The sequence below is a fragment of the Martes martes genome (assembly GCF_963455335.1).
Source record: "Martes martes genome assembly, chromosome: 2".
Classification (NCBI taxonomy): Eukaryota; Metazoa; Chordata; class Mammalia; order Carnivora; family Mustelidae; genus Martes; species Martes martes.
Genome location: NC_137889.1, coordinates 89,719,396 through 89,863,574, shown reverse-complemented (window position 1 = coordinate 89,863,574; position 144,179 = coordinate 89,719,396). Strand labels below are relative to the sequence as shown.

The 144,179-nt window shown below is 40.5% G+C and overlaps 2 protein-coding genes across 6 annotated transcripts in view; one reads left to right on the top strand and one right to left on the bottom strand.

The window, feature by feature from the left end:
- Nucleotides 1-50,657, top strand: part of ABCG2 (ATP binding cassette subfamily G member 2 (JR blood group)) — a 166,263-nt gene extending 115,606 nt beyond the window's left edge. For all 5 annotated transcript variants that reach the window (XM_080797463.1, XM_080797461.1, XM_080797464.1 and 2 more), the window contains exons 2-16: nt 3,726-3,947; nt 10,431-10,490; nt 11,241-11,355; nt 11,942-12,094; nt 15,065-15,222; nt 20,423-20,574; nt 22,017-22,121; nt 23,070-23,317; nt 28,101-28,183; nt 40,073-40,162; nt 41,314-41,438; nt 43,009-43,163; nt 47,570-47,659; nt 48,511-48,593; nt 50,449-50,657. In XM_080797463.1, the coding sequence (XP_080653589.1) occupies nt 3,745-3,947; nt 10,431-10,490; nt 11,241-11,355; nt 11,942-12,094; nt 15,065-15,222; nt 20,423-20,574; nt 22,017-22,121; nt 23,070-23,317; nt 28,101-28,183; nt 40,073-40,162; nt 41,314-41,438; nt 43,009-43,163; nt 47,570-47,659; nt 48,511-48,593; nt 50,449-50,596 (1,968 nt within the window). In that variant the 5' untranslated portion in view covers nt 3,726-3,744 and the 3' untranslated portion in view covers nt 50,597-50,657. The remainder of the gene's footprint in view (nt 1-3,725; nt 3,948-10,430; nt 10,491-11,240; nt 11,356-11,941; nt 12,095-15,064; nt 15,223-20,422; nt 20,575-22,016; nt 22,122-23,069; nt 23,318-28,100; nt 28,184-40,072; nt 40,163-41,313; nt 41,439-43,008; nt 43,164-47,569; nt 47,660-48,510; nt 48,594-50,448) is intronic.
- Nucleotides 50,658-60,358: 9,701 nt separating this feature from the next.
- Nucleotides 60,359-124,241, bottom strand: PKD2 (polycystin 2, transient receptor potential cation channel). Its single transcript, XM_080797459.1, has 15 exons — nt 123,581-124,241; nt 115,724-115,837; nt 97,749-97,882; nt 95,041-95,291; nt 89,423-89,647; nt 86,836-87,064; nt 81,491-81,658; nt 78,861-79,042; nt 77,627-77,747; nt 72,663-72,761; nt 70,137-70,258; nt 69,770-69,887; nt 68,301-68,464; nt 63,074-63,221; nt 60,359-62,715 (listed from the first exon to the last, which is right to left on the bottom strand). The coding sequence occupies exons 1-15, from the start codon at nt 124,179-124,181 to the stop codon at nt 62,479-62,481; spliced, it is 2,913 nt and encodes a 970-aa protein (XP_080653585.1). The 5' UTR covers nt 124,182-124,241; the 3' UTR covers nt 60,359-62,478.
- Between the last annotated feature and the right edge of the window lie 19,938 nt (nt 124,242-144,179).

Sequence of the window (144,179 nt, the reverse complement as noted above, 5' to 3'; positions counted from 1 at the left end):
TTCTTTTGATGTCCATTCGCATGGTAAGTGGTTTTCCACCCCCTCACTTTAAATCTGGAGGTGTCTTTGGGTCTAAAATGAATTTCTTGCAGACAGCATATTGATGGGTCTTGTTTTTTTATCCATTCTGATAACGATGTGTCTTTTGATTGGGGCATTTAGCCCATTTACATTCAGGGTAACTATTGAAAGTTATGAATTTAGTGCCATTGTATTGCTTGTAAGGTGACTGTTAGAGTAAATTGTCTCTGTTCCTTTCTGGTGTATGTTACTTTTAAGCTCTCTCTTTGCTTACAGGACCCCTTTCAGTATTTCTTGCAGTGCTGGTTTGGTGATTGCAAATTCTTCCAGTTTCTGTTTGTCCTAGAAGCTTTTTATCTCTCCGTCTATTTTCAGTGACAGCCTAGCTGGATAAAATATTCTTGGCTGCATATCTTTCTCATTTAGTACCCTTAATATATCATGCCAGTCCTTTCTGGCTTACCAGGTCTCTGTGGATAGGTCTGCCGCCAATCTAATGTTTGTACTGTTGTAGGTTACAGACCTCTTGTCCTGAGCTGCTCTAAGGATTTTCTTTTTGTCTCTGAGATTTGTAAGTTTTATTATTAGATGTCGGGATATTGACCTATTTTTATTGATTTTGAGGGGGGTTTTCTGTGCCTCCTTGACTTTGATGCCTGTTTCCTTCCCCAAATTAGGAAAGTTCTATGCTATAATTTGCTCCCATATGCCTTCTGCCCCTCTCTTTCTTCTTCTTCTGGGATTCCAATTACTCTAATATTGTTTAGCTCTGTGGTATTACTTATCTCTCGAATTCTCTTCTTGTGATTCAGTAGTTATTTGTCTCTCTTTTTCTCAGCTTCTTTAGTCTCCATCATTTGGTCTTCTATATGACTAATTCTCTCTTCTGTCTCATTTAGCCTAGCAGTTAGAACTTCCATTTTTTTTTTTTTTTTAAAGATTTTATTTATTTATTTGTCAGAGAGAGAGAGAGAGAGGAAGAGAGAGAGAGCGAGCACAGGCAGAGGCAGAGGGAGAACCAGGCTCCCCGCCAAGCAAGGAGCCCGATGTGGGACTCGATCCCAGGATGCTGGGATCATGACCTGAGCCGAAGGCAGCCGCTTAACCAACTGAGCCACCCAGGCGTCCCTAGAACTTCCATTTTTAATTATACCTCTTTAATAGCCTTTTTGATTTTGACTTGGTTAGATTTTATTTCTCCAGAAAGGGATTCTCTAGTGTCTTATATGCTTTCTTTCAGACCCAGCTAGTATCTTGATAATCATTATTCTGTACCCTCGTTCTGACTTACCAATGTCCATATTGATTAGGTCCCTGGGTAGCTGTTACTACCTTTTGTTCTTTTTTTTGAGGTGAGTTTTTCTGTCTTGCCATTTTGTCCCGAGAAGAACAGATGACTGAGAGAACAAAATACTAGAAGGGTAACAGTGACCCCTGAGAAATATTCACTAAAAAGATCAGAAGAGACATGAAACTGGGGGGAAAAGAAAAAAGAATATGATCAGGTTCATGAATAGAACAGAGCCGTACACTAGATTTTGGGTGTACTTTGGTCTGTTAGAAGAAACTGCCTCCCAAAATTTTAAGAAAAGAAAAAAAAAAATATATATATATATACACACACACACACAAAAATAAGGTGAAATACTATGAAGGGATGGAATATGAATGTAGAATGAAAATTTAAAAAGATTTTGAAAAAGGAATTGATAAGTTGGTTGAAAACAGAAAGAAAAATTTTTAAAAAGGAGAATGTGATCAGGTGGGTGAATAGAACAGAGCTATACACTACACTTAGGATATTTTGGTCTGTTAAAAGAAACGTGAGTAGAGCCGTACACTAGACTTTGTGTGTATTTTGGTCTGTTAGAAGAAACTGCCTCCCCAAATTTTAAAGCAAGAAGAAAAGATACATATATATGTGTCTTTTTTTCTTTATATAGATAGATAGATAGATATCTGTATATCTCTATATATCTATATCTATATTTTGAGTGTATAGATGTATAGATATACAGATATAGATATACACTCAAAATATACAGATATTTTGAGTGTATATATATAGATATATATCTATATATACACATGTAGATATCTGTATATCTGTATATATATACTCAAAATATAGATATAGATATATATACACTCAAAAAATAAGGTTAAATACAATGAAGAGAAAATATGACATAAAAATGGAAATTAAAAATGATTTTCTAAAAGGAATTGAAAAGATAAGTTAGTTGAAAAAGGAAGGAAGAAAATTTCAGAAAAAATAAATAAAAAAAGGTAAAGTTGAAAAGCTAAAGAATCATGGGGAAAAAGCCATGAATTCTATGTGCTATATTCCCCTAGTGCTGGCATTTTGCAGTTCTCATTGATTGGCAAACTTGGTCTTGGCTGGATGTTCTTGCTGATCTTCTGGGGAGGCACCTGTTGCATTGATTCTCAAATGTCTTTGCCAAAGGCAGAATTGCACCACCCTTGCCAGGGGCTAGGCTTGGGGCGCCACTCCTCAGTGTGCCCTCTGAGCAAAGCAGTCAATCCCTCCTGTCTCCTGGGTCTCCAGCCACACTCTGTGCTCACCTGGCCTGTGACCCAGCAATTCTGTCTTTGGTACATATCCCTGTTTGGAGTCTCCAAACCCAGCAGATTGCTGCAGTGCACTCCCAGGGGGTAGTTGGGGAGTCTCCCCAGATATGCTGCTTGTTGAGCCCCTGTTTGAAGAGAACTGGCCCACCTGTGCCGTGATCACGCTTTATAGCCACCCCGAGCTGAGAGCCCACTCCTCAGCTCCGTCTTTGCAGTCGGCTTCTCTGCTCTGATTCCTGGGAGTTCTGTCGCACTCAGGCAACCCCAGTCTTTCTGTGACCCCAAGTGTCCTGAGACCACACTGTCCCACTGTCCCACCAAGAGTTCCAGCCTCCCACTCCTGCTTAGCTACCAAAGCAATGTCCTTCACCGGAGCAAACTTCTAAAAGTTCTGATTTTGTTCTCTACTATCACTTGCCGGGAGCCAGCTGATGGAGGCTCCCTTCCCCCACGGTCTATCTTCCCATTTATCACCTTGAATTCACTTCTCCGCACATCCTACCTTGAGGAAAGTGGTCGCTTTTCTGTTCATAGAGTTGCTGCTATTCTTTTCTTTGATCTCCTGTTGAGTTCATAGGTGTTCAGAATTGTTTGATAACTATCTAGCTGAATTCCTGGGACCAACCAAATTAGGTCTCCTACTCTTCTGCCATCTTGGACCACCTCTGCCCCCAAAATATTTTTCTTTAAGCATGTAATCAGTGTAAAAGTGACTAATGAGGTATTTTACATTCTTTTAAAGTTTAGATCTTCATTTTTATTTTTTTAAATTGTGACATAGTTGACATATACCATTATATTGTTTCAGGTGTGCAAGATAATGATTTAATATTTGTATATATTGTGAAATGATCTCCATAATAAGTCTAGTTAACATCTATCACACATAAAGTCACATTCTTTTTTCTTGTGATAAGAACTTTCAAGATCTGCTGTTTTAACAGCTTTCAAATATACAATGCAGTGTTATTATCAATAGCCACCATCCCAGGACTTATTTATTTTATAGTTGGAAATGTGTACCAAAATGGACTTGTTTTAAGTGTCCTGTACTGGTGTTTACAGTCTCATTTATCTAGACTATCAACTTACTATTGCTTTTCCCTTTGCAGAAAGGCGGAAACTCTCCAGATGTCTTCCGAAAATGACCAAGTTTTTATCCCAATGCCACGAAGAAACACCAGTGACCTCTCCAAGATGACCTCCAACAACCAGAAGACCTTTACTGAAGTAGCTGTGTTAAGTTTTCATAACATTTACTATCGAGTGAAAGTGAAGAGTGGCTTTCTTTTTGGTCGAAAAACAGTTGAGAAGGAAATACTAACTAATATCAAGTATGTGCATGAACTTGTATTTAAATAGCTTTATTGACATACAATGAGCTTTATAGGTTTTGCTTATTGCAAATAAAGGTCTTACGAACATTTGTATACAAGTCCATACAGACATACAGACAAACGCTTTTATTTTGTGTGGCTAACCTCAGAGTGAAATGGCTGGGTCACATCTTAGGTATATGGTTAACTTTAAAGGAACTGCCAAACTGTTTTTAAAGTGGTTGTTCCATACGCATCGACTTTTGTTTGAGAAACCAAACAATGTATTGTTTGTTTTTTTCTGGGTATGAGCTGGGGTTCTCTAGAAAGTGACTGGCTGTATGATTTACTGGTTCTTGGTCGTGGGGATATAACTGTCCTCTCCAAGCTTCTGTTTTCTGATCTGTGAGATGAAGAGGAGAAGTATGGCTATACCTTACAAGCCAAATCCTTTTAGGTCCTTCTGCACTTTATGTCCTTTATGTTCCAGATGCTAGCGGGAGGTAGTTGAAATGACAGTTGAGGTAGTTGAAATGACAGTATGTTGTAAAAGTACTTTGGTTTTCAAATACACTTGTTTCAGATGAGTGGTCTGTTTATATAGTAGTTTGTACCATGTACTTAATGCTTCTCTCCATTACCCAGGCAGAGACTATTTAAATATAAGACAACTATAACTTTGCTTAAGCTGTGTAGCTGAAGTCCAAAGTGATAAGAGAAATTAGGAATTGAATCAGGTCTTGATTAGAACGAACTGACCTTTCTGAAAAGCTGACAAGTTCTTTGTGGAACATATTAATCAAGAAAATATTGGTCACTTTGGATTTTGTGCTAATGACTGGAAGATAAAGGATTTGAATACACACAGGTGGAATAGATTTAAAACTCATACTATGTGAGTGTACATTTATCTTGCTTATGTTTAAAAGCTACTAGATTAGTAACTTGGTATAACACAAGTGTTATCTGATTAGTGCTTCATAAAGTTTTATGGCCCAATGGTATACATTTTAGCAATAGATGAGTTCATCCTAGGTTGAATGTGCATAGCTAGGTTCATAAAAACTCAGTCAAATCTTGTCGTTCTTTCCGATTTTATAGTTAAAAGGACAGGAGGGATTGGTTTCCTTGCTAACTCACATTTCTGGTTTAGGCATCTCTAAGAGAGGTCATCACTGTTTTTGCTGCAGTATTTCTAATCTTTCCCCTATCTGCTGACTTCACCTAAGTAGAATTTCTGGGATGGGGAAAGATTGCTCTCATATGTGTTATTTTTTATTTGTGTTTAATAGTGCCACTATCATTCACAATAGTTATTGTATTTCAAAAAAAGCTGGTGAGAAGCTTGGTTTTTGTTTTTCTGTGGACATTTTGTAATCTCATTTATAGAACTGAGTAACTAGAACCTGATTTCCTCTTGTGGGGGGAGGCGTGAAGAAGATAAAACAAAATCTGACTATGAGAATTCAAAAAGGTGAGACCTTAATTCCTCATGAAAATCTTTGTGTTACACTTAGTTTGTCTCCATGCCCAGCATTTGAGCTTTCCCTCATCAATACTGAAGATATATGGAAAAAAATGGTCCATTCCAGTAGATGTGTGGATCCCCACTGGTCATCATGGAAATTCAATATACCATTTGGGAATTTGTTAAATTGATCATTTATTTTGACATAATTTTAAACTTAGACCTTGTACTTTTCACCCCTATGCCTCACCTGTTAACGTTTCACTGCATTTGCTCATCACATTTAGTTTTTATATACCCATTATCATTGGTATTTTTCTAAAAGCAAGCTCCCATATGATGTTTTATTATCCCTAACTCCTTTGGTGTATGTTTTCCAGAATTAAGGGTCCTCTTTTCTGTAATCACTCAGTCATCGTTTTGGAGCAGCCGAGGGGGAGTGCAGCCTCATAGTGAATACAGTGGTGGGTGCTAAGAGACCATCGGTCACCTGTGCTCTTAACATAGTTGATTGACCACCACATCATGTCTCCTTTGTCTCATCCAACCTAGTATTTCTCGCATGCCTTAACCTTGATTACTTGGTCATGTTGGTGTCTACCAACCTTCTCCACCATAATGTTACCATTTTCCACATTGTAATTGATAAATGCTATGAAGGGAGGTAAGACATTATTCCAAAACAGTATTCCTCGTTAATCTTCACCCCACCAGCTTCAGCTCCCATTGACTCTTCCCACCTGAAGTGGCAGTAATGATCACTATGATAGTTATCAAAGGGTGATTTTCTCTTTTCATTCATCTCTTCTGCATGGATCAATTTGAAGTCTACTGAAAGAAAAAAGCTTTATTCATCATCTCATTCAGTATAGACTCATGGATTTCATATTCAGTGGTAATGCACTATTATCAATACTTTTCTTGGTACTCCCATTGTTCCTGATTCGTTTACTGGGAGACTTTCCTTTTTTTTTTTTTTAAGCTCATTCTTTTGAGATGTCCTCTCATTTGAGTAGTTTTTGGCACAGCAAAAAGTTTCAGACTCCCTGAATACTTATCTTGCTTCAGACCTGGAATCAGCTGTGGTTCCTTTTTGTGGAGGATGGTATTTACAAACCAAGATCTGGGTGCTTGGAATATTGGTTGCTGTTGGGATGCCATATGTTCTTAGCCTTCTCAGTGGGTAGACCTAGCGAGCATATGTCTATATATGTGTACACACATATGCCTATACTTGTGTCTCTATATCTGTGTATATAGATTAGAACCTAGGACTTCTCATTAATACTGACAATTGTAATCTAATACCCCACGGTTCTTTCCACATTTCTGTGTTTGTAAAACATCTCAAAAAGTGAAAACCCTGGCTCTCGTTATCCTTGATACACTTACTGATTTGCTCATTTTTCTTTTTTTTTTTTTTTTTTTTTTAAAAGATTTTATTTATTTATTTGACAGAGACAGAGATCACAAGTAGGCAGAGAGGCAGGCAGAGAGAGAGGAGGAAGCAGGCTCCCCACCGAGCAGAGAGCCCGATACGGGGCTCGATCCCAGGACCCCGGAATCATGACCCGAGCCGAAGGCAGAGGCCTTAACCCACTGAGCCACCCAGGCGCCCCTAATTTGCTCATTTTTCTTATTCTTTAATACAAGGAATTAGCCCACCCTTCAGCTGTCACCTCTCTTCCTCCCATCTCCCTTCACAGCCTGTGTTCCATTATAGCTGTTGAGTTTTTCCCACTTCTTGACATTTTTTTTTGCAAGCTTGCCTTTTTTCCTGTAATTCTCATTTATAAAAATGCAGACTCATTTATTCAACAAATTTTAGACATCTGCTAGGTGCTTGACATTGTGCAAGAAGCTGGTGGCATAGATATGTCCTCTGCTCTCAGAAACCTTCTAGTCCAGTGGTGGATTCAGACAAGTAGAGCGTGGCACTGTGTTATTCTACCATGATGGAAGAATGGGAGGACCCTGTGGAAGCCCTTAAACTTAAATTGGAGAGCCAGGGGCATGAGAGAGTGTGTCTGTGTGTGCCTGTGTGTGTGTATGTGTGTGTGTGTGTGTGTGTAGGGTAGGGAGGGAAGGTGCACCAAGCAGTGGGAATGACATGGACTTCTCCATAAAATGAGACCAGAGGATTAACCATTATGCACTAAAATGTAATAGTTGGGACCTCAGTCCTTTAGCTGGGTTTCACCTGATGTGTTCAGCATTTAATAATCTATTTAATGATCTACCTATTGTAGACCGCTGTGCTGCATGCTATAGTGGGGTGGGGGGAACACGAGATGGCACCATTCTTGTTGACAAGACTTTATAGTATGAGAGTGAAACTTCCCTGCACGCAAATGCTGTAAAGCCATAAATAAGGGTGGAAAATTAGTTTTGAGGGATGATAGTAGAGTGGAGGGCGGGGTGAGGGAGCAAGGAGATTGTAGACCATAAACCAGAACAGAAGTCAACAGCCTTTCTGTAAAGGGACGGCTAATAAATACTTTCCACTTTATGGGCCACACATCTGTGCGGCAACTCCTTGGTCCTGTCACTGCAGTGTGAAGGCAGTCATGGATGTAGACGAATGAATGCGGCTCTGTTCCAGTAACACTTTATGAACAGAACAGGTGACTAGCCATTGGCTGATCCCTGGCCTAGAGTGCAAGCTCCACAAGTCCTAGGCTTTGTTTTATCCTCAGCTCCATCCCATGTCCTAGAAGAGTGTCTTATCACCTGTAGTAGTTACTGGATAATTGTGCTGAATGAATGGAGGGAGAATTAGCCCCTTCACCCAACTGGAACTCTTTCTTGCATTTGTGATTGGACATTACTGTTGTTTTCTGTAATGCTAGGGTCTAGTGCCAAAGTAAGCCCCTCAGGGAACTGAAAGATTGTCCTAGCCTGTTCACATTCAATTTTGGGTTAATCATTTAGGATTGTTGGTCTTTATTTGAGTAGATATTTTAAAAACCTGGAAAAGTTTCCTGACAGTGACGTCTTGGTGAATATCAAGCTGATTTTTGGTCATTTTAGTAGAAGTTACTGGATAGCTATTAATACATTTCCTGGGTAGCTTTTTTTTTTTTTTTTTTTTTTTTTTAAGATTTAATTTATTTATTTGAGAGAGAGAGGAAGAGCATGACTGGAGAGAAGGTCAGATGGAGAAGCAGACTCCCTGTGGAGCTGGGACTCCAGGACTCTGGGATCATGACCTGAGCTGAAGGCAGTTGCTTCACCAAACAAGCCACCCAGGCACCTACTGGGTAGCTATTAATAAAGAAGATGCATCAAAAGCTACAGATAAATGCATCTTGAAAGTTCCCTTAACCAGTGTGTCTTTTTATACTGTGAGGGGTGGGTGGGGAAGACAGCACTGAAAGCATAAGAGATCTTTCTGTTCTACAGCTTGCTCCCAGTTTATCAAACTCATTTTTTTGTCGGGTGTTTCAGTGAGAGGCACCTCAGTTCATGAGCAGAGTGAGAGCTACCTTCCCTCTTAGCCTCCACCAGCCATTTTATACTTGTAACAGTTTAAGCACAAGAGTCAGTAATTGCTGAGATCTTCCGTGGTTGAGGCACTGGGGTACAACTGCTTTGTGAAGTTCAGCACTCATGGTTGTATAACCTTAGGATTGGCCTCTGAGAATAATTGCCTGGGAATGAAATAGATTTCAGCTTTGGAATAGATACTATTTTTATTTTGGGATAAATTTTGATTTATCTGTTCCAACAGAGATTGGGCATAGACACCAAGGTTTTGAAAAGGCTTTTCCAGCTTTTCCAGGTCTCTATTTTATCATGCCTGTTGAGCTGGAGAGACCCTACTTTTTTTTTTTTTTTTTTTTTAACTTAATATATTTTAAAAAGATTTTATTTATCTATTTTAGAGGGGAGACGGGGCAGAGCCAGGGGGGAAAGAGTATTAAGCAGATTCCACACTGAGCATGAAGCTCAACGTGGAGCTCAATCCCACAACCCTGAGATCAGGCCCTGAGCCAAAACCAAGAGTCAAATACTTAACTGACTCTACCCCCCTGGGTGCCCCTGGAGAGGGCATCGTCTCTATTCTCCTTTCTCCAGTCCATTTCTCCTTGACAGTCTACTGGTTACCTTCAGGATAAAATTCAAACTACTTACCTTCTTCTTGAGTCTCAGCACAGTAAACCCAGCCTTAATTTTTTCTACCTTCTTGCTCTCTATCTGGGTATTCACTGCCCTTAAACATCTTAGTTTGTCTGGGACATGCTGTGTGTACTCCCATGCCTCTATATCCTTAAAGGTTGTTGCCTACAGAAAGTGGCATCTACCAGTTCTATGCTGAGAACTTTCCAGTCCACTTACCTGATACTTTATAAGGGAGAGAATAGTATATCCTGAGGGTACATGTTTTACTTTTCTAATTCAGTAACAATTTTGTGACAGCTAAGAAATGGTATTTTGTTTTTTACCCATGAGGTGCTTTATTCTTAGCAATTGAAATTCTACTTCACATACATTGTTTCTTAATCTGATGAGTTTTAAGTGGTGAGAACGCTACTGGTGATTCTAGAAATCCGTTGACTTATTAATTGTGTAGAACTTAGAGTAGGTAGCCACAGAGGTGACTTGAAGTAAATCAGTTAATATCATCAAACATTAGTTAAGACTTGTTACATTCTTTACACTGTGCTAAGAGGGGTAAGTGTAACAGATATGTTTAATCAGAATCTGTGACTTTAAGGAAACTTGAAATTTCTTGTGTTCTTTTTCAAAGACTATAAATGGTTTAGAGAAGAAATGAAAGGAGTTTAGAGGGACCCAAGCCATTTTTCTTATAGGTCTTGACTGGTGATTAAGATCCTTAGTGTGCTGGACTTAGGTTAATTGACATACGTTAATGGACATTACATTAATTGTCTTTTTCCTTTCAGCATTGGTTTGTGCTTGCTTTCCATCTATAGTTTAATCACTTTCATTGAGCGTATTAGATGCAGACTCTAAATTTATAGAACCGGTTTTGAAGTGGGCTGATAAACTGATATGTTCTGTGCTTACAGTGGCATCATGAGACCTGGCCTCAATGCCATTCTGGGACCTACAGGTGGAGGCAAATCTTCGTGAGTATAATAGTAGAAGTCAGCTTTTCCTTTGGGGGTTTAATGTGCTTTTCAAGATGTCTTTCATGTGAGCAGGTATGTGTCCAGCGTTCGCTGCCTGTCTAGTGTGGTTCTAGGTGCTGTGGATAACGTGCATGATGCTAGCTTGGGGCTGGTTGTCCCAAGGACTGGGAAATCTTGGCCAGCTTACTAACAGCTCATGATAACAAGACATGACTGACATACAGCTGTCAGCTATGGTTTGAGCTAATGGGGAGGGAAAGGAGAGAGAAAAAAATTGAAAGTGGGTAGATGGAGCCAAAGGCCCAAGTGAAGACTTACTTCTTAGACAAAGGAGCACATTACATTGTCTGACTTGAGAGACCCCCAAGGTCCCATGACCTGGAAGGCTGTTGGGGAAGTCTGTGCTGGAGCAGCCAACGGTGACTTGGTTCCATGTTTTTGAGTTATACTGTAATATAAACTAAAAAAGGGAAGGTGAGAATTGAAAAATATATGTAATTTTATGATGAATCATGAAATTCTACACCTGAAACCAATTTCATCATATATGTTGACTAACTAGAATTTAAATAAAAATTGAATTCAAGGAAGTACCTGAAAAAACAGAAAACCATATACATAATTTTAGGTAATCATGGAATTTCTTGATTGGTCAATATTCTAACTTGAGTGGAATTTGGATTTAGAGTAGCTGAGAGATACAGCCTGAGTTGGAGAAAAACAACAACGTAATATGTCCTCTCATAGGTTGTTAGATATCTTAGCTGCAAGGAAAGATCCGAATGGATTATCTGGAGATGTTCTGATAAATGGAGCACCTCGACCTGCCAATTTCAAATGTAATTCAGGTTACGTGGTACAAGTAAGTATTTGTGGATTTGTGTTTTAGCCTTCTTCTATTTCTGTATGGGCAAATGCCTTGGTTGATAGATCACCGTACTTCCAGCTGACCAAATGACATGTTCATGGAACCAGTTGCCTTCACACCAGCTTTTCATAATCTCTTGTTAAGATTCGGAGTGGTGTTAAATGAAGAGGCAGGAAGAATCTGGAATCTAACCGCTGTAAGGGCAATGATATTCATTCTAGATGTGATTTCCACAAGACTCTACTAGTCTCCTTTTTTGCCCTACCTTCACCTCTCTCCTTCCCCTAGCTTAGAAAGATGTTTTGCTAAATTTGTGTAAAGCAGTCTGGACATGTCTGCTAGTAGTAATCATAATTACCTGTGTCGACCTTGATGTACAGATAGGGAATGGAAATTATGCCATCTGCTTTTCTAGCTGTCTGTATTTGGAGTTGCTGTCATTTGTCTACCTGCAAGTTCATCATTAGGTAGAACATTATGTTGGATATGGTATTCTTGGGGATGAAGTTACATGTGCGTAAGCATGATGGTATTAGAAAAAAACCTAATATGTCTTGTTAAAATGCCATTTTGCTTCAAGGATGATGTCGTGATGGGAACTCTGACAGTGAGAGAAAATTTACAGTTCTCAGCAGCTCTCCGGCTTCCGACAACCATGATGAGTCATGAAAAAAATGAGCGAATTAACAAGGTCATTCAGCAGTTAGGTCTGGATAAAGTGGCAGATTCCAAGGTAATGTGGAAAAACCAGATAGGGTCATAGCCAGCATTAAGATCTCACCTGTGTGGATAGTGTAACTCTTACTCAGAAGTTTTCTACAATGTGCGTGCTCAGAAGTGGCTGCTTTCTGTAATATAGAGAAATGCGACTTGTCACATAATGTGAAGATGGAAATTAACCAGGTTAAAGAACAACCTAAAAATGTTTGGATCCTGGAAATGAAGTGTGGCAGGGTGGTCCAGTGCATAGAAATGCCTTTGCGAGGAACACAAGGCCCTTTCTCCATGATTATAGCTCTTGACGCTTTCACACTGTTTGTCAGGTCTCAGCTGTAGCTTTCTACTAACTTTCCTTCTTCCTGCTTTCTTTCCCCTTTTAGCTCTCCTTCCTCTTCCTCCAGGAGACTTCGTGCCGTTGCTTTTGAGGTATATTTCTGGAATTCTTAAATGACAGAAATCCAAGGGCTCTGGCTCTATGTTTCACTTTGCTGTAATTTGGCTTTCAAAATTATATTTTGTCAAAGTGGAGTTTCTTTTTTCTTTCTTTCTTTCTTCTTCTTCTTTTTTTTTTTTAAAGATTCTTTATTTGAGAGCTAGAGCAAGAGAGCACGAATGAGAGAGGGGCAGAGGGAGAGGGAGAAGCAGATTCCCTGCTGAGAGAGGAGCCTGATGTGGGGCTCGATGTGGGGCTCGATGTGGAGCTTGATCCCAGGACCCCGGGATCATGACCTGAGTCGAAGGCAGACGCTTAAGCGACTGAACTACCCAGATACCCCAGTAGGGTTTATTTCTAACTTGTGTAGCAGCATCTAAGTTGTTTCTCTATAGCCTTTTCTTTGGCACTTTTGTCTCTCATTCCTCTCTCCCTCTCTTCCTATCTTCCTTTCTTCTGCCAGTACTTACTTACAGGCTGTGTGTTATGTGCTGGGCCCTTAGGTTTTAGAGATAACAGTTGTGGGCAAGAGAGACAAAAATAACTCCCTTTTGTGGTTATGCAGGATCAGGAGGAAGAAACGAGATGAACAAGGGAGTTTTATAGTTGATGACTAAGGAGGAAAGATTTGCCTGGAAGACTTTTGAAGCTTTGGGTGAAGATGAGCTTTTTAAGATTATGGTGACTATTGTTTAGCATTCTTTTTTAAAGATTTTTTTAAAAGTAATCTCTATACCCGAGTTGGGGTTCGAATTTGCGACCCTGAGATCAAGAGTTGCATGCTCTACCGACTGAGCGTGTGGTGGTGATAGTTTAATTCCCCTGGATATATATCCCCTACTTAGAGATAATGAAGAATGGGGGTTTTCTGCTCCTTATTGCTTCATGTCATACTGTCTGACATTTTAGAAAAACGTAAAATGTATTTTGCTTGTATTTCGTTTGAAAGCATAGTGCTGAGATGCCACCATTTACCATTTATTTTTGTTTTAGAAGTTTATGAGTTTAGGTTTCCATTATCTTGGTTCTGTTATTTGATTTTGTCTTTTTCTTAAGGTGCATTCCAATCTTTGCCTTTAGGTTAAAGTTCTTTACCAATAGGCAGTCAATTGCCCTAACTTTCTTGCATGTAATTCCAGGAAAAATGAGCTGAAGGTAGTTGTTGACTTCTTGGAATTTATTTAATTGACTGAAAATAAGTTTAAAATTTTTTACTTTTTATGAAAATTTAAATATAGCAGAAATATAGTGAGTAGTCTAATTACTATCATAATCACATGTTTATAGTATAATTAGTATAATGGTATGATTACAAATAATATTCACCTAGATTTCCCAGTTGTTAACATCTTATCCCATACTAACTTTGGCTTTTTTTCTGAAATATTTTAAAGAAAGTTGTAAATATCATATTTTACTCCTGACTACTTATTTTGCATCTTTTTTTTTTTAAAGATTTTATTTATTTGAGAGAGAGAGAGAGAGATCATAAGTAAGCAGAGAGGCAGGCAGAGGCGGGGGGGGTGGGGAAACAGGCTCCCTGCTGAGCAGAGAGCCCGATGCAGGGCTCGATCCCAGGACCCTGAGACCACGACCCAAGCCGAAGGCAGAGGCTCAACCCACTGAGCCACCCAGGTGCCCCAACTCATTTTGCATCTTAAGAAAAAAGACATTTGCCTAGGTTACCATAGTACTGTTACTAACCAACAAAATTAACAGTATCCTAATACCAGCTATGTTAAGCCATATTCATCACATTTTCCCAGTTGTCTCCAAAATGTCTGCTATAGCTCAGTTGTTATAGGATCCAATCAAGGGCATGAGTAGCACTTCCTTGTTATCTCTTTGAAGACTCTTAATATAGGAATTCTTTTTACTTCCTGCCTCTCCCCAAACCTTCTTGCTTCCCCTGCCCTCTACACACAATGACATTGAGTAGTTGAGAGGACTGGGCCAGTTGCCCTGTAGAATATTCCGGCTTCTGGATTTGTCTGAAAGAATGAGTCAGGAATTCTGTAGTGAGTTGGGATATAGGCAGGGTCAATTTGGGAAGCCTTATGATCATTTAAGAGGTGCTAATGTGGTGTGATAGAAAGTGAACTTTCCCATTTGTGCCACCCGCCCCCCCCCCAGGACTTTTAGAGGGTTAGGGAGGGAGGGTGTAAGAAGACTAATAAATTCTAGATGCTTTCTCCTTTTCCTCTCCTACCTTTGTCTCCCTTCTGCTTTGTGATTTCATTATGCCAGGGCCATATGTTTTAGTGTTCCAATGTAACTATCTTAAAACTAAATATTTGACTTGATAGGGAACAAGAAGTACCGTTAAGCATGGCATTCATATCAGGCTTGGCCACTTCCCGACCTGAGCCTCAGTTTGTTCATGTTATTAAAGAGAAACCTGCCTCTTCTCCCATAATTTCATTGATTTGTTATTTGGAATAAGTGAGGATAATGAGATAAAGTGCCTCTTACAGGGTTGGCATGTTGTAGGACCTCAACAAATGGTAGTAGCTGTGGTTGTAATTGTTAATGATGGTATTTGTGCTTTAGGTTGGAACTCAATTTATACGTGGTGTGTCTGGAGGAGAAAGAAAAAGGACTAGTATTGGAATGGAGCTTATTACCGATCCAGCCATCTTGTTCCTGGATGAGCCCACCACTGGCTTAGATTCAAGCACAGCAAATGCTGTCCTTTTGCTCCTGAAGAGGTAAATGCCATGGGAACATTTTTCTTCCACTCATCCGATATCAGATCTCCTGCGATGTACCAGATAGTATTCTCAGCGCAGGAAGTTCAAGAGTAAACACAACAGACAAAATTGTCTTCCTTCTTTGTTGGAGGGAAGTAGGCAACTGACAAATAGAAGTGTTTCAAGAAAAATGAAGCAGGGTGGGGCACCTGGATGGCTCAGTGGGTTAGGCCTCTGCCTTCGGCTCGGGTCATGATCTCGGGGTCCTGGGATCAAGCCCCACATAGCGCTCTCTGCTCGGCAGGGAGCCTGCTTCCCCTTCTCTCTCTGCCTGCCTCTCTGCTGACTTGTGATCTCTGTCAAATAAATAAAGGAAATATTTTTTTAAAAAAATTAAAAAAAAGAAAAATGAAGCAGGGTAAGAGTGTAGCAGAAGATGGCTGTGGTGGGAGTGGGGGTGCTCTATTATATAGCAGGGTGGTCAGGGAAAACCTCACTGATGTGACATGTGAGCTGGGAGCAAGGGAATGGGGCCTGGATGTCTGGGGAAGAGAGTCCTCGCTGGAGGGAAAAGCCGTGGGTCCTGAGCATGCGTGATGTGTTTGGAAACATCAAAAGAGCCAGAAGGAACTGAACCCCAGTGAACTAAGGGGAATGGAGATTGCTTACTGATTCGTTTGCTGGGGCTGCCATAATGTAGGACCACAGACCGGGTGACTTAAACAACAGTTTAGTTTTTCACATGCTTGGGAGGCTAGGAGTCTAAGATAAGAGCGTCAGCAGGATATTTCATCTGAGGTCTCTCTCCTTGGCGCAGGTAGCTTTCTTTTATGTGTGTCTTCATTTCATTTTCCCTCAGTGTATCTGGGGCCTCCTCTCCTGTTCTTATAAAGACAATGATCCTTATTATATTAAGGGCCACTCATATGACCTTGTTTAACCATAATTACCTCTTTAAAGACCCTATCTCCAACTACAGGTATATTCTGAGGTACTAGGGGTTAGGACTTCAACATGAATTGGGGGGGAGGACAAAAGTTAGTCCATAACAATTAGAATATTTGACATGAGATGGAATTGAGTGGGTGGCAGATTATGCAGGCTTTGTAGGCCACAGTAAGAACTATGGCTTTTATTATCTCTAGGTAACATGGGAACTTTTAGAGAGTTCTAGAACAGAGGAGTGGCAGCTGTGTAGAGAAAAGAACTGTGTAACTGGGCAAGGTGAGTACAAGGAAACCAGTCAGAAGGCTGTTTGTATTAGCTCGGTTGAGATATGATACTGGCTTTGAGTAGGGTGGTAGTGGTGAGGTGGTGAGAAGTCATGGATTCTGCATCTATTTTGAAGATAGAACCAACTGGATTAGTTCATGAATTGGAGATGGGGTGTGGTTATCGAGAGAACAAATTTCTAAAATTTAGGGCCTGAAAAATGGAAGAATGGAGAAAATAGTTGCATTTACTTTTATTCTTCCAGTGGGAGGAATATGTTGATAGGAGAAATTTCAGAAGGTAAATTTTGGACATCTAAAAAAATTAAAAAATTGTTTAACCTTACAGAAGAGTTACAAGACTAGTACAAAGAAATCTCATGTCTTCTTACTGCGATTTCCCAACTGTTACCCTTTATCTGCATTTGCTCTCTCTCTAACCCTCCACCCCACATAGTCTTTTCCTGACATCATATACCTTCACCCCTAAATACTCTGGAGTGTAACTCCAGGAAACAAGGACGCTCCTCCTACGTTACCACCCTCCGCACCTCTCAGCCGGGACGTCTCCATTGCTGCCATCACCACCATCCAACCCATAGACTTCAGTTGGACTTCACCAGTTGTCCCAGAAGTATCTCTTTCTCCTTTCTGACTCAGGATGTTCTCCAGAACCTCTTGTTTAACTATTTTCTAATCCTGAATAGTTTTTCAGTCTTTCCTGGCTCTCGAGTCCTTGTCTGTCTTCAAGAGTCCATTTCGTAGAGTGGCCCTCAACTTGGATGCTCCCCAGGGTTCTCTCATGACGAGACTCAAGCCATGAGTTCTTGGCAGGGGTACCACAGAAATGATGCTATGTTCTGCATAAATCAGGGGCTGCCTGATTTTGACTTCTCCCACCATCAGTGATATTCATGACCATCACCTGTTCGTGTTGGTGTCTGCTGGGTTTACCTGCTATGAAGTAACTATCTTTCCCTTCATAACTGGTTGGTATTTGAGATGATCAGATAATATGTCCATACCCTATTCCTCAACAAATCTCCACCCACCAGTTTTAACATATACTAGCAATTTCTGCCTCTATCAATTACTGGTGCAATGGTCGCCAAGTGATTTTCTATTTACATCATTCTTTCTACATATATTAGTTGGCATTCTACTGTAAAGAACTTTTCCTCCTTCCCCATTTATGTTTTCTCGTATTCTTATTTTCGTTAATGGATCAGTGGATTATGTAACCTACTTATTTTATGGTTAGATTAACCCTGATTTGGCCATTAGAAGCCCTTTCAGTCTGACTTTTGTGTCCTTTTGACATGTTCCCTAATCATTCTTCAAGCAATTCTTTACTTTATGGTCAACAAGATGTTCCAGGCTCATCTTGTACTTTTCCTGTGTCAGATGTTTCTCTGGGGAGTCCTGGTACCTTCTGTTGTAGTCAGAATTTAGAAACCAAGATCTAATTACTTAGTGTGCTCACTGCTACTACCTTTTCGTTGCTTCCAGACCAACTTAGCAGACATACCTAAGGAAATACTTGTATACCTGTGTGTGCTTTATGTCTGTGCATATATAACACAGAAATATGTTTCTGTATTTTTTTATTAAAGATTTTAAGCAATCTCTACAGCCAGCGTAGGGCTCAAACTCACAACCCCAAGATCAAGAGTCGCATGCTCCATGGACCGAGCCAGCCAGGCACTGCTAGCTCTATATTTTATCTGGGAAATATTTAGAATATTATTTTATTATGTATTCATATGTATATAGTTTAAATAGAATGATACATGCAAACGTACATCTGTAATTATCGCTCTGTTAGCATGTGTGTATCAAAAAACTCACGAGTGCATATTTCCAATCCAGTCTAACACTTGAATGTTCTTTTTAGTCTTTGCCGTTTCCATATTTGTAAATGATTTTTTTTAAAGATTTTATTTATTTATTCGACAGAGAGAGAGACACAGAGAGAGGGAACACAAGCAGGGGGAGCGGGAGAGGGAGAAGCAGGCTTCCCTCCGAGCAGGGAGCCTGATGTGGGCCTCGATCCCAGGACCCTGGGATCATGACCTGAGCCAAAGGTGGACGCTTAATGACCGAACCACCCAAGCGCCCTGTAAGTGATTTTTTAAACAGGCATAAACTTAGCTGTCATTATCTCAATACATTTATTTACTTGCTAAGCCAAGTAATTTAATTGTTAAATATAACTAATCTCCTAGTCACTCTGGCCATTCCCTCTGCCCACCACCTCTGGGACTGCTCCCTACCACCCCAATTTTTTAAAAGCTACCACACACATTATCTTCCTATGACATCCCCTCCTTTCGTTACCATGCTTCCTCAGATGCTCATGCCCTCGTAAGCAAGTCTCTGTGCCAGGATAAGAAGAAATGGGAAGATTTTAGACATCTTAAATTTGAGATGGCAGTTGCACAATAAAGTGAAGATGCCAAGTAATGGGTCAGGTTCTGTTAGGGAATGCACGTTATCTGTCAGTGTGTTAACAGTGTTCATTAGAAGATGGTGGAATGCTATGGGCTCTGTTGTGTTTTAGCCTGTTTTGCACTAGTTAGCACATAGGCATCTTTCCTTGGGCCGGAGGGCTCTAACTTAGACTTTCTGACACACCACTGTGCACACTGATCACTTGGGTCTTGTTAACATCAGATTGCTTCCATTGCTCTGAGATGGAGTTCGAGTCTTCCTGTCTCCCAGGAGATACTGATATTGATGCCACTGGTCCTCAGACCACAAAGCTGTCTCATGGAAGCACTTCTCTGCTTCCGGTCCTTCATTGGCTCTTTCTTGCCCTCTGACGAAAGCTGCAGCTTCTGAGTGAAGGGACTCATCATGGGCTGTTTTTTTGGGGCAGTCTCTTTTCATAGCTTCTTTCCCTGCCCCTGGCCTCGATCCCCACGCACACATCCGGGCTTTGCAATGACACGGAAGTACTTGTAGTCTCCTTAGTAGACCTTGTTATTGCATAGTCTGTTTGCCATCTTCCTTCGCTTGACTACATTTTCTCTTCTTGGCTTACTCTGGTTGGCCCCACTGATGATGATGCTACTTACGTTATCTTCAGACTGGGTTATAGTCTTCCATTTAGCTTATAAGGAACCCTCAGCTTCTTTTATTCCACACTGTACGGAAATGGTTGAATCTACTGGCCTGATCCTCTTTGAGGCAGAACAACCTTGTACCCACTGCTAACATGCAGTAGGTGCTTAGAAAATGCTTAAGTTGATACAATACCGCTTATAAAATATTTTCAATAATGACAGGTCTTCAACAGTGATTTTGGCCTTTGTTTCTTCTATCCATGAGTAGTACCTCCCATGTAAATGTAGTTTAGCAATGTTTTGGCCTTGGAATCAGACCAGGGATCAAATCCCAGCCCCACCCCTTACTGTGTGTGACACTTAGGGCCAGTCGTTCAACCCTCTACATCTCATCCCTAACATAAAGGTAATAGTATTATTGGTACTGCCTGGTAACAGTATTGTGAGAATTAAGGTAAGTATGAAAGTATATAATAGCAAAGACATAGTAAGTACTTAGTAATGTTAATTGTATCATTAGGGCAAAAGAATGAAAACCAGTTCCTACAGAGCGAGGAAATTTAAATGATCAGTGAAAATGGGGCATACAACCATCATTTTAGCATTCAGTCCGTGATCTGTTTCCAAACTTGAGTGTTCTTACAGATTACCTGGGTGCCTGTTAGAAATACGGATTCATTAGGCCCAGTATGTCTGAGAAGAATGTCCAGGGATCTGCATTTTTCATGAATATTCTGGTTAATGTCAACTGCCCATGGAACTCACTTTAGAAACCCTAGTGTTTCATAAAAGCACTGCCTTTAGGTCCCCTAACAATCAGATAATATGGAATGAGGAGTTAGTAAGAGAAAATCAAGTCGAACTAAGAATAGATGATTAAAGTTGCCATGATGTTCAAGTTTTAGATGTTTAATGACTTTTATTTTTTCGCTTTTAACTTAGGATGTCTGAACAGGGACGAACGATCATCTTCTCCATTCATCAGCCTCGTTATTCTATCTTCAAGCTGTTTGATAGCCTCACCTTGTTGGCCTCAGGAAAACTAATGTTCCACGGTCCTGCCCAGGAGGCCTTGGGGTACTTTGCGTCAGTAGGTATGCTTGACTTTTTCATACAATAAGATCCTTTACTAAAGGAAACCTAAAAGAGAGCAATGGAAGTCTCCAGGAGTGCTGTTTGGTCTTTGAGTAGACATACTATGGCTTCGACCACTCCAAAACATCTTTGGTGAGTTTGGTGCTAGAATTTTTTCTTCACTTTATAGTGCTACCTTGTTCTTTAGGTCTCTTTCCTGTCCTATTCGACTATGCCTGCATACATATGTATGAATATTTCTACTGGGCCTATATCTGACCCTCTTCCCAGTTCTGGTGACCTTTCACTAACAGTTCAGTGAATATGTTGGCCTCATAACCAGTTATCTGTCAGTCGAACATTTTTGAAAAGTTCTCATAAAATCCCCAAATATTTTGTCTTCTTGTCCAGATTATGGATCAGGCTTTCTCATGTCATTCCTTTTTATGGGATGTTGATCTGCTGTGGTGGGGATTCATGAAGATGCTACTTAAAATTTTCTAGTAACATTAAATTACAGATTTAGGCTTTGAGGGGGTATGAGAGATTTACCAGTCAATAGAATGACTCATTGTAAGTCTTACTTTGAGGGGCCAACACTTCTGACAGTTTTGGATTGCTTGGTTCTATTTAGAATGGAAATATATAATTTTTTTTATGACTCATGCAGTCTGTTTCATTTTAGAGGTATTTGGATACCAGATGGTGCTCCATGACTCCAAATGCAATTTTAAATATTCAGTAGCCATCTTTTTTGTTTAAGCTCTCTCATTTAAAGTAAATAAGCACACAAGGTCTAGGGAGTTTAGGGTAGTTGAACCTAATAGATTACAGGTCAATTTGAGTCAGAGGATCACGCCACAGGGAGTTGAGATAAGCATTCACCTGTGCCAGTCACATTCTCTTGGGAGTGCTGCTCTGGGGATTTGTTCTCTATATTGGAATTATGACAGCACAACGCATGATCATTTGGCAGGTGAACTGGGAGAACCAAACACACCCCTGGACTCTCCCAGGTGCTGTCTTGCTGTACCCTGGCATTCTTGCTTTGAGGAGCATTTGTCCTAGCTACAGCTTTTTTTTTTTTTTAACTTAATTTTTTCCCCTTGGACCAAATTAGATTTTTGAAGCAGTTCTGATAAGCATCAGAGCATACTGATAGCTGTTTCAGGTCTCATGAATTATGATGGATAAGGACCAGCTATTAACTTCAGACTTTGGGGGAGTCTAAGGTTGGCTTTGAGTATGTTGTTTTTCTGGAAGACGGAGCATTGTTGAAATTTCGTGTGATTGAATATATAAAAAAGGGTAAATCAGTGAAAGGAGAAGAGGGGAAAAAAGAAAGAAAGAGATGAGGGAGAAGTTGTTCTCTTCCCCTGCCTTACCTCTCTCACCCCTGAAAGTGAGTTTTTACTTTCCAAGACCATCAAGTTTATATACCTGAGTTGCCTTCTTTTTGTAGGTTACCAGTGTGAGCCTTATAATAACCCTGCAGACTTCTTCCTGGATGTCATTAATGGAGATTCCTCTGCTGTGAAACTGAACAGAGAGGACCAAGAGGGTGAAGGTATGTGAATCTGTTGAGAGTCACAGATTATTGTGAATGGAATTGGCCAACGTTTAACCATGTGGCAGCTCAGGAAAACATGGCTTTGTGAATTTACATTAATGCTGTCCTCTGATAATAGTTGTCTTAGTCCGTTTGGGCTGCCTACCAAAGATACCATACACTAGGTGGCTTAGACAATAATCATTTATTTCTTACAGTTCTGGAGCCAGAAGTCCAAGGTGAAGGTACTAAAGACTCAGTATCTGTTGAGAACCTGCTTCCTGGTTCAATATGGGTGACCATCTTCTCGATGCCTCCTCACATGATGGAAGCGAGGAGGGGCCTCTTTTATAAGGGTTCTAATCTCATTCGTGAGGGCTACACTCTCATATGACTTAATCACCCTTCAGATACGATCACATTGGGGATTGGGTTTCAGCATATAAACCTTGAGGGAACATAAACATTCACTCTATAGCACTGGTCAACATAGATTTTGTTTTCCGTGATTGGTGTATTTTTGATTGAATGTATACATGAGTATTAATGTGATAGTGTCACTTTTAAGGGGAAATTTCATTAAAAATACCCATTTATATAATGTTTTGAAATAAGAAACTTGGCAATTTATATATTTGCCTATAGAAGAAAACAAGGACCAGGTTTGTATATCAGGAATTATAACTCCTTCTGGTAAGAAGTCTATTTTAAAAGAATTAGGGTTCAAGTGTTATAGTTAGGTAAATGCAGTAGGTTTGCTGTATTCATAGGTTTATGGAAGCAGTCGGGCAATTAACTATTTTTCTAATATTGTAAAGCAATGACAGATCTAATAATTTTTTATACTCAAGCATTAGAATTTTGATGTTAGGGAAGAACCAAAGAAAGGGGTTATAGGAAAATGGACTAAGTCAGTTGTTATTTTATGAATAATGTTTCCCTTCTTTATCCACCTTTATTCCAAAGTCAAGGAGACTGAAGAGCCTTCCAAGAGAGGTACTCCACTCATAGAAAAAATAGCTGAGTTTTATGCCAACTCTGACTTCCACAGAAAAACGAAAGATGAGTTAGAAGAACTCCTAAAGGGTCAGAAAAGGAAGAGCTCAGCCTTAAAGGAGATCACCTATGCCACCTCCTTCTGTCATCAACTCAGATGGATTTCCAAGCGTTCATTCAAAAACTTACTGGGTAATCCCCAGGCCTCTGTAGCTCAGGTAACCTGGCAGATTCTTTGGATTATGCTGGGACATAATCATGTGGGAGCATTAGGTTCTGATATAATCTATTAGGATTATGCTTATCTTCTACTCAAGCTTCCATTTATTTATCCCCACTCCATTTGGGATATAAAAATAGCCAACAGCATAAGTGAAACACCATGAAATTTTTACTTATGGAAAACTTTTTTGGTGTTTTTTTTTTTTTTTGACTACCTAATTAAGACTTTTTGTTGATTTAGACTAGCTGTAATGGGTAATCTTTGTTGAAAAATCTTTCCTTCAAAGATGGTGAAATAAAGAAAGTGTATAGCCACAGTTAGGGTTTTCTGGTGGCTGCGCACATTCGTTTCCTGACTCATTCAGCAAGTCCTCATTGACCATGTGTGTCATTTTGGGAGCTTGTATACAGGGGTGAACAAAATGGGAGAAAATAAAACTCCTGTTCTCATAGAGCTTGTTTTCCTATGAGGAGTGACAGGTGACGAATTCATACAGTAATGAACTAGATAGCAAGTCATATGGTAAAAGGAGCTATGGAGAAGGTTGAAGCACAGTGGGAGAGAAAGGAAGAGAAGAGGGACAGAAAGGAGAGAGGGAGAGTGGAAAGGGGTTGATTGCATTTGAAGTCAGGAGGTCAGGGAAGCTGGCATCTAGATACACTGAATGCAGCCGAAGGTCACAGGGGTCAGCTGCTCTCTCAGGGAAGAGCCCGTGTGCAAGTGGTCTTCCTCATCATTGACCTTCTTCATTTAGGAGTTCTAATCTTGGGAAAACACTAGGTACCTAAACAGTCAGCAATTAACACAATATAGTAAGCAGGCTTGAATTCTGCTAAATAAGGCTATTCGCTCTCTGATTAACTTTCTTTTGATGAAGAGGAAATCATGTTCTTTTCCCCTTTGGCTGGCTCTGTTGGTAGTTGTTGATTACTACCCCTTTATTGTTATTCTCAGGTGCTCTGTTCTACAAACCCCTAGAATGCCCAGTTCATTGGTCCATCTTTTTTTTTTTTTTACTTTTATGAATATATAATGCATTATTTGCCCCAGGGGTACGGTACAGGGCACATACCCTCCCCAGTGTCCATCACCCATCCACCCTATCCCTGCCCCCTCTCCCCCTAGCAACCCTCAGTTTGTTACCTGAGATTAAGAGTCTCTTAAGGTTTGTCTCCCTCCCGATCCCATCTTGTTTCATTTTTTCCTTCCCTACCTCCCACAACCCCCACCCTGCCTCTCAAATTCCTTGTATGAGAGAGATCATATGATAATTTTCTCTCTCTGATTCACTCATTTTGCTTAGCATAATACCCTCTAGTTCCATCCACATCATTTCAAATGGCAAGATTTCATTTCTTTTGATGGCTGCATAGTATTCCAGTGTGTATATATATACCACATCTGTTGATTCTTTTTAGGGAAATCAGTTTAGCCAGTTATTTTGGGGGTCATTGATTTTATTTATTATCAGTCATTGGGTTTCTGTTGAGTACCAAAAGATGTCATGTTGTTGGCACTAATAGAATATTACTGACTTCTTGGGGCACTTGGGTGGCATAGTCAGTTGAATGGCCAACTCTTCGTTTTAGCTCAGGTTGTGATCTCAGAGTTGTGGAACTGAGCCCTGAGTTGGGCTCCTTGTTCAGTGTAGAGTCTGCTTAAGTCTTAAGACTCTCTCTCCCTCTGCCCCTCCCACCCCGCCGCATGGGTGCGTGAGATCTTTCTCTCTCTTTAATAAATAAATGAATCTTAAAAAAGAAATGACTAACTTCTTAACTACATGAACCATAATTTTCGTACTTCAGTGCTGTTGCCTTTTAAGTATTAGTACTCAGAATCTCTGTCCCTCTTTAAGATATACTGCTAATTGCTCTGAACATTTTTGCTACTATTATATTTCTCTCAGAATATGAACAGTTCTGTGTACTATCAATTTTTTTAGAGTAGATTTGATATCATTTGGAAACAAGTCTGATAAATAAGGTTAGCCTTGTTTACCCATTTTTTTCCAACAATGAGATAATGTAATGGAGTTGATTCTTTAGTGTGATTTATACATTAAATTTTTTTACTTGGAAAATAATGTAAAGTTCTCTTTTTTCTAAAAGTGGTTTTTAAGTATCTTGTCCAAGTCACACATACAGTAGTGCTAGGCAGGATATGATTAGAATGTGGAGTTCTTTCTTTCTTTTTCTTTTTAAGTTTTTATTTAAGTTCTAGTTAGTTAATATACAGTGTATTGTTAGTTTCAGATATACAATACAGTGATTCAGCACTTCGATACAAACCCTGGTGCTCATCACAAGTGCCCTCCTTCAGCCCCATCACCTCTTTCACCCATCCCCCCACCCATCTTCGGGAACTATCTCTTTGTTCTCTATAGTTAAGAGTCTATTTCTTGGTTTGCCTCTCTCTTTTTTCCCCTATGATTGTTTTTGTTTCTTAAATTCCACATAGGAGTGAAATCATATGGTATTTGTCTTTCTCTGACTTATTTTGCCTAGTATAATGCTCTCTGACTCCATCTGTGTTGTGCAAATGATGAGATTTCCTTCTTTTTTAGGATGAGTAATGTTTCGTTGTATATACACCACATCTTCTTTATCCATTCATCAGTCGATGGACACTTGGGCTCTGTCTATAATTTGGCTATAGTAGATGATGCCGCAACATAGGGATGCATACATCCCTTTGAATTAGGTAAATGATTTGTAAATAATTACCTTTGGGTAAATAATGATAGTGCAGTTTCTGGGTCATAAGGTAGCTCTATTTTCAGCTTTTTGAGGAACCACCGTACTGTTTTCCAGAGTGGCTGCACCAGTTTGCATTCCCAGCAACAGTGTAGGAGGGTTCCCCTTTCTAGAATGTGGAGCTCTTTCTAATACAGCAGAATTCTGCATCGTCTGTTGCTGGGCTTCCTTCAGCTGCAGACCCAGGCCTAGTGCTGCCAGGCTGCGTGTTCACCCTCCTTGCCTCCTCAGTGAACTCCGTTCCACAGAAGGAGTCCTAACAGTGCTCAGATTCACGGAGCTCTTGTAGAACAAAGATAGAACACTGCATCTCTCTGAGCATCTGCTGTTCCAATTTGTACATACTGGCATGTTAGGATAGGAGCAAGCAAACCTTTTTTGTAAAGGGGTAGATAGTATATACTTCTGGCTTTGCAGGCCGTGTGGTCTTTGTCTCAGGTAGTCAATTCTGCCATTTTTGCAAGAAAGGAGCAATAGATAATAATAAGCAAATGATGATAGCTATGTTCCAATAAACTTTACTGATGGACACAAATTAGAATTTCATCTAAATTTCATGTGACAAGAAATAGTCTCCTTCTCTCACTCTTCAAGAAGAGTGGTAAAACCTGTTGTTAGCTAGAGGGCTGAACAGAAGTAGACCCTAGCCTCCTGACCTTTGGTTTAGTGTTTTTAATCTGGTATGTATGTTCACTTCTTTAAGTGTTTGAATGTGAGGCTATTAAACTGCTTTACAGCTTCCTGCTGATAAATCTCATGTTTGTAATATTACAGCCATGCTTAGGTTTCAACTAGTCATTTATGTGGTTCAGACTTTGCTTCTGATAATGCCATTTAACTAAAGGTTGTATTTGGACGACCTTGGAGTAAATGGATCATCTGTATAAAAGGATTTAATGTCTGTTTAATGTGCCATGGGTTTTTCTTATCAAACCAATTTGGAAAACACTATCATAATTCTTAGAGATTCATCTTTACATTGGGATATTTAACATGTGACTATAGATTAGTTTTCTTTTTTTAAGATTTTATTTATTTATTTGACAGAGAGAGACGCAGCAAGAGAGGGAACATAAGCAGGGGGAGTAGGAGAGGGAGAAGCAGACAACCTGCTGAGCAGGAAACTTGCTGTGGGGCTTGATCCCAGGACCCTGAGATCATGACCTGAGCTGAAGGCAGACGTGATTGAGCCACCTAGGTGCCCCCATTTTGTCAGTCTTAAAAACAAAACTGGTGTTTATGCAGTGTTCTTAGGAGTCCCCAAAGTGAGTAAGTAAATGAAGGTAAGAATGGCTAAGAAGCTTAGTTCTACACTGTTGGCTGTAGGTCCTTGGATTGAGGTTGCTAGAGGAGCTGTGACAAGAGAAAGGGCAGTGGCAGCATTTGAGTGCCCTCAGAGAGAGCTGGCCGAATGCTTTGGTGGCTATGACTTTGCACTTTTCCAGTGCAGGCAAGCCCTGTCCTCTAGGTCGGGTGGGTGGTCAGCTAACCCCTGTTTCCTTATCATGTGGAATAACATTGTTAGAATTTTTCTTATGTGTGCTCCAAAAATTGTATTTATTTATAATGGTAAGAGTAAAGATATCCTGTTTTTACTTGTACTTCTTGAAATATAAAACTGCATGTTCACTGGCACAAAAGGTTGAGAGTTCAGGTCAGAACTCTTATCCATTTGGACTTTACTCCTCCAGTGACTTAGCCAGGCGTTTCCATTGTTCTGCTGGCCTTCCCAGGCCTCGTAGCCTGAACTGGACCTTGAATTGGCTTGGTGAATCACTGGGAGGATCCTTAGCATTCAGGGGGGTCTATTGTGTTCTGTCAGCCTCTCCAACACATGGATCAATTATTTTTTAATTTAGAAATCAGTTTCATAACATACACTGTTTTTATATTCACCCAAGGACTTTGAACCACTGGAAGCATGTATCTCAATGGAGAAATTTGATTACATATCTTGTAATAATAAATGGTGTATTAAGTTTTTATCTTGCATTAAAACTTCTTTTTCTTTTTCTTTTTGAAAAGATAATTGTAACAATCATCCTGGGATTGGTTATAGGTGCCATTTTCTATGATCTAAAAAAGGATCCTACAGGAATCCAGAATAGGTAAGTAAATTTGGATCTTGATTGTGAGAAAGTGCTGTTACATCTTTCAAGCTAATGAAAATTCATTAAGAATTTGAATTTGAGACAAGTACAGGGTCAACTGAGGATCAGGATAAGTCAGTGAATTGCAAGCTGAATACGTGTGTGTACGTGTGTGTGTCTATATATGTATATGTAATTTGTACAGATTATACAGGTGGTTAATTTTTACCATCTTGACCAGTTTTAAGCATATAGTTCAGTGGCATTAAATACATTCACATTATTTTGTGAAGGAATTTATTTATTTATTTAGAGAGAGCGTGTGAGCATGGGGAGGGGTAGAGGGGGAGAGAGAATTTCAAGCAGAGTCTGCACTGAGTGCAGACCCTGATGTGGAGCTTGATCTCATGACCCTGAGATCATGACCTGAGCCAAGATCGAGAGTCAGATATTTAACCGACTGAGCCACCCAGGCTCCCCAGTACATTCACATTATTGTACAACTATTAAAACCATCCAACTCGAGAACTCTTCATCTTCCCAAACTGCATCTCTGTACATATTGAACAACAATTCCTCATTCTCCCTTTCTTTAGTGCCTGGAAACCGCCATTATACTTACTGTCTCTGAATTTGACTACTCAAGGTACTCATATAAGTGGAATCATACAGTATTTGTCCTTTGGTGACTGGCTCATTTTCCTTAGCATAGTTATCTTCAAGGTTCGCCCATATTGTAACATATGTCAGGATTTCTTTTCTTTTAAAGGCTGAATAATATTCCATTGTATGGAATACCATATTTGTTTATGCATTTCTCTGTCCTTGGACACTTGGGTTATTTCAGCCTTTTGGCTGTTGTGAATGTTGGGGAGGAAGAATTTCCTCTGCCATTCAGAGTCCTTCTAGTAGGACTAAGCATCACATTAACATTAACAGGAGAAAATAAAATTTAATAGCATGTGTACAGGTAATCCACACAGACATGCAAATTCCCAAAGCAGATAACATGATGCTTATATGAGTTAAGAAGAAGGGTGGTTAGGGTAAGGAAAGAAAGACCTTAGCAGAAAGTTGGGAGATGATGTTTAGAAAACAAAGGTTGTCCTCTTTATGTAAATAAGTTTCTTAAGCAAAGAGGCAGCTTTCTTAATAGCTCTCTTCCTGGTACAGGTTCTCCTTTCCAACGTAAATTTAGGCAGTTGAGGGGAAGATAAGAAGTTTTTTTTTTTGTTTTTTTTTGTTTTTGTTTTTGTTTTAGAAGATTTTATTTATATATTTGAGAGAGAGAGAGAGAAGATGAGAGATAGTATGAGAGGGGAGGGGTCTGAGGGAGAAGCAGACTCCCTGCTGAACGGGTTGCTCAATGAAGAACTCGATCCCGGGACTCCAGGATCATGACCTGAGGCAGTTGCTTAACCAACTGAGCCACTCAGGCACCCCATAAGAAGCTTTTTTTTAAAAATGTATTTGACAGAGAAAGCATACAAGTGCATGCACAAGCAAGGGGGAGAGGCAGACAGAAATAAAGGGAGAAACAGGCTCCCTGCTAGGAGCCATACTCAGGACTTGATTTCAGGGCCCCAGAATCATGACCTTAGCTGAAAGCAGATGCTTAAATGACTGAGCCACCCAGGTGCCCTGAGATGAAAAGTTTTCCTGAGTCTGCGGGTCTTGAATGCCTTTTTTTTTTTTTTTTTTTTTTGCTTTTAACTCAAAATAATCTTCATGTTGCTGTGAGCCCCATCTTGGAGTGGCCTGCCCTTTGCCCCTACTTGAGCAATGCTGCTATGCACGTGGTTGTACAAATAAGTATGTTTAAATCTCTGCTTTAAATTCTTTTGGATTTACACTCAGAAGTAGAGCTATTGGATTATTTGAAATATTTTATCTTCCACAGCAGCTGTATCATTTGACATTCCTACCAGCAGTGCACAAGGGTTTTAATTCCTCTACAACCTTACCAAACAGTATTTTCTGTTTTTTTTTCTTTTCTTTTCTTTTTTAAATAATAATAGCCATCCCAATTGGTGTCAGGTGATATGATTTTTGATTTGCATTCCCCTCATGATTAGTGATATTGAGAACCTTTTCTTTCTTTCTTTTTTTTTTTTTTAAGATTTTACTTATTTATTTGAGAGAGAATGAGTGAGAGAGAGCATGAAAGAGGAGAAGGTCAGAGGGAGAAGCAGACTCCCCAAGGAGCTGGGAGCCCAATGCGGGACTCGATCCTGGAATTCCGGGATCATGACCTGAGCCAAAGACAGTCGCTCAACCAACTGAGCCACCCAGGCGCCCTCTTGAGAACCTTTTCATGTGCTTATTGGCCATTTGTGTATCTTCTTTGGGGAAATCTTCTTTGGAGAAATCCTTTGCCCATTTTTTAATTGGAGATTTAAATTATTGAACTGTAAGTGCTCTTTCTTTATATATTCTGGATATTAATCCCTTATCAGGTCTAAATTTGCAAATATTTTCTGACATTCTGTGGGTCATCTTTTCACTGTTGAGAGTGTCCTTTGACATACAGAAGTTTTAAATTTTGATGTAGTCCAGTTTATCTGTTTTTTTCTTTTGTTTGATAAATAATTTTTTTCTATTTTTTTTATTTGTTTGCCGGGGGGAGGTGGATGACACTCAGGTTTTTCTGTTATATGGTTAGCACTCATGTTCATTTACCTTACCAAGTTTTAGTCATCATGTGCCTTTAAAAATATTTTTTCATGATGAGAGTTTGTAATGGGCTCTAGCATGCTCTGAATATCTATGCTCAGCAGTGTCAAAGACTGCAGACTTCTCCTTATACTTCATGTAGAAAGCTGTTCTGTGCCAGGCACTACACTCTGTGGTTTTATTTTTGTTTTTTTGTTTTTTTAATTTTTTTATTTTAATAAACATATAATGTATTTTTATCCCCAGGGGTACAGGTCTGCGAATCGCCAGGTTTACACATTTCACAGCACTCATCATAGCACATACCCTCCCCAATGTCCATTTCCCCACCACCCTCTCCCGTTCCCCCCTCCCCCCAGCAACCCTCAGTCTGTTTCTTGAGATTGAGTCTTTTATGGTTTGTCTCCCTCCCAATCCCATCTTTTCATGTTTTCTTTTCCTACCTTTCCCCAACCCCCCCCGCCTTGCATCTCCACTTCCTCATATCAAAGAGATCATATGATAGTTGTCTTTCTCCGATTGACTTATTTTGCTAAGCATGATACCCTCTAGTTCCATCCACGTCGTCGCAAATGGCAAGATTTCATGTCTTTTGATGGCTGCATAGTATTCCATTGTGTATATATACCACATCTTCTTTATCCATTCATCTGTTGATGGACATCTAGGCTCTTTCCACAGTTTGGCTATTGTGGACATTGCTGCTATAAACATTCGGGTGCACGTGCCCCTTCCGAGCACCACGTTTGTATCTTTAGGATATATACCCAGGAGTGCAATTGCTGGGTCATAGGGTAGCTCTATTTTCAGTTTTTTGAGGAACCTCCACACTGTTTTCCAGAGTGGTTACACCAGCTTGCATTCCCACCAGCACTGTAGGAGGGTTCCCCTCTCTCCGCATCCTCGCCAGCATCTGTCATTTCTTGACTTGTTAATTTTAGCCATTCTGACTGGTGTGAGGTGGTATCTCATTGTGGTTTTGATTTGTATTTCCCTGATGCTGAGTGATGTGGAGCATTTTTTCATGTGTCTGTTGGCCATCTGGATGTCTTCTTTGCAGAAATGTCTGTTCATGTCCTCTGCCCATTTCTTGACTGGATTATTTGTTCTTTGGGTATTCAGTTTGATAAGCTCTTTATAGATTTTGGATACTAGCCCTTTATCTGATATGTCGTTTGCAAATATCTTCTCCCATTCTGTCAGTTGTCTTTTGGTTTTGTTAACTGTTTCCTTTGCTGTGCAAAAGCTTTTGATTTTGATGAAATCCCAATAGTTCATTTTTGCCCTTGCTTCTGTTGCCTTTGGCGATGTTCCTAGGAAGAAGTTGCTGCGGTTGAGGTCAAAGAGGTTGCTGCCTGCATTCTCCTCAAGGATTTTGATAGATTCCTTTCTCACATTGAGGTCCTTCATCCATTTTGAGTCTATTTTCGTGTGTGGTGTAAGGAAATAGTCCAATTTCATTTTTCTGCATGTGGCTGTCCAATTTTCCTAGCACCATTTGTTGAAGAGGCTGTCTTTTTTCCATTGGACATTCCTTCCTCCTTTGTTGAAAATTAGTTGACCATAGAGTTGAGGGTCTATTTCTGGGCCCTCTATTCTGTTCCATTGATTATACGTCTGTTTTTGTGCCAGTACCATACTGTCTTGATGATGACAGCTTTGTAATAGAGCTTGAAGTCTGGAATTGTGATGCCACCGACTTTGGCTTTCTTTTTCAATATTCCTTTGGCCATTCGAGGTCTTTTCTGGTTCCATATAAATTTTAGGATTATTTGTTCTATTTCTTTGGAAGAAATGGATAGGATTTTGATAGGGATTGCATTAAATGCATAGATTGCTTTAGGTAGAATAGACATTTTCACAATATTTGTTCTTCCAATCCATGAGCATGGAACATTTTTCCATTTCTTTGTGTCTTCCTCAATTTCTTTCATGAGGACTTTATAGTTTTCTGAGTATAGATTCTTTGCCTCTTTGGTTAGATTTATTCCTAGGTATCTTATGGTTTTGGGTGCAATTGTAAATGGGACTGACTCCTCAATTTCTCTTTCTTCTGTCTTGTTGTTAGTGTAAAGAAATGCGACTGATTTCTGTGCATTGACTTTGTATCCTGACACTTTACTGAATTCCTGTATAAGTTCTAGCAGTTTTGGAGTGGAGCCTTTTGGGTTTTCCACATATAGTATCATATCATCTGCAAAGAGTGATAGTTTGACTTCTTCTTTGCCAATTTGGATGCCTTTAATTTCTTTTTGTTGTCTGATTGCTGAGGCTAGGACTTCTAGTACTATGTTGAACAGCAGTGGTGATAACGGACATCCCTGCCGTGTTCCTGACCTTAGCGGAAAAGCTTTCAGTTTTTCTCCATTCAGAATGATATTTGCAGTGGGTTTTTCATAGATGGCCTTGATGATATTGAGGTATGTGCCTTCTGTCCCTACACTTTGAAGAGTTTTAATCAGGAAGGGATGCTGCACTTTGTCAAACGCTTTCTCAGCATCTATTGAGAGTATCATATGGTTCTTACTCTTTCTTTTATTAATGTATTGTATCACATTGATGGATTTGCGGATGTTGAACCAACCTTGCAGCCCTGGAATAAATCCTACTTGGTTGTGGTGAATAATCCTTTTGATGTACTGTTGGATCCTATTGGCCAGTATTTTGGTGAGAATTTTCGCATCTGTGTTCATCAGGGATATTGGTCTGTAATTCTCTTTTTTGGTGGGATCCTTGTCTGGTTTGGGGATCAAGGTGATGCTGGCCTCATAGAATGAGTTTGGAAGTTTTCCTTCCATTTCTATTTTTTGGAACAATTTCAGGAGAATAGGAATTAATTCTTCTTGAAATGTTTGGTAGAATTCCCCTGGGAGACCATCTGGTCCTGTACTTTCGTTTGTTTGGAGATTTTTGATGACTGTTTCAATCTCCTTACTGGTTATGGGTCTGTTCAGGTTATCTATTTCTTCCTGGTTCAGTTGTGGTAGTTCATACGTCTCTAGAAATGTATCCATTTCTTCCAGATTGTCAAATTTGTTGGCGTAGAGTTGCTCGTAGTATGTTCTTATAATTGTTTGTATTTCTTTGGTGTTGGTTGTGATCTCTCCTCTTTCATTCATGATTTTATTTATTTGCATCCTTTCTCTTTTCTTTTTGATAAGTCTGGCCAGGGGCTTATCAATCTTATTAATTCTTTCAAAGAACCAGCTCCTAGTTTTGTTGATTTGTTCTATTGTTTTTTTAGTTTCTATTTCATTGATTTCTGCTCTGATCTTTATGATTTCTCTTCTCCTGCTGGGTTTAGGCTTTCTTTGCTGTTCTCTCTCCAGCTCCTTCAGGTGTAGGGTTAGGTTGTGTATTTGAGACCTTTCTTGATTCTTGAGAAAGGCTTGCACCGCTATATATTTTCCTCTCAGGACTGCCTTTGTTGTGTCCCACAGATTTTGAACCGTTGTGTTTTCATTATCATTTGTTTCCATGAATTTTTTCAATTCTTCTTTAATTTCCTGGTTGACCCATTCATTTTTTAGAAGGATGCTGTTTAGTCTCCATGTATTTGCGTTCTTTCCAAATTTCCTCTTGTGATTGAGTTCTAGCTTCAGAGCATTGTGGTCTGAAAATATGCAGGGAATGATCTCAATCTTTTGGTACTGGTTGAGACCTGATTTATGACGAAGGATGTGGTCTATTCTGGAGAATGTTCCATGTGCACTAGAGAAGAATGTATATTCAGTTGCTTTGGGATAGAATGTTCTGAAGATATCTGTGATGTCCATCTGGTCCAGTGTGTCATTTAAGGCCTTTATTTTCTTATTGATCTTTTGCTTAGATGATCTGTCCATTTCAGTGAGGGGGGTGTTAAAGTCCCCTGCTATTATTGTATTATTGTCAATGTATTTCTTTGATTTTGTTATTAATTGGTTTATATAGTTGGCTGCTCCCACGTTAGGGGCATAGATATTTACGATTGTTAGGTCTTCTTGTTGGACAGACCCTTTGATTATGATATAGTGTCCTTCCTCATCTCTTATTATAGTGTTTGGCTTAAAATCTAATTGATCTGATATAAGGATTGCCACCCCAGCTTTCTTCTGATGTCCATTCGCATGGTACATTGTTTTCCACCCCCTCACTTTAAATCTGGAGGTGTCTTCGGGTCTAAAATGAGTTTCTTGTAGGCAGCATATTGATGGGTTTTGTTTTTTTATCCATTCTGATACCCTGTGTCTTTTGATTGGGGCATTGAGCCCATTAACATTCAGGGTAACTATTGAGAGATATGAATTTAGTGCCATTGTATTGCCTGTAAGGTGACTGTTACTGTATATTGTCTCTGTTTCTTTCTGATCTACTACTTTGAGGGTCTCTCTTTGCTTAGAGGACCCCTTTCAATATTTCCTGTAGAGCTGGTTTGGTGTTTGCAAATTCTTTCCGCTTTTGTTTGTCCTGGAAGCTCTTTATCTCTCCTTCTATTTTCAATGATAGCCTAGCCGGATATAGTATTCTTGGCTGCATGTTTTTCTCGTTTAGTGCTCTGAATATATCATGCCAGTTCTTTCTGGCCTGCCAGGTCTCTGTGGATAGGTCCTCTGCCAATCTAATGTTTTTACCCTTGTATGTTACAGACTTCTTTTCCCGGGCTGCTTTCAGGATTTTCTCTTTGTCGCTAAGACTTGTAAATTTTACTATCAGGTGACGAGGTGTGGACCTATTTTTATTGATTTTGAGGGGCATTCTTAGCATCTCCTGGATTTTGATGTTTGTTCCCTTTGCCATATTAGGGAAATTCTCTCCAATAATTGTCTCCAATATCCCTTCTGCTCCCCTTTCTCTTTCTTCTTCTTCTGGAATCCCAGTTATTCTAATGTGTCGTCTTATGGTGTTGCTTATCTCTCGAAATCTCTCCTCGTGGTCCAGTATTTGTTTGTCTCTCTTTTGCTCAGCTTCTTTATTCTCTGTCATTTGGTCTTCTGTGTCACTAATTCTTTCTTCTGCCTCATTTATCCTAGCATTGAGAGCTTCCAATTTGGTTTGCACCTCATTAATAGCTTTTTTGATTTCAACTTGGTTAGATTTTAGTTCTTTTATTTCTCCAGAAAGGGCTTTTATCTCTCCGGAGAGGGTTTCTCTAATATCTTCTATGCCTTTTTCGAGCCCGGCTAGAACCTTGAGAATTGTCATTCTGAACTCTAGATTTGTCATGTTACCAATGTCCGTATTGATTAGGTCTCCAGCCTTCGGTACGGTCTCTTGTTCTTTTTTTTGAGGTGAGTTTTTCTGCCTTGTCATTTTGTCCAGGTAGGGTTTGCTTTCTCCTGCTGTGGAATTCCACTGTTCTTGGTGACTGAAGTTGGTTTTGGATGGGTTTCTTGTTGATCTTCTGGGGGAGGGGCCTGTTGTAGTGATTCTCAAGTGTCTTTGCCGCAGGCAGAATTGCACCGCCCTTGCCAGGGGCTGGGCTAAGTAATCCGCTCGGATTTGCTTTCGGGAGCTTTTGCTCCCTGAGCGTTTTCCGTAGAGTTCTGGAGGACGGGAATGAGGATGGCGGCCTCCCAATCTCTCCGCCCGGAGGAGCTGAGAGCTTGGGGTTCCGCTCCTCAGTGCGCTCTCAGAGCAAAGCGCCCAACCGCCCCGCCTCCCTGGCCTGCGGTCGCACCTTGAGGAAAACAGTCAATTGCTGGAGCTGGAGAAAAGCGCCGGGTCGCTTCCCTCTCCGCAGCCTCCAGCCGCGCTCCAAGCCCACCCAGCCTGCGACCGGCACAAGGTAACCCCGGGCTTAGAGCTCACTCCTCGGCTTTGTCGCTGTAGCCGGCTTCCCCGCTCTAATACCTGCGAGCTCTGCAGCACTCAGACACCCCCAGTCCTTCTGTGACCCCACGGGACCTGGGGTTATGCTGACCCCGCCTGGGTTTCCCCCGGTGTAGCCTCTGGAGCGCGGTCTCCCAGTGGAGCTGACTTTTAAAAGTCCCGATTTTGTGCTCCGTTGCTCTGCCGCTTGCCGGGAGCCGGCCCCTCCCCCCGGGGTCTATCTTCCTGTCGCTTTGGATTCACTTCTCCGCAGGTCCTACCTTTCAGAAAGTGATCGATTTTCTGTTTCTAGAATTGTTGCTCTTCTTCTCTTCGATTTCCCGTTGGATTTGTAGGTGTTCACAATGGTTAGATAAGCTATCTAGCTGATCTCCTGCTACCTGATGTCGTCTCAGCCTGCTACTTCTCCGCCATCTTGACTCCTCCCCTACACTCTGTGTTTTAAACCATGGATACAGATTTCTGCCCCAAGAGATGGGGGGTGTTATTCCTATTTTGCCAGAAGGATATGAGGAAAGTTGCAGTAGCTTACGTTGAATCTGTTTTGATGTCGGATTGTTTATGAAAGAAAGAATAAGCATAAAATTCAATTCCTCACTCAAGTAAAATAAATTATCTCCTGTATGGTATCAGATAGTGTTACTCCATGTTGAAATTATTATGGAAGCTTATTTCCAGAGTTATATCACTGCTATTCCCTTTACTTTCCCTGAAGGGGGTGGGGGTGTCTCGCTTGCTTCCAAGCTTGCTAGTCATTGATGGTCTGTACCCATTGTAGATGCCGTATTTTTACCAAGCACAGAATATAGGTCACAGGATCTATTGCCCATGGACCTTTTGTGTTGTGCAGTGGGAAGTATTTGGAAAAAGTATTGAAAAACCTGTCCTTAACTGCAATTTTAAAGAGGAATTGGGTATCTAACCATTAGGATTCTTGGTAGAAGAATCCAGAGAAATAAAGAAGCGGTTTAGCAGTTTCTTCAAATGTTTTCTGGAGAAATAGTTCTTTGGATTTATTTTAATTTGTATTTTTGACATAAACTTGCTGCCACTTTTTTGTCATTTGAAATTGCTCAGGAGGCCAGTGGTTTGGTTCTCTTTGGGAATGAATTATCCCAAAGAGGTGCTCTCGGATATTTTTCTTTTTCTTTCTTTCTTCCTTTCTTTCTTTCTTTCTTTCTTTCTTTTTTTTTAATATTTTATTTATTTATTTGACAGAGATCACAAGTAGGCAGAGAGGGAGGAAGGGAAGCAGGCTCCCTGCTGAGCAGGGACCCCGATGTGGGGCTTGATCCCAGAACCCTGGAACCATGACCTGAGCCAAAGGCAGAGGCTTTAACCCACTGAGCCACCCAGGCGCTCCTCTTGGCTCTTTTTCTAACCTGCATAACTAACAAGCTGGGTTTAATTTGTATGTAGTGTCTGAGCTTCTGTGGCCTAGTATTTACCTTACAGGCTTGTGGTGGTAGTTAAGTAAATTAATATAAACAGAAAAGATATTTTAAAAAATATTTGGATCAATAAGTAGATATTACAGTCATGGATTACCAGTGTGAAAAGAATTTGAATACCTTGCATTATTTAGCAATAAAAACTATTTACTCTAAAACAAACCATATGATTTAGAAGTAATAGTAGTATCTCCTAGTTCAGAATCATGATGAACATAACAGTGTTATGGATATAAGGCTTAACAAATTGAGCTAAATTGTTGCGTGTCCCATCTTTCTTTCTTTCTTCTTGTTCTTTCTTTCTTCCTTTCTTTCTTTCTGCATGTCCCTTATTTCTGAAATTAGCTTTTACTTTGCTAGTAGACTTATTTGTGTGGAAAAAGTTACATAGCCTCCTGTGTACCAGGTCTGGCTATTTTCTGTTCATTAATTATTGTATAAACATTTACTTATAAAACAGTCTGTTCTCAAAAAATAAATAAATAAAAATAAAACATTCTGTTCTCTCAGTTCTTTCTTCTTTTTCGGTGTTAAAAACAATTACTAAGTGTCTATGGACCTTTTTTTTTGAGAGGCTGTACACTTGGGTTTGTATTTTTAAAAATGTTCTCTCGTATTCTTGTGTCATTTAAATGATGGGTCACTTTAGCTCTTTCAGTGTCAACTCATGTCCTCAATGTCAATGAAATGGTTTGGTTATAAAGGGAAGCCCAACACCAGTTTTGGAACGTTGGCATGCTTTCATAACATGCGTTTGTGTAGCAAAGTGTAGATTAACTATGACTTTCCTTTTAAAGCCTTAATTATTTTACTGAGAAAGAAGCATTAGTAGTCTTCCTTTTCCTACAGGTACACAGATTTTTTTTTATAAACATCATTTTGTTTTCTCTCTTTTTTTTCTTTTTAAAGCTTTTATTTATTTATTTGACAGACAGATCACAAGTAGGCAGAGAGGCAGGCAGAAGAGTCGGGGGAAGCAGGCTCCCTGCTGAGCAGAGAGCCTGATGCAGGGCTTGATCCCAGGACTCTGAGATCATGACCTGAGTCGAAGGCAGAGGCTTTAACCCACTGAGCCACCCCGGTGCCCTTGTTTTCTCTTTTGAGCACGTCGGAAACCATTTTGGTGTGGCTTGTCAAGGACAACATCAAGGCTCTCAACAGTTGTGGGCTGATAGGATACACATAATCAGGTGTCGATTGAGGTTTTCCTCCACGGTCCTTTTGCCTCCTCATGTTTTAGTTACTTCTTTCCTTTAAAAAGGTGGCTGGTAGAGGTTTTTAAGCATTGCAGGCTTTATTTGGTTCACTCCTTCTCTGTTCATACATTAGGAATGATACTTGTTTTTGTTAGTTAAAATTCAAGATGATAATATTTTTATGACCTACGTATTCATCAGCACAGACTGCCATCACGAAGAACCATAGGCTGTGTGGCTTAAACAACAGTCTAAACAACAATTTCTTACACTTCTAGAGATCAGGATCTAGAGATACATGGTCAGGTTCCAATGAGAGCTGTCTTCCTGGCTCACAGGTGGCTACCTTTTTGCTGTGTCCTCACATGGCAGAGAACATGCACTCTGATGTCTCTCCCTTGTCTTTTAAGGGCGCTAATCCCATCGTGAGGGGCACAACCCTCATGACCTCATCTAAATCTAATTACCTCCCAAATACACTGTCTCTAATTATCATCACATTGAAGGTTTGGGCTTTAACATAGGAATGTGGGGGAGAACCCAGTTTAATCTATGGCAGCCCAGGATGATGACTTCCAGACTGTGCTTTGTGGACTCCCAGGGGTACCACTGTGGATACCGAGAGATGGTGGGGAGAAGGCTGATGGCGCTCATACTTCCCTATTTTAAGCAGAACGGTTTCTATTTAATGTTATGAGGTATCCTTTGAGGAGAGCATTTTGCAGTTAGAAAATTGACCTAAGAATGTTTAATTGACCCCCCCCTTTCTCTCATTGCAGGTCAGGGGTGCTCTTCTTCCTGACGACCAACCAGTGTTTCAGCAGTGTGTCAGCTGTGGAGCTCTTTGTGGTCGAGAAGAAGCTCTTTATGTGAGTAGGTCTCTGTTCCAGGAAGGGGGGGTCTCTGGTATCAGGGGCTATTGGTCAAACTGGTCATATCCAGTATTAGGCCACAGCTTGGTTCCTGGGGATTGCCCATGTTAACTGAGAAACAGCAGCCAGAGGTTGTGAGGACAGTTGTGAGCATGTAGGGCTTGATACTAAGGCGGAAAGGAGTTCAGGATTAAGGCAGAGGCAGCAAATCCAAATGCTGCAGAAAAAGCAAGCGATAAAGGGGCAAAAAAGGATTTTTTTTTTTAGCAAATGAGAAGTCATGATGGCCCACACAGGCAAAGTCAGAGGGGCTTGGTAGAGAGAAAGTAGTAGGCTGAGCAGTAAATATAAGGTGTGGAGGTCAAGCTGACAAAGAATGTGGACCCAGCTTAGCCCTCAATGGGAGGGAAATGGAAGGAGCCAAAGGACAGCCTTAAGATAAAGTAAGGGCCCTTTTGTTTCTTGTGTTTTTCAAAGTTGAACAAGATTTGCCCATATTCACATGCCGAAGAAAGGAGTCATTTCAGAGGGAAAGAATGATATTGGTGGAGGAATTTGGAATTACAGGAGGAAGATGTCAGGAAGAGGAAGGGATCTAGAACTGGAGAGGGAAGGAAGCAGGATTTGACAGGGATGTGTGGTTGAAAGGTATGATTGTGGAAGGAAGAAGTGCCATTTTCTTTTTGTCAATGAGAGTGGAAGAAGTGATCCAGGGCTGCTTTAGGAAGCTTGGAAGAGAGCAGAACCACCTTCTTCATAATCAGAAATGGGAAGAAAGTAAAGCCTCTACCATAACTGAGCTCAGCTACTGGAGTGCTGTTCTTCAAGGAGAGCCAGTGTTGGAAGAGAGGAAGGAGATGCAGATCTGCTCACTGGGAGTGGGTGCTCAGGGAGCAGAATGGATGGCATCCAGAGGGCGTTCTATAATGAGAAGAGGGGTATTGCACAGACTCGTGTGGGGGTGACATCACAGGTGAGGCTCACACCCAAGATGGTGCCTGATGCTGACAGGATGGAGGTTTGCCTCAAGGATGTGAGAAGCTGTAGTCATTCGACCCCTTGTGGTGGCGGAAGTCTGTAGGTAAGCAAGCAGCCCAATCTGGTTTCTGCCTTCCTTAACTAATGTAGGATGAATTTTTCTTTTTTAGACACGAGTATATCAGTGGATACTACAGAGTGTCATCTTATTTCTTTGGAAAACTGTTATCTGATTTACTACCCATGAGGATGTTACCAAGTATTATATTTACTTGTATAATATACTTCTTGTTAGGTAAGCAGCATGACAAAGGTTTGTGTCTTTAGTCTTGGATATGAGGGCAAGCCAATTTCTTTTTACCAGCTTCTTTTTGGTTCTCAAACTCTAAACCAAGCCAGTGAGATAAGGAGACATCTATCCACATGCATGTTCTGAAATAACTGTTCCCTGAGGACATTTTTGTCAAGACTTGTCATAAACTAACTTTTAAAACTACTTATAAAGCTCTATTTTACTGAAAGATGCTGTGTATCATTTATCAACATGGAAAGAATTCACAAAACTATTTGAGACTATGCTGGAGAAGCTGGGGTAGTTACTATGTATTTGTATTTTTATTACTGTATGTGTCTCTGTGTTTATATGTAAAGATAGTGAAAGATAGTGACTTTCACGGCTTCCTGGTTTAATATAAATACTTGTTTGATAGATGTAGTTAGATTCATTTGTGTACTAGGTTCATTGTATCAGAATTTCCTTATTTTTTACTGATAGGCATAAACACATATATCAGAAATATATCTTTTAATTAAAAAAAATAAATAAGTAAAGCACTACAGAAGGAAACCAACTGATTGAGTTTAAACTTCCATTTTATAAATAAGAGGTGTGTCATAAAGAATTAGGCATAGAACCTAGATCCTCAGACTTTTGACAGCTGTTCCAAAACCTTCAGATTGTATGATCCATAATATTAGTCCATTATCATTTGTAAAGTAGTTTTATGAAAGTTATTTAACCCCACCCTTAATCCCAGAATTATATGGTGCTTTGTCTTGGGGGTATCTGTGGAGACATTCCCCCAGATACTGAAACCACTGGGAGGTCACTTAATCTTCTTGTCTCCACAGTATCTGTGGAGACATTCCCCCAGATACTGAAACCACTGGGAGGTCACTTAATCTTCTTCCCAGTTTCTTTACTCAATGCAGTGATAGCAAACAGTCATGTGGTGATGTTTGTAAAACAAATATGCTCATGACAAGTTTTGTTCTTAGAAGAGAAGGCAATCAGGGCGCCTGGGTGGCTCAGTTGGTTCAGTGAGTGCCTTCGGCTCAGGTCATGATCCTGAAGTCCTGGGATCAATCTTGCATTGGTCTCCCTACTCAGTGGGGAGTCTGCTTCTCCCTCTGACTTTCCCCCTCTTGTGCTCGCTCTCTCCCTCTCTGGGAGAGGGATGAGGAATGAGAGAGGAGTGAGAGAGATCTCATTCACTCCCTCTCAAATAAATAAATAAAATCCTTAAAAAAAAAAGAAAAGGCAATAGAATCGAGGCTAGTTGTGTTGCCTGGAGCTTTCTATCTTAAGCACTCAGAAATTGTTAATTACAAATAAAGGAGCAGAGATGTTACACAGAAATGTGCTTATGCAACAAGTATAAAAAAGAAACTATGATAACTTTATACAGTAATATGGGGGGGTGCTGGTAATGAATTGGTGACCCAAGGTGGTCGAATAGAGGATGAATATTCTTCATTCTGGTGTTCGTCTCTCAAAATATTATAGTGCTTTGCGTAGTAAGCAATCCCAAATACACAGTTACCTCGGCAGTTGGATTCAACCCCTTCTTTCCTTCCCAACTAAGGCTTGAAACCCATTGTGGAGGCCTTCTTCGTCATGATGTTCACCCTTATGATGGTGGCTTATTCGGCCAGTTCTATGGCACTGGCCATAGCAGCAGGCCAGAGTGTGGTATCCATAGCGACACTTCTCATGACCATCTCCTTTGTGTTTATGATGGTGAGTAGGAACTGTGCTTCTCTGAGAAGTAGTTATTTCCCCTTATTCCTTCCCACAGATTTACCTGTTACCTAAACCTGCTTTGAGGATTCTGTAAATGGGTTTCTGTGCTTTAAGGAGACCTTGTATTGAGGGATAGCTTGTATTAGAGAATATACAGATTTTTCTTGGCATTACCCAGCCTTTTTGGCTACTGTTCTAATATAATTGCTATAACTTCAGCTAACATTTTGTTACACATGAGTTCTTAAAAGATGCTTCTTGGGTGACATATAGTGAAACCTTGATAAACTGAAACTTCAAAAACCAAACTAGACTTTAAAACCAAAGACTGTAATGGGAGATGAAGAAGGACACTGTATCATGATAAAGGGGACAGTTCAACAAGAAAACCTAAAAATTGTAAATCTTTACGCCCCCAATATGGGAGCATTCAAATATATAAAACAATAACAGACATAAAGAAACTTATTGATAATAATACAATAATAGTAGGGGACTTTAACACCCTACTTATAGCAGTGGACAGATCCATCTAAGCAGAAAATCAACAAGGAAACAATGGCTTTGAATGACACACTTGACCAGATGGACTTAACAGATATATTCAGAACATTTCATCCTAAAGCGACAGAATGCACATTCTTTTCAAATGCACATGGAACATTCTCCAGAATAGATCACATACTAGGTTATAAATCAGTCCTCAATAAGTACAAAAAGGTTGAGATCATACCATATGAGATCATACCCTACATATTTCTGACCACAGCACTATGAAACTTGAAGCCAACCACCAGAAAAAATTTGGAAAGACCACAAATACATGGAGGTTAAACAGCATTCTACTAAATAATCAATGGGTCAACCAGGAAATCAAAAAATTAAAAAAATACATGGAAACAAATGAAAATGAAAACACAATGGTCCAAAACCTTTGGGATGCAGCAAAAGCAGTCCCAAGAGGGAAGTATATAGCAATACAGGCCTACCTCAAGAAGGAAGAAAAAATCTCAAATAATCTAACCTTATACCTAAAGGAGGTATAAAAAGTACAACAAATGAAGCCTAAAGTAAGCAGAAGGAAGGAAATATTAAAGATTAGAGCAGAAATAAATGATAGAGAAACTAAAAAAAAAAAAAAAAACCCAACAACAATAGAACAGATCAATGAAATCAGGAGCTGGTTCTTTGAAAAAATTAGTAAAATTGATATACCCATAGCTAGACTTACCAAAAAGAAAAGAGAAAGGATCCAAATAAATAAAATCACAAATGAGGGAGGAAAAATAACACCACCACGGAAATACAAAAAATTCTAAGGGAATGTTAGGAAAAACTATACGCTAACAAATTGGACAACCTGGAAGAAATGGACAAATTCCTAGAAACATATAACTACTAACTAAACTAACTAAAACAGGAAGAAATAGAAAACCTGAACAGACTGATAACCAGTAAAGAAATTGAATCCGTCATCAAAAATCTCCCAACAAACTAGAGTCCAGGGCCAGAGGACCTCCCAGGGGAATTCTACCAAACATTTAAAGAAGAGTCAATACCTATTCTTCTCAAACTATTCCAAAACACAGAAATGGAAGGAAAACTTCCAAACTCATTCTATGAGGTCAGTATCACTCTTATTCCAAAAACAAAGACTCCACTGAAAAAGAGAACTACAGGCCAATATCCCTGATGAACATGGATGGAAAAATGCTTAGTACAATACTCGCAAACTGCATCCAACACTACATTAAAAGAATCATTCATCACAATCCCATGGGATTTACTCCTGGGCTGCAAGTGTAGTTCAGTATTTGCCAATCGATCTGCATGATTCACCACATTAATAAAGACGAGGATAAGAACTATGTGCTTCTCTCAGTTGATGCAGAAAAGTATTGAACAAAGTACAGCATCCCTTTTTAATAAAAAGCATAAACAAAGTAGGGATAGAGGGAACATACCTCAACATCATAAAGGCCATATACAATAAACCCACAGCCAGTATTGTTCTCAGTGGAGAAAAACAGAGCTTTTTCTCCATGGTCAGGAACAAGACATGGATGTCCACAGTTATTTAATAACCAGTGTTATTTAACATAATACTACAAGTCCTATCCTCAGCAATCAAACAAAAATAAATTAAAGGCATCTAATCAGTAAAGAAGTAGTAAAACTTTTACTGTTTGCAGATGTGATACTCTATAGTAAACTCAAAAGACTCTACCAAAAAATTGCTAGAACTAGAACATGAATTCAGTAAAGTCACAGGATACAAAGTCAATATATAGAAACCTATTGCATTTCTATACACCAATAATGAAGCAGCAGAAAGAAAAATCAGGGAATTGATCCCACTTATATTTGCACCAAGAACCATAACCATCCAGTAATTGCACTACTAGGTATTTACCCAGAGGGGAGAAATACTGGTTTGAAGGGATACGTGCACCCCTGTATTTGTAAACACATTATCAACAATAGCCAAATTATGGAAAGCGCTCAAATGTCAACTGACTATTGAATGGATAAAAAGATGTGATATATAGACAGAATGGAATATTACTCAGCCATCAAAAGAATGAAATCTTGCTATTTGCAATGATGTAGATGGAGCTAGAGAGTATTACGCGAAGTGAAACAAGTCAGAGATACCACAAGATTTCACTCATATGTGGAACTTAAGAAACAAAACAAACAATCTTGGGGGAAGAAAAGAGAGGCGAACCAAGAAACAGACTTAACTCTAGAGAGCAGACTGAAGTGGTTAGGGAGTTGGGTTGCATAGGTGATGGGGATGAAGGAGGGCACCTGTGACGAGCACCGGGTGTTGTATGGAGGTGTTGAATCCCTGATTTGGGCACCTGAAACTGATATTACACTGTATGTTAACTAATTGGAATTTAAACAGAAACTTCTAGAAAAAAACAAAACCCCACAAAACCCAGAAAAATTTGATTGTAAGATTCCCTCATAAAAACGTCGGGTTAATTGCCCAACTTCTGTGCTCGTGTTAGAGAACCATTGACTTATTTAAGCAGTGACTTAATGGTTTGGCTGGATATACTCCTCTCCAAGGGAGTAGCTAAGCTCCATGAGAAGTAGAACAGTTTGCAGTGTGGATAGTCTATCTTGGATCCCTCCTGTATTTTGAAAAGGGGTATTTTAAAAATACTGAAAAGTTCCAGAGTCCACACAGTACTGTGTCTCCTCCCTTCTGGGTTCCTGACATTCTCTTATACCAATATATTTCTGCCTACCTTTTTTTAAATGGTTACTGAAGCCTAACCGTACGTGTCCCTTAATTTTCCCTGTAGACGAATCAGTAAGCGAACCAGCTAGTTACCACCTTGCCCCTTAACATCAAGTAAACAGGAACGTTAGCCTGTTTACTTAATACATGTGTTTTTTTCTGCTAGAGTAGGAGATGTCTTTAAAAGGAGCATAATTAGCACAAATTTTTGCCAAAGTTTAAGTCTTCCATTTCTGAGTTTGACATCTACCGATCTAACCGTTATTAAGAAAGTGATAAACCTTGCGTATGTTTTCTATCATGTTATCCAATAAATAATGTGTCATCAATTTATAAAAATGTTCTGAAAAATGTATTAGATGCTTCACCTTATTGTTATTTAGAAGTTTGTATATAGAGTCTTTAAAACCAGTCATAACACCACATTTTCCTCAGGGATGCAGTGTGTCCTCTATTAAGCACCTGGTTAAGTCAAGTTCAAGAATACGTAGTCACTCCAACATTGTCATTGTTAGGTCTAGCCCAGCATACCTACTGCCAGTTAAAAGTTAAAATATAAACCTCTTCTCACGTAGCCATCTGTTGCTGGCCTCGGCCCTTCACTGTAAGATGGCTTTTTGGTAGCTTTAAATGAAGGTATTCACCATATGTTAGGCTGTACTTCACCATGTTATTCTGTGTATCAGTTCCAGGCTTTGGGTTATTTTAAGCATGCATCCCGAATGCCAGATTATTTCTATAGTCACGTGGAGATAGAATGCAAGCCCTCGTAAATAACAGATCTTACTGTTTTAGGGAAGTAGAGAGGGGCAGGAGGTGTTCAGGATCTGCTCTGGTAAGTTTCTTGGTGTGAGCATAGAGTGGTGGTATTGCTGGGACAGTCAGTACTTTATTGATCTTTCATCGTGGGCAGTCACCAAAAGTAAAAGCCTTGACAATGAAGGGTCTTCCAATGAGATGATGTGGGTATTAGAGATAAGTTGTCGTTCCTTTAGAACCACGAACGGCCTCAGCTCTAGCGGGACATATGAAAGCAAAGGGAAGTCTTAGAAGAAATGTTTGTGAAGGTTGTAGGGGACTCAAATTATTCTCTGTAATTTGCCATGAAATCCCTTCACCAGCTCTGATTCTTGGCATTTGCTTTTCGTAGATCTTTTCAGGGCTGTTGGTAAATCTCAGAACCGTTGCGCCTTGGCTCTCCTGGCTTCAGTACTTCAGCATTCCACGATATGGCTATGCGGTAAGTTTTCCTCATCTGTCCTTGTGACTGCCTCATTGTTCCCAAGCTAGAAACAACCAGAATAAAGCCTGCCAGCGTCATCGCCTCAGCCATGAACTGTGAAAGTCTCCCAGGGGTTTCATTTTCCGAGCGATGAAGAAGAGTTTCACCTCGATTATCCCCTGAGGTTTCCCCAGTCACCCTGCTGTCCGAGGGAGCTGAGGGGTGGAAAGAGAACTCCACAGAAAGGAGAAGGATCGATTAATGGATGTGAAAAACTGTCGTTGCATTTCAGTTCCATACGGAAATAGAGAAGGGGGGCTAGAATATATATTTTACATTGAAATTAGAAGAAAAAGAGCACATAATACAGCTACTCTATTGGCTTTAGAAAAAGCTCATCAAGTCCACAGAAAACTGTGTCTTAATATAGTATAATTGGGTTTCTAACTCCCAAGAATTAGCACTGGTTTTGATGAAAATAAACAGGAACAATATAAAAAGTTCTTAAATAGATGCTGTAAATTAACAACAGTCATTGACTACCGTTTTATGATTTTAATCCCACTGTTTGCAGGATTATAAAATTAGGAGGAGGAAGGAGCTATGGGTAGGATAGCCACAGGTCTCTCCTCTTTGCCAAATACTTTTTACAGCCTTTGTTTTAGAAGCCAAAATCCCAACGTAGGCCACCCAGTTAGTTGCCCGTGAAAAGAATTTTGACTGCTCTGATGTGACCAAGACCGTGAATGTGAAGCTTGGTTTCTTTTTAGAAATAGCAGTAAAGATTAAACTAGGAGGACATGATCATTCTCTGGAGACTTTTTGAAATTTAAAACCATTTACCTTGTCCCATCCCCCCTGTGTTATAGGCTTTGCAGCATAATGAATTTTTGGGACAAAACTTCTGCCCAGGAGTCAACGTAACAGGGAACGATACCTGTAGCTATGCGATGTAAGTTTGTACTCAGTGTCACAAGGGATTTGCTTACTCTTGGAGTGTCACGTAGAAAGGCCACTGGACCATGTGGCTGCTGAGGTCCTTCTACTGCAGACCAGTGCACGTCTCCTTGATGTTCTGCTACAGTCCAAGTTATAGTTAAGTTGGGGAAATGTTTCTGAGATATTGTTTATTTGGGGCCTTTTTAAAATGCTGTTTTGAATTGTGGGTCTTAGTTTGAAATGAGCTGCTTTGATATTTTTGCAAAGCCTTAGGATATTGGAATTTATGGATTATGGGACGTGTACAGATTCATGAACTTACTTACAGCTTCTTGGAAGCCCAACCCGAGGCCAGGAGCAGAACATTTCTCTGGCACACTCGAGGCACCTGCCCCTTCCTCCTGCACTTAAATAGGAGACATTATGAAATCGAAGTCTGCACAGCTATTTTTTTTTTTCTTTTAAACTGACTTGGAATACCCTCATTAAAGCATGTGCCCTCTAAAGAAGGAAACATATTTCAGTCATGAGAAAGAAGTCGCATTTATTGCATAGTGTCAATAAAACAGAAATGCAGATTTCCATAAAATCAAGAGGATGTTTTAAAAACTGAGTAACACTTTCCTTATCCATGATTGTTGTTAACGGTTTGATTTTGATAAATGAACTAATGAAAGAAAAGAGAATGCTGGTATCCAGAATCTCATGGACCTTCATGAAATAATTCTTAGTACCAGGACACATTGCTAGTTTGAAGTATTTCTAGAAAATCTCTGCAAAGAGAAGCTTTCTTTATCCTGCCCACTCTCTGTCTTTTGTCTGGGCATAACACTTTTTTTTTTTTTTTTTTTGAAGATTTCAAGATTTGCAGAAAGATGGGGTAACAGGGAATAATTAAGGCTGTACCAGGTGTTTTTAGTGCCAGGTGTTTTTCTTAACAGTGCCAGGGCTACCCCACCCTGTTCTGCTTCAGCTGCCACTGAGGCTTCCCCCACATTAAGGGGCCTGCTGGTGACGGCTTGCAGCCAGGCATCTGCTGGGCTCATTCCAGTCCTGCGGCAAGAGCGGATAGAACTGCAACGGTACCAGGAAGCCCTTGCTCACCTCTCTTCCCAGTTGCAAAATTCTTAGCCTGTGTTCATTTGCATGGCTGATTTGTGGGTGATGAGTTCTAGAAAGAGCTTTGGCCGTCTCGGTAATAATGTCATCTGTTATCTGTTGATGCCATCTGTTAAAACTGAGGTTTTCCCCATCAGGAGTGAGGGCAAATTACTTGATAAATGTTTCTGCCCTTTAAAGAGAGCAGCATCATAGATCTGGAAACAAATGAATTTGCAGAGATTAGCAACTTGGTTCACAGTGTGAGTCTGTGGCCTTGGACCTAAGTTCCTTAAACCTTAGCCTCTTCATTTTTTACATGTGTATCTGAACCCCCATTGGGTTGTTTTAGGGATTAATTAAACTGTTACATGTGGGTTGCTCAACATAGTATCTTGCGGATTTGTAAGCACTCATTGTCTGTTACCTACTATATATAAAGGCATAGTTATTTGAGCCTTGGTAACCAATGGGAGGAGTGAATTAATTAATTAATTTTGATTAAAGATTTTATTTATTTATTTTACAGAGAGAGAGAGATATATCACAAGTAGGCAGAGAGGCAGGCAGAGAGAGGGGGAAGCAGGCTCCCTGCTGAGCGGAGAGCCCGATGCGGGGCTTGATCCCAGGACCCTGAGATCATGACCTGAGCCAAAGGCAGAGGCTTAACCCACTGAGCCACATGGGCGCCCCGGGAGGAGTGAATTTAATTGAGTAAAATTTGACAAATGCTAAGAATGAAGTCATATTCTTTTTCTGTTGAATTTCAGATGTACTGGTGAAGAATTTTTGCTCAACCAGGGCATCGATATCTCCCCATGGGGCCTGTGGAAGAATCATGTAGCCTTGGCATGTATGATTGTTATCTTCCTTACAATTGCCTACCTAAAATTGTTATTTCTTAAAAAATATTCCTAAATTCCCCTTTAATTTACATGATTGATCCACACATTAAAAAGGGAGCATCTTGACATTTTAAGTTTTCAGAAGTGTTTCTGTTGTCTTTTCCTTTGGCATTGTACTGTTCAGCAAGAATTATTTTCAGCACAGACAACCACAGACACCGTGATGAACTGAGTTATACACGAAAGAACCCAGGTCATAAACTAGTGCTGTGAGGAACTGTGTATCAGTTCATCTAATCACACAGTAACCACGGGGGAAGCATCTAGGTTAATTTGGCAACCTAAAAAAGAACTGAATTCTAGGAACTAGTGACGGGTTCTGAACATCTGTGACACCAGTTTCCTCATCTTTAAAACAAGTAGAGGTTCGTAGCCCTCCAGCTCCACCACTGTTCAAATCTAGGATCTGCCTTTATTTAGTAAACAGTAACAACAAACACAGAGATGCAGCGGTGGAAGTACGAAGTCTAAACTGTGTTGGAAAAACCCGGTGTGATTCATAGGGTAAAAACAGCTGTTATGAGAGAAGGAGCTTATGAGAACTTACTGCGATGGTTCTGTTGTGGAATCAGAACACAACAGGGGGCTCCACTAGCCTGTGGACCAGGTGTGGAGGGCCTGCGGTTCGCAGCCGTGCTGGGGCAGGTCAGGGGTCTGTGACCTGCGTGCGTGTCACAGCTGCACCCTTCTGCACGCTTCTGGGGCTGCTTCAGATAGAATGGCCCGAGCCAGGACCCGGGAGCCACCAAGATCCTTCCCGGCTCCAAAAACTTGAATTTGGAATACCCTAACTGTCATAACCGCCCCCATACAGGTGTCTGCATTCCCACAGAGACATCTCCTAGTCACAGATTCTCCCTTCATTCTAACCTTTATTGGTACCGGGGAAGTATTTCTTCACTTTTTAAATTGCAGGGTAACGTAGGGAAAGGCCGAGTCCAGTGAATTATCGTAAAAGGAACACGCCGGTGCAGAAACAGAACACGATGGGCCCACGGGAGCCCCCCTCGCACTCCATCCCCATCACCACTTCCTTCTCTCTGGGCTGTTTCTGAAATGACGCTGGCATACTCCTCTCTGTTGCTGTTATCACACCTCGTGACAGCTGAGTTTCGTGGCCCTGTGTGCACAGTTACATCCTTATTTAAGTCCCTCCTGCCCCCTTTTAGGGAAGTGTTAATTTTGGAATGATTTTAGACTTAGAGAAAAGTTGCAAAAATAGTATGGAAGAGTTCCCATGGGCCCTTTGCCCAGGTTTCCTTAATGTTAACATTTATAGACCATGGCACAGGTCAAAAGAAAGAAATGAACATTATACATTGTTACTACTTAAGCCACCCTCTTTATTCAGACTTCACCACTTTCACACAACATGCTTTATTCCAGGATCCATTTCAGGAGGTCACATTGCAATTAACCCCCCTTTTATAAAAGTCAACACTAGTCAGTATTCCTAGGAATTAAGTGAGCCTGAGGATCACTGGCATAGACTCGTTGTGACTGCTCATCTTGGAGTATCAGTCAGTGTTAGTGGGAGCCCTGCCATATTGGCACAGTGATGTCAGTCTAGGGACATAGCATTATATTTCTAAGAAACTTTTTTAAAATGACATTTGATTAATGCGTCATCTTGTAACATATGATAACACACTCTTTTTACCTGATTATTATGTGACCATCAGGGTTAATCAGTTTTTCCTGTTGGTATAGAACCCTGGCTTCCTCAGACTTCTCTGTAAACACTCTTCCCTCATATTACAGAGAATAATATATATCTGTATTTTATGTACAAAATACACTTGAAGAAGAAACAAAACAGCCAGATATATTGGTATCTACTTTTAAAAAGAATTTAAATGCATCCTGTGATACTTACCTGTTTCTATTACAATATACTTTTTTACATAACTGGTTTTAATTACTATGATAAGAAACACATAATATGAAATTTGCCATCTTTACCATTTTTGAGTTAAGGAAGATTTTTTTAAAGTAAAGTAAATGTAAGTCCTATAAGGCAGGAAATATTCATTTAAAGATATTTACTTCAGACTATGTCTATATTCTTTTGAATTTTTTTTTATTTTCTTGGATGTCAGAAGAACTCATCTATAGTGGAGAGGATGAATTAATTTGGTTTAAAATAGAAGAAACCTCAGGAATAAATGAAAAAAGTGTTAACTACTACTTATACTCCTTCCATTGCTCTCATCGTGGCCTAAAGTGAGTTGTTGAAGAGGCATCGTACCTTCTCATCTGTTTCTCCATCTTGGAAGCCATTCTTCATGGTCTTTAGATTTGAACTGTATTAACCTCAGTACCCCAATATCTACATATATTTGAAAAGTAGCATTACTCATTTTTATATGACCTCTCTAGGTCACCCCAGTGCCTGCTCAGTGGGCCTCAGATCAGACTAGCTAAAGTAGGTGGGACAGATACCATTCATTGGTCCAAGAGCTTGGGCTCTCACCAACCCTGAAGTACTAGCAGCCACTACGGATGCCTGAGCTGTCTGCAGCAGGGCTGATGCTGAGCTCTCCATATGGTCCTGTCTTTGATGGGACCAGCAGGCCACTTGGTGACAAGTTGATAATACACAAGAACTTAATGACTGTCCCAGAAATACGTGAGGATCAGTGTCTTGGAGTATGTGTCCTACTGGAGGCCTTAACTTTGTAGAAATTCTGTACTTTGTGTTTTATTTTGCATTCCCTCATGGAAGAACTGTACATTGTGTTATGATACCTCTTGCTCTACTGTGTCTAAGGAATTTTCCTTTGGGCGTAGCAGTAGAATTATTAGAAAGCCATCGGCTTGTGAGTACTTCCAAGTCATCGCAACGTTCACACTTTTGGCTAGCATCTATGGCAAGAAGTATACTTCATTTTACAACCCATTGCTTGTGTGTACACAGATAATCCAAACAAGCTTCATGGGGTGCATTCCAAGTTATTTTTGAAAATAAAGTTTGAGTAAAACAATTTTATAGGCCCACCAATATGATACAGTGAATATGCAATCAATAAATATTTTCAAAGTTACACAACTTTATATGCCCTTAACTTATTTTTAGTGTCCTGGTTTGATCAATTCTATGTATATGGTGGTACTATTGCTTTACCTACCTGGGATAGAAATCATAAAGATTAAGTAATTTTTGCTATTTATTTTTCATTTTATGGTTTTTTTTTTTCATACATGTTTACATTCTCTGAATTCCTTCTGGCAGCTGTAAAATGAGAATTTCTTTTAGCTTTAGCATTTTAGGTTACATGGTTGTTTATATTAAATTGTCCATTTTTCAACTAGCTTCAAGCAGAGCAGCCACCCAGCTTGCTTTTTTCAACTTCAGCTATGTGCTTTGGTATAATCCTGTAATTTCTTTCATTTGAATTGTTACCAAAAGAATTGGAATCTTATTTATGCAATTTAGACTCAAAGTTGCTAAGATCAAGGAGGGCTGCCTTCTTTCTGTTTGAAAGCTCGGCCTTTGACTTGTTTACCTGACTAGTTTGAGTATTTTCTTTCTACATTTCGTTGGGATAGGACCACGCAGGATGCTCTCTTCCTGTAGACCAAGGGTGACAGGCTTTATCTGTGAAGGGATCCAATAAATATTTTGTAGTCTTTGTCTATTTTTTCTTTTTAAACGACCTCTTAAAAATGCAAAAGTCGGGGCACCTGGGTGGCTCAGTGGGTTAAGCCTCTGCCTTCGGCTCAGGTCATGATCCCAGGATCCTGGAATCGAGTCCCACATCAGGCTCCCTGCTCAGCGGGAAGCCTGCTTCTCCCTCTCTCACTCCCCCTGCTTGTGTTCCCTCTCTCGCTGTCTCTCTCTGTCAAATAAATAAATAAAAATTTTTAAAAAATGCAAAAGTCATTCTTGAAAAATGTAAAAACTATTCTTAGCTTGAGGCTATCCAGTATGGGCAGTGTGAGCCAGATACGGCCCACAGGCCAGATTTGCAGAGAGCCTTGGTGTAAACAGTTGTCACTCCTGCGTCATGTGAAACCACACTTAAAAGTGTTGATGAACCTGATTTCTAAGAAATTTACTGGTAATTTTACTAAGATATTTTTCAAGGTATTATATTGAGACTCTTTCTGCATAATAGAACAAATACATCGCTTCTTAGTACTTGGCTCTCCCTTAAGAGATCTGGCCACCATTTGAGATCAGGCCTCACGGAGTTTGTGGGAGAGCCTGTTTTGCATGTTTAGGAATTGGGCTTTTTTCCCCAGTGCATGTAACTAGTGTTACGCTCTGAGGAATTAATTCACACTGGCCATCCTCAGAAGGGGATTGATAAGCCAGAGCACTGATTCATTAATTTAAACAGTAAAATGTTATAATAGCTGTTTACTTGTGACATTCTTCTCTCAGGTGTGAAACTGAGATCAGAAGTTTCCTTGGTAAAGACAGAATTAGGATTTCAGATTAATTCAAATGACATCTACTACATCCGTAGGAATGTGTGTCAAGCTGAGGTGAATAGTTGTGAGAGCTCGTCATCACTAGGACAATGCAGGAGACCATCAGTACCCTCCTCACCCTCACATGTTTGTTTATTCTCAGTGGAATAGAGATCCCAAGGAAAGAAAACCTGGAACCTTACCAAACCTAGTTCTCCTGTCTTGCTATACCTCCTGGCCTTCCATCTCTTGGTATATACATTTTTTAAAAAATGGTTGACTCACATATTGCAGCCTACTTTTTGTCCCCACTGAGGACTATGAACACAAGATACTTACATTCTAAGTTGAAGTAACTATTTTTTTTAAAGATTGATTTATTGACAGAGAGAGAGAGCAAGCATAAGCAGGGAGAGTGGGAGAGGGAGAAGCAGGCTCCTGGCTGAGCAGGGAGCCTGATGCGGGACTTGATCCCAGGATCCTGGGATCATGACCTGAGCCGAAGGAAGGCAGATGCTTAACCAACTGAGCCACCCAGGCGTCCCTAAGTTGAAGTAACCCTTGTTTCCTAAACTGTGAGCTTCCACATTTCTTTGCTGTTACCTAGGATTTCCTAAGCTTGCCTGGTAAGAATCCGTGATCATCTGGGATGCTTATGTGATGAAGGAAGGCAAGGAAAGGCTATTTTTCCCCCAGCTGTTGAGAAATCTCTGAGGATTGAGGACTGGGAGTGAGGACTGAGCCTGGGAATTCCAGGTGATTCTTTGGGATATACTGATTTAGGACTGTAATAACCGGGTAAGGCCAATTTAATTTCACTGTAATTTGATCTCAATCCAATCACTGTGAGAGCCTCATTCAAAGCCACCTATTTTGTATTCACCTATATATCGGAATCACATTTAGAACCAGGTGAACTTATTAAATTAACATCATCTGATCTTCAAACGCTTTCTAACCGGCGGGTTCGTTCTTCCCCTGGCAACCCCACACGACAGCACTGTGGGTCTCTGAAAAGTGACAGCTGAAAGTGCCGTCGCTGATGGAGCGAGGGTTTGGCCTCCTTTCTTTGCCAGGCCAACAGACCCCGAGGCATCATTTCTCAGTAACAGAGGGCTTGGCAGTACAACGTTTGGAAGACTTCAAGCTGTTCCCAAGTTTGTCATTTTGCAGATGAGGAAACTTGAGCTTCAAAGGCTGTGACCTGCCAAAGGCCACATGGACTATTTTGTTGCTGAGATTTGGAACATACTGCACTGGTCCCAGGGTAGCCTGACAAATCACCTATGGTGGGTCCCTCAGGCAAATGTGCAGCAGCCAGGATGGGCACAGTGGGTTTCCAGTAGAAACCAGGGAGTTGTGCTTTACAAAAGTGTTCCAGGACCTGTGACACCAACATGTGGCCTTCTTATCTCTACAGTTACTCAGGCAAATGTCCTGCCTTCCCTCCTTGTCATGTTCCATTCACCAGGTTTGTGACTTGGATTCAGACTGACTTCACGTCATCTGTATGTAACTTACGCAGCCTCTTATCCATAAAATAGGGACCCTGTTAGTTACCTCTGTGGAGGTGTGATGGTGGAATAGGGGAATGCATGTAAAGGGCCTAGAAACACCTGACTCCTACGATGCCCTCAGTACACTGTAGCTATTCCTGCTACATCCCACAGGACATCAACACAGGTTGTTAGCATTATCTTAGTGCCAGTTTGTGGATGACACCCTTGGCGGGGTTGAGAACACCATCCTCTGGGGAATGTTCCATGCATTAAACCCAGGGTTGGCAAACCATGGCCTGCAGGCCAAATCCGGCCCACCGCCTGGTTTTGTAAATAAAACTTTATTGGAACACAGTCACACACATTTGTATTTGTATTGTCTATGGCTGCTCTTGCATTATGATGGCCAAGCAGTTGTGACAGAGACCATTATGACCCATAAAGCCTAAAACACTTTCTGGCCCGTTACGGAAAGTTTGCAGGCCCCTGGAGTAAACCAGGAGTTCTTGTTCCCAGCAGTGACGGTATACAGGTCCACACACCAGTGATCTTGGGTTTTCTCAGTATCATTCCTTGGGACCATTTGCATAATTTATGCTTCCTGTCTGCAGCTGTCAGCTCTACTGTAGAGGAGCTCCCAAATCCTCAAGGAGTCGGGGGGACACTTCTACTTGGGAATACAGTGAGGGTTCCACCACACCTGAAACTGTCTGCCACATACACACTTGGACATTTGCACACTGGTGAACAGCAGGCAAAGAAAGCGGGTATCACACTGGTCATCTGTGTTGAGAGGCGAGACTTAACTGCTATCTAACAGGGCAGAGAATTCACAGAGGTGACCTGGTGTTTCCGTGCTCAGTGGTTTACCTCAACAGGCAGGCAGAACCACCACAGCCTGATAAAGGATGAGGGCTTTGAGCCCTCAGCAACGAGGGTGTGATCACTGCACCAAACCCGCAATGCAGCACAGGTGAAGTACTGGCCAAGAATGAGGAACTCTAGAAAGGCTGGGAGAGGAAGTAAATAGTTATGGCCTTGTGGGCAGCAGCAATGGGGACCAGCAAGTTCCACTAACCCTCTTGAGTTTTACGCTCTAGAGATTACAGCTGGCCTCCCTCAAAAAAACCCAGGATGGACTTAACGTGGCCATGAGTGGATCTGAGTGGTGCCAGGAGTGGATGAAGGAGATGCGTTTGGTGCCCTGAGGCAGGTCTCCTCTGCACCTCCGATTTGGGCTGCGGCTGTGATAGACAGCTACATGTGAGCTCGGATAATGCTGCCAACACCCCACCTCAAGCCTGCACCACAGATCTCTTCGCTTTTTGCTGCTGTGAGGCCTCCAAAGCTAAGAGCTTGCTGGCCTGAGTGCAAGCATAGCCAGAAAGTGTGGGGGTGTCTACCCTTCCACCAACAGGGACCAGAGCCAATGGATTAAACTCTGGCCTTAGGCTCTTCAGACAGAGAACTATGGGAGGCATTCTGTAGTGTCCTCAGAGGTGGAACTGAGCTCCCGTGGCCTCCAGAGGCACCTTCCATAACACACCTGTATATAAACTGGCATTTCCTCCCTTCCTGGCTCATTCTCCGTCTCCTGCTCTAGTTGTGTAGTATCACCTCCCCGATAAACTATCAGGACTCAAGTCCTTGTCTTGGCTTTTGTTTTAGGACACTAAAACACATTCCCATTAATACCAGAAACAAAATAAGCATGACTACTCTCACTGCTACTCTCCAACACAGGACTGTCCTTACTTACAAATGAGCTCCTCTCCTCCCCAGAAAACCCAAAGAACCAATACAGAATCCATTAGAGTTAGTAAAGGAGTTCAACACATGTGATATATGTAAGATTAATTTATAGAACATCTGTAGTTTCCCTTTATATCAGCAATAACCAACTAGAAAATATAATAGATTCTCATAGTACCAATAAATCTATTTTTAAAATGTGTAAGATCTTTAAGAAATCTTAAAAGACACTTAAAGGGCACTAAGGAAGCTCTGAATAAAGAATAGTTTCTGATAGTGTTAAGATGTCAGTTCTCCCTAAAATAATCAATGAATTCAATGCAATTCCGGGGTGCCTGGGTGGCTCAGTGGGTTAAGCCTCTGCCTTCGGCTCAGGTCATGATCTCAGGGTCCTGGGATGGAGCCCTGCACGGGGCTCTCTGCTCAGCGGGGAGCCTACTTCCCCCTCTCTCTGCCTGCCTCTCTGCCTACTTGTGATCTCTCTGTCAAATAAATAAATAAAATCTTCTAAAAAAAGTAAAATAAATTCAATGCAATTCCAATAAAATTCCAGTGGGAACTTTTTCTCTCTGTACACCCCCTGCCTCCATAGGAACCCACCATATTTGTCTGGACACTTGCATGGAAAAATAAAGGTTCACAAAAATAGCACAATTTTGAAAAAAAAAAGAAAAAAGATCTTACCACATACAAACACATACTATAGAGTCCTAATAATAAAAGTTGTGCAAGAACATTCATAGATCAATTTGTAAAAGGCTAAAGAGTTAAAAAAAAAAAACCCACATATTTATACATGAAACGGAAAAGACATCATGAACTAACAAGGTAAAGTAACTTACTTAATAGAGAATACTGGCAAAACTGGCTCACTGTATGGAGAAAACACCTGTGGGCCTTACACAAGGTTACCCTTATACAAGGTATTAAATGTGAAAGGTAAAACTGTAAGTTTAATAAATTTTTTTTAATAAATTTTCACCACACAAAGGTCTCAAAACCCCTAACACAATAAGGCAAAATAAATTGATGGATTTTTTTAATATAAAAACCAAGGAAATATTGACAAAGTTATCAATTGGATGAGATATACTAGTAAGAGTCCAAAACTGATAAGGGATTAATACTTAAACCATATAACAAGGAGCTTAATTTGTTGATTGGCAAATCAACAAAAAAGGCCATGACCCAGTAGAAAAATAAACTATGAACAAAAACATAACGTGTTTCCCAGTAGATCAAAGTGTAAGATTTTAAAAGTTTGAACGGGCAACTTACCAAAAGGGAAACCCAAATGTTGAACAATTATGTGAGGGAATGTACAACCTTAGGAATTAGGAATCAGAGAAATGCAAAATAAAATGAAACCTTACTTTAAAACCATGCCATTAACAAAAACTAGGAAGCCAGACGGTAGGGATGCTGGTGAGGGTATGCATAAAACTGGTTATCTTATGCACGTTGTGGAATTGTAGACTGGTGCAGTCATTCCAGAGGGGAATCTGACAGCTCTGAATAAAATTAAGTATTTATAGGGGCGCCTGGGTAGCTCAGTCGGTTAAATGTTCTACTCCTGATTTTGGCTCAGGTCATGATCTCAGGGTCCTGGGATCAAGCCCTGCACTGGGCTCTGCGCTCAGTGCAGAGTCTGCTTGAGATTCTCTCCCTCCTTCTCCCTCTGCCCCTCCCCCCTGCTCATGCACTCTCTCTTTGCAAAATAAATAAAATTTTTAAAAAATTAAATATTTGTAGACCTGGCATTCAACACTCCAACTCCTGTTCTATACCCGTGGAGGAACTCACGAAAAACCAACAAGGGTATTATGTTCAAAGTTTTCAAATAACAGAAATATTAGAATCAACTCTTCACTATAGAAAAGCATTAAGTAAAATGTGGTAGCTGCACAGTAGGAAATACTACACAATCCTCAGAATAACCTCCTAGAAGCACATTCAGCAGAAGAAGTCATGTGTCAATCATACTGTTCTTGGGACATAAAAAAACGAAAATGCCTTTTTCAAAGTCTAAGCCTTTACTAATAAGTCTCATGATACAAATTACCCAGCTGCTTCTACTTAGTAAACAGACCACTATCACATCTGTTATTATACCAAGTCTTTATTGAGAAGTAAAGTGCTCAATATTACACATTAATGAAGTTCTCAACTGTCGAGAGACTTGCGTATGTAACATCTTAATAACACAAATAGAGAGGGGAGGATGATAGGAGAGGGATGAGAAGGGAATGCTCCATGACTAAAAAGAGAAAAAAATATGTAACTTACAGGTGAAATGAGGAACAGTATAATAAGAAGTACATAAGAAGACTTTCTAGTGACCATAACTGACATATGGCACACGGTCGATGCACATGGATACCACATAATGGCTGCACTTCAAACTGAAGTTTGTTTACATGTGACAACACAGTACACGGACATACATACGTGCACTCAGTATCCCTGGAATGCAAACTTTAGTACCTAGTAATAAAGAACTTTGTGTAGCATATTTGAAAGAAAGCCAGGAGAAATCCTGTTAAAGAAACCCAATGTGTATCACTTCTCCGGAAGCTAGCTTTAAAAGGTTTGTTCGCTTATGTTTTCATTGAAGATTTGACTGATATATTCTACCCATTACGTGAACAACGTGCAAATTCAAAACAAGGCACTAAAACGTGGGCCTCTCTTCTCGTGTTCTCCGAGTCGGAGTTAACTCACCAACGTTGCATTCTCTCTTGCTTGTCCCATTAGCTCATGGGACAGTCACCTCATTCAACACTTTTGAAAAATAAGATCTTTATTTTTTATTGAGAAATAGATTTCTTCTCCATTAATTTGGTGAGAGATCCTCTCTTAATGGAGGAAAAAAAACCTGCTGCAAACTCAAACTTTGGCTGATACATTCTGTTAATGAAATTTTCAATACCAGAAACTCCTTTTGATTAAACTGAGCTCCATTTAGATGAAAAATTCTAGTTCTGAGATGCAGGATCAAGAGTACTTGAGTTCTAAGGGTGCCTGGGTGGCCCAGCTGGTTAAATGTCCAACTCTTGGTTTTGGCTCAGGTCATGATCTCAGGGTCAAGAGACTGAACCTTGTGTTGGGCTCTCTGCTGAGCTTGGAGCCTGCTTAAGGTTCTCTCTCTCCTTGTTGTTCTGCCCACCCCCCCACCCCCCCCCCCCATAAAAAAAAGAGCATTTGAGTTTTATATTCTCAAAACAGCATAAAACTCAAACTTTAGCTTTATAATATCTATGTATGCATTTCAAAACTCCTTTAAATTTTTGTGTAAAATGAACATATCTGCTGAGCTAAAGCCTTCAGTACATACTTAAAACATTTAGTAAGTTGGTCTTCCCAGATTAGTTACAACATTAAAATCAGCTGCAAATAAGCTGGGCCACCTGGGAAGAGAATATATGGACAAACCTTCATATTAAACTAATTATTAGACTAAGTCAAACTTAGTGATTGGGCTCCTTCCAATTTTCCCACGTTATGGTTAGAGATGACATATTAACCCACAATCAATCACTTTTGGCTTCATGCAGTTCAGAGCAAAAATATTGTAAGTCAAACAGTTATTCCCACAGACATGAGATACAGTAACAAAAAAAATAGCACATTATTCAACATTTATCTTAACCATTCATACAAATTCTAGCATAATGACTACGTATCCATTCTCTGGTCTGGAGTTCTTTTCCAGCTCATCTTTTAGAAAAGTTTACCCCAGGAAGGTAGTTGAAATAAAAGGCTCCTTTCTTAAAAGAAAGCGATATATTACGTCCATGAGCTAAGCCTGAGTGGGAAGGAATGCCCCTACTTTCCCTCCACACACTGGGCAAAAATGCCAATACTGATTTCTGTGATTGGAAATAAAACTCCGAAGCCTTCCAACAGGTCTCTCCTCGCTTTAAAGGCTACTTCATTGTCAACTGGGAAGACTCACCCATGGGAGCAAGTAGGCGTACCACTCCATATACTTTACAAAGACTTTTTTTCTAGACTCAATATTTACACCTAGATTTCTTACATGAGGAAAAAAAATCTTCTTTGATCCATGGGCAAGATTTATCTAAAATAAATTAAAGTGCAAAAGCATTAACAGCTGGTCACAAAGACCAGCATCGCACGGTGGGCGGGACATGTAAATAGCGTGCTTGTTCCGCCAACACAAGACAGCCCTTTTCTCACCAATTAGGAGCACGTTCTAACACACGTCCTAGACGTGGATACTGGAACTCCCATTTGCACCTGCACCTTCTAATCCTTCTGCAGACTGGGAGGAAGAAGGGCGGGAGCTTCTGGGGCGAGGTGGACCATTCGGTCCCAGGGGTGTGCCTAAACCATGACTTATCTGGGAAGCGGCATCATCCGATTCCCAGCGTTCCAGCTCTTCCCGCACCAGCCGCTCCATCTGCTCCCTGTGGACCTCACTGTCACGACCCAGTCTTTCATCCTAATAAAGGAAAAAGAGACCACCACGTTGGGGGTAGGACGACACATACTTTTGTGCTTAGAAGTTGCCCTAGGAAAGTAAGGGGCCAAATTATCTTCTCGTTAAGTGACGCCGGCAATTTAGAGCATACATAGCAATTCCCTGAGCTATGGAATAACTTTTTTCCTTCATTCTACCATTCTGGGAAGGCAGAAGCCTCAGTGCTTGCAGTATTATGTAACAGCTCCAGATCATCATCCGATTGCCCTGATCTGCAGTTACACAAACATCTCAAAAAACATCTCAGATTCAAGGTTACAAGATAGGACTACCCTGGTATTTTACTGAATCAGTGTTTCTGTGTCACATGACCACTTACCTCTGCTACCCCATCCAGCAGCCTTCCCAACACTTCCCTTCTCTTCAGTTTGGCCCGCTCCATGATCTCCAGCTTCACGATCACGGCGTCTATCTTGGACACGATGCTGCCGATGGAGTGCTCCATGCGGTCCACTCGTCTCACCAGGCTGTGGGAAACCGCAGGGAAGCAGGTCAAAGCCACCTGTGCCCTTGGTTGCCTTTTCGGTCCAGCTGGCTTTTCAGATGGAAGTGCTAAGGTTTCTTTTCTTAAACAATATGATAATCTGAAACACATCCTAAGCAGTCTCAGACTTTAGCGATAAACTCATATATTGCTGACGGGAATGCTAACTGGCACAACTTTTCTACAAGTCAACACTGTATTAGAAGTCTTAAAAATATATGCTTAACTTTTATTTCAATGTTCCATTTTTGGGAAAATTTCTAAAGGAAATATGTATATGTGTGATTTTTTGGCTGTCAGCATACTCATTAGAGTTCTGCTTATTAATAGTGGTTCACTGAAAATGTTTACATTAGGGGCACCTGGGTGCCTCTGTGGGTTAAGTGTCTGCCTTGGAATCAGGTCATGATCCTGGGGTCCTGGGATTGAGCCCCGCATCAGGCTCTTTGTTCACTGGGGAGTTTGCTTCTCTCTCTCCCTCTGCCCCTCCCCCCTGCTTGTTCTTTCTCTCTTGCTCTCTCAAATAAATAAATAAAATCTTTTAAAAAAATGATCATAATTAACAGAGAATCATTCAAATATGTTATTATTCATCCATAAAATGGAATTCCAAGGAGACACCAGAAATTATATGGTGATGGAATATTTAATGAAATAGTAATGTTCACAATATATTAACTAAATAAAGTAGCTAGAAAACACTGCTCACTAATGATTTGAATAAAAAGTTATGTAAGTGCTTTAAAAACATAGAAATAGGAGACAACTTCTGGAATGATGCCATGGGGGCTCTATAGATACTCTCCCCAGAGAAACAACCATAGCTGTTGAAAATTATTTAAATTCTTTTTTCAAAATTCTGTATATCTTCTTAAGAGTATACAGCAAATGAAGAAGCATTTATCTAAGAAAACCCACTGGCTTTTAGTAAGAGGAGTGAGAGTCTATGACATGTGAGCTACAGTCTGCTCCCTCTCTTGTCTTCCCCAGCTCACTGTGACAGAAGTGTCACTCCAGTTGGGTTTGGCAATGGACACAGGGCCCCCACTCCCTTCAGCTCCCAGTGGGGGGCTATGGGATCTCCCAGGGAGGAGCGGGCTGCTGCATTTCTCCTCTCCAAATCCATGTTGCAGAGGATCTAATCTAAGGCAAGAGTGGCTGAGAGGAATGAGGTTCTCTTTCTCCACCCAACTGCCAATTGTCGGGTGGAGTTTCCATGCCAGGACAGGAAAGCTGAGAAGACTGAAGGCTGCCATCCTAGCCCAGTGGCTTATTCATGAAACAGGGGTATCACTTTGGGAAGCGGACCACTGTCCCTGCCCCTAGCTCTGAGGCTGTGGTACAGAGGTTTTGCCCGGGAGGAGAGTCAGGCCACAGAACACAGGGCTCCAAAGCTTCCTCCAAGAGAAATGGCTTTATGCGGAACAAAGTGCTAAGCCTAAGAGTGTTCCTCAAAATGGAGATTGTTAAGACGAGGTTGGTCACCTCATGAGATAAAAAGGTAAACTGTTTACCAGCTAGTTTATCAGAAAGAACCAGGGAAAGAGACAGCTAAGAAGACTGCTAAAGACTGGCTTCAGAAACTACCCCTGCAAAGGGGCCTGGATTGAATTGGGTCAGAGTGTGGAACAGCTTATATCCTGATGCATTACTGAAAACAGACCAACCAGCCAACAGTTAGCGGAAGCTAAGAGGTGGAAGTAGTATCAACAGAGGTGGAAAACTTCACAGAGAGATCGGGAAAGACAATGAGAGGAGCCCTGCTAAAAGCCCTGTCTTTTCAATCAAGAGGACTGTGTCTGGTCACGTGGTCACGACTGTGCCCTCTGAGAAGCAACATCAGAAGCTTCACAGTGTGGGGTTGGGGGGGAACAGACTTCATTAAAAAGCAAGCATGCAAACAGCAAATACAATAAGCCTGGGGGTAGGGGAGCAAAGAAAATTAGTATTCTAAACTGCTATAATATTTATTTACAATCCCCAGTTTTCAATTAAAAAAAAGACATGCAAAAAAAAAAAAAACCCAGAAAAAATGTGACCCGTACATATATATAAGAAAAAGGAGGCAACAGAAACTGCCTAGGAGGGGGCCCAGATAGATTTAGTACACAAAGAGCTCAAAGTAGCTATTATAAATATATTCAAAGAACTAAAGGAAATCAGGCTTAAAAACATAGACAGTATGATATCATTGTCTCATCAAATAGAGAATATCAACAAAGAGATGCAGATTATTTCAAGGAAACTAAGAGAAATTCTGGAGTTGAAAAGTACAATAAATGAAATGAAAAAGTCACTAAAGGGGTTTCAACGGCAGATTTGAGCTGGCAGAAGAAAGGATCAGCACTTCAAGACAGATGGACAGAAACTATGTAATCTGAAGAGCAGAGAGAAAAAAGAGTGAAGAAAGACGTGGGACAGCAGTACATACATAGGACAGGACTCCCAGAAGAAAGGAGAGAAAGCAGCAAAAAAATATTTGAGGACTCAGGACGCCTGGGTGACTCAGTTGGTTAAGCGGCTGCCTTTGGCTCAGGTCATGATCCCAGCATCCTGGGATCGAGTCCCACATCGGGCTCCTTGCTTGGCGGGGAGCCTGCTTCTCCCTCTGCCTCTGCTGCCACTCTGTCTGCCTGTGCTCACTCTCCCTCTCTCTCTCTCTCTCTCTGGCAAATAAATAAATAAAATCTTTTAAAAAAATTGAGGACATAATAGTTGAAAACTTCCTAAATTTGATAAAAATATTATATATCCCAGCAGCTTAATGAACTCTAACCAGGATAACTGCAAAGAGATCCACATCCAGACAGATCATGGTCAAAATACTGAAAGACAAAGACAGACAAAATCTTGCAAGCAGCAAGGAAAAGTGACCGATCACATACAAGGGAACCTCAGTAAAATTAAGTTATAGTCTCATCAGAAATAGTGGAGACAAGAAGAAAAGGAAGGGAAATAAAACTGTCCCTAGATAAAGAAAAACTGAGAGAATTCAAGCTAGTGGGCCTGCTTTATTTTTTATTTTTAAAGATTTTAAAGAGAGAGAGCGGGCACAGAAGCTGGGGGGAGGGGCAGAGGGGAAGGGAGAAGCAGACTCCCTCCTGAGCCAGGAGCCCAACACAGGGCTTGATCTGAGATCACTGAGATCATGATCTGAGCCAAAGGCAGAGGCCTAACCGACGAAGTCACCCAGGTGCCCCAGCAGGCCTGCTTTAGGAGAGATACTGAAGGAAGTTCTTCAGGCTGAAAGCAAGTGATCCAGATAATTAGAATCCACATGAAAACACAAAGAGCATGGGAACATGTTACTGTGTAACTGTAAAAGACAATATAGATGCATACTCCTTTTCCTTTTTTTTCTCCTTCACTGATTTCAAAAGGACTGTGCAAGACAATATATACACAATTGTATTGTTGGGCCTATAACACACAGAAATGTAATAAAATATTTGACAATACCAGGACAAAGGAGGTGGGTAAGATCAAAGTTGTACTGGAATACGAAATGACACCAGATGGTAACTTGAATCCACAGAAACAAATGAAGAGAACCAGAAATGGTAAGTATGAAAAAGAATATGCTGAACTCTATAAATATATACTTTCTCTTCTTGTCTCAGCTCTTTTAAGGGACATAAAATTATATGAAGTGGTAATTCTAAAAATGTGATACTGGATTTCTAACATATATAGATGAATGTGTATAATAATGGCACAAAAAGGGGAGGAGTTAACAGAGTTAAATAGGAATGATATTTCTATATCTCCTCAGATTAAGTTAATATAAATCTGAGGTAGATTCTGATAAATTGATTTGTGTATGTTAAGTTCTAGAGCAACCACTAAAAACATAACTGAAAAATGTAATGAAAAAAAAACTATTAAAGGAATTGAAATGTTACATTAGAAAATAGCCACTTCATGAAAAGAAAGCAATAAAGGAGAAAAAGAGGAACAAAAAAAAGACATTAGACCTATAGAAAATAAAAAATAAAATGGTAGATGTAAGTCCAGCCATATCAATGATAACATTAAATGTAAATGAAGTAAACATTCTAATCAAAAGGCAAAGACTATCAGACTGGATAAAAAGACCAGATCCAACTAAATGCTGTCTACAGGTGACACACTTGAGATTCAAAGATACAAACAGGTTGGAAATGAAAGAATGGAAAAAGATGTATCATGCAAAAAGCAACACTAAGAAAGCTGGAGTTGCTATAATAATATCAGACAAGAATGACTTTAAAACAAAAAAAAATCTTATTAGAGATAAAGTAGGACATTTTATAATGAAAAGAGGGTCAATCTATTAGGAAGATGTACCAATTGTAAACATATATACACCTAGCAGTAGAGTTCCAAAAAACACAAAGCTAAAGCTTACAGAAAAGAAGGAAGAGGCAATTTAATAATGACAGTTGGAGACTTTTTAAAAAGATTTTATTTATTGATTTGACAGAGAGAGAGAGCACAAGCAAGGGAAGCTGCATGCAGAGGGAGAGGGAGAAGCAGGTTTCCCGCTGAGCAAGGAGCCTGACGTGGGTCTCCATCCCAGGACCCTGGGATCATGACCTGAGCCAAAGGCAGACACTTAATGACTGAGCCACTCAGGAGCCCCAATATAGTTGGAGACATTAATAACCCACTTCCAAAAGTAGACAGAACAAACAGGCAGAACAACAGGAAGTAGGAGATTTGAGTAACACTATAAACCAACTAGACCTAATAAACACCTATAGAACACTCCACTTAACAACAGCAGAACATACATTCTTCTCAGGTGCACACGGAACATTCTTTAGGATATACCATGGGCCACAGCAATAAAAACATAAAAAAAAAATAAACACATAGAGATACAAACATCAAAATGTTAACTGGCATTTTGGTTTAGTGGGAATAGGAGAGATTTTAATGTTTTCTTTTGTTTTTCTTTATTTGCTAGTTTTCCTATAAGGAACTTTTTTAGTATGGAAAGGATCAAACTGAGAGGTAAGAGAAGCTGCTTGCTCTCCTTTGAACTCGTCAGCCCAAGTTCTGCCAATTCCTTAATACTTACACTTGAAACTCTTCATAAGAAACCCCACTGGAAATGCTTCCCCTCCTTCTGGAGCTATGCCCACTGTCTTCATCATCATCCTCCTCAGAGTCATCCAGGCTTCGTGGGAAACTTCGGCTGCTCATGGGACGTGGTAAAGAGCTGTGATCCAGATCCAGGTCCTCCTGAAGAACAAGGGTCACTGAGTGAGGAGTGATAACAGCGAGTGCCCACAGAGCTTCACTGTGGGCTTAAGCAAATGGCAAATGGGCATGTACCATTTAGTACCAGACTGTGATTCCCACTCTGCTAAATTTCATGGACTGGCCAATTTTCAAAACAGATTTTTAATGACCAGCATGGAACTGCTAACTTGTTTGGACAAGAAAGAACATTAAAAAACATAACAACAACAAAAGTAAATGAAGAAATATATTATCCCCTTTTCATAAAAGAGAACACATTTAATAGCTACAAAGTAGGGACGATATAATCTTAGAATAAAAGTTTTAACTAAATACAGCCTGGTGAAAGATGATTTTACTCACTGTCCTGTTCACATTTCACTATACCTGGTAAAGTTTCCCACCTACTGACACTGTTCTGTGGAGCAGTTTGGAAACTGCTGTTCAATACTATCTCCTTATAGAAAAGGGACATTTGCATAGAATATTATGCACCTATATTCTCTGTACCTCAATTACCATGGATGTTTTTGGTTTGTTTAGCCATTTATTTATTTTTTTTAAAAGATTTTATTTATTTGACGGAGAAAGATCACAGGTAGGCAGAGAGGGAGGCAGAGAGAGGGGGAAGCAGGCTCCTGGCTGAGCGGAGAGCCCGACGTGGGGCTCGATCCCAGGACCCTGAGATCATGACCGGAGCCGAAGGCAGAGGCTTAACCCACTGAGCCACCCAGGTGCCCCTGTTTAGCCACTTATTTTTAAAGTTAATGTTAAAAGCTTTTAATTAACCTTTCTGATTATAAAAGATCATTTCATGATAAGTACTCAATGGAAGGCAGCTGCTAGTTTTGTTTTATTATAAATGTTAATTTATAGAGCAACTAACTTTCTATCTCCTGAGCAATCTTGTTTTCCTCACTCTCATGGACACTGTGAAGTACATAACTCCTAGGTTTCCCTTTATAAGCTGATGACCAGAAAGCTCATTAGGGCCGGATTTGTAGCTCAGTCTTTAAAAAGTATATATGTATTTGCATTTTTAGCTTCATAGTCTAGTTTTAATTTTGCTTTTGTTTCACCTCATTTTTTTCATTTTGATTTTTTGCATTTATGCCAATCTACTATATTTTTACATATTATTACGTTATATATCCTTTTTGGAATATGCCGGGTACTACTACATAAACTGAGACAGAGAGACAGAGAAAGAGGCAGAGAGACAGAGACTCTCGGTAATCCGCCACTTAGCATGGTATCTGAAACACGGTGAGGGCTGAATCAAACCCAGCTCTAAACTAGACCCACCCTCTCTCTTTCCAAGTCGTCTCTCATCTGCTGATGTTCGTGTTCGGTCAGTTCTTGATCTCCATCTTGGTCATATTTTGTGAATATTGCCTCGATCTCTGCATCAGTATGGCCCTTCCTGAAATTATTGAGAGGTTACGAAGGAAATCATTCATGTACATGGTCCAACACAAACACAGAGACATGGTGCAGAAGAAGAAGAAACTGCTGAATCAGGGCCAGCCCTCCTTTGAGGATACGTTCCAGAAAGACACCTCCTTTGAAAAAAAGAGCATTTCCCTGAGTACTCAGGCCAGATAAATCTGTGTCACCAAGAACTTATGTTTATACAGGAATTTCCCAGGGCCTCAAAACATGTGATTCTCACCCTTTGAGATCTTGTCGAAGTTCATCAAAGTTTAACTTGCCTCCCCCTTGCCTCAGACTCTCAGAAATGTCATCCACAGTATTTTTTTTCAGTTTGAGTTTGACCAAGGCTTTATGGCAGCCCTGTTGAAAAGAAACGATGGGGTTTAGTTTATTCTCTTTTTTGCATGTGCTTTCCCATCCATTTACACTAGGAACTACTAGTGTAGATCTTGCTTTGCACAGACATGCAGGACTGTCAAAATGACCACGCAAGGCCGAACTGTGCAAGGGATGTTAATAATCAACAGGAAGAATTATGACTGCTCCGTGACCTTTGAAACATCTTATCGGGGCACCTGGCTGGCTCAGTCAGGAGAGCATGTGACTCCTGATTTCGAGGTCATGAGTCTAAGCCCCACGTTGGGCGTAGAGATTACTTAAATAAATAAACTTAAAAAAACCCAAAACTTTTTATTCAGAGCATTAAAAACTCCCTTGGCATTGGTTATAAATTTATAGGGAAATTAAAAAAAAAACCTGTAAAGTGAATATTTATTTAGTACACTGAAATTTAAAGCACTAGAAACATTAAAAATTAAAATGTCTTATTTCTTTGTAACAATTTTACCCAGAGTAGTTTGCATAGTGCTTCCCTTCTTCCTTTGTCACCGGAATTGCAGGAAGCCTCTTTTCTGTCTTGAGGAGCTTTGATAATCCTTTCTTAATATGGATCAGCTCCCAACATTTTATCCTTTGCCCTTTCAATGTCGCAAAATATCTCCAGAGTTCCTTGAATGTGACGTTGTTTGCCAGCATCACTTCCTCAGAGACACTGTCGGAACGTTCCATCACAACCACTACCCTCATTTACATTGATAAATTTGCCCTCACTAGGTTCTTTGACTGCATATCAGTTTTTCTACAGATATTCAAGATCTTGAAGGGTAGCAGTGTCAACATTCCCATAGCTCCCTAATTCTAGAACTCTCTTACATTTGTTTTGAACACTTTCAGTGTTACCAGTCTTGGTTTCTTTGCTCTGCTTTCCTCTTTGCTGGCCCATTCTCCCTTTCAGATACCCACTTTTGTAAAACATCACATGGGGGTGTCTTACAGGGAGAGAGAAAGAGAGAAGCAACACAAGTACATGTTTTGTGCCTGCACTGAAAGGCAGGTGCTCCTTGACCCAGCCTAGGCTTTGTAAGAAGGGATGTTATCGCTCACTGATTATGATACACATCTGTTATTTATATAATGATTTGTAGACTGAAGAGCTAGCTGTGAAGTTTATGTTATGCCAGTACAGTTAATATACTGTGATAACTGAAATGTTCTGTGAAAATTGGAAGTTTGCACTTTATAGCATTATTCACAGTCAAGACACTGTGGCAACTGAAATGGGGAACTGTGTGGAGAGGCTGGCCACATTTAACATGAAATAACTGAAACCTGTGCATCTCAGAACCAAAGTGCAAAGTAAGGACTGCTTGTATACACCTTGGAGATTTGCTCAGATGTAATAAACTGTTTTTGCAAAAATCAGGATAACCCAAATTTTAGGTCCCATCCAAGGGTTGTTTTGTTTTGTTTTATTTTTTGTGATCTGAAAAGATTTTCATGGTATTTATTTATTTATTTGTTTAGTCTGTGTTCTTTCTTTTTTTTTTTTAATTAATTTTGTTTTTTTCCAGTGTTCCAAAATTCATTGTTGAAACAAGGAGTTTTGTTTAAGAACTGGAAGTTCTCTGTTCCAACATGATTCACAGACAACACAGTCTTAGGATCTGAACCAACAGAAAAAGATCACACAGTCGAGGAGCCACTGGTCTCTTAGCAAAATGATGTTAGGGAACAAGCTGTGTGCTTTAGATGTAGTTATTTGTTGTTGCTTAAGTTTTATACTTTAAACCAAATAAAGAAATCACATTGAGAAGAACAAAGCTACCCAAGTTTCCTGTCCTGCCCTTCCATTTATTTAACAACTTCCCGAGAAGGTGCGTAAGTGAAAGTTCTCAGGCCCTTACTCTGTGGCCTTTTTCCTTTGATTATTTTAAAACTTCCCTGGAAGGTCAAGGATCAAGGGTGAACGACAAAATATTCTCTTCTAAAACTTTTCTTCTTTTTTAAAATTGCATGTGAGAAAGAAAAAGTAGACAGGTCTTTAGGTTCTTCCCTTCCAGTTTATTCTGAACTCTGGACCTGCCCATGACAGCCTACCAGAGGTGTCCTCAAAACAATAAAGGTAAAACCAGCAGCTCAGCTCTTCAGAGTCGAAAGAGATTGTTGAGATTTTAATTCTAGGGCAAGAGACTGTTGAGAATTTAATTCTAAGGCAATAAAGGATGCCCAGAATTTAAGTCCAAGCTAGCAGCATACCCATCTCTAGCTCCAAGACAGAGAACATTTAAATTATTGATGACACGTAGCAATCTACTCTTTACTTTAAACCCTTACAATGGATCAACTTTGATGTGGAAATCTGGCTGAAACAATGCTCATTTTATGTAGAAAATAAAACAGTTCTGAGAATTAGGGCTTGTCATACCTTTCTGATAAGATCTGAGAGTTCCATTTCAGCTTTCTGCTGGGCCAAATCAGATTTAACTTCAGAGTAAGTATCATTGATGATAGCCAAAAACATATTCTGTTTGTAAATCAAAGGAAAGTTGAGATTAAAGAAGAAACTAAATATACTTTCTAAACATCAATCCAAAATTTGACATATGCATTTTTGTTTTTTTTTTCTTTTTAACAATCTGATTTCTTAAGAAGACATAAATTAATAATTTTGCTACTATACACTTTGGGAAAATTATTTTTTTCACTAAGTCATGCCGAAGGAAAATGTAGTGTATATTCTTATTTACAAATAAGAAGATATAAAATATATAAATATATTGTGATATATTTTGCAAAAAGAGACAAGAATGAAATACAACAAAATACTGATGTATTTACCTATGGATGGTGGAATTATTTTATTATTTTTGCTTGTCTATGTTCTCTACACTTTTTTCATCTGACAGAAATTATTAGAAATGTAGAACTCTACATAGCTCTTCAAATTTCAACAGTCAATAGAGACAAGTGGATTCAATGCTTCTTCCAAATATTGTTATATATTATTTGAGATTTACAGAGCGTATTTTGAAGAGTTAAAAAGATCTCTGCAAATGGGAATACAGTAGGCTTCATAGAAGATAGTCAAGAGAAGCTCAGTGAAAAAGACAGACTTTGGAGTCAAGCACACTTGGGTTTCAGTATTAGCCCTGCCAAGACTGTATTGTTTAAATGTTCAAATATTTAAAACTTATTTGTTCTTACATTAATAAAATGGAAGAAATAATAGTTCTTCCACTACAGATCTGTTGTAAGAATTAATTAAATAATATATGTCAAGTGCCTAGGACAGGGCCTGACACATAATAAGTGCTACATAATTTATAGCTGTTATTATTCAGTAATGGTTAGTTCATTTTTCCTAACTTTCCCCTCCCCAAGATAATGGTTTATATTTCCAACATCTGTTTCCCCCAGTTTTTTTTTTTTGAAACACCACACCCAACCGATCAGTTCCTTCTTTAACACATTCTTTCTTTACTTTCCCTTTCGGTATATTGATATGGTTTGCGACTACAGTTATTTATTTATTTATTTTTTTAAGATTTTTATTTATTTGAGAGACAGACAGAGAGACAGAGAAAGCACAAGCAAGGAGGAGAGGGATGAGCAGGGAACCCGCCTGACACAAGGCTCCATCCCAGGACCCTGGGATCATGACCTAAGCCAAAGGCAGACACTTAACTGACTGAGCCTCCCAGGTGCCCCCAGAGTTATGTATTTGACTAGGTCTGTTGTCTCCACAAGTTTGTGGAATCTCCTTTAGGGCAGGGCTGGTCTCTTCTTTTCCTTACCACTGTACCCCCAGTACCTAGCACCCTGCCTGGAATACAGTGGCTCAGTAAATACTTATTAAATGGGGAATGAAAATGAACGAAAGAGAACTCTATTATTTTAATGTGCTACTAAATTGCTATGAAATAAGGAGGAATACTATTTAATATCCTGTAGCAGAAATGAGAATAAAATATAAAATGCACGTAAGTTCCTGGCTTAATGCTCAATTCCAAAGGCAGTCAGAGTAACATCTCCCATGTTCTCCCTCTCAACCCAGGCAATCAATGTTCTCTTTTAAAGTTTCCAAATGGCTGGTAGCTAACACCTGTAAATATCTTAGTTATAGGATTAAAGTGTGGGTCCTCTGAAGAGATTTAAAAAAATTAAAAGTGGCTGAGAAAGGCTATTGAGGATGTGGGGAGAGGAAGCTCCCCCTCCTTCTTTCCATTCTGTCTCAGAAGGTTTGCTTGATCATGTAATCAGAGGTCTTTTCCTAGTGAAGCTGGACTTTTGCCTCCGTTGGACCAGCTCACATCACAGTGGCTTCTTTCAAAGGCAGGGCAGCTCAGTCAGTTAAGCATCTGACTCTTAATTTTGGCTCAGGTCATGGTTTCAGAGTCATGAGATTGGGCTCTGTGTGGAGCCTGCTTGGAATTTTCTCTCCCTCTGCCCCTCCCCCACTCATGTGCATTCTTTCTCCCTCTCTCTCTCTACATTTATATATAAATATATAAAATCGTGAAATAAGTAAGTAAGTAAATAAATAAAATAATAAAAAAATAAAGTCTGGGCAATAAACTAACACCTTGCAGTCATCTCAGACAAATGGCCAACCCTGTACTTGGCTTGTCATTTCTTTAAAGAAAAGTTTGTATCGACAGTAGCATCCTCCTCTCTCTCTCCTTTTTTGTAATAGCACAAAAAAATTACTTTAGTATAAACACAGAAGCTAAAAGCTTCTTTTCATGTTTTATTGATGGATTTGATGAAATGACTAGTTTCAGGGCATTGTCTACCAGAAAACAACCTTCAGACAAGTCCACATTTGACCATTTTGAATTGCTACAGGTCCATCTCTCATGCGGCAGACGGACACACAAAGAAAACTTAGGCGACCTGCAGCTAACTAGAGGGTCTACGGTAGAGCTCTCAGTTCCTGGTTTTTGTTTTCTTAGTAGAGATTCAGGGATTCAGGAGCTCCAGAATCGAAAGTGCTACCAGTGTTAGAACTGAAAAAGGCTAACTGTTCCCTCTATGTTTCCCTTAACATATGACAGGAAAAAGAAACTGGAGAGCTTTCACTTTAAAACTAATGATACGGGGGTGCCTGGGTAGCTCAGTCAGTTGAGCATCTGACTCTGGGTTTCAGCTCAGGTCATGATCTCAGGGTCATGAGATGGAGCCCTGCGTCGGGCTCCGAGGTCGGCAAGGAGTCTGCTTGAGATTCTCTCTCTCGCCCTCTGCCTCTCCCCTTGCTCATGCGCTCTCCCCTCTCTCTAAAATAAATAAATAAATCCTTTAAAAAAACTCAATAAAACTAATGATACATACATATAAGATACAAATGGACTTATTTGACATTCCCGACTCTTTCCATCCTGCTAAAGTAGTTCTAATACTCAGTCTATAAATAGTGCTTAACCATATACATAACCACTAAATTCTTGGAACAACTTTGGGGATAGTACACTGAATTATTGAACTTCATACAAAGCATCTTATAAAATCTATTGAAAATGGAGACAATTTTGTTGTTTTCTTACGATGATGACTGATGTAAGGAAAGACTTAAGTATTTTTTTTTAAGATTTTACTTACTTATTTGACAGAGATCACAAGTAGGCAGAGAGGCAGGCAGAGAGAGCGGGGGAAGGAGGCTCCCCACGGAGCAGAGATCCTGAAGTGGGGCTCGATCCCAGGACCCTGGGACCATGACCTGAGCCAAAGGCAGAGGCTTTAACCCCCTGAGCCACCCAGGCACCCCAGGAAAGACTTAAGTGTTAGTGTTTAGATGAAAAATACCCACTGCCTAGATTAAGCTAACTTACTTGAATAATTTCTTGGTAGACAAATAAATGTGTAAATGCTAGGATGAAGAACAAAATGCCTCCTAAAAAATCTTAATTAACTTAGGGTCAAAGTGTTAAAAACATTAATTTGTACAAAATCAAGAGAATGAAAAATTATTTTTGAAAGTAACTTTTAAAGCAATTTCTACTCATTGTTAGATTTAGTTTTATTTTGTATTTTTTAATTTTCAAAGGTTTTTATTTATTTATTTAGAGAAAGAGCAAGAGCAAGAGAGAGAGAATCTCAAGTATGCACTGAGTGTGGAGCCTGACACAGGGCTCGATCTCACAATCCTGAGATCATGACCTGAGCTAAAATCAAAGAGTCGGTTGCTTAACCAACTGAACCACCCAAGTGTCCCTACATTTAGCTTTAAATTTAAAATCTGAATGTTCTTTGCAGGCAGTCTCTAGATGTGTTAAATATTATTTTTTTTAAAGATTTTATTTATTTATTTGACAGGCAGATAGGTAAGCAGAGAGAGAGGAAGGGAAGTAGGCTCCCTGCTGAGCAGAGAGCCTGATGCGGGGCTCAATCCCAGGACTCTGGGATCATGACCTGAGCTGAAGGCAGAGGCTTTAACCCACTGAGCCACCCAGGCCCCCTATTTTTTTTAAAAAGATTTTATTTATTTATCTGACAGAGAGAGAGAGATCACAAGTAGGCAGAACAGCAAGCAGAGAGAAAGGGGGAAGTAGGCCCCCTGCTGAGCAGAGAGCCCGACGCAGGGCTCGATCCCAGGACCCTGGGATCATGACCTGAGCTGAAGGCAGAGGCTTAACCCACTGAGCCACCCAGGCACCCCAGGATGTGTTAAATATTATTAAGTTAAAACAAAATTATCTTAATCTTCACAAGCAATAATTCACTCAAATATTACTCTTGACATCCTGGATCTAGCTTGCTTTGTCAGTTCCTTTTTTTTTTTTTTTTTTTTTAAAGAAAAGAGGAAAAAGAGGAATGAAAGTCATACTAGCAAGTGACCACGAAAGTGCTGACATCTGTGTTAAAAAAAGCAGGGGCGCCTGGGTGGCTCAGTGGGTTAAAGCCTCTGCCTTCGGCTCAGGTCATAATCCCAGGGTCCTGGGATCGAGCCCCACATCAGGCTCTCTGCTCAGCGGGGAACCTGCTTCCCCCCCCCCCTCTGCCTGCCTCTCTGCATACTTGTGATCTGTCTGTCAAATAAATAAAAATCTTAAAAAAAAAAAAAGTACATACACGTGTAAGCATTCTACTTTTTCGGCAAAGCACTATTTTAAGTGACTTTATAAATTTACATGTAATCTAATTTTTTTTTTACACTGAACAGACACTTATATATAGATAAATGAAAGACCATGGAAAAGGTATTTGGTGAAGACTTAAACCTGAATCAATGAGAAGTAAAATAAAAAATGTCTTCTGGTATCTACAGTTATTCCTGGGTCTTTAAAAAAAAAAATGATAAGGACCCTAGAGAGTGACAGAAAAAGGAAGATGGTGATTTTATGATGGTGATTTATGAAGTTTAAATCACCTCATTATAAACAAAAGTGTACATACCAAAAGAATGAAGAACATAAAGAACACAAATGTAGTGAAATAAATTGGTCCCAAAACTCGATTAGCTTCCTCAATCTCTGCGAAGTTGATATCACCCAAAATGATACGGAATTGAGTGAAACTATAAAAACAAAACAAAACAAAACACCACAATACAAAAACAAAGAATGGCCAGCATTGACGTAACCTTCCTTAAAGATGATCCACACTTTTGGACCTTTTTATCATAGATAGCTGCCAAATAATAGAAAACTGTCAATCCCTTTGGAAAACTCTTGCTACTTATATGACCAATTGAAGCCTCTGAAATAAAAATAATATGCTTTCATGCTAAATATGTTATTTCCATTTAGTTAAAAGGAAAATATAATAATATTATTAGGTAACACAAAGCAATCAGCTATAAGAACTTAACACATAATCTGGCTAAAACACGGTAACTCTAAACTTCACAACAGTTACCCTGGTTCTGAATTTAAAACCTCTTTAAAAAAAGACTTGAAGGACAGCCAAAATTGTATGCATTCAAAGATCCAATATCCCCACATGCACTCAAAGTGGGGCTGAGTGGCCATGGGTTGCCAATTCTGGGTCTTAATCAGTAAAATCATTTCCGTTCCTGACTTCCATCGAACAGTGACATTAATTAGCTGTCCTCCAGTACAAAGTCCTATTAACTTCTATTACCATAATCCTCTTCTTTCCTAACTAACTCCTTTCTAAATGGCATGGAAATCTAATACTGTATTTATTTATTTATTTTTTTAGTTTTCATATCATATTTGAGAACTTTGGATGACTGAAAATTCCTATACCGATTTGAGTTGCTCTTAGAATATTAGAAATACTATTTTTTTCTTAGAAAAAACCTCCAAATTTAAAACATATGGCAACAATACTGAATAAGAATGAAAATATAGGCAAATGTCTCTTAAAAGCTGCCATCTGCACTCGGTGCTGAGAAGCCCTCCGTCTTTGTAACAGTATTGGTTCACTATAGCCATTCTACTATGTCTCATTACTTTAGAGCTGCTATCTGAAGCTTTTCGGCATTATGCACTGCCATCTCTGCATGGGTGGGCCACTGTTTCCAGGAAAGATAATAAATTCTTATTTTTAAATAACTATTTTAAAATACTTGTTGATTAAACAGCACCCATGAAGATTTCTTTAAACTTCAGAAGACACTAACATCTCTGATTAAATTTTTCTTTTTAATTTCATATGTACTTACATACACTCTTGGAAAGTACTGAAGTCATCAACCTGAGTGCCAAAGACGAGGTAGGCCAACTGAGCATATGCTAAGAAAATAATGAAGAACATAATTGCAAAGCCAAAGAGGTCTTTGGCACACCGAGACATGGTTGTGGAGAGCTGACTCATGGTCCTGTTAAAGTTGATGAATTTGAAGAGCTGTAACAGAGGGAAGATATCAATAGATGAATGGGTAAACAAAACGTGGTAGATATGCACAATGGAATGTTATCCAGCCCTACCAAGGAATGAAATTTTGATACAGGCCACAACATGAATGAACCCTGAAAACACTATGCTAAGTGAAATAAGCCAGACACACACAAAGAAACCCAACTATTATATGACTGCACTAACGTGGAGTAGCTAGAATATGGAAATTCATAGACACAGACGAGGTGACCAGGGCCTAGGGTGAGGGGGGAATTTGGAGTTAGTGTTTACTGGATACAGAGTTCAGTTGGGATGATGAAAAAGTTCTGGAAATGCAAAGTTCAGTTGGGATGATGAAAAAGTTCTGGAAATGCAAAGTTCAGTTGGGATGATGAAAAAGTTCTGGAAATGCATATGGACAACACTGTGAATGTAATTAATGTCACTGACTTGTACACTTAAAAATGGTAAAAGCAATCAGTTTTATGTTATGTTATTTTACAACAACATTTTTGGAAGAGAGAGTGCTTTTTTGACTTGCATTTTCCTCCCCAAACCCAGCAACTTCTATTTACTTGTTCAAAAAGTATTTGTTGAGTGCCTACCATGTGCCAGGCACTGTTCCTGGAGCTGGGAACAGCAGAGAACAGAACAAAGGCCCGCCCTGATGTTGCTAACATTTGACATGATGGTGGCAAGTAGAAACAGGTTCAAATCATAATTAAGAGGATTGGGGATATTCTTCCCCTAAGAAAGATTAAAATAAAAGAGGAAAAAAAACCCCATATATGAAAGTTAGTAAAGAAAAACAAAAACCTCCTCCAAGAAATACTTACTGCATGTTATTAACTATCATTCATTGTTTAGTGACTACGTGCCAGACATTATGGGAAGGGCTATGTATACTGACTCAAATCTTTGCAATGAGATTGAAATTATTGGTATCCTGTCTCCAGGAGGCAGGAAGGACTGAGAGCCAGCAGTTGAACCCAGCTCTGTTCGATGCCAAAGGCACAGTGAACACTTCTGCAGGCAAGACACTAAGGATGGCTGTTCACGTTGCTGGTCACAGCCCAGAGGCCAGACAACCTCAGGAACTCTAGCTCAAAGTCCTGAGGGAAGACCATTAGGGGTATACATTAAAAGTCGAGTCACAGGCCCTGCCCTAAACAACTTTAATGGTTCTTCAAGTTTCGGAAGCAGAATAGTTATAAGCAAAGCACAAAGTAAAACGCTTAGCCCGAGGCACAAATTGGAAGGAAATCTCTAGAATTTTACGTAAAGAGCTCTTATACATTGATTCGGGCCACAATAAACATTTTTTGAGGGTTGTTGCAATCACATTACTTAATTCCTATTGAACTTGGATTATTACTACTATTTTATGATAAAGATTTGGTGTGTGAGCGGTGGTTTTTCCTGAATAAGCATGTACCTAAACAAATAGCACGAGAGATAAAGGATGAGGCCTGCACACTCTGATAAACCGCAGGCCTTCCAGGTGTGAATACCAATTCCGGGCAAAAAGTAACTGTTGGTGAGTAGCTTCCAAAATAGTGCTGTTTAATAAAACTTTCTGTCACGATGGAGATGTTCTTTATTTCCACCGTCCAGTACAGTAGCCATCAGCCACATACAGACACTGAGATCTTAAAATGTGGCTAGACTGCCACAGGAACTGAATGTTTAATGGTATCACATTAATGGTATGTGATTTTAACTAATTAAAATTTCAATTTAACAGCCACTTGTGGCTCATAGCTGCTGCCTAGATAGCAGAATCCTAGATCTTCACAGGTGACATGCTGGCAGTTGCCTCGTTATTACTAAAATTTCCTGCATCTCCAGCATTGAGGCTTATTTGCATATGAGATGCCCTAACCTTTCACATACATGGAAATGCACATTACGTTTCAAGAAAGAAGGAAACGAGTAATTAAGGTACTGCTTGGAAGAGTATGTATCTGTTGCAACCTCAATTCTACGTAAAGCTTCTGTATGGCCTCCACCCAGAAAAGAGAGTGGACCCCTCTTCTACCCCTCTGTAGACCATTTCCATTGCATCTTCCCATCCCTTCCCATCTGCATTCCTCATTCTTAGTTTCTTTTCCTTCCCCTGGTCACACCATATCAGGTGAAACTCAGACCAGTCCCTGTGATAGTGTAGCCTGGGGCCCCAGGCCAAGATGACCTCGAGAAGGGCTCTTAACCACATAGGTTAAACAAACTTGCAGGGGCAGGTCTTGCAAGAGAGCAGGCCAGGTCATTCACAGCGAGAGGAAGGATCACATGGATCCTGCTAGTTTACTTGTAAGATATGAAGCGGCTACAGCTGGCTGTTCAAATTTGGCCACAAAAGCAAATTCAGGTCCTCCAGCATTTCGTGTAACTCATGTTAGTAAAAAGAAGAGAAAAATATTATCGAAAATCCGGGACATGAAATTTGTAAATTACCTTAATCCAGACAAAAAACACGATGACAGCAGCTATACTGTTGAACTGTATTTGCCAGTATGCCAGATGCTCAAAGTTGGGGAAAGTATTTTGATCTTCTAGAAACTGTAACAGCACCTCCACATTTGATGCTCTATGTATGTTAATTCCTATAGCTACCATTGACAGCTGGAAAACAGAAGATTTATGTATCATTACAGTGTTTTAGAAACATGTAACTTACCTTAAAACAACTATTTTTCCTCACCCATGTATTAGTCCTAGGGTTCACCAATCTACTTATCCAAATCATTCATACAAATGACAGGTGTTGAGCACGGCCCAAAACAGGTATAACAATAAACCACTTACATTCCCTTAGCTAGGAAGAGAAATCCAGTGAGTGCACATGTACGTGTGTGCTCGCATGCACATGCAAACACACACACACACACACACACACACACACACACGATATGTTGCTCTATTACAAAATCAAACAGGAATGCCTTGTTTTTTTTTTCTGCCACCCTCATCTAAATCACTTTCCACCCTTCTGCTTTCTCAGCCTGTCTTGCTTTGTTTTTGTTTTCAACCACCAGCCATACATTCTTTCCACTATTCAACAAATATGAGCACCTACGTACACAGTACTGTGCCAAGGCTAAGACGTAAGTAAGAAAGAAGTAAAATGCACAAACTGTTCTCAAGAAACTCATACTCTGGTTCAAGACAAGGCACACATGCAAAAATAAGTAACACAAAGACCTAGGAAGGAACCGACATCACACTACATAAGGTGAAGGGTGAAATAAGACATATCGAAAGAGTGCTCTTAAGAGGAAAGAAGATCCTTGGTCTTGAAAGATGGTGGGGATGATGGGTCAGAGAGAACTCAAGATTTGCAGTGGGAATATATGTGAGCCAAGGGTTTCCCTCCTGTTCACTTCTCTCCTTTAATTTTTGACCATGCAACTTTTCACATTGGCTTCAGTTCTGGGTTCTAAAACCACACCTCAGGAGAACATTGGGCCCTACTCGCATCCATCACCACTGGATTAATGTGTAGATGTGGAAAGTGTTAGAGGTTCACCATTGCAACCTGGGCCTCCTGTGGGGCCTGAAGCCACAGCAGGTGGGCTGTCACAGGTGCTGAGACCTTTGCTGTTCATTCCCTTTCTCTTCTCATGCACGATGGTCAAAGGCCACTTCATTAGTCCTCCTGGAGATGGCTGTCCAAATCATGGCTCCGGGTGGTTAACATAGCAAAGACCTGCCTGGCTACCAACCACAGCTGAAAAAAGCCAACCTCACCACCTTTTTTTTTCTGTGAAGGATCCCCAGAGCAAATCTTGGATCTCTGTGCTGGTGGTGGGAATATTTTGAGTTCTCTGGAACACACCGAAAATATTTTCTTATGTTAACTTAGTTGAGAGGGAGGGTTGACTGACTTAAACAACAATAACCCTTTACCCAACTCGCACGAAGGACAACTGCCTTGTACCCAAGATGTGGTCATTTAAACAACGTTAATATCTTATCAACACACTGAATTTCCTACAGAATTTTTCATCAAAATAGAGAATGAGAGAAAAGAGATGAGGGAAAGAGATTCTGTAAGCACTTGAGTTATGTCCTCCTGAGTTCTCTTTGGGATTCTCCATCCCCATCTACCAAAGAACTTTCCTTCCTTAATGTAAGCTTCCTAAGGGCAGACGTTTGGGTTGTTTTGTTCAGTCCTATATCCCCAATGCCTAGAACAATGCCAGGCACATAGTAGGCACTCAGAAAATATTTGCTGAATAAATGAATTAATCATTTTCACCCCTGAAGCCTACCAATCAACAAAATAATTTGAGTTTAGACCTTTTTAAAAAAAAAAGATTTTTATTTATTTGAGAGCAAGACAGAGCAAGAGACAACGAGCACAAGTTGAGAGGGAGAGAGAGAAGCAGGAACCCTGCTGAGCAGGGAGCACCCTATACAGGGCGGGATCCCTGGATTCTGGGATCGTGACCTGAGCCGAAGGCAGACACTCAACCGACTGAGCCACCAGGCGCCCTGATTTTAGACTCCTTGATAGTCGTCTTTTTATCAGTAACTCTGCTAGAAAGACTGTTTAGGTCAAATAGGTTGACTAAAGTAAGTCCACAGATTTCAGAGTCTTTGTTAAAGAAACAAAAGGATGAGGGTTGGGTGGGGGGAGTAGGGAGAGGGTGGTGGGACTATAGACATTGGGGAGGGTATGTGCTATGGTGAGTGCTGTGAAGTGTGTAAACCTGGCGATTGACAGACCTGTACCCCTGGGGCTAACAATACATTATATGTTTATAAAAAAATAAAAAAATTATTTAAAAAAAGAGACAAAAGGATAACAGGGAAAATAATTTCAAAGTGATTCCAAGATGTTATATTTATACTTAGGGTAGAATTACTTTTCAAGTTTCAGGTGTGCCTTAGCCTGATAAAAATGCCTTTGCCTTCTTCATGGGGTTGAAGGTCCTTCGCATAGGGCTTATTTTGGAGGGTGAGCAGAAGGCGTGCCCTCGTTTCTGCTGGGTCAAAAGGTTTCAAAGGAGGAGGATTCCAGGAGCCCTTCCTTATTCTTTATAAAAGCACACTGTCTGAATTGTTGTCTTGGCAGTACCGAGAGTTAAAAAAAAAAAAAAAAAAGAACAATAGAACAATGAAGCAAGTTTTCAAAGAAATACTTGCAAAATGTTGTAGCCACTGAGCCAAAAAAACTACCCTCAAATTCCATGATATCAACAGCTATTTTCTCTGAAGTGGGTACAAGGCCATTCCCTAGGGTGTGAAAAGAAAATATGAAAACTTCTATCCAAGTGAAAAGAAAATGTTAGAGTTCTATTTGTATTTTTTAACCCAATCTTTCAAATCCTATGTTGTGTGTGTTTTCACAAATGTACCTATTATACCACAAACACACACACACATATACACACACACAAACACAGTTTATAAATAAATGGAAAACATTAGGGTGTGTTGTTAAAGTTTTCACTGATAGGTACATAATCGAAGAGGCTGATGGCCACCGACTGACTATTCTTTTGCTGATATTGAAGGTATGTGGCTAAAACCCAAACAAACCTGCCATTAATTAGCATAATATCACACTCACACTCACCTTTTTCCATTATTCTCAATGACTTAACTATAAATACATCCATATAAACTAAAAAGGCAGTTAGAGTTCCACACGTTAATTGTCTTCTAGAATAATTTTCATGTGTATGGACCCACACTCTTCCATCATGCAGTACAGAAATATTCTGGAAAATTACTTCCAGTATCCTTGCCTCTCTTGCCTCCCTAAATGGTGAAATTCCTTTGTTACAGTTATTAATATACTGAGAATTTGGGGATCAAGAGTTTACCTTCAGGAACGGCGTGATGTTACACAGCCATCGTGAGAGAAGGGATGCCCTTCTGAATGCATCCGGGCCAAATGGGTTCTACCCCATATTCTATAGGAACTTTCACTTTAAGTAAAAGCTCTTTCTGAATTACATAGACATGTAGCTTGAGAGGCAATGGCAGAGTGGCTAAGGTTACTGTGAGAACTCAGAGTACATCTGGATATGAAAAGCACTTGGAACTGTGTCTGACACGCACCACTTCTAAAGTGTTAGCAATTACTGTTACTATTATTGCTCCAGTTAATGTTATCGTCATGCAGTACAGATCTGTACAGTTCTCTTCAATGTCTTGAGCATTCTTTTACTCACATGTAAGTAACATTTTCCTATATTTAAAACATCTCAATAACATATTTCAGAACATATTTTCTATATTTTGCCATCTAATTCTAGTGATGATTTGATAATGACTTGATGTAAACGCTTCAAGAAGCCCAGATGAATTTTTGGTTGTTAGGGGCAGGGGGAGAGTAATGGCCAAGAAGGAGGGTAACAGAAGACAGAAACCTGAGAGACAGAAACCGGACAGTGGGGAGGATGGACTTTGAGGCATGTGACAATTAAGCATGTCCTTATGTGCTTCAGTGCGTAAGAGGGCTCGGCAAAAGATTATGTGTTCTTGGGGCGCCTGGGTGGCTCAGTGGGTTAAAGCCTCTGCCTTCGGCTCAGGTCATGATCCCAGGGTCCTGGGATCGAGCCCCGAGTCGGGGTCTCTGCTCAGCAGGGAGCCTGCTTCCTCCTCTCTCTCTCTGCCCGCCTCTCTGCCTACTTGTGATCTCTGTCTGTCAAATAGATAAATAAATAAATAAATCTTTAAAAAAAAAAAAAAGATTATGTGTTCTTGGTCAAGGGAGAAAGATTGGCAAAAATGCAGGTCCTCCAGGGAGGACCCTGGAAGGAAGTGGTGAGGATGATGTGGAAGGCAAACCATGTTGAACAAGTGTAAGAAGTTATAATAAAGTCAAGGGCAGATAGGGGATCTACAAGGTGTCCTAGTCTCGGCTCCATTCTCACTGTCTTCTGATTTCTTGTACCTGATACAGAAAACCCTGATGGTCCCTCACTGGTATTTTGTACACTGGACTATTTGCGGGAAATTTCAAACCGCAGGGAGGCATTTTCTGCCACCCGAAATATTTTCAAGATGTTTCTTCTTGCTGTAACTTTACACATGTGCAGAAACATACAAAATAATTTTTGCTAGTAGTTGAAAAAAGTCATTAACAATAACAAAAAAGAATAAACAAAACATTCTTTTCTCCCTCATGTCTCACATGGCATGCCAAAGCCAAATATGAATTACTAAGTTCTTCTTTTTTTTTTTAATAATTTTATTTATTTATTTGACAGAGGAAAGATCACAAGTAGGCAGAGAGAGAGAAGGAAGCAGGCTCCCCGCCGAGCAGAGAGCCCGATGTGGGGCTCGATCCCAGGACCCTGAGATCATGAGCCGAAGGCAAAGGCTTCAACCCACTGAGCCACCCAGGCGCCCCTTCTTCTTTTTTTTTAATGTCTTGGAATTCCTGCTGTATCAGCACATATGGATCTCTCATTTTTTAAAAAATAATTAGTTAATTAATTTTTAAGTAATCTCTACATCCAACATGGGGCTCAAACTTGTGACCCTGAGGTCAAGAGTCACATGCACTTCCAACTGAGCCAGCCAGGTCCCCCACTAAGTTATTCTTGTTATTAGTGTGGCTAACTGACAACTTACGTAAACACCTCTCTACTTCTCTATTCAGCAGGGTTACTCACGCAAAATGCAAAAATAATTAGTAACACTGAAATTGAAACAGCAGAGCAAAACGTTCAGATTCTCCTTCAGGAATACCAGGATCCACAGTACTGAGGAGATACATCAAGGACTCTAATTAACATGTTTTTATAACAGAGGAGGGAATTCGGTGGTGTTCTCAAACCTACCACAACGATCACAACATCCAGACAATTCCAGAAACTCCTGAAATAGTGTAGCTTGTGAATGCGAATTTCCAATATCTCTTCCACCACATAGTAAAGGATAAAAAAACAAAAGATAATCTCACAGGCTGCCAGGAAGAAATCAAAAGTTGTGACATATCGGGTCAGCTTTACAGGCTGAAATTGCCAAGATGGAATCACACCGCCTGTTGCTGGGAATTCAACCAATAACCTGCGTTGCAATAAGAACAATTAAAACAGTAACAACAACAACACATGGATGCAGCCAGGAAAGGACATCCATCTAGTCTGTCCCTGAACTAATAAGGGATTAAAACTGTAACCACAAGTCACCCCAGACTGGTGGCAGAATATTTTTTATCACAGCTAGTAACTACGCACTTGTACAATTCTGTGCCCCCAAAGGGAACAAGGCTTCCCAAGTCCTCCTAAAGAGATTATTCCTCCTCACTCTTGCCTTTACTTTTCTGGTATTTATACTGCTCGAAATGCTCTATCGTTGTTTTTTTTTTTTTCTTAATGTAGAAGCTAATCAACAAATAAGCCTTCCTAGGACTTTAATTAAATGCAAGTAATTCAACTAGGCAATGAAGAACATAAGAAATGCAACTCGTGCATTCAAATGTGTATGGCCTATTGAGAAGCAGGATATGTGTTTGTGTGTGGATGTGTACGTGTGTGTGGATATACACATATGTATGTGTATATATGCACGAACTGGGTTTCTATTTGTTCATTTGGTATCACCTAACTAGCACTGAATGATTTGTCCTAGGGGATATTCTTGCTACCCTTCACAGAGCCTTATAGTTAATAGGTGTTCAGCAAATGTCTGACAGTCCAAAGCAGTAACATGTATTTTTTTACATTCATACTGATGGCACTGATGTTTAGTGTTTTAGTATAATTGAAGTGAGGATGTTTCTTGACAAGTTCCCATTTTGGAGGTGTCATAGCGAGAAAGTTAAATGATTCGTTTAACTTTGATGAATCGTACAGCTTCCCTATCAAATAGTCTAGAAATAGACTACCTAGCTCCTTCACTTTAAGACTTTCAAAAGACCTTCAGTCAACTGGTAGGTATAACCATCTCTCTCTTTGCAGGATGGGTAGCCGCACCTGGAGCCTGAGTGTCTAGGACCCAAGCACGAGCAATAATCAGGTCCAGGCAGAGACAAGGTCAAATTAGAATTGGTCAAAGAAGGGCAGAAAGTAGCGTCTGTGTGCCAAGTCCTCTCTCTGTCCTGCTCTGGCCCTGCGTCTGTCAAGCCCTCCAGAAACACAGACAGCGGCATCGAGAAATGAAACAATCGCCTTGACGATATTCACTCGTAAAGTATGGGGAGGACATGGAAGACATACTCAGGGCCTTCTATAGAAATTCCCTTAAATGTCAATCAGAGTTGAGTGCCTGTTTTTATCCTCTTTCTATTCAGACTGAAATCACAAGGAAAAGTTCAATAATAATTGCAATCGGTTTTCATTCACTTCTAGTAATAACTCTTATTTGACTCATTATGATACTCTTTCCTTCCAAAGTTGTTAAATACACGGTCTGGAAAAATCCAACTGGCCATGTAAAGCTGACATGCGTTTAGCCTCAAAATTAAACACAAAATAAGGAAATTATGAGAATTTATCCTTCTTTTTGGTTGGTAAATATATGTACAAGAAATTCATGCCAGCTACGTCTGGGTGTTGCTGACACGTTCACCAGGAGGATTCAAGGGGTTGAACTCTGGATCCCTCTGGACTTGTTCTACTTTTTTCCTTTTTTATATTACATATTACATATACCTTCTAATATACCACTTTATTAATTTGTTTCTTTTGCTTATTGTCTATTATCCCTCTCCTCCTGGTTGAGCACAAGCTCTGGAAGATGAGGGATCTTTACTTTGTTCACTGCGGTGTCCCCAGAGCGGAAAAGAGTGCCTCGCACATATTAAGTGTCCAATAAATGTTTGCCAAATAAGTGAATAAATGAATACAAGGCTCCAGACAAGTCCGCAGGATTTTTGTCAGTTTTCTCACTGCTAACCGGAGTGATCAGGATGGCAATGTCACAGGATCTGAGAAGGAACTTTATGTGCCTTTGGTGAATCTTGTGTGTAAGCAGATACCTGGGTATCCTCCTGAACCCAGGCATAGCCCCTGATGGCTGTGCTTGTGTTCTTAAACAGTATCATCTGAGAGTGGGAAACGTGGAAAGGAGTCGAGGTTTGCTAGCCAGAGGCTGTGGTAAAGGAGCAGAGAGCACTGATCATCTTACAACAAGTAAGAATAGATGCAAAACATGGTGTTTTTTCTGGGAAGGTTTCAGCTTTGGGATGAACTTGGACCAGACTTACGTTTCTTCCCAACTCATAATATTCTAGGATCCTAACTCACTTGCACCAAATATATTTATCCCACTAAGCCTTTGGTTTTCCCCCTTCCCTCACTACTGGCTCTGACCCTCGGCATTCTCTTTTAGTCAACTGCAGCAATGGTTTCCTGGTCTCTCTCAGGACTGGGATGTACCTACAAGTACACAGGCATGGGAGGGATCAGTGCCCTTGGTACACACCTGATCACACAGAACAGGTTAATGTTGGCGTTGTATACCGAAAAATCAATAAAAGTGGCCCTGGTTCCTCGGTCCAGCCAGCCGTTTTTCTTGAGGCTGGCGACCTGAGCCGCTGTCTCCTCTCTTGTTCTTGACAAATCCAGGTAATAGCCAGCTCCGCTATAGGTTGCAATCATTCCCCAGTGGCTACTCCCGTTCAAGTCTTTTTCACTTGTGTAGATCCAACTAATTAAAAGACAAAAGGAAAACAAACCGATCAGTGGAACACTTAACAGCAATCACAAAGACAGCTGGTTCCTGGCATAACAGAGTATGTAATAAATCAAGTTAAGTCTTATCAAGTTGGGTATTGTGCTTGGTGGAGGCTTCGTGTTTTCTTATTTAATTCTCATACACTTATTATCTCCATTTTAGGAATGAGGGCCCTGAGTTTAGTGAGGTCCACTCAATCTCACAGCTTCTGAGGTTATTATCAGGAACCTACACAAGGACAGTCTCTAGAATCTGTGCTATTAGCCCTCAGTCTATATGGGTAATTATACTCAGGAGCTAGATGACTCTAGGCTCTCAGAGAAAATTGCAGGCAAGAGGTATAAGTTCATCAAGTACCACTAATGGCAACTGAACCAAACAAGACTCCACAGGGCATTTGGGAATTAATTAATTAACTAATTAACTTGAGAGGGGGAGAGAGAGTGGTGGGGAGCAGAGGGAGTGGGCGGAGAGAGAGAAAATCTTAACCAGGCTCCACGACCAGTGCAGATTCCAACATGCGGCTCGATCTCAGGACCTTGAGATCATGACTGGGGCTGAAATCAGGAGTTTGGCACTAACCAACTGAGCCACCCAAGCTTTCCAGGGCATTTGGGAATTTAATCCACAAATATTGGCAGAGGCTCTCTTGGGAACCAGATGCTTCTTTGGCATTAATGAGGATATAAAGATGAACCAAGTTCCTTTCCCGCTCATTTATAAGAAGTAGGGAGAGAAAAGACATGGAAACTGTAAGGACCTATTTTATATTTTTATATTTTAGCAAGATGCTTTCATTAAGGTTAAACAAAAACCTTGTTGTTTAACCCTTAAACTGTCCCAGGGAATTCACTTAAAAACAAGTCCTGGAAACCAGCTCCAGGTAACAAAGCCCAGATACAAGGGTGGGTCAGGCCAGGTGGTGACATCAATCAGTGGGGGGTTGCATACTGTCTCCCTAGCTACCAAGGAGTATGGGACCCCGGCCTTTGGCAGCCTTTTTTGGCGCCAATCCTAATCAAGGCGTAATAGGCTGGGTCAAATGTCTACTAGGGTAAATTGTAACACAATTGGTCACCTAGCATCACTGTGGAGTTTCCTGTGTGTGTTAAAATCTCATTGGTCACCTGTGTGTGGCCAGGCCCGACCACATGGCCTTTGCCCTTAAAAGCTAGTCTGTGAAACAGAGAAGTGTCGCTCTCTCTTGTAAGAGGTGCATCCCCGAACGTTCGGTTAGATTCTTGATGCTTGGCGCGAAATAAAGCTTTGCTTGACCTTCGCTTTGTATCAGTCTCGCTCCTTTAATCACGGACCCATTATTGGGGCATAACAGAAACAATTCAAATACAATGTAGATGGATGATGTCCAAGAGAAGTAAGAGAAATTTCTCAGGCAAATCAGAGGAAAGCTGTGCTTGTCCAGGCATCCAGTGACAGGGAAGGTGCATCAGAGAAAGCTTTTGGAAGAAGCCGCAGTGGACCTGGGCTGTGAAGGGTAAATAGGATTCAGGCAGGCACCGTGGATGGGAAGGGCATTTTCAAGCCTGAGGCGAGGGGTAGGGGGTTGGGAGGGGTGGAGGGTGGGGAGAAGTACAAGGCACCGGGGTAGTAGCTGAGGTCAGCTCACGTACATGAAGAAAGAAGGCTGAAAGGTAGACAGTGATCAGACTGTGAGGGAAGGGGTCACTGAGGGAAGGTCTCTGAGAGGCACAGAACAGTGTTCCTCTGGTGGCAGCAGGAAAGACTGGAGTGGTGAGAACAGGAGGCTCACATGTAGGAAAAAGTGGCCACAGCGGGTCGAAGACCGCTTTTCCTTAGGAAGGCCCGCTGGCAAGGCTGCACCTTGGCTGCCATCTGGAACTTGATAAAAGGCTCGCTATGCTGATACGAAACTTATCTGACCAACTTGTCTGCCTGGCTGCTTCTCCCTCTCCTCTGCCTCATCCCCCCACCCCACCCCAACCCACTCATAGGTGTGTGCTCTCTAATAAATAAATAAAATCTTAAAAAAACAAACAAACCAACAAAAACATTGTGTGACTGGGAAGAGTGATTGTGCCTAGACCATCAGCACAAACACAGGGGCTTATGCCCAACACCTGCCTGCCTTCTGGGAGCCTGGCATTCTGCCAGGCATTGGCCACCTATGTGACCAGCAGCCAGCGACTACCTCGGGCACCGAGTCTCTAATGAGCCTCCCTGAGGCTCTCATACACTCATACACAACAGTTCATACATGTTGTCATAGCTTGTTCCTGGAGGAATTCGGCATGTCCTGTGTGACTCCGCTGGGAGAGGGCTTCTGGAAGCCTGTGTGTTGTTTCCTCCAAACCATCCCCCCTGTGCCTGGACCCTCTGCTGCTTTTGCTTTTATCCTTTCATTGCATTGAAGCTAGCCATGAACACGACTGGATGACGAATGCTGCGAATCCTTCTGGCGCACCCCTGAGCCTGGGAGTGGTCCTGGGCACTGACACAGCTCGGTTAGCAGTGGCTGCAATTACTCAGAGGAGCTGATGAGGCCTGAGCCAGAGCAATGAGAGGAGGACAGGAAGACGGACAGGAAGGTGGACAGAAGACACCACAGTGACTGTCAGCAGAACATGGAAGTTGGAGCGAGGGAGAAGGGACATCTGAAAAAATGAATGGAGATTCTCTTTTTGGATAATGCAAAGGAGCTGGTAGGACAAAGGTAGGATATAAATTTGGCTTTTGTTTCCTGTCACTAGAACATAAGCTCTGTAAAGACAGGGGATTTGTTTGTTTTGTTTCCTGCTGCTTTGTTACCCCAGTCAGCACCAAGGGTGTTTCTAGAAGAGGGAGACTTCACTGAGAAAACGCTGGCACATGTTAACACTCTGTATACTTGTTGGAGAAACGATAAATTATCAAACAGGCATGAGAGAGGAAGTCATTGGAATGTCAAGGGAAAGAATGTAAAGAAAGAAAAGCTAGAGATCTGAATACAGAACCCGGGAATAAGAGAGAAGTGGGAGAGTTAATAGGGGCATTACAGAAAGAAGGGAACCCCAAGTTTAGTGTCACTCTCAGAAGTCAAAAGAACGAGCAATCAACATGGCCGAGGTCTGCAGAAGCTGGATGGGATGAAGATCAAGAACTGGTCACTGGGGGGGAGGGGGCGCTGGGGTGGCTCAGTCATTAAGCATCTGCCTTTCAGGTCGTGATCCCAGGGCCCCGTCGGGTTCCCTGCTCAGCGGGAAGCCGGCTTTCCCTCCCCTACTTCCCCTGCTTGTGTTCCTACTCTTGCTGTGTCTCAAATAAATAAATAAATAATCTCTAAAAAAAGAAAAGAATTGGTCATTGGGTTGGCTAATTCAACAAATCCACTGGTGGCTTCCAAAAGAGATGTCAGAAGCACAAAGTTTAAGCTTTAAGGAGTGAATCAGTGGTAAGGGAATGGAAGTGGTGAGTGAAGGCTATTCTTTCCAGACGCTTGTGGAGTTGAACGGAAGGAGAAATGGGAGTAACTTGAGAATAGGGCAGAATCAAGGGGTTGTTTGGATCCACGGCGGTCCATCCCGTAGTGGAAATCACGCACCCATCCATGCCCCAGTGGGTATTTACGGAGCAGTGTTAGATACCAGGCAGCGGTCAAGGCTGTAAGAACACAGCAGTGAACGGAATATAGTCCCCGTGGTCCAGAAGCCTGAATACTGACGAGGAGCTGAGGGAGACCAAGAGCCACCCTAACAGCGTAATTACTATGGAAGGAGCAATGTGGTTTAGTGGAAGAATCACGGGTTTTGGAGTCGGGCTGGTTAAATCCCAGCACGGTTCCGTTTGCGAGCTGTGACGCTTTGGGTAAGTTAGCCTCAGTTTTTTCATCAACAACATGGAGATGACATGTATTTCAGGTTGTTTTGTGGAAGCAGATGAGACAATGCATGAAATCCCTTCTTAAATTGCATCTGGTAAGTGGCTGCATCCACTTCTCTTATTAATGATATGAAATAGAGTAAAATATTAAACCTGGACAAAACGTCTTTTGGGATGATTTGATCCCTTTATGCTGAATCTTCTTCTTCTTTTTTTTTTTTTTTAAAGATTTCATTTATTTATTTGACAGACAGAGATCACAAGCAGGCAGAGAGGCAGGCACAGAGAGAGGGGGAAGCAGGCTCCCCGCTGAGCAGAGAGCCCGATGCGGGGCTAAATCCCAGGACCCTGAGATCATGACCTGAGCCGAAGGCAGAGGCTTCAACCCACTGAGCCACTCAGGCGCCCCTATGCTGAATCTTCTGATCTTTACTTAGTGTGTTCCTTAGGGACTCTGGTCCTAAATAAGATATCCACTGGATGACAGACAAAGAATCTGATCACGGGAAGGCTGGCTGCCCCACTGTCTATTAACAAATCTGGAGTCTGGCTGTCTCAGTTCAACAGAGGGATCTAGATGAACTGACAGAATTAATTAGTAAAGTCTAGAAGACAATTCTTTTTTTTTTTTTTTTTAAAGATTTTATTTATTTATTTATTTATTTATTTATTTATTTATTTGACAGACAGAAATCACAAGTAGGCAGAGAGGCAGGCAGAGAGAGAGAGGAGGAAGCAGGCTCTCTGCCGAGCAGAAAGCCCGATATGGGGCTCGATCCCAGGACCCTGGGATCATGACCTGAGCCGAAGGCAGAGGCTTTAACCCACTGAGCCACCCAGGCGCCCCTAGAAGACAATTCTAACCATAGTGACTCACCTAGGGGCACTGACCCTAAGAGGCCCACCTTGGGACAGCTTGAGCATTCTTCTTATTTCTTTATAATAACTACAGTAATTCTAAAAATAATGACTATCCTCCCTTAATACACAAGATGTTATAGGTATGGTTACGAAAGAACCCCCCAAATCTGTGCCAATATGCACGGGAACAATACTTACTCAAAATCACAAACACAAATTTGAGAAGACAGGCTTTCAACCAGACACAAAACTGCCTCACAAGCTTATTATACACTTTAAATACCTGTAACTTCGAACCAAAATGTATTTGTAAATGCTAGTAACATGAGAATTCCCACACCAGAACAGTCCTCAGTAACAACCCAGTGAATGTCGTCCCTGGATCTAGAAAAAAAGGATTCAGGCATCTTCAAAGAAACCTCCAAAGGCCCAGGTAGCTGCCTTCTTGGGGTCCATATGGTCAACAATTTAGCCTTTTGAAAAATACGTATGCAGGAGCTGAATGGGGTAAAAAGTAGAAAAAACTTGAGAAACCAAAGGCCAATTGGGCCACGGTCTTAAGTCTAAGCACTGAAGACTCACTTAAAGCATCTTCTCCTTGGTTAAGGGGTTAGAGGATGAATGAATGAACGAAGGAGTGAATGAGAAGCCAGGGCACCGATACTTACGCAGTTCCATTTCTTGGACCGAAAGGAGCCCTGTCTTCACTACTGACCGAGTAGACATCATAGCACTCTTTAATCTCATCTCTCAAGTCCTGGGGGATCGAACAGGATCCATTTCTGACTTTGAGTTGCCGGATACGTGGCACCCCTAGCAGGAGGTTCTCATAGTAGATGAAGCTTCGGTTGTCAGCTTCTGTTCTGTTGCTGAGCTGCGTCTTCCAGTACAGCCCATCCAGTAAGGCACCTTCTGTGAACTGAAAGTGAAGGAAACATTTTGGAAAAGTTTTTTGAAGAGCCCCAAACTTAACAGCTGTTTTGCTCTTTCCTGGAATGTTTGCATGACCAACAGTCTGGGAACTCTGTAAACACAGCAGAGTGACAAGGGTGGGTTTTGCTGGGATTGGATCTTGCTCTGTCACTTGCTAGCTGTGAGGCCTTGAGCAGGATCCAATTTTGAGCCAAGGTTCCTGCATCTATAATATCCATCCTCTGCATGGCTGCTACCCTGGTCCCCAGTCGGTGCTTAACAAAGGGCAACTCAGATTTTTATTCTAGGACTAAAGGTGTGTGTGGGGGGGATTCACATAAGTCCACAAGCATGATCAATTTTACTTTCCCTAATTAAAACAGCATCCTGGGGGCACCTGGGTGGCTCAGTCGATTAAGCGTCTACCTTCCACTGGGGTCATGATCCCAAGGTCCTGGGATGGAGCCCCGTATCGGGCTCCCAGCTCGGTGGGGAGCCTGCTTCTCCCTCTCCCTCTGCTTACTGCTCTGCCTGCTTCTGATCCCTGTCTCTCTCTCTCGGATAAACACATAAAATCTTTAAAACAAAACAAGACAAAAAAACCCACAGCATCCCACATAATCCCGGTTCCAAACTTGTCTGGAGAGGAAAATGCTAGTTTTAGTTACCAGTCTGCCATCTGGTGGATCGTTTAAGTGTCTGGATTATTTTTTTATTTTATTTTTTTTTATTAACATACATTATTTGCCCCAGGGGTACAGGTTTTTGAGTCATCAGGCTTATACATCTCACAGCACTCACCATAGCACATACCCTCCCCAATGTCCATCACCCAGCCACCCTCTCCATACCCCCCCACCCCCCAACAACCCTCAGTTTGTTTCGTGAGATTAAGTCTCTTATGGTTTGTCTCCCTCCCGATCTCATCTTGTTTCATTTTTCCTTCCCTATCCCCACAACCCACCGCCCTACCCCTCAAATTCCTCGAATCAGAGAGATCATACGATAATTGTCTTTCTCTTATTTCACTCAGCATACTACCCTCTAGTTACATCCATGTCGTTGCAAATGACGAGATTTTGTTTCTTTTGATGGCTGCACAGTATTCTAATATATATATATCCATATATACACACACACACACGTATTTTTTTTAATTTTTAAAGATTTTTATTTATTTGACAGAGACACAGCGAGAGAGAAAACAAGCAAGAGGAGAGGGAGAGGGAGAAGCAGGTTTCCTGTGGAACAGGGCGCCCAATGCAGGGCTCTATCCTAGGACCCTGGGATCATGACCTGAGCTGAAGGTGGATGCTTAACCACTGAGCCACCCAGGCGCCCCTACCACATATTCTTTATCTATTCCTCTGTTGATGGACATCTAGGTTCTTCCCAAGTGTCTGGATTATTGTGGCCTATGGTGAACTCTGTAAGTGCCCCCACCCCTGCCACTGCCCCTGCTTTTCGAGCCTGGCATTCATTATCATGGAACTGTACATATCGGAGAAGTCTCTCATTAGTTTGCCTATACGGGAGAAGAAGCTGTTTCTCAGTGTCTTATCCCTATTAGACAATCAGTAGAGAGGGACTGATTTGCTTTGCTGAGGATGGGAGAGACGGGGTTTGGATGCCAAGTATTTTTAGGTGTCAGCATTAATGGGTTCATACGGTCTGGTTTCCTCTATCTTTACAACCACCAGCTCTGACCCCAGGGTTCAGTAAGAGCTTTAGAAAGCATCTCTGCAGGAAGAAACAAGTCTTTCCTCTCCAGTTTCCCTTTCGATTTTCTTAGGTTCTGAGCACCACACCTCCCAGATCAGTCTAACATTTCTCCTACAGTATCACTCAAAATTTACCCTTGATTACCATGTTGGATTTTGTGACAATCTGGGAAGGGCCTGGGTTGAACTTCACATTAATGATCTCTGAAAGAACGTGCCTGCCTTGTATCAGGCGCTGTTCTAGGCTACATGCCAACATTAACAAAGAGACGAAAGACAAAAAAAAAAAAAAAAAACAAAGCAAGACAAAACAACCAAATCTTGCCCTTATGGGCCATACAGCCTAGGAGATACTCAACAGACACTTACTGAGTCATGAATGACTGAGTAAATTACATACTAGGGAGAGGAAGTGCCTGTCAGACTGGAAACAAGGCCATTTTTCTCCCTCGATGATCATGTGTAAGCATGCTGACTCTTCGTCCCTCACCTACCACCAGGGTGTAATGTGAGCCCTTGCCTTGTATGGTTGCTATGGGATTAAAGGTGGGAAGGTATGAAACACGCAGCAGGGTGCAAGACACATACACGGTTCTCAGTCTAACACTTCGCCATAGCCTTCACCTCATGCAGCATCACACACAAAGTAGGTCCTACAGATGGATACTGCTGACTTGAATTTATGAAACCCAATGAACAATTTTCATCAGTAAAGAGGTACGTTGAAAGTCATCTGCAAATACCTTCCAGAAGTCTTCCATCGAAGAAAGCGTTTTAAAGTTTGTTTTCTCTGTTTTGGACACTGGGGTATCCAGGAAGAGCTGTGACATTATCCGGGTATAGTAGTACACACTGGAGCTCATCATCCCATAGGTCACTGGAACACAGAAAAAGCCATGTGAACCCTGTGGGGGAGCCCGCACACTCACACACTCCCAGTGGACGGGCAGGTAGCCACAAACATTCTGCTGTGTCCCCTGCCTTCCTTCCCTTTACCATTCTTCTAGGATCTCTCCCTAGCTCTTGGGCCTATAAAAGAAATAAATTCACATTGGCTTATGGGAAATAAAACTGGCTCACTACAGGGAACCAAGTTAAGATCAAGCGCCTCTATTTGACATCTGGGACAGGCCTATTCAACCTCACCCCTCTACCCCCCACTAGCCCCTCCACACGGTGAGGCTGCTCGGCACAGGCCCCTACAGAGGCCATGCTGTACTCCTTGTCCTGAGGCTGGGCACACGCTGTTACTCTCCCTACAATAACATGAGTGGCTGCTCTCTGTTCCACATCCCTTCTCCATTCTTCTCTGCTCTGCACCTTGAGGCTGACCACTACAGACTGTACCACATGAGCTCCCTTGCCCTTGGATTTCCCATGTATTTGGCCCAGAGGAGGCTGAGCAGGAAATCCGGGGACCTGAGAAGAGAGAGGCTGGGTTTGCTTCCTCTACCTGTACTCTATTCCTTCACCACCTGGATGCAGTTTGGCAGTGCACCCTCTAACCTTGGCCATAGCTGCTGGGGGAAATCTCCCCTCCCACAGCCACACTGGGTTCATGCCATGCCACTCGTTCCCCTTGTCCCCTCAGGTCTGGAGGTGGTAACTGTTTCGAGGGCCTCACTCCCCTTGCAGGTTCCCATAACCCTCCCCACTTGTGGAAACAGTCCCTTCATTAAATGTTCTTTAATTGCCACTTTGAGCTTTCCATCTCTTTCCTTCCAGAATGCTAATACAGACACATCTGCCTCCCATCTACCTATCAAATCTTCTACAGAACCTTCTAAAGCCAAGCTACACCCCTACCATGAAGATTTGCTGATTATATCAGCCCATTCTGGTCCCAGAGGGAGATGGAAAGATAATTTATAGGCTTAGTAGGTTACAGGAGATCAGAGGTTGAATCTTGGCCGTGTTTGCTACTTACTATGTGACCTGTGCAAGTTGTTTAAACTTTCTTTTCTTTTCATTGCTTTCTTTTAAGTAGGGGCTTGAACTCAACAACCCTGAGATCAAGACCTGATCTGAAATCAAGAGTCAGATGCTTAACTGACTGAGCCACCCGGGTGCCCCAAGCTGCTTAAACTTTCTGAGCTTTGGTTTCCTTTTCTGTAGGATGGGGATAACTAGCTATCCCATGGGAGTTTTGGGTGCTTACATAAAAACAGTAACTAGTAGGGGCGCCTGGGTGGCTCAGTGGGTTAAGCCTCTGCCTGCAGCCCAGGTCATGATCTCAGGATCCTGGGATCGAGCCCCCAATCGGGCTCTCTGCCGGGCAGGGAGCCTGCTTCCCCCTCTCTCTCCGCCTGCCTCTCTGCCTACTTGTGATCTCTGTCTCTCAAATAAATAAAATAAAATAAAATAAAACCCAGTAACTAGTAACTAAAAATTGCCCAATACAGTGGTTGAAATTTACGAGTCCAATAATGATGGTTCTTTCTCCTTAATCAGCTTGCTTTAACACATCTATTAAAAATTTCAGCACTTTTATCAGGGCTGTCTTACACTGGACTCTAATGATTGCATGTACAATATGCTATAATCTTTCTCACTGACAAAAAGCTTCAAGGGGAAACACTTCTCTTTTATACTTCTTTTGACCACAGAGGTTTTACACTTCTTTTAACCATCGTTCTCAACATCCAGTGGGTGATTAATACTTAGCTGACTCTGTAATAATCTTCAGGCAACATAAAATGCATTTTAAAATCTTGTATTATATGATTTGGAGATTAAGTGCTACTGGGTGAAATCTCGTCCCCACCTGAGCAGCAGAGAAAATCATTTTAAAAGAGGAGTAGACAGTAGTGATTCAAACCCAAGTGTGTTTTAGAGTCCACCTTGAGCAGTCAATAGATCAAACACACAGTCACAAGGTTTCTGTGCTCTATCAGGAGGGGAAGGAATGTTTTCCTGTCCCCTTAGTTAGGCTCTCTCCCCTGTCCTTAGGACTCACAAATTAGGTAAGAACATTCCTCTTCAAGTGTTACATGACCTGCTACCTCTCAAAACTATACCGGGCCAGAGTTAAGGCCTTAGACTTTTAATCCATTCACATTTATGAGACAAAGTACTTAAGAAGATAAGCAAGGTGTGATCTCTATCAGCAAGAAGAAAAGCCAATAAGCTTCCCTGGGAACAGAACTGCTCAGCTCAGCTCCCACAGAGGGATGGGCAAGGTACATTGAACTCTAGGAAAGCTCTCTGTGGATCCAGAGACAGCTGAGGGAACAAAGCTGATATCAAGCAAAAGAGGACAAGGGAAGGATCCCCAAAACCTAATAAATAATTACTAAGCTGATTTTTTCAATTAACTTGAAATTAGAATTGGCTTTGGATTGATTAATTAATATAGATCATTACAAATGTTTTACCTGTATGGTTTTTTGTTTGTTTAAAAAAATTATGACAAATTATTTAAATATTTTGCTTTATAAATTATGCTAGTTCTAGCTATACACAAATGTAAGTATTTGAGCCACTGATTAAAAAATGTAACTCTTTTGTTTTCCTATATTTTTAGTATTGATTGCTTTTGAAATTCTCAGGACCTGTATGAAATTTCAAGGCTTCACTAAAAGGGAAGTGATGCATTCCTTTGGCTATTTAGCACCATCTGTTGGGCATCCAGAGAAACAATGTCATCTAGCTTGGAAACTAATACATTCAATCAGCAAATATTAACTCAGTCCCTCCCTTGTGCTAAGCCCTGGGTTGGTCCATGGGATATCTCTGAGTGCCAGTGCCATACATTCCAGGCATCATCTACACCACGAGTCCAACTAAGTTGTAGCTAAAGGACCCCCGGGATTTGGAAGCAGAATGATCTGGGTTTGAGTTTCAGCTTTGCTTTATCAAGAATGTCTGCCTCTGTGGTTGTGATAGTAGGCCTTGGTGTTTTGGGATCTCAGACAAATACTTCTCTGAGCTTGAGTTTCATCAACAAGGAAGCGGGTATAATAATATATAGGGCAGGATGCCTGGGTGGCTCAGTCAGTTAAATGGCTGCCTTCAGCTAAGGTCATGATCCCAGGGTCCTGGGATGGAGTCCTGCATCCCATGGGGCTCCTACTCAGCAGGGAGCCTGCTTCTCCCTCTGCCTCTGCCCTGCCCCCTGCTTATGCATGCACTCTCTCTGGCAAATAAATAAATGATATCTTAAAAAAAATAACGTCTAGGGCTTCTGCATAGTTTAATGGGAGAAATGTATGTGAAGATATTTTGGACAATGTCAAATGCAGTAATACAAGACTGTTAAATCATTTTCTCTTCAGTCCCAGATGGAGAAAGTCCACTTGGAAAATAGCATTCACTCTTTAAATGATATGAATCATGAAGAAAAAAAATACAGGATGAAACAGATAAACTTAAATGAGGAATAGAAAGGAGGAGAATGTTAAAAAATATAAGGTAAAGAAGAAATATATGTCCAATGTGTATATATTTCTTCTACTATATAACCCTTGTCTTAACTTCCAAGTTGCCTTTGCCAGAAAATAAGCAAGAATAAAAAATATTATCACAGCATCACCAATTAATCAGCATGCACTATAAATAAAGCTGTCTTAAAAACATGCCTCAGATCAGAGAGGCAAGATGGTGGAGGAGGAGCAGACTGAAATGACATCAGATCCCAGGAGTTCAGTTAGATAGTTATCAAACCATTCCGAACACCTACAAACCCAACAAGAGATCTAAGAGAAGAAGAGCAGCAATTCTAAGAACAGAAAATCTACCACTTTCTGAAAGGTAGGATGTGTGGAGAAGTGAATCTGAAGAGACAAGAAGATAGGCCACAGGGGGAGGGGCCAGCTCCTGGCAAGCGGCGGAGCAAAGGAACACAAAATCAGAACTTTTAAAAGTCTGCTCCACTGAGGGACATCGCTCCAAAGGCTAAGCAGGGGTGGAGCCCTTGCAGGGACAGTGTGGTCTCAGGTCCCATGGGGTCACAGAAAGGTCGGGGGTGCCTGAGTGTGGAAGAGCTCCCAGGTATCTGAGCAGGGAAGCCAACTACAGAGACGGAGCTGAGGAGTGAGCTCTCAGCTCGGGGCCACCTTAAACCATGATCCAAGGCACAGTTGGGCCACTCACTGCTCTTTGAGCACAGACCCCACAAGTGGCAGATCCAGGGAGACTCTCACCTTCCTGCTCCAGGAGGAGCAGCGCAGCAGGGATCTGCTGGGTTTGGAGACTCCAAACAAGGCTGTGTGCCGGAGACAGAAATGCTCAGTACCAGGCCAGGTGAGCTTGGAGTGCAGCCAGAGACCAGGGAGACAGGAGTGATTGACTGCTTATCTCTGCGGGCACACTGAGGAGTGGGGCCCTGAGCTCTTGGCTCCACCAGGCCAGAGACTGGGAGATTGCCATTTTCATCCCGTCCTCCAAAGTGACACAGAAAGCATTCAGGGAACAAAAGCTACCAAGAGCGAACCCGAGCAGATTACTTAGCCGGTCCCTGGCAAGGGTGGTGCAATTCCGCCTTGGGCAAAAACATCTGAGAATCACTGCAACAGGCCCCTCCCCCAGAAGATCAGCAAGAACATCCAGCCAAGACCAAGTTCACCTATCAAGAACAACAGCAGAACTCCAGAGCTAGGGGAAAGCAACGCATAGAATTCATGGCTTTCCCCCCCGTGATTCTTCAGTCTTGCAAAGTTAAATTTCTTTAAATTTTGCCTTTTTCCTTATTTTTTAACTTCTCCTCTTTCCTCTTTTAACATTTTTAAGTAGCTTATCTTAACAAGACCTTTCTAAAAAAAATCTTTTTAAACTTTCATTGTCATGGTCATATTTTATCCCTTCATTGTATTTAATCTTATTTTTTATATACATGTAAGTTTTTTTTTCCTAAAAAATTCTGGGATATAATTTCTTCTAATACATCAAAATATACCCTAATCTAGCACATGGCTTTGTTCTAGTCCCCAGCCTGAGCACATTCCTTCCTCCTTTTTTTTTTCTTTTTCAACCAACTTACCTTGCCAATTCCTTTTTCAGAATTTTTAAAAAATTTTCACCTTTACAGTCATATTCCACCCCTTCATCGTGTTTACCTTATTTTTGTATACATGTAAGTTTTTCTTTCTTAAAAACTTTGGGAGGTAGTTTCTTCTAAGAGACCAAAATACACCCAAAATGAAGTGGGCGGCTCTGTTCTATTCACCAGTCTAATCTATCTGTAATTTTTAATTTTTTTTAAAAGATTTTATTTATTTATTTGACAGACAGAGATCACAAGTAGGCAGAGAGGCAGGCAGAGAGAAAGGAAGGGAGGCAGGCTCCCTGCTGAGCAGAGAGCCCGATGCGGGCTCGATCCCAGGACTCTGGATCATGACCTGAGCCTAAGGCAGAAGCTTTAACCCACTCAGCCACCCAGGCGCCCCTATAATTTTTAATTTTTAAACTTTTATTTCTTTTCCCCCCATTCTTCTCCCCCAAGTTTTGGATCTCTTCTGATTTGGTTAGCGTACATTTTTCTGGGGTCTTTGCCACCCTTTAGTATTTTAATCTCTGTCCACATATTCTTATCTGGATAAAATGACAAGGCGGAAAAACTTACCACAAAAAAAAAAGAACAAGAGGCAGTACCAATGGCTAGGGACCTAATCAATTTGGACATTGGTTATATGTCAGAACTAGAGTTCAGAATGACGATTCTCAAGGTGCTAGCTGGGCTCAAAAAAGGCATGGAAGGTATTAGAGAAACCCTTCTGGAGAAATTAAAGAACTAAAATCCAACCAAGTTGAAATTAAAAAAAGCTATTAATGAGGTGCAATCAAAAATGGAAGCTCTTACTGCTAGGATAAGTGAAGCAGAAGAGAGAATTAGTGATATAGAAGACCAAATGACAGAGAATAAAGAAACTGAGCCAAAGAGAGACAAACAATTACTGGACTGCAAGGGGAGAATTCTCGAGGTAAGTGATACCATAAAACAAAACAATATTAGAATAATTGGGATTCCAGAAGAAGAAAAAAGAGAATGGCAGAAGGTATATTGGAACAAATTATAACAGACAATTTCCCTAATATGGCAAAGGGAACAAGCATCAAAATCCAGGAGGCACAGAGAACCCTCTTCAAAAATCCATAAAAATAGGTCCACACCCTATCATTTAATAGTAAAACTTACAAGTCTTAGTGACAAAGAGAAAATCCTGAAAGCAGCTCAGGAGAAGTTTTTAACATACAATGGTAGAAATATTAGACTGGTAACAGACTTATTCACAGAGACCTGGCAGGCCAGAAACAACTAGCATGATATACTCAGAGCATAAAATGAGAAAAATATGCAGCCAAGAATACTATATCCAGCTAGGCTATCACTGAAAATAGAAGGAAAGGTAAAAAGCTTCCAGGACAAACAAAAATTAAAAGAATTTGCAAACACCAAACCAGCCCTACAGGAAATATTTAAAGGGGTTTTTTAAGCAAATAGAGAGCCTAAAAGTAGTAGAACAGAAAGGAACAGAGACAATATACAGTAACAGTCACCTTAGAGGCGATACAATGGCATTAAATTACCCTGAATGTAAATGGGCTAAATGCCCCAATCAAAAGACACAGGGTAACAGAATGAATAAAAAAACCCAAACCCAAAACCCATCAATATGGTGTATCCAAGAAACTCATTGTAGACCCAAAGACACCTCCAGATTTAAAGTGAGGGGGTGGAAAACAATTTACCATGCTAATGGACATTAAGAAGAAAGCTGGGGTGGCAATCCTTATATCAGATAAATTAGATTTTAAGCCAAACACTATAATAAGAGATGAGGAAGGACACTATATCATACTTAAAGGGTCTGCCCAACAAGAAGACCTAACAATTTTAAATATCTATGCCCCTAACGTGGGAGCAGCCAACTATATAAACCAATAAATAACAAGATCAAAGAAACACATTGACAATAATACAATAATAGCAGGGGACTTTAACACCCCCCTCACTGAAATGGACAGATAATCCAAGTAAAAGATCAACAAGGAAATAAAGGCCTTAAATGACACACTGGACCAGATGGACATCACAGATATATTCAGAACATTCCATCCCAAAGCAACAGAATATACATTCTTCTCAAGTGCACATGGAACATTCTCTGGAATAGATCCCGTCCTGGGTCACAAATCAGGTCTCAACCAGTACCAAAAGACTGGGATCATTCCCTGCATATTTTCAGACCACAATGCTCTCAAGCTAGAACTCAATCACAAGAGGAAAGTTGGAAAGAACTCAAATATATGGAGGCTAAAGAGCATCGTACTAAAGAATGAATGGGTAGGGGCGCCTAGGTGGCTCAGTGGGTTAAAGCCTCTGCCTTTGGCTTGGGTCATGATCCCAGAATCCGGTGATCGAGCCCTGCATCCGGCTCTCTGCTCAGCGGGGAGCCTGCTTCCCCCCACCCCGCCCCTGCCGCCTGCCTCTCTGTCTACTTGTGATCTCGTCTGTCAGATAAATAAATAAAATCTTCAAAAAAAAAAAAAAAAAAGAATGAATGGGTCAACCAGGAAATTAAAGAAGAATTTTAAAAATTCATGGAAACAAATGAAAATGAAAACACAACTGTTCAAAATCTGTGGGACACAGCAAAGGCGGTCGTGAGAGTAAAGTTTATAGCCATATAAGTCTTTCTCAAGAAACAAGAAAGGTCTCAGGTACACAACGTAACCCTACACCTAAAGGTGCTGGAGAAAGAACAGCAAAGAAAGCCTAAACCCAGCAGGAGAAAAGAAATCATAAACATCAGAGCAGAAATCAATGAAATAGAAACCAAAAGAACAGTAGAATAGATCAATAAAACTAGGAGCTGGTTCTTTGAAAGAATTAATAAGCTTGGTAAGCCCCTGGCCAGACTTATCCAAAAGAAAAGAGAAAGGACCCAAATACATAAAATCATGAATGAAAGAGGAGAGATCACAACCAACACCAAAAAAATACAAACAATTATAAGAACATACAATGAGAAACTACACGCCAGCAAATTTGACAATCTGAAAGAAATGGATGCATTGCTAGAGCCATATAAACTACCAAAACTGAACCAGGAAGAAATAGAAAACCTGAACAGACTCATAATCAGTAAGGGGATTGAAGCAGTCATCAAAAATCTCCCAGCGAACAAGAGCCCAGGGCCAGACAGCTTCCCAGGGGAATTCTACCAAGCATTTAAAGAAGAATATATACATATTCTCCTGAAACTGTTCCAAAAAATAGAAATCGAAGGAAAACTTCCAAACTCATTTTATGAGGCTATCATTACCTTGATCCCAAAACTAGACAAAGACCCCACCAAAAAGGAGAATTAAAGACCAATATCCTTGATGAACACAGATGCAAAAATTCTCACCAAAATACTAGCGAACAGGATCCAACAGCATTAAAAGGATTATTCACCTCCACCAAGTGGGATTTATTCCTGGGCTGCAAGGTTGCAAATCAATGTGATAGACTACAATAATAAAAGAAAGGACAAGAACAATATGATCCTCTCAACAGATGCAGAAAAAGCATTTGACAAAGTACAGCATCCTTTCTTGATTAGAACTCTTCACCGTGTAAGGATACTGGGTACATACCTCAATATCATCAAAGCCATCTATGAAAAACCCACAGTGAGTATCATTCTCAATAGGGAAAAACTGAGAGCTTTTCCCCTAAGGTCAGGAACAGAGCAGGGATGTCCACTATCACCACTGCTATTCAACACGGTACTAGAAGTCCTAGCCTCAGCAATCAGACAACAAAAAGATATAAAAGACATTAGAACTGGCAAAGAAGTAGTCAAACTCTCACTCTTTGCAGATGATACAGTACTATATGTGGGAAACCCAAAAGACTCCACTCCAAAACTGTCAGAACTCATACAGGAATCCAGTAAAGTGTCAGGATATAAAATCAATGCACAGAAATCAGTTGCATTTCTATACACCAACAGCAAGACAGAAGAAAGAAATTAAGGAGTCAATCCCATTTACAACTGTACCCCAAACCATAAGATTCCTAGGAATAAACTTAATCAAAGAGGCAAAGAATCTGTACTCAGAAAACTATAAAGTACTCTTGAAAGAAACTGAGGAAGACACAAAAAAATGGAAAAACATTCTATGCTCATGGATTGGAAGAACAAATATTGTGAAAATGTCTATGCTACCTAAAGCAATCTACACGTTTAATGCAATCCCTATCAAAATACCATCAATTTTTTTTAAAGGAATGGAACAAATAATCCTAAAATTTATATAGAACCAGAAAAGACCCCGAATAGCCAGAAGAATGTTGAAAAAGAAAGCCAAAGTTGGTGGCATCACAATTCCAGACTTCAAGCTCTACTACAAAGCTGTCATCATCAAGACAGTATGGTATTGGCACAAAAACAGACACAGAGATCAATGGAACAGAATAGAAAGCCCAGAAATGAGCCCTCAACTCTATGGTCAACTAATCTTCGACAAAGCAGGAAAGAATGTCCCATGGAAAAAAGACAGCCTCTTCAACAAATGGTGCTGGGAAAATTGGACAGCCACATGCAGAAGAATAAAACTGGACCATTTCCTTATACCACAAACAAAAATAGACTTAAAATGGATGAAAGATCTTAATGTGATAGGAATTCCATCAAAATTCTTGAGGAAAACACAGGCAGCAACCTCTTTCGACCTCAGCTGCAGCAACTTCTTCCTAGAAACATCGCCAAAGGCAAGGGAAGCAAGGGCAAAAATGAACTATTGGGATTTCATCAAGATCAAAAGCTTTTGCACAGCAAAGGAAACAGTCAACAAAACCAAAGCCAACTGACAGAATAGGAGAAGATATTTGCAAATGACATATCAGATAAAGGGCTAGTATCCAAAATCTATAAAGAACTTATGAAACTCAACACCCAAAGAACAAATAATCCAATCAAGAAATGGGCAGAGTACATGAATGGACATTTCTGCAAAGAAGACATCCAGATGGCCAACAGACACATGAACAAGTGCTCCACATCACTCAGCATCAGGGAAACACAAATCAAAACCACAATGAGATACCACCTCACACCAGCCAGAATGTCCAAAATTAACAAGTCAGGAAGCGGCAGATGTTGGCGAGGATGCAGAGAAAGGGGAACCCTCCTACACCATTGGTGGGAATGCAAGCTGGTGCAGCCACTCTGGAAAACAGCATGGAGGCTCTTCAAAAAGCTGAAAATAGAGCTACCCTAGGACCCAGCAATCGCACTACTGGGTATTTACCCTAAAGATACAAATGTAGTGAATCAAAGGGGCACGTGCACCCGAATGTTTATAGCAGCAATGTCTGCAATAGCCAAACTATGCAAAAAAACCTAGATGTCCATCAACAGATGAATGGATAAAGAAGATGTGGTATGTATATACAATGGAATACTATGCAGCCATCAAAAGAAATGAAATCTTGCCATTTGCGATGACGTGGATGGAACTAGAGGGTATTATGTTTATCGAAATAAGTCAATCAGAGAAAGACAATTATCATATGGTCTACCTGATATGAGGAATTTGAGAGGCAGAGTGGAGGGTTTGGAGGGGTAGGGAAGGAAAAAATGAAACAAGATGGGATCAGGAGGAAGACAAACCATAAGAGACTCTCAATCTCACAAAACAAACTGAGGATTGCTGGGGGAAGGGGGGTGTGGAGAGGGTGGTTGGGTTATGGACATTGGGAAGGGTATGTGATATGGTGAATGCTGTGAAGTGTGTAAGCCTGACAATTCACAGACCTGTACCTCTGGGGCAAATAATATATTATATGTTAATAAAAATAATTAAAAAAAGAAAAACAAAAACGAAAAAAAACCATGCCTCATTTCAAAATAGGCAATGGACACTATTTTATCCTTAATATTGTTGAAAAAAATGTAGGCTCAAAGACTAAAAACAAAGAGGACTGTACTCCAAAAACTCCAAGTCGTTAGAATTAAAAGAAGCAAAGCAAAGAAGAATTTTCCAATGTAACAAGACAAACAGAAACACAGAAAATAACAAAAAATCCCCCACAAAAAAAGAAAAAGCAGTATTTTTAAAACCACAAATGCAGAAAGTTAATTTTAAAAGGATTAAGCAAACACAGAGATAAAACCAAGCCATCTAGAAATGAAAAAAAATTTTTTTTTCTCTTCATAAGTCTTGGGCCAAAGACAAAATCAAAACAGCCCCACAAATATAAATATACCAGATGTAAAGACAGTAGAATCCAGTATTCCAAAGCCATCTGCCACAAGATGAAGCCATCATCCTGACCGGGAAGCTGATGTCCTTTGCTAGCTCTGTGCTATCCCACATCCTCACAGAAACACGGTAGAAATAAAATAAGAACAGATATTTGAAGAGACTCTATAAACAAAATGTACCAAATACAAAGCGATACACATAAATCAAAGGATGATTAGGCTTGAACTCTTGCAGTTGTCCTATTAGGAACAGTTTCAGGCTGGTGAGCAAAGACTAGTAAACAGAAAACGATAAATGTCAACATTTATCTATGTAAGAACATTCATGTGGCATCTCTTGAGATGCACCTAACAGGACCCCTTTTTCCCTCCCGGTGCTGAGGGACACAGATGCATGAGCTAGCCTGACAATCCAGGGGGAGGAGTGCAGTGACTGAGGTGGATTCGGGATTTCACCACAGCTCAGAGGAGGGCCTGGTGGATAAAACTTCTCAATGGATCTGCCTCTCGAGCTCATCTTGAGGGATGAGAAAGAGCCGAGCAGACCAAGAAGAGGAGACAACCGAGTAGGCCAAGGCCTTTCTGAGACCCACAGTGGACTGATGGGTTTGAAGTAACACATGCTCATTGGGAGAGGCAGGTGTGAAGAAGTAAGCTAAGATGGAATAACGAAGTGCACTTTACTATGTAATGGTTTTAAACTTCATCTTGAAAGGGAGGGGATGATAGCATGTTCAATGGAAGAGTGACCTGGGTTAATCTGGTCTCAGACAGCAGTTTGGAGGCAGTGCCTGGGAACCTTACTAAAAGATCTAAAAAGATGTCAAAAAGTGGGGGGGCCACCTGGGTGGCTCAGTTAGTTAAGCATCTACCTTTGGCTCAGGTCATGATCCCAGTGTCTTGGGATCAAGTCCCGCATCCGGCTCCTTTCTCTGCAGGGAGCCTGCTTCTCCCTCTGCCTCTGCCTGCCACTGCCAGCCTGTACTCTCTCTGTCTCTCTGACAAATAAATTAATAAAATCTTTAAAAAAAAAAAAAAAGATGTCAACCAATCTGTGGTCTAATGGCACTGAGGCACTGTAGTTTTGTTCAGTTTATTGAAAAGGACAGAGAGCTTTCTCGCCATAGGCAGTCTTTAAAAGTTACTTTCCATGGGCTGCAAGCTGTGATCTTCAGACTAAATGTGTTAGCTGTGGGAAGCTGTTGGAATGTTTGTCACCGGAAATTGAATTAGCTTTCCACCAACGTGATGATTAACCCCTGGACTTTGACTTTCCTTTTATTTTTTATTTTTTAAAATATTTTATTTATTTGGGGCGCCTGGGTGGCTCAGAGGGTTAAGCCTCTGCCTTCGGCTCAGGTCATGATCTCAGGGTCCTGGGATCGAGCCCCGCATCAGGCTCTCTGCTCAGCGGGGAGCCTGCTTCCCCCTCTCTCTGCCTGCCTCTCTGCCTACTTGTGATCTCTGACTGTCAAATAAATAAATAAAAATTTAAAAAAAAATATTTTATTTATTTGACAGAGAGAAAGCACAACTAGGCAGAGAGGCAGGCAGGCAGGCAGAGAGAGAGGAGGAAGCAGGCTCCCTGCGGAGCAGAGAGCCCGATGCGGGGCTTTATCCCAGGACCCTGGGATCATGACCTGAGCCGAAGGCAGAGGCCTTAACCCACTGAGCCACCCAGGCGCCCCTGGACTTTGACTTTCCTGACCTAGTTTATCAACAGTTCATCTGCATGAATTCTCTTGCAATTAGGGAGACTATCTTTAGATTAGACAATCTTCGCAAGATTTTTACAAGTAAAATAAAATATTCATTTCTTTTTCATTGCGATATAATTGACATATAATATTGTGTAAGTTTAAGGTATACAACGTGTTGATTTGATACTATTCATTTCTTTTTTTTTAAATACAAAACAAAGCCTCCTTTTTTCAGAAATAAAGGGATGGAGACATACAGATCTCTTCTTATAAGAGCTCTTCCTGCCCTAGGACATACCATGCTGTATTATGGTATTATGACTGTGTTGTTCATTTCTCCAGTTTCAGTACTTCTTTGGACACTGGTGAGTTTAAAGTTAAAGACATTCTTACACTAATTGATTATATTTTTTACTCTGCACAATATTTACTGAGGACGTGGTATTTTTTTCTCAGTGCTTTGTGGGTTATAAATGTGTTAAAGTATTAATCCTTTGTAATATTTTTTCTAAGTATTTTTTACAGTTGTTTTCTGCCTTTTCATCTTGTCTATTTCTTTGACATGTAGAAATACCACATTTCTATGATGCTAACTCAACCAACTCTTATGATTTCCATTATTATGTCTAAACAGGAAATTTGAGAAATTTTAATGGAGAGCGCAAAAAACAAAAGAAGAGGAAAATGTATTTTTATTATAGATTCACCAAAGACTTTGTTAGGCTTTTCCAACGATTTTAACACTACTACTAATCCCCTTCTTTAAATTCAGCATCTAAGTCACACCAAGAAATACTGTTGCAATTTTAACAGTAACCACATGTAAGTATGTACTTTGATGGTGGATTCGTAGCAACTTAGGTTTCATGTAAGAATAAATTCTAAACTGTAGAGAAAGTGGAATTACCTAGTTCCCATGTTATTTCTCTCCTCTGGGTTAATTAGACTAATTTTAAAGACAAAGGGGCTTAGAACTAACACTGATAAGATTGAAAATAGGTCTTGATGGCACTTAGTTGCTTCAAAAGAATGCCCAAACAGTTTGAACCTACAAGTTTTTAGAATCTACTGATGAAACTATTCAGTCATTGCCAACTATCTCTGGGAGGAATTCTGCTCTTACTATTCTTTATATGATAGACAGTATCCTAGGGTCTTTTGGTATATTAATCCCAATCTTCACAAAAATTTTTTTTTTTTTTTACAGATTTTATTTATTTATTTGAGAGAGAGACTGAGCAGGGGAGCAAAGGGGCAGAAGGAGAGGAAGAAGCAGACTCCCAGCTGAGCAGAGAGCCCGACAACTCTGGACTCGATCCCAGGACCCTGAGATCACGAACTAAGCCGAAGGCAGATGCATAACTGACTGAGCCACTCAGGTGCTCCACAAAATCTTTCAAAATAACTATTTCACAGATGGGAAAATAAGGGCTCAGAAAGGTTAAATAACTTGCTCAAGCTTACCTAGCACATAAGTAGTTTAGCTGGGATCTCTGTTGATGCAAAAAAATCTCTACTTTTCCTGCTATGCCAACTGCCTTCCAGAACCTTATCTATTTTGTGTCAAGAGCATCCAATATGCAAGGCATAAAGCTAAGTACATTATCTCATTTGCCCACAAAGTAATGGGCTTGGCATTATTGGTCATTTGATATTGAAACTGCTGACAAGATTTTAAAACTGGTAGTTAAAAAGATGGTTTTTGAGCAGTGGGCAAGGGCTCAACCACTAGAAGCCAGTAACGCTTTGTTAGGAGTAAGTCATGTCTGCTTATCCTCACAATGTTCATTTTTAATTTGGTCAACAGCTGTGAGAGCTAGCAGAGGAAGGCGGAGTTATTCCGACAAGGCTTTGAAAAGGTCTTTCTTATCATTCTGTCTCTTGAACATTCTGAGCTAGATGAGGACCTAATTCAGTGAACTCTACTCAGAGAGCTTTGACTAATTGATCATGTTCTTTGACCAATCTTTTTTTATTTATTAATCAGAATAAGGACATGGAGATGGTATCAACTCTGTTGATCCAGTGAAGCCAAGAGGAACAACTGATACATGAGATGAATGAACCTTGATCCGGAAAAATTTCAACAGATGGAATGAATGACATGAAATTTAACAGAGCTGAAAGGGAAGTCCTCCACTCTGTTCCAGGAAAAAGCGTTCATACACCAGTTGGCGGGACATAGTGCTTTATAGTTTTTGGTGAAGAGACTGAGGAATCATTTATGTGAAGACTCAGGGAATGGGAGGAGGAGAGACCCACAGCCATGTATCTGACTGAGGACACCCATGGCGCCACTTCTGCACTCTTTCCTCATGAGGCTCCTACTGTGCTTTCAAAGGGACCTGATAAACACAACAGGTGCTGGAGAGAGTTTCTGTGACATGGGTCCTCAAATGCATGTCTCCAATTACATGATCAACAGTTAGAGGAACCAGAAAGGTTTAACCTAGAGAAGACTTAAGGGAGACTGAGTGTTGGTCTTCAAACTTCTGATGGGCTAAACTGGAGAAGAACATGGAAAGGGTACTTGGTATACGCGGGCTTGGAGGGGGGTAGTTAAGAGAGGAAATTAGACAGGATAGACTTGGCTTCATATAAAGAAGAACTTTCTGACACAGCCATAGAAAAACAAAATGAACTATTTCAAATAAGTAAGTCCCTTAACTTGGACTCTTGCTCAATCACACAGGAGGACTGACCATTTGAGAGGGATGCTGCAGAGGAATTTTAGCATTCAGTGGAGGTTTGATCATATGGTTGCTAAGATCCCTTCCTAGCCAGAGATTCTACAATATCCTGAAAACGGCCTATGTAAAATATGTAGCTAATGATGTAAGAAAAAAAGTGACTAGTGTGAAAAAGAAAAGCATTAAAAATTCCAAAATACACAAGAAAATACTAATTATATGACTTAAGGCATGTTTCCTAGAACTCTAGCTAACTGGTTTATTTATCTGGCCTAGTTCCCAAACTTGTCACTGTATGGGAACACTCACTTTCCTGGGCCACATCTGGAAGGCTCTGATTTAGCAGATCTGGGTAAACTATTTTTAAAAAGTAATTTTTAAAAAATTCTCTTGGTGATTCTGACCTCAAGCAGTTTGGGAGGCCAATGAAAACCTAAACTTACTATAGGGGTACTTAGATTTTGCATAAGAAATATGTATGTATGTATGTGTCTGTGTCATTCTTGAAAAAAACTTAATAATGATTTTAACCAATCTGTTAATATTTAAAGCCACTGTAGTTTAATATTCAAGTGCCTATGCAGGGAGCAAACTCTACTTCAGTATCCTAAGGTCTAACAGCTTAGGACATAAAAATTAAAAATATCACATCTCTGGCTTTACAACTTTTAATATTATGAATAGATCTTTTGTATTTTTTTAGCATTTCTATCTTAGACAGAATGTTGTAAAAAGTAATGACATTCCTTCCTAAACAAGTAACAGGAAAAAATCAAGGAAACAGATATTATTCACACATACACACATTCTAGTTTAAATATCTACTTTTTTTCTTAAGTTCCCACTTGGATTGGCAAAGTCTCAGAAAATGCATGAAGTCGTCACTCCCTGTTAAAGCTCATTAAGAGCTTACTAGGACTAATAAAAAAAAACAAAACAAAACTGTGGGTGGGATAGTAAACAAATCAATACTCAATTTCTTGAAATTATAAATATTGAAACTTAAGTGTTTCCTCAATATTTTATGTTTAACTTACAAACTTACAGAAAAATTTTTTTTATAAATCTAATAAATTTTAAAAATGTTTTTAAGGAAGATTTTTTTACCTAGTCAATTAGATTCAAGGTGGTCAACTTTAATGTAATAAGAATAACCTTATTAAATCATCGATTAAATTTTGATTCTCTCCATAAAGAAAAAAGGGGACTCTTTTTCAGATTGGTGTTCATTTTTTAAGCATTTGTAAGTGCACACTATGCGAATGAAGTCCTTTCCCAGGAGTCCGGTAAGAGGTCCTGGTTGTCATAAAGCTGCTTCCTTGTCTGTTTTCATAAAGAGCTTTAGCAAGAATGTAACAGAACTCCCATCATCCAACACCCTTTGATTCAGGACATCAACCCATTATCTAAGACTTCCTGGACTTGGAAGCAAATGGTTTCTAAGACTTGTCCTGGCTAAGGCTTGACTCCCCTCCCCTCGCAGAGGATGCAGGGACACAATGAAAGAAGAGAGGAAGAAGACAGAGATGAGTCTGCAGTAAGTTTCCTGTAGAGTACAAGACCGGGGATGACTGAAGATTTGGAAGACATTATGAATTAGAATGAAGGAACCCACACGCATGGAAAAAACAAACTCATCCAGATCCAAAAGAGTAGGACTTATAAGTAGGTAAGTAAATAAATAAGTTAATTAATTAATTAAATCCATAAAAGCAATATTAGGAGATAATTATTTGTATTTCCTCAATGTTAAACTTTGAATGTCATTTTGCTAAAAATAATTCCTACATTAGACTTCATGTTGATGGATGTAAAAAATAGTGACAGTATATTTATCAGGAAATCTAATAAAAAATTCTTTTACTTGGTTTCGTGCTATCTGGCAGGCTGCCCCATGCATCTCACAGTGAAAAAGGTCATGGTGACAATGACCTGGCCAATCAGGTAATGCTGAATTTTCATTGGTGTTTGCCAGAGGAGAGAAGACAGCTTTATCAAATTCTCAACTGAAACTGAGAACAGAGAGCTTCTGAATGAGCCCCTCTGATGCATATACAACTCCTTTCAATTATGGTTTGGACAGGTCAAATATTTTCACACCTTTTCCTTTAGTAGGAGGAAATGTTCTACTTACAGATACATAAGACTATGAGAAAAAGGAGGTACGTGGTCAGCTCCCGTAGAACACTTTTAAGATACTTCTCTCGACTAGTGCTGCTTTCTTCCATGAGTCTTGTTCCCCAGAGACCTTTAAAAGAATAATGAAAAGTATGAATGGCAAAGAGGAAACATAAAATAAATAGTATCACCTTTAAGGGGGATTCTCCTGTATTTTTTTTTTATAGGCATTCTTCTTTTTTTTTTTTTTTAAGATTTTATTTATTTACCTGAGAGAGAGAGAGAGAGCATGAGAGGGGAGAGGGTCAGAAGGAGAAGCAGACTCCCTGCAGAGCAGGGAGCCTGATGTGGGACTCGATCCCAGGACTCCAGGATAATGACCCGAGCTGAAGGCAGTTGCTTAATCAACTGAGCCACCCAGGCAACCCTGTATTTTTTTTTTTTTAAAGATTTTATTTATTTATTTAAGAGAGAGAGAGAGACAGACAGACAGACAAATCACAAGTAGGCAGAGCAGCAGGCAGAGGGGAAGGGAAGCGGGCTCCCTGCTGAGCAGAGAGCCCGATGTGGGGCTCGATCCCAGGACCCTGAGACCGTGACCTGAGCCGAAAGCAGAGGCTTAACCCACTGAGCCACCCAGGCACCCCGTATTTTTTTTTAAAGCAGGAGTGCCTTTTAAGAATACATCAGCCTCTACTGTCCCCCCAGATGCACCAAATACAAGGCAACAATCTGATCATTGTCTAAACACCCCATCCCATCAGAAAATGTCTTAGTAAAAATTTATAAAGAGAAGAGGAAATGAGGGCCCCCAAGAGAATGTATTAAATAATTGTGCACACAGACATCTTCTCTTCCTGGGTGGGGGAGGACACAACCTGGCAATTATCCTCTCCCTAAACCTAGTTAGGACATGCATAACTCTATGACACAAGACACCTTTTGGATCACCCCTGATGAAAAGAAAGCCTGGTTGGAGCATCATTTCACTATGGAAATATCCACCAAACTTCTAGCACACTGGCCCCAAATTTTGCTACTCTGAACCCCTCTTTTTCCTTTAAGAAACTCAATGCTGACCAACTACTCTCAACCTGTGTAGCTTAACAGATTTGAAAAATGCTAAGTAACATATCAGCTTTAAGTTAAAAGCAGCAATCATCCGACTTCTCTCTCTTTGGAGAAGGAAGAAAATCAGCAACCATGTTCCATATTTTAGCAGATGGAAAAAGTGTTGGGCTGGCTGAGCGGGGATGACATAACCCTCTGTGAGCTTACTGGAGGCCGTTACCGCAGTTTTGGACTCGCTCAGCAGACAGACATGGTGGCCATCCAAAACCCCCATTAATGAACAGTGTGGCAAAATCACATTGCTGGCTACTTGGAAGAGCCTTAGCGTTTGCCAAAAAGGACAAACTTCTCAAACCTTTCAGCTAGATTAAGTCGGCTGTGAATGGCAGCCAGCCTGGCCCTGGCGTTCTGCCTCACACATTTAGTCCACAGACTTTAACGCCATCCATCATTGAAACTCACACAGCTACTTAAGCCACCAACAAGCCACACAGAGGACAGGGAAAAATGGCATCGAGCCTTTTACTTCCCGGAAATGACTCCATCACCAGTGTTTATGTATTTTTTAAGTCTAATAATAATACATTATTTCTCCTCCTAAATTTCAGTATTCCGTGTCCTTTTCTTTTTTTCCTCCCAAATCTCCTTTAGGAAAAATAGCAACTGAAATCAAAGACACTGTGTTACACATCACAGGTTTCAGCACACGGAAAGTGGAGCAGGACTTATGACCAGGTTTGCTTCTGCCAAGATCTGGTAGTTGTCAGGGAATTACTCACTCAGAAGAAATGCAGCAAGCAGAATGTTTGTTCGCTGAAACTCTATCATATTCAAAAATTATTACAAATTTAGACGACATGGAAAATTACAACTCGGAATAACATAGAGGCAGCCAAACATTAGGCTCAGTAGCCCTGGACACAATCACACTATTTCTTCGGTTATATTTCTTTTGGAGACCAGGCCTAAAACATACACATAAATGGAGATGACTAGTCTCTTTATCATCAGGAAAGATTGTTGTCTTGCCTCAGTCAGTGATTTCACTCTTTCCCATGGTTTATAAACAATTATGCACTAAGGAATGGTCATGGTTCTTAATATTTACAAATGGTACTGCTTGACCTATAAGCAGAAAAACCAAACTCCCATCAAATTTTATTTAAGTTAAATGCACAATGGTCTACTGCAATTTAATTCAAGCCCTCAAATGAAACATTTCAAATAAAAAGAAACAAAGTCCCCCTATTTATATTTTTATGTAACATGCTTTATGCATTTCATTGACTTTCTAAATTGGTCTATCCACTTCCTCAAATATTTATCACTTTCAAAATTTCATCCAGTTTCCGCACTGGGTGTGTATGTAGGGTCTGTCTTAGGACACGGGGACCTCTTTACATTCTGATGAGTGAGAAGTGGCTGTGTTCACAAATAGAAAAAAATTCCTGTCCTATGGCTAACTCCTTCCCATGTTTAGCAGAGGTGATAGACTGAGAACGGTTAAAGACAGAGTTCTCATCTCCAGTGTCAGCATTCTTCAAAATCAACTGCTGTCTTTTCCCACAACTGTCCGCACCCTGGAGGGAGAACATGCCCAGCATTTAAGGCACTCACTCACACTTAGTACATAAAGTGTCCCCGGCTGTTAGGGACAACATGGTATGAGGGGGACACCAGACAATATCCAGCTTCTCTCGTGTTTAAGAAGGTGCTTGGTCAATGCCAGAGCCCAAAGTTGGAGTACGTCATCTCAACAGTGTGTATTCCCCTAGGCAGTGGTACTTACGCATATGAACATAGGGGAACTCTGAGATAGATCATCCAAAACACGAAAGATGTCTCAAACATAAATAATTGCAAAAAAACGCCATTTTTGCAACTATCTTATATACCTACTTCCCAAAGTGTTATTTTTGCAATACACAACAAATATCACAGAGAGAATGATATAATGATGTCTTATGTATCTCTCACTCAGCTTCATCAATTATCAACTGAACACCTGCATTCACTGAAACCCTCACTCGCTTCTTCCCAATTTTGAAACTAATTCCAGCTATCGTATCATTTCATCTTGAATATTTCAGTTCCATGGTTAAAAGATTCTGTGTGGATCATTTGCCTCATACTAACCCTGTCCCTTCTGATGGACACTAAATCCCCATGACTCATTGATCACGACAGGGTGCAATGTGGAATTTCGGAGTCAGTTGCGTTGAACTGAGGGATCTGTCACGTATGAACTGGGGAACCTTATCGAAGATCATGAGCCTCCATTTCCTCAGCTGAAGATGGGATAAAAGTATCTCCTTGTGGGGTTGCTCTGGGAATTAGAAATATTATGTGTAAATTGCATAAAGTACTTGAAAGAGGACTATCTATATCTCCAGAAACAGGCACTACTCTGAAAAATATCCTACTTCTTTCTGACACCTAGTTGGCCTAAATTTCAGAACAGTGTAAACACCCAAATCCAAACGAACCTCAATTTCACTGTGAACAGCCTAACCAAATTCTCACTGCATTTCTATCATGAAAGGAGTCTGGTTTTTTGTGCCCAGACACATGGGGGGCCTTGTTGAGGAAGACAAACACAATCTTTCCAAGTATTTATTTGAATTGCAGGCCCAACTTTAAAAAGGGAAGTGACTTTTTCCTACTATTGGCCCATTTAATATGGAATATTTGGTTACTATCTTATATGTTATTGACTTCGGAATCTTCAATTCTCAGTCGGGCCTCTCCTGAGGTACAGACAGGCAGATGCCACAGCTAACAGCCAGTTCTACCTGTATATTCCACAGATAGCTCGTACTCGAATGCTCCACACTGAGAGTTTTTTCTTTCTTTGTCTAGAAACCTACTTGCCCTTATGGGTTAATGGTACCAAGCCGGAAACACGGGTTTCATCTGAGAAGAGGCCCTCATATGTATAACCCTCATATGGAGCTGGTCCACAATTCTGACGGCTTCTGTCTGTCTCCAGTCCAGCTTCCCTCTATCCCAGCACACACACCTTGGTTGCAGTTGTTGTTACCCCCTGTCTCTTGGTTAGCCCTCTCCCGACCTATTCTCCCACCAGCCAGCACTATGCACTTCACTCCATTCTCCACATTCTTGCTACAATCATCTTCAGATGGACATGTGACCCTACCAGCCCTCTTCCTGAAGCCTCTATGAGCTCTAACTTTTTAGAGGGAAAAAGTTACCAATAAGCTTGAGGTTTGCCTCATCTTACTTCTACTACTTTTCCCTCCTTAAATTCCCCCCTCATCCTTCAAGATGTTAACTCAAGTTTCATCTCCTCTGACCTCTTCCCATAGAGTTGGTCCTCTCTTCTTTGGGTCCCTCCCAACCCTGGGACCCTGCATTGCAATTATTTACTTACACAAGTTTCCCTTACTAAGCTGAGCTCCTTGAAAGCTGGGACCTTGTCTTATTGATCTTTGTATCCCCAGTATCCACCACAAAGGAAACTCTCACAAATGTTTCTTGACTGAACAAATTCTGTTACTAGCATAACCTTACCACATACCCCACAGTAGCAACACTCCCTCAAAAAAATCCCCACAGCTACAGAAATACAAAATCTTGTTTGTTCAAAATTATAGTGCAAATTAAAAAAAAGGAAGAAGTGATGGAGTAAGGTTTGGATTTAAAACAAAGGGAAAGTCACAATAGCCAAAGGTGGAAAGAACCCATGTGTTCATCAACTGATGATGGATAAAGCTTGAAAAATTATGCTAAGTGAAATAAGCCAGATGGTAAAGGACAAATACTGTATGATTCCACTAATACAATGTACCTAGATTAGAAAAATTCAGAGACAGAAAGTAGAATTCCTCCTGCCAGGAACAGGAGAATGTGGTAATGGGTAGAGCTTCTGTTTGACATGATGAAAAAGTTCGGGAAATGGGCAGTGATGATACAACATAGTGACTGGGAGAGGAGGTATCTATTTGTTATAGCAGCTTAGCCCACCCTACCAATTCAGCTGATACTTCAGGATTTCTCCAGAAAAACAAAACCCCAAGCACAGACGTTTAAAATAACAGGAGATGACTTTACCAAGATGATACATCCACAGAACATATTCAATTCTGGAAATTCAGATAATTTGATAACTCATGTAAAGTGTCAAATTTTATTTTTGCACTAAGAAGAGGGTAGTAAGGAAAAAGTAAAGATTACTGGGGCTATCTTTTAAGTTTGGGGGCAGTCTTTACATCACTCAGCCATCCTTCACTTTCTTTGGTCCGGACCTTCACTACTTCTTCACTGACTGCCTACATGGTCTTCCTGCCTCTCTGTCTCTCTGCCTCTCTGCGTCCCTGCGCAAAGTTTTCTGCATAGCACACCGCCCACTGGTATCCTCTATTTCTGCATGTTTCTGGTCTTGTTAACAACTTGCAACTGCTTCCTAATATTTAGGGATAAAATCTCAGTTCCTTGGTTGGACATAGTGTTTCCCACAACCCTGCCTCAAACATTTCTTCTTTAGAAATGTTTGATCGAATTATTCTACCAAGAGCAGAAAGGACCCTTTGTTGTCTATCTTGGATTCATGTCATTAAAGAACATTACAGAGTATGCTGAAGCTAGAAAAGACTTTGGGGATGAGGTTATGAGGAACGGAGGCCCAGGAAATGAGTGAGTTGTATAAAGTCAAGAAGGAAGGCAGGAGACCTCCAGGGAAGCTACTGACCACTCCAAGCTTGAGTAATCTTCCCTACCTTTAGAAATTGCAAGTTACTTTCTGTTCTAACCCTAGGGTACTACTTACATCATGCATGTACGATTTTTGTCATTGGTATCCCACGAGGGAAAAAAAAAATCACACTCATTGATGGTTATTTATTTTACTTTACTTGGTTTCTGTCCATAGGAAAATGGTGATGGTGCTATTTGAGGGTTTTTTTGTTGGTTTTTTTTTTTTTGGTGGTGGGCAGAGCACCTAGTACAGTGCTACAGTGCTAATTTCATAGTAGGTGTTAATTATTCAATGAATGTCACTTATTTAATAAGTGATAAGTGTATGTTTAATTTTTAATATATTTAATAAAATAAAATTTATTCTAATATTTTCTAAGATTAACATTTTCCTGAGAGTCTTCCCTACTAACTAGAGCATTGATAAGGTTCGACTAGAAGTTCACTATGAGCTTATACGCTGTAAATTTTCTGAAAAAAAAAAAAAATTTGAAGAACTACACTTATAAACTCATATAAAGATAGAGATTTCATTTCATTACATTCCATTATTGAGTTTATTCAATAAAGGTTAAAGGATTATTATACTTATTCACTAACTTGTAAAAAACTTCTTACTGCAGTGAATATTTTTTAAAACACATTTAAAACAATGTAAAATAATAATTTGTTTGCATAATTTTGAACCTTAAAAAGCATAAAGTTTTTTTTACTAACTTATTCACATAGGTTGTTCAAAAAGGACCTTTTGTTCTCCACCATGCCATGAATCAAATTTACAGCATAAACACTTATATAAAGGAAGTACAAAAGTGTACACTATTAAAAACTTAATCATTTAATTTATAGTCGTGAAGCACTCACATGTCAGACATGCTATGCATTTCACATGTTTCATCTCATTTAAATCTCCCCACTCAAGAACAAAGTATCATGATTCTCTCTTTTTAAGAAAAGCAAAAATTAGGGATCAGAGAGATTAAGCAATTTGCTCAAGGTCATAGGGCCAATGTGTGGTAGAACTGGAATTTGGGTGTAGGGCTGACTTGGTCTTAATCACATTGCTATAAAAACACCTGGATTTTTTTTGTACAAGATTTGCAAAACTGACAGGGAAGAGTAGAGAAGGGAAACTTTCAAAAGAACTGAGAATGGAAACTCTTAAAAGTGGAGATTAAAATAATTTGAATGTGAGAGCAAATGCAACTCTTTTCCAAGGATGCCTCTGACAAAACCTTGCAACACAAGATCCTCTCTGCTCCTGGAAAATCTGTGTCCTCCAAACAGGCACTGGCAAATTTGAAAATTCCTTTCCTGCCTTTGGAAAGTTGGGTGCACTGAACTCTGACACATGTACACACAGCTGGTATCTGATGACTTCACCGTTTTGTTGGAATTTCAAAGAAAGTTAAGTTAGCTATTTAAAAACATACTACCAAGTGTTTAAACAATGTTACTTTTTCTTTGCAATTGTTTTAGAAAAATACCTAGATTAGAAATGGCTAAATAACTGTTTTCGAAGACGTTATTTTATTCTATTTGTGGTGTTCTAAACAGCTCGCTCTCCCCAAAACAACCACACACATCACCAAAACAACATCCGTGACAACTCACTGACACTTCTCCCACAACTTGGATAACAGTACAGATACCCTTTCCAGAATGGAATGCGGGGTAAGAGGGCATCCAGACCAGCGGAAGACCCGATATACAGGTGCAACCACCTTCAGTTGTATTGAAATATTCTACCTTTTTTCCCCTACGAGAAAAAAAAAAAAAAATCTTCAGAGGCACCCTTCATTTTAATACGGCTTTCCCTGATACGCAAAGGTAAAAATATGCTGACCCATGTTCTTCTGTTAGAAGGAGGTATCCCATAAATTTGCACAAACAAGGGCGCAGTGGAATTCCGCCACTGGTACCGGAAGTACAGCACAAGTAGCAGAGGTGGGGACGCGCTTCTAAGGGACGCGGGGAGGCGAGGGGGATGCGAGGTGGAGCCCCGGGAAGCTGCCCACAGCGGGCGATGGCTCTGGCCGGCGCCCGCGGCTCCGGTTTGTGCATCAGCCGCTGCGGGTCGCGCTCTTACCTCGCAGCCCGCGAACCAGCCTCTCGGCCCAGGCCACTCGGGGCGGCTGCCCGTCCAGGGGGAGGTGGCGATGCAGCGGGTCCCCGCCGCCGGCCGGGCTGGCACTCGGCGGGCCCTGGTCCTCTCGCCTACGCCGCCTCCCGCTCGGGTGGCCAGGGTCGTGGTAACCCCCCAGCCCCCGGCCCCGGGCGCCCACGGAGCTCACGGCGGAGGAGGCGGCCGACCTCCGGCTGCCCGGGCGCCACTCCACGTCCATCTCCACCACCATTCCTCCTTCCTCTCCTTCCACCTCCTCTTCCTCCTCTTCCTCCTCGGCCTCGAAGCCCGGGTTGTCACGGCTCCACGCTTGCCGCGAGCACGACGAGAGCGGAGGAGACGGCGAGGCTGAGGCTCCGGCCGGGGGGTCCCGCGCGGCCGCCTGCCGGATACGCTCCATCTCGATCTCCAGGCCCCTCTGTTCGCGGAGGCCGCCCGGAGCCGCGAGGCCGGCGCCCACGGCCGCGCCGCCCGCCATCAGCCGGCCCGGGTCTGCCGCTCGGGATGCGGGCGGCCGCTTCGGGTCGCCGGGCTGCTGCGGCTGCACGCGGCTCGAGTTCACCATCGCGGTCACTGGCGTCCGGCGCGCCTTCGCCCCGCGCCGCACTCGGCGCAGCCCGCCGCAGGAGCCATGTTCTTTCCGTGCCGGGGCCCGCCGCCTCCTGCTCCCCGCCCCCGACTCCCCGCAGTCCCGCGTCCCTCGCCCGCCCCCTCGGCCCGCCTCCCCCTCGCCTCGCCTCGCCTCGCCCAGCCGCTGGGGCGCGCTGCCGGGGGAGGTGCGAGGAAGTCGGACCGCGCGGTGGGCTAGCGGCGCCCGGACTCGCGTTCCAAGTGGAGCCGGGGCCCGGGGGCCGGCGCCCACGTTCCGTTCGGGTGCAGGGGCTCCGGCAGGAGGGGTTCGCTGCCCCGCCCGCCCGCCCGCTCGCGTGCGGGGAAGGGGCTTCTGGTGCTGTCACTGCCTGCGGGACCCTGACATAATGCTTGGGTCCCTATTAACAGCCAGGCTCTTCTGCCTCGACTTCCCAGGGTGCAGGGAGAGCGAGAAAACCATTTTGTGGGATGGTGTGTACTAGCGAAATCCAGCCTGCGCTGGTTTGCCGCAGGGGCAGAGAAATCTTAACCTCCTTTGAGAACTACCAACAGGCTACTAATGCTGCCTTGCTTGGCCTTTGGCGGCCCCCTTGTCCCCACTTCTGCTGCTTTTTGGATGGTTTTTTCAACCCCTGGTCGGCTCCTCTCTCCACACATTGTGGGGACCCCAAGGATTCCGTCCTGGAGCCTTCAGATCGCGGGTGCTCTGAGCTGGAGCTCATCCCCGGTCCCTCCCGCTGCCGGCTCAGGCTCTGGCTTCCGAGGCACAGTCCCACGTCAGCCCGGGGCCAGAACTTTATTCCCACTCTGCGGAGCACATCCAACTGGATATTCTGCACTTGCGTCAGACTTAACCTATCGCAAATTAAATCTCCGTTCCCTTCCACTTTTAAGTCGGCCTCACCTCCTGTGCTCCCAGTTGAAATTTGAGGCAGGCTGTCGTCCTCAAGCTAGGCTTCTCCGTGATACCCTCATCTGTCTGCTCTTCTTCTACACCTCTTCTCCCCAAATCTTGTTACTTCTGTCCCACAAATCTCTCTGATAGAATCTTTGTTTCTCATGACTGTTGTCAGTGTTTTCGTCCAAGGCCCTTGGTGTATGTTTTGTTTTATTCCTCATTGGAACAACAAACCCGTCAGTTCCATCTCCTTTCGCCACTTTCAAGATCCCCAGCGTTCCCAAATTGTATTCAGAACCAAAACTGCTCCTGTCACATTGGTGCTTGGATACTTCTGGGGGCTCCTGACAGCTTAATAGATAAAATTTAATTTCTTTAGGTCTGGTTAGTAAATTTTCTTCATCTGCCCTTGTATTTATTGGTTTGCTACGGCTGCCATAATGAAGTACTCCAGACTGGGTAGCTTAAACAACAGAACTCATTTTTTCACAATTCTACAGGGTGGGGGCGCCTGGGTGGCTCAGTGGGTTAAAGCCTCTGCCTTCGGCTCAGGTCATGATCCCAGGGTCCTGGGATCGAGCCCCGCATCAGACTCTCTGCTCAGCAGGAAGCCTGCTTCCTCCTCTCTCTCTCTGCCTGCCTCTCTGTCTACTTGTAATCTCTGTCAAATAAATAAATAAATAAATCTTTACAATTCTACAGGGTGAAAGCGTGAGATCAAGATGTTTGCATCTTGGCTTCTCCTGAGGTCTTCCTTCTTGCCTTGTAGATGGTGGTTTTCCCACTAGTGTCTTCACTAGGTGGTCTCTTTGTAGGGGTCAGTGTCCTAATCTCATCTCCTAAAGACACCAGACACATTGGATTCAGGCCTATTCTAATTGCCTCACTTTAACTTAATTACCCGGAAAAAAAAAAAAAAGATAAAAAACCCCAACCCTGTCTCCAAATACAGTCACATTCTGAGTTGTTGGGGATTATGACGTCAACGTTTGAATTTTTGAGGGGGACACAATTCAACCCATAACAGCCCCCTGCTCTGCTTTCCTAGCATTGGTTCCCATCTTGTATGTACATCAGAGCAGCATCCTTTGTTGCTTCCCTATGTGCTCATAACAGGCTGATTTTATTCAGGTAATCATGGCCACCTATCATCAGTTCTGCTGTTCATTTATTTACTTATCTGTGTCCTTTGCCTAACTTTGAGCTTTTTAAAAGACAGGGCTTGTTTATCCTAACCTACTACCTCAGCCCAAATTCCACTTAGAATTCTTTATTAATTAAAGCTCTCAAACATCTGTTGTCTTTATGTCTGTCAGTTCCTTACAAATTTACTCTCTCTTTGTCTAAAAAATATGAAAACTGCCTGCCTCGGTCATTTGTTTAGGCCCCAATTTCATTATTAGCCCTCTGTGTGCACATAATAAAATTTTAGGGTTTTTTCCCCCCCTTATTAATCTGTCCCATGTAAATTTAATTCTAAGTTCAGCTGGAAGACCTTGAAGTGTAGAGGAACAACTTCCCTTCCTTACAGTACTAAATTATATTCTCTTATCTGTTGTTATTTAGACTTAGGGTATGTATCTCACCAATGACATAACTCCCTGCAGTTATGTCCCAAGAGTGTTTTATCCTGCATATTCTATTAAAATGATATGCATAGCGAAAGCACAGAACTTGAACCCAATAAATAAATAGTAATTGAATTAATTCTATTATTCTATTATTCCTTGGTATTATTGTTTTTCCACTCAGTATTCTCTTCCCTGTATCTCTAGACTATAGACTTGCTAGCAAAAAAAAAAAAAAAAAAAAGTAAGAACAAAAAAGAAATGGATAAACTTAGGAGTAATTTGCTGTGTTCTCAACCTTGAACTGTGGCAAATCAAAACATCCTTGGGAAACAAATATCACAAAACTGAAAATAGCATTTGAACAGTGACTTAAGAATGGTTTCACGCGGGAGATGTCTGGGTGCCTCAGTAGGTCAAACATCCATCTTCAGCTCAGGTCAAGATCTCTGGGTCCTGGGTTCCAGCCCTGAGTTAGGTTCTCTGCTCGGCAGGGAGTCTGCTTCTCTCTCTGCTTCTGCCCCTCCTCCCTGCTTGTGCTCCCTCTCTCTCTCTCAAATAAAAAAAAAATCAAATCTTAAAAAAAATAAAAGTTTCCTGGGGCATAAGCTTTTCCAAGGCCCCTACGCCTCAGAGGAGAAATGGTGGCATGTGAAGGTTAGAAAGGCCTCTACATGAGGGGCACCTGGGTAGCTCAATGGGTTAGGGCCTCTGCCTTCAGCTCAGGTCATGATCCCGGGGACCAGGGATCGAGCCCCACGTTGGGCTCCCTGTTCACCAGGGAGCCTGCTTCCTCCTCTCTCCCTGTCTGCCTCTCTGCCTACTTGTGATCTCTGTCTGTCAAATAAATAAATAAAAACTTAAAAACAAACAAAAAAAAACAACTGGGGTTTCCTAATTCTTCAGGTAGAGGCCTTTTTTTTTTTTTTTTTAGATTTTATTTATTCATTTGACAGACAGAGATCACAAGTAGGCAGAGGGAGAGGAAGGGAAGCAGGCTCCTTGCGGAGCAGAGAGCCCGACTTGGGGCTCGATCCCAGGACCCCGAGATCATGACCTGACCTGAAGGCAGAGGCTTTAACCCACTGAGCCACCCAGGCGCCCCCAGTTGTTGTTTTTTTAAGACTTTATTTATTTGACAGAGATCACAAGTAGGCAGAGAGGCAGGCAGAGAGAGAGGGGGGGGTAGCAGGCTCCCTGCTGAGCAGAGAGCCCAGGGCAGGACTGGATCCCAGGACCCTGAGATCAAGGGCCTGAGCTGAAGGCAGAGGCTTAACCTACTGAGCCACCCAGGCGCCCAGGAAACCCCAGTCTTAACCAAAGGTATAACAGTGTAACTGAAAATAATGATGCCTGACTAGGCTCACACAGTCTCTCAACAATTACACAGAGAATACAAACTCCTTAAGGGTTGGGCTTTTGGCCTGTTGAACTGATTGCTTTCTTTCATAGTGTTGAGCCCTGGCACATAGCAGGTGTTCAGGAACTATTTGTTGTTGGATCCTCTGGGCTAGGCAGGGAGTGTCTGGCCTTAAGAAGCTCATAATCCAGTTGTGACAAAAACCAAAAGCCACAGAAGTTATTGTAATAGATGAAAATATTTACCATAATTAAGATAGAGGAGCATGGGGCACCTGGGTGGCTCAGTCAGTTAAGCATCGGACTCTTCTTCATTTCAGCTCAGGTTATGATCTCAGAGTTTTTTCTACAGGTTTCTCAGCTTTAAAGATCCTGTCTGGTGATAAGGATATCTTTGTACTTCTTAGTACAGGAAGGATACCTTTCATATGGGAAACTGATTTCTTGCTGGAGGGGGTTGGAGGTGGTTATAAGTATACTTACACCAACTGTTCCTTAAGTAACTTTCATTTAAAATAATCAATATGCTTAAAGTGCTCTTTTTGGGGTGGCTTGCCCTTGGGCCCTATGGTATCGAGTCAGTATGAAGTCTTTCAACACAAGAAGGGGTTGAGGAGAGAGATTACTCAGGCTGGCATGGGAGGGGAAGGCAGGGCTAAATCACAGAAGGCCTGAGATGCATGTTAAAGAGCATAGCCTTTATTTAATAATAATAATAATAATAATAATAATGTACCTTCTTTTACAGTGTCAATGATTTAAAACAAAATCTGAAACATTCTTTTTAAGACTACACCATTGTCTCCAAAAGAATTTGGACTCACCAAAAATGAATCCACACATACATAATTTGGAATTAAATGTATGTTTGCCCAAAATTTTAATTACAAATCTTCACAAGCAATGTGATTCTTAAAAACTTCAGAGAAGTATTTGTGTAACATAATGTGGATAGTTTTTAATGCACCACATCCTAAATCTTACATTCCAAGAATTTCACTACCACTTCCAATCTTAGTTTTCATAAACCGATCACCAGCCATGCAATGTATTTCCTGTTCAAGTACCTAGTCATTCTTTCTGGGTTCCTAATGTTCTCTCTTGTGCTTTTACCTTGGCATGTTTTCCCCCTTCGGAGCACCTCGCTTTTCCTCAAGTAGGCCTTGAAGCTGTAAATTTCTTTCCCTTCCCACAGAATTCCTTCCTTTGATATTCATCTTATTATTCTTATTTCTCATAAGAAGTATTCTCTTATTAAATAAACGAGAGGCACAAACTCATATTTTCCTTCACCTGGTTACCATAATCCTGTGGCCATATTGCAAGTTTCGATAATCTACGGGGCCTGAAATACTGTGTGGGATAGATAACATAGCTGGATGCTATTTAGTTTTATTTCAACTGTGTGGTAAGTTCTTCTGGAACAAGCTACACAAACCCCATCCCTTTGTCTCAGTGCCATGGTGGATACTCAGACAGACCCTTCAAAAGGCAACTTAAAAACAGTTCAGTCTGATTTAATACTTCGTATTCTCCACGCTTCTGGCTTCTGCATTATCAAACTTGCCTGTTTGTTTCCTGTTTTGCTTTTATTTTCCCATGCGAACAGATGAAGCAGACACAAGCAGAAGGACCCATCGGTCCTGCAGATTCCACCTTCCAAAGGAAATCCAAAAGGACTCTCTGGCTTGTGTGGTGTTGCTTAGCAACCCACCCAAACAAACATGTTTCCCTCTCAATTTTTTCCCAGTCCTTATTTATTCAAGAACATTGTAAAATAAATTTTTACCACTTGACATCTGAAATCATTAGAAAAAAATTTGGTGTTTTGGGCTTTATAAGAACTGCTAACCATACTAAAATTTTTACTTGTTTTTTATTTCTCAATTTACTACACTAATAATGCAAGACCAGGATTTGTGATCTTCTACCTTATGTCTAAAATTTGGTTTGGATGTGTCCCTGCCTCTGTGGGTGTTACCCTGGCACCGTTGTTGGCTGGCACTGTGATTTTGATGACCTAACCTCTATATCTCAGTTTCCTTCTGTGAAAAATGTGGTTAAATATCTACCTTACAAATTCCCACAGGATTTTTGCTGAACACATAATGAGGGAATATTAACAAATTCATCAAACACTTACAGAGTGTCCACTAGATACCAGGTTCCATGTTGGATTCCAGTGGGGCAAGGATAAGACATAATTCCTACCTGTAAGGGGATCAGTTTGGAGATGCCTGGAAACATTGTTACATCATCCCCAAGCCCTTTTCTACACCTCCTAAAGACTTGGAATCTTTCTAGACTCGGGCATCATCTTCTTTTGAAAAGTTACTTAGCTACAACCCTGGCCCCTAGCTTGAATTTACTTGCTTTTCCTCCCTGTCAAATTTTATCACAACATTTATCTTTTTTTTTTTTAAAGATTTATTTATTTATTTATTTATTTATTTGACAGACAGAGATCACAAGTAGGCAGAGAGGCAGGCAGAGAGAGAGGAGGAAGCAGGCTCCCTGCTGAGCAGAGAGCCCGATGTGGGGCTCGATCCCAGGATCCTGAGATCATGACCTGAGCCAAAGGCAGAGGCTTTAACCCACTGAGCCACCCAGGCACCCCCATTTATCTTTTTTTTTTAAAGATTTATTTATTTATCCGAGAGAGGGAGTTTGAGTGAGTGGGAGGAGGGGCAGTGGGAAAGAATCTTCCAGCAGACTCCCCACTGAGCGTAGAGCCTCATGAGGGGCTCCATCTCACGATCCATGAGATCATGACCTGAGCCAAAAGCAAGAGTCAGACGCTTAACCAACTAAGCTACCCAGACATCCCAACATTTATCATTTCATATTAAAAATATCTGTTAACAGAATTGTCCTCCTGAGTAGAATGTAAGGCAGAGAACTTGGTTTATTTGGTTTGTTGTTTAACAGTTCAGTAGCCATTCTCCTTTCTTACTAACGCAAAAATGAGATTTTTGTGGGGAACCACCATCCCCTGTTCTGAGTCCCTGTGTGCCTCAGATGGGGCTGACACCACCACTAGTTTCCAAGTGATGAGTGTGGAACTCAGGGATGGCCAACCAGAGCATCACGAACACTTGGCGCCTGGGAATGGTATTTACAAACAGGCGTGGGCTCTGGTTCTGTTCAGTGGAAATCAGGAGAGAACTTTATTTCAAGTTGTGGAAAAGAAAAGTGTTTCTTCCTGCTAGATTTAGAGTCAAAGGATGTAAGTCTAGACAAGCTGGCAGCCAAAACGTTGATGCTCAGGGGTAAAATGGAGCCAACAATATATATATGCACAAAAATGAGTATAATGTGAGGACTGGAAGAATACCAAAATTGATCTAGTGGTAATGTTTGGGTGGCCATGCTACTCAAGAACATTGTGAAATACATTTTTATCATTTGACATCTCCTGGTTTTGTCAATTGCAGATATGATATTTATCATCTATATCTTTATTCAAGTTTAAAAGAATTTTGAACAATGCAGGGCCAAGAACAGAGTGCTTTGGAATACTGCTTTTTACTAACTCAAGTTTATTCACTAATTCCATTTGGATGTAGATGTTCAAAAATTTTGAATCCAACTGTATCTTCACTAGCCCAGATTTTTCAAAAGAATGTCAGATTTCTTTTCAAATGCCTTCTGATGCTTATAGCATTAAACTTACAGCATCCCTTGATCTACCAGACTCTACAGAATATCTTTCTAATATCCATCGAGCACAATCTTAGATATGATTAGGGTGGAGAAGAAATTTTCCTTGCAGGCAAGAAGCTTATAATTAGCTTGCAAAGACAAGCTGTACACAGATAAAGCAATTAACTGATAAGGGCTTTATGACACTCATCTGGAAGGGCTTTCTGTTGTTGGTTTTAAGATTCTGGAGTCTGACTCCTAGGGATTCTGATTTATTATGTCTTAGGTGGGTCTTAGGAGATGAAGAAAGACCAGCTTCTGATGATATCATTTGAGTCCCTGAGCCAGCACTAATTGAAGGCAGATCTACCCCTGGACTTCATTAGCCTTAACATTTCCTTTCTAGTTAATTTATTTTAGGTTAGGATTTCTGTCCCTCCAATTAAAATAGTACTAATAAATTTGAATAGAAGTGAATCTACAGAATGGCAAAAAGTTGTGTTAGTTACGTGCATAAGAAGCTATATGGCCACAGGATCAGGGCCCCTTGTCTGGGCACATAGGGTGGCTGGTTTGGCTTCCCACTCTCCAAGAATTAGGAGATCAGAAACTTTAGAGGATGCTGAACCTTACTTTTCTTTTTTTACGTAATTAAATTACAGCTTTGAAATCTTTGCTGTAATATTCCAGAAGTCCTTTTTAAAGTGGACTTTCTGGGGAGCCTGGGTGGCTCAGTGGGTTAAAGCCTCTGCCTTCGGCTAAGGTCGTAATCCCGGGGTCCTGGGATCCAGCCCCGCATTGGGCTCTCTGCTCAGCGGGGAGCCTGCTCCCTCCTCTCTCTCTCTCTCTCTCTCTCTCTGCCTGCCTCTCTGCCTATGTGTTATCTCTGTCAAATAAATAAATAAAATCTTAAAAAAAAAAAGAATGTTTAAAAAAATAAAGTGGACTTTCTTAGTAATTTTTAGTAGCAGTTCTTAATTTTGACAAAGTTTAATTTATGAATTTTTTTCTCTTACAAATATACATTTGGTGTCATATTTTTAAGAATCTCTTCTTCACCCAAGGCCATGAACATTTTCTCCTATATTTTCTTCTAGAAGTTTTATAATTTCAGGTTTTACATTTAGGCATATAATGCATTTTGAGATAATTTTAACATGGTGGGCGGTATGAACCAAGGTTTTTTTTTCTTACATGTGAGAACCCAGTTGTTCTGGCATCATCAGTTTCTCTCTGGAATCATCTTTGCACTATTTTTGAAAATCAATCGACCATGTATGTGTGAGTTTATTTCTGCATGTTGTATTCTCTTTTTTTGATTTATGTGTTTAACCTTTTACTAATACCATCCTACTTTGGTTGCAATAGCTTCCTTCATACTCTTGCTCACTGACTACATATTTTAAATTCATAAATTTTAATGGTTTAATTTTATTTAATGACTCTGTCTGGTCATAGTCCTTACTTTGGCCTGACCTACAAAGGGCTTCTCATCAGTTTATTAGAGAGGATCAGTGAGCTATGTTGGGTTTCTGCCTGAATGTTATTTAGAAATTATTTACAAATGTAAATTTTAATATCAGCATCAGTTTTCTAAATTAAGCAATTTTGTTTTGACCTGTCAATTTTTTTCAGTAGGCTTTGACTTTTCTGAAAAGTAAGGTATTAACAAATATGTACTCCCGACCAACAGTTTTAAAAATGAATAACTTTGCCATTGTCAAATTCTATAAGCTTTTATTTTCCTCTAAAATAATAAATGTTATTATTTATTATTATAAATATTATAATATTTATTATAATATATTATAATTATAATATTGTAATTATAATATTTATTATAATATAATATAATATATAATATTAATATAGAAATAATAAATATAAATAATAAATATTATTTATTAATATTAATATTATATAAATATATTATTATTATTTATTATTATTATCTAAAATAAATAAATATTTCATCTTATATTTAGATATATTCAATTCTCCTAACCAATACTTTTTAAACATGGGTTGCCCTTCCCTGAGTCCTCTTGATTCAATCCTTTTGGGATAGATTTTTTTATTAAGTGTTCTTTTTTTTCTTTTTTTAAAAGAAGGACTCATTAATGCCTCATTACTCCCAGAGTTTGTACAAAATTGAGAGTGCTCTTCTGTTGCCATAAACATAAAACAAATGAGCTGGGCATAATATTCTTGGCTCAATCTTGTCTTCCTTCTTTTCAAGATTCTGAACACATTGCCCCACCTTCCTCTGTCATTAAATGTTGCCATGGAGAAGTAAAGTTCAGATTAAACCCACTCTTTTCTCTCAGCTATGGCAGATGACTTGATTTTTCTGCCAAAAAGTTACCTGTTTAGTAAATTTTTTATTAACCTGCTCTAGAATACATCATTGTGTTCATTATTGTGCATAATTATTTTTCTGGGAAAAATTATATGGGTTGAATCAGCAAATTCAATTTGTCATTTATTTAAGTTTTTTTCTTTTATAATATTGAGATATTTTAAATTTTGCTTTCTTAATTCAAGAATATCAATTTTTCATATTTAGGAGCTACTGTGTTTGATTTCTGTATTATCTTCTTTCTAATTATTTCTTTTTATCATTTTCTTTTTTTTAACAGAATTTTTACAAATCCTGCTCTCCATGTTAAAGTATCTTTCAATTTTTAAAAAAATGTTCTTGGTGGGAAAGAACTGAAATTAACAACAGATTAAGTTGATGCTAATTATCCCTGGAAACTGAACATACTGTTTCACAAGATCGGTGTAAAAAATCTATGCATGCAGATATGGCCTTTAGAATCAGACTTTTTATTCTATAGGATGCTGCCTACATAAGGAAATGAGATTGGATTGGTGAAAAAAAAAATATATATATATATAAAATTTTTAATTACCTTAACTTAGGCACCCAAATGAATGTTGTCTATGAAGCAAGGGTATACATTTACCTAAATGTTATTATTGTTATGGAATATGGATATGGAAGTCTTTTGGAATAAAAGTTATGTCTCCCATCCTTGAAAAAAAAATTAAGATTTTATTTCTTTATTTGAGAGAGGGGAGGGTAGAGCACAAGCAGAGGGCAAAGGGGGGTGTAGAGGGACACAGGGCTCAACCCAGGACCCAAGATCATGACCCGAGACACCAAAGGCAGAGGCTTAACCAACTGAGCTGCCCAGGCACCCCTGTATCTTTTTATAGTTTCGAATGTGGCTTTTATTTCATTATTTATTTATTTATTAATATTTTATTTATTTATTTGACAGACAGAGATCACAAGTAGGCAGAGAAGCACGCAGAGTAAGAGAGAGGGAGAAGCAGGCTTCCCTCCAAGCAGAGAGCCTGATGTGGGGCTCAATCCCAGCACCCCGGGATCATGACCTGAGTCGAAGGCAGAGGTTTTAACCCACTGAGCCATCCAGGCGCCCCACTAATTATTTATTTTAAATTCTTAATTCTGCCTGTGAATTCTGCCAGCTCACCTTTTATTTCCCTTTGGTCATAACTTTTATTTGGACTTTTTCATTTTTTTTTTTAAGTTAAAATTAGTTCTAAAGGATTTCTCTTCCCAGCCCTGATGGAGCAAAAGGGATAGATATACCCACTTACCCCGAGTTTAAAAAAAACAGTCAAGTTTTATAAAGAATGGCTTGCAAACATCAGACAATCAGCAGTGATGAACAGTAATCCTTGAAAGAAGATAACGAAGGAGATGAACAGAGGATGACAGTTCTGTAGTTTTCCAGTAATTCCCTAGAGGGGGTTCCCAGGCTGTAGGGCAGTCCCTCCCAGTTGAGAAGACTAAGTTGAGAATTTGGGAAGGCCAGGGTGGCCAAGGAGGCCAAGGTGCAAGGGAGGCCAATTTGTAGACGGAGTACCACAGGGGAGAGAACTGCGGAAAGAGCTCCAGAGATCTCCAGAGCTGCCCTTGAGTGTTCAGAGTATGCACGTGAGGAATATGCCTGAGGACAGGACTGCCTGCCAGGAAATCTGCAGGGGAAGGAACGACCCCAAAGGAGCAAGTGGGAAAATTTCTGACGCTCCCACAGAGCAGGAAAATTTTCTAGTTCTCAACATCCAAAGAGGGGAAAGTTTATAATAGATGGGGCACTGAGTAGAACTCAGGAAGATAATGCTTCAGGTGTGGGGCCAAATTAGCCTAGAATAAAAACTGGCCCATTCTATATAACTCCTAGTCAGATTAGCTGGTTGAATATGCTATCTATTTCCTAATTGAATCTAAGCAACCTTAGATGATATGCTACAAGTTTTCACACTATTGCGGGTTCCCCTCCCCCATATTTAAAGACTGTTTTTAAGAGCAGTTTTAAGTTCACACGAAATTGAGGGAAAGATACAGAGGTTTTTCATGTACCCACTGCCACCTGCATGCATGGCTTTTCCCATTATCAACATTTCCCACCAGATTGTTACATTGGTTATATCTGATGAGCCCACATGAACACAACATAATCACTCAGAGTCTACAGTTTACATGAGAGTTCACTCTTGGTGTTGTACCTCTGTGGGTTTGGACAAATGTGTAATGACATATATCCGTTATTATAGTAACACTGGCCTTGTAAAATGAGTTTGGAAGTGTTCCCTTCTCTTCAATATTTTGGAAGCGTTTGAGAAAGATTGGTATTAATTTCTCCTTAAGTGTTTGGTAGAACTTGGCCATAGAGCCATAGAGCCATTTCGGCCTGGGTTTTGTTGTTGTTGTTGTTGTTATTGTTGTTGTTGGGAGATTTTCGATTATTAATTCAATGTCCTTACTTGTCATTGAACAGTTCACATTTTCTATTTCTTCATGATTCAGCCTTGGTAGGTTGCATGTTTCTAAGAATATATCCATTTCTTCCAGTTTATCCAATTCATTGGTGTACAGTTGTTGATAATAGTCTCTTATTATCCTTCATATTCCTGTAGTTTTAATGTCCCCTCTTTCATTTCATTTATAGTTTCATTTATAGTCTTATTTATTTGAGTCTTTTCTCTCTCTCTCTTTCTGTCAGTCTAATGAAAGGTTTGTTGATTTTATCTTTTCAAAGAACAAATGCAATTTTGTTAACTTTTCTATGCCACCTACTCATTATTTCATTCATTCTTCTCTAACCTTTCTTATTTCTTTTATTCTGCTAACTTTGGCTTAGTTTTTTCTAGTCCCTTGAGGTGTAAAGTTAGGTTGTTTATCTGAGAGCTTTCTTTTTTCTTAATCCAAGCACTATTGTTATAAATTCCCTACTTAAAATTGCTTTTATTGGGTCCTATAAGTTTTGCCATGTTGTCACTCCATTTCAAGATTCTTTCTGATTTTACATTTAATTTCTTCTTTGACTCATAAACTATTGAAGAGTGTGATGTTTAATTTCCATATACTTGTGAATATTCCAACTTTCCTTCTGTTACTGATCTCTAGTTTTGTACCACCATGATTAGAAAAGATTGATATCATTTCAGTCTTCCTAAATTTGTTAAGGCTTGTACTGTGGCCCAACATACAGTCTATCTGAAGAACGTGCTTGAAAAGAATATATATTCGGCTGCTGTTGAAAGTAATGTTCTATAAATGTCTGTTAGGTTCATTTGTTCTATGTGTTATACAAGCCCACCATTTCCTTTTTGATCTTCTGTCTGATGATGTATCCATTGTTGAATGTGGAGTATGAAATCCTCTACTGTTGTTTCACTGCTGTTTATTTGTTTGTTCTTTTTTGTTCATATTTGTTTTATATGTTTAAGTGCTCCAATGATGAGCGAATATTTACAATTGTTTTATCTTTCTGATGAATCATTAGTGATTTTGTATAAATCACTTCCTTATCCAAACTTCTCTAACCAAACTTCGTTGGCTAAATACCCAGAAGTAGAATTCCTAGGTCATATGGTAGCTCTGTTTTTAATTTTTTGAGGAGCCTCCATCCTGTTTTCCCTAGCCACTGCACCAATTTACATTTTTACCAATTTTTACCAATAGTACCCAAGAGTTCCCTTTTCTCCATATTCTTGCCAACACTTGGTATCTCTTGTCTTTTTGCCATTCTAGTAAGGAGGTAATATCTCCTTGTAGTTTTGATTTACATTCCCTTGATAATTAGTGATGTTGAGCTCCTTCTCACATACTAGTTGGCTATCTGTGTGTTTTCTTTGGAAGAATGTCTTATTTAGTCTCCTGTCCATTTTTAATTGGATTGTTTGGGTTTTTTTCTTTTTTTTTCTTCTTCTTCTTTTTTTTTTTTTTTTTTTTTTTGTTTTTGCTTTGCGTGGTGTGAATCCCCAAGTATTTAATTGGATTGTTTGGGGGTTTTTTTTGCTATTGCATGGTGGGAATTCTCAAGTATCTTTGTGTGTGTGTGTTTCTTTTTAATCACCATTTTAGAACTTTTATCGTACAGATCTTATACCTATTTTCTTAGATTTATACCTAAACATTTCACTTTTTTTAGCAAGTATAAATGACATCATTTTAATTTTGGTTTTACCTTGTTCATTGTCAAATATAAGAATTCAGTTTATTTTTCTATGTTGATCTTGAATCCCACAATGTTATTGGACTTATTGTTTAGTTCTAGGAATGTTTTGTAGGTTTCTCAGAATTCTCTACATAGAGAATCATGTCTAAAAATAGTTTTTTCTTTTCTAATTTTTGTGCTCTTTACCTTTTAAAATCTAATTTAATTTATTTTTTCCTTATTGCAATGACTAGAACTTCCAGTGCTATGTTGGATAAAAGTGATGAAAAGGGACATTCGGTTTGTTTTGCTCTTGTTTGTCAGTTTTTTTAGGTAGATTCACTCACTGATTTGACACCTCCAGAGGGGCTCTGGAGGCACTGCCAAGAAGAGTCTGCCTGTGTTTTGGCGCATTTCCAGATGGTTTGAGGCTGGAAGGTAGGTGCTGTAGACTGACTCTTTGCGTGCCCCTCACCCTGCTCAGATTCGTATGTTGAAGTCCTAACCCTGATGTGATGGTATTAAGAAGAGGGGCTTTGGGACATGGTTAGATCAAGAGGGCACAGCCCAGAATGACCTTATCAAAGAAGCTCCAGAGGGATCGCCAGTCCCTTTCACCACATGAGGACACAACAAAAGATGGCTGTCTATGAACCAGAATGAGCTCTCACTAGACACCAAACCTTCTGGCATCATGATCTTGGATTTCCCAGGCTTCAGAACTGTGAAAAACAAATTTCTGTTGTTTATAAACCATCTGTTTGTGGTATTTTTGTTATAGCAGCCTGACCAGACTGAAACAGTGGGGGCCTTCTTTAGAAGAACATGTCGGCATCAGCATTTAATCCCCTTCCTCTCCATTGTTAGTGTCTGAAATGTGGAAGAAGGTGATGTGTGGGGAAAGTCAGGTATTTGAGCTTTACTAGGGTGAGCCTCCCCTCAAGAAATCAGATGTATTATTTCCATGCAAAACTTCTGTACTTTTACTCAATAATTTCTAAATAATAACTTAAAAGTAGTACCTTGATATGTTATAAATGCTATTGGTAATACTTAGGGCACCTTTAGGACCCTTCTTTTGGATTTTTCTTTGGGTCTGCCCCACATTCTTTTGGTGGTTCCTCAGAGGCAACTGGTCTTTTGCCTTTTTGGTTGTCAACCTATCCTTTCAATTTGACCAGGTGAGTATATTCAGCCACATAGTTCTCCCAGATTTGTTTGCATCTTGGGGGTGGAGACATCTAGAGATTGGGACCTAATATGCAATACGTAGCTGCACTTCAGATTAAAATAACCACACTAGTCAGACATAAGTCTTTATGGTATCTGGAATAAAAGAGGTCAAGTCAAAGAGACTGCAGGAACAATACTGCAGTTGAACATGTAATGTGCTAGACAGTGTGTGCTTTGGGTCTGGATGTTGCAAGTGGAGAACATACCTCATAATGCTTCAATATGGGAATTCACTAAATTGAGGAAGCATAAAAAACTGCCTCATGATATTGTGCCGTAGAAGATAGTTCTTTCTTCCTCTGCACAAACAGGGTTTTTAAGTCCTTTTCTGCATACTCAGTACAGATCAAGAACAGAACTGCTTATTTTAATTATTTGCCTCTCCCCTGCTGCACAGGCAACGCTGACTCACAGGGAAGTTTTGTTGTTACCATTATAATTGCAATCAAACAATTTTTGGAGCCACTGTTACTAGAAGCCTGAAATATTAGGTGTGGGAGAGGGGAAGAGGCCATGCCAGCAACCAATAAAAAAGGACTCCGAATCATGGTTAGGTTATACTACCGACATGGAAAAAGGATGAAAATATTGTCAGATTGCATCTGAAGTCAGCATCTACAGGGTCATTAGGAGATACTAGGTGACGGGACATAGTTTAAACATTATTTTTTTGTTGTTGTAAAAATGTATTAATTCTTTCTTCTTGATTTTATATGAGAAGTGAACCATGAAGGAATTGCTCTGAGACTTTTATATTAATGGATGAGACATTATTTTAAGGACATTATTTATCATACATTCTTGTATTCTGCCAACCCTTTCTTTCTACTCCCAATTTTGGGAACATTTCCAAACCTTGAGAAAAGTTGAAAGAATAATACATTTTGCCACATTAGTTTCTCTCTCCTTGTGTACCCTGTGTTTTCTGAATCATCAGAAAGCAAATTGCAAAAACCATGGCACATCACTCCTAAATATTTCTGAAGAACAAGGACATTCATTTCATAAATATGACGCCATGATCACACTTAAGAAAATTAACCGTAATTCTGCAGTATCATCTGCATAACAGTAACATACTGTGTATATTCCAATTGCCATAATTGTCCCCAAATGTGTTTTATAGTCTTGTTTCTTTTTCAGTCTAGGTGCCAATCAAAGTTCATGTTTTGTCCTTGGTTATGCCTCTTTAGGCTTTTAATCTAAATAAGCTAACACCCTTTTTTTCTAGGATTGAAAGATTTAAAAAATAAAAATACAGTTAATTTGAATATCAGATAAATAATAACTCATCCTTTAGTATAATACATACCATGCTTACACTAAAAGAAGATTTTGTTGTTTACCTGACATTCAAATACAACCGTGTCCTGTATTTCATCTGGAAACTTTTTAGAAAGTTCAGGCCAGTCGTATCATTGAGTAACTCAATGCCTGGGTTTGCTTGTTTTCCTAGGATTTGATTCTGTTAAACATTTTTTTACAAAAACGTTTCATAGGGGATGTTGTATGTTTCTTACTGTGTAACATTAGGAAGCAAATGTTGAGTCATCCCATTTGTGAAGCTAAGTCTGAATGAAGATGGTGACCACCAAAACCCTCTAGTTAGAAGCATCTTCTTTTGGAATCACTAATTCGTGGGGGTGATCTTCTTGGACAAGGTGACTATTCTGTTGCCAATAACCTTTTTTGCAAATATTTTAACACTCATTAGTGATCATCTCCCGAATCAATATTATACTGTGGGTTGCAAACTGATTTTCTAATTTTATCATTCCTTCTACATTTACTATTACCTGGCATTTATCTGTAAAGAAGACCTTTCCTTCTTTTATGACCTCTCATATAGTATCACTATGTACCAGTGAAACTAAGAAAAAAATTTAATTTGTTATAATTCATTATTGCCATTATTCTTTTTATTCTCACATCCCTCCAGTTTTAGCGAATGGAAATCCCCTTCAAGTTTGATCTTTGGTCCTTTGGTTATGATGACCCCCTTTTGTCTTTGACGGCTTCCTTGCATTCTATCATTAAAGAGATTCCCAAGCCCATTTTTTACTCATTTTGCCCAAGGAGCGGGAATCAGCTTTTTTCCCCCAAAAGCCTGTGACACCTCTCAGTTTCCTGCTGTCCTGCTTCGTGGTACTGGCATCGGACCTCTGCTCAGGGCCAGCTGGAATGATGGCCAGCTTTGTCAGTAGATGGCACTGGAGAGACGCTGCAGGAAACGGGCTCTTGCTGGCTTGTGTCCTATCTCTCTGCTGTTTCAATGGGGCCGCCTGTAGGCCAACGCAAGAACACCCAGGGTCCCTCTCCGCTGAGCTTTCCTGACTCCTTCCTGACTCCTTGCTCTGCAGTTATGGTGCATGGTTTCCTGCTTGCCATCCTCAGTCACCCGGTGCCCCAGTGGGACGTGTCCCATTGACCAGCGTCCGCCCGCCAGCTATAAACCGGCTGCGGCCCAGGATAACGTGACAAACTTCTCCGCCATCCCCTGGGCTACCAGCCATTCTCTCTCATGAAGTCTGAACCTTAGTTTTGAGGGTTCATTGGATTAACCCGGTATGTCCTTGGCTTTGAGCCCAGTGTGGGGCTGCTTGCCTGGAGGAAATGGGATGCTTGTATTCTATGGCAGGCAGGGACCGCATAATTAATAAAGCTATCGCCTGTGGCTGTTTGTGATGAAGTGGCAAATGAAGCAAATATAATGGGAGCCCAAGGGGCAGCTCACTAATGATGAGTTCAAGGATCGGGGTGTCTTAGCTTGTTTGAGCTACTGTAACAAAAATACCAAAAAGACCTGCTGCTTTATAAACAACAGACACTTACTTCTCACGGTTCTGGAGGCTGAGAAATTCAAGATCAAGGCCTCCATAGAGTTGGTGTCTGGTAACAGCCTGCTTCCCGGTTCATAGACAGCCATCTTCTTACTGTGACCTCCCACGGTGGGAGGGGCCAGGAAACTCTTGGGGTCTCTCTTATAAGGACACTGATCCCATTAGTGAGGACTGCAGTCTCATGACCTAGTCACCTCCCGAAGTCCCTGACCCTAATACCCTTGTTTTAGGGGATTAGGTTTCAAATTACAAATTTTGGAGGAACATGAACATTTAGTTTATAGCAGGTGATATGGGATCGAGTCTTCTCATAGTTAGGAAAGCTTCCCCACACCCAAGTTATAAAGTAACTCCCTCACGTATTTGTCTAATGTTTTTATAGTTTCCGTTTAAATTTACATCTCTGGTCTATTTGGAGATTATTCTGTTGTGTAGTGTGAGATATGGATCCAATTTTATCTTTTTTTCCAAATGAATATCCAGTCACTCAACACCATTTATTTAAAAGCCCATTTTCCCCCCCAATTATCTTAGATGCCCTCTAGTAGTTTCCATATGTATTTGGGTCTATTTTTGGATTTTCTATTCCCTTCCCACTCTATTTGTTTGCCCATACCACAGTGTTTTTATTAGAGAGGCTTTATAGTCTGATTTAATACATGTTAGGGCTAGTCCTCTCTTACAGCTTTTATTTTTCAGGATTTTTCTTCCATTATTACATGTTTATTTTTCCATATGAACTTCAGAATTAGCTTGCATCACTCTAGGAAAAAGTTTACCTTTATTTTGATTGGAATCACATTTATGTATTACTTGGAGAGGATTGTCATCTTTATGGTGTTGAGTTGTTATATGAGAACAAATGATGTCTTTCGATTTCTTCAAGCCTTTTTTAGCGTCAAGCTTTTTTTAGCTTTTTCACTTACTGAAGTTTTTCTAATATAGTTATGGCACATTTCCTTAAGTATTTTATCCTTTTTTGTTTCTATATTAAATGACATTGTATCTTTTAAATGGTTACTGTTTGCATTTTTATGTATATGTTTCAGGTAAACTTTATATTATGGTACTTTACAGAAATTACTATCTTTAGTACTGATTCTTTGTTTTCTAAGTATAGTATTACATGATCTACATAGAGATATAATTTATATCTCAAGTCTTTCTCAAGTTTTATGCATCTGAATGTTTATGATTATTAACTTTTATCTCCAATACTTTGCTACATATATCAATACTTTGCTACATATATCAAAGGACATAGAGGACATCAGAGGACATAACTGCTTTGTCCTTGATCTTAATGAAAATTTTTTCTCCATTAAGTAGGATGCTGGTTTTTAAGCAGGTATAAAATATTTCATCGTGTTAAGAAAGTATATCTTAATTTTTATGTTATTTTTCTGAAATTAAGAATGAGTGTTGAAATTTGTCAAAGGCTGTGCTACATTTTACTATATGTTCACAATTACTTCTTTTTTCCCTTCTTCTATCATGATTTATTGTTGGGAGAGAATACTTCACCTGTACACTGGTTTTGGGTGTGAGCATGTGGCTTGCTTTAAACGATCAACAGTAGTAGTGTGTCAACTTCAGATTCTGAAGCATCATATGTTTCTGCTCACCCCTCTTGTGTTTCCACCTCTACCATCTGAAAAACAGGCCCCTGATAGTTGCTGATCTGAAATGGAGAAGCATATGGAGCAGACCTGAGTCCATCCTGAAGCCTGAAGCATAAGCATCCCTGCTAACCCACAGACTGGTGAGTGAGAACAAGAAAAGTTTTCGACCCTGTAAGTCACTGAGATATCGGGGCTGTTAATTACTCACTATTTTCATCCTGGTAATAGCTCACTAACGCAAAGTCCTTTTTGTCATCTATACATCTATCTAATCACATAACATCTTTCTTCTTAGATCTAACTACATGATGAACTATAGGAATAAATTTACTAA

What these genes read in the sequence shown, in the direction of transcription:
- PKD2 (XM_080797459.1), bottom strand. Translation starts at nt 124,181, where the DNA reads ATGGTGAACTCGAGCCGCGTGCAGCCGCAGCAGCCCGGCGACCCGAAG. An exon ending in TCTTATGAAGAGTTTCAAGT is followed by an intron (nt 63,222 to 68,300) that starts GTAAGTATTAAG and finishes GGTTTCCCACAG; the next exon opens with CCTGGTGAGACGAGTGGACC. An exon ending in TGCTGGATGGGGTAGCAGAG is followed by an intron (nt 62,716 to 63,073) that starts GTAAGTGGTCAT and finishes TTCCTTTATTAG; the next exon opens with GATGAAAGACTGGGTCGTGA.